The sequence below is a fragment of the Rhinoderma darwinii genome, chromosome 2, assembly GCF_050947455.1.
Source record: "Rhinoderma darwinii isolate aRhiDar2 chromosome 2, aRhiDar2.hap1, whole genome shotgun sequence".
In the NCBI taxonomy this organism is placed as follows: domain Eukaryota; kingdom Metazoa; phylum Chordata; class Amphibia; order Anura; family Rhinodermatidae; genus Rhinoderma; species Rhinoderma darwinii.
The window spans coordinates 471,425,363-471,569,541 of record NC_134688.1 but is presented as its reverse complement, the minus strand read 5'-3'; the positions used below and the strand labels follow the sequence as shown (position 1 = coordinate 471,569,541).

The window sequence follows — 144,179 nt, the reverse complement described above, 5'->3', positions numbered from 1 at the left end:
ATAGTAACACCTGATAAATAATAAATGTTATCAATGGTTATGGGATAGATAGATAGATAGATAGATAGATAGAGAGATAGATAGATAGATAGATAGATAGATAGATAGATAGATAGATAGATAGATAGATAGATAGATAGATAGATAGATAGATAGATAGATAGATATGAGAGATAGATAGAGAGATAGATAGATAGATAGATAGATAGATAGATAGATAGATAGATAGATATGAGATAGATAGATATGAGATAGATAGATATGAGATAGATAGATATGAGATAGATAGATATGAGATAGATAGATATGAGATAGATAGATAGATAGATAGATAGATAGATAGATAGATAGATAGATAGATATGAGAGATAGATATGAGATAGATAGATAGATATGAGATAGATAGATAGATAGATATGAGATAGATAGATAGATATGAGATAGATAGATAGATATGAGATAGATAGATATGAGATAGATAGATAGATATGAGATAGATAGATATGAGATAGATAGATAGATAGATAGAGATAGATAGATAGATAGATATAGATAGATAGATAGATAGATAGATAGATAGATAGATAGATAGATAGATAGATAGATAGATAGATAGATAGATATGAGATAGATAGATATGAGATAGATAGATAGATAGATAGAGATAGATAGATAGATAGATATAGATAGATAGATAGATAGATAGATAGATAGATAGATAGATAGATAGATATGAGATAGATAGATAGATATGAGATAGATAGATAGATAGATAGATATGAGATAGATAGATATGAGATAGATAGATATGAGATAGATAGATAGATAGATAGATAGATAGATATGAGATAGATAGATATGAGATAGATAGATAGATAGATAGATATGAGATAGATAGATAGATAGATAGATATGAGATAGATAGATAGATATGAGATAGGAGGATGAGGCCCACTTCCTGCTACACTGCTCCAAATACTCAGCAGTGAGGGACACTCACTTCAGGAAACTCTCTGATCTCTTTCCGGACTTCAGCTCCATGGAAGAGGAAAATAAACGGTACATCCTGCTGGGTGAAGAGGAAACCACAGTGGGCATAGCGGCACAATATGCCACTGAATGCCATAGACTGAGAGAGACATGATATGCCATGGACTTGTATAACCCCGACCCTAGATGTGTCCCTATCCCCCAATCCCTCAGTCCCTATCCCTCATTCCCTTACTTCTTACTTGCTTTGGCAATGCTAATATGTATTTGGTCCTGCCAATAAAGCTTCTTTGAATTGAATAGATAGATAGATAGATATGAGATAGATAGATAGATAGATAGATAGATAGATAGATAGATAGATAGATAGATAGATAGATAGATAGATAGATAGATAGATAGATAGATAGATATGAGATAGATATGAGATAGATATGAGATAGATATGAGATAGATAGATAGATAGATAGATAGATAGATAGATAGATAGATAGATAGATAGATAGATAGATAGATAGATAGATAGATATGAGATAGATAGATATGAGATAGATAGATAGATAGATAGATAGATATGAGATAGATATGAGATAGATATGAGATAGATAGATAGATAGATAGATAGATAGATAGATATGAGATAGATATGAGATAGATAGATAGATAGATAGATAGATATGAGATAGATAGATAGATAGATAGATAGATAGATAGATATGAGGTAGATAGACCTGCTTTGCAGCAGCTGCCTGGCACTGGTTGCTAAAGTTAAGTTTACTGTCCACCAACATCCCCAAGTCTTTTTCAGTTTTATTCCGTGATTTTCTATTTAATACATAATTGTAAAATTTGTTTTCTCAGCCCAAATTCATAACCTTATCCTCATTAAAATGATGACACCCATCATGCTCTATAATCATCTACAATAATAACGGAGTCCTTCCATTTGCTGTGGGTTGTAGTTTTCTGCTGCTGCCTCTGTTCTGCGGTGACTCAGGGCAGAATGATGGACACGCAACGTCAGCAGCGACTGTAATGTCCATTACACACAAGATGTTCCGTATTCTAGGAGGAGATGAGCACGGACGTATTTACTGGCATTGTCCTCGGCATTCGTCGTCCTTTGTTTTGACCACAGAACTTTCCATGCCGTCATCTTCTTAAATGTGCCGTGTACAAGGTTTCTATCTCTCCTTCTGGAGTGTTGTGATTGTAAAAATAAGTAGCAAGTGCCCGGCAAGGTTTATAAGGTCACTGACTATCCTCCTGTCACCCCACAGCAGCACATGTGACCACTAGGTCGAATTTGTTTCTTTAAATGGGTTGTCCCATCAGCCGATCACTGCAGGTCGAGCATCTCTAATAGTCATGATCAGAAATGATCTCCGTGGCTTATAAAAGGAAGACCCGAGTGGAGGATCCCCCCCCCCCCCCAATAGGGGATCTTCCTGTTGGAATTTTTCATCAAAATGCTGTTTGTGAATCTTATTCCCTATGTATATTCACATCGGTAGAGGGGTAACATGAAGCTCCTGTGCCCCAATGTTAAATCTGTAAGGTTCTGTTCACATTGCGGTTGCGCCTTGCATCAGAGGTATACGTTGGGAGAGTCTCCCGGTGTATAACTCCGATGACGATTCTGGCATATTCTACTGTATAGGCATAAAGTGATGTACATTGCCCAAAGGATCCCATGGTAAAAGAAGTATAGCACAGTATACGTTTTTTTGCGGTATGTCTATGTATGGAATAGTGTGATACACCGCATTAAGATAAGAAAGTACACACATTGACATGCGCTGGGTGTATGGGGCCCTATGGATACATCCAACGCATTCACCAGTGGGGGCTTTCTCCGTGTCTATGTCAAGCGTAGTTGTAAAACGTAATGTGAACACAACCTTATAGATCCTCCCAACGATCATGTGACATTTATAATACTGGTGTAGACACTAGGGCCTGGGTGCAACTGCTACCTCTGCACCACCTATAGCTACACCCCTTCTATCTATCTATCTATCTATCTATCTATCTATCTATCTATCTATCTATCTATCTATCTCATTATCTATCTATCTCATTATCTATCTATCTATCTCATTATCTATCTATCTATCTCATTATCTATCTATCTATCTATCTATCTATCTATCTATCTATCTATCTATCTATCTATCTATCTATCTATCTATCTATCTATCTATCTATCTATCTATCTATCTATCTATCTATCTCATTATCTATCTATCTCATTATCTATCTATCTATCTCATTATCTATCTATCTATCTATCTATCTCATTATCTATCTATCTATCTATCTATCTCATTATCTATCTATCTCATTATCTATCTATCTATCTCATTATCTATCTCATTATCTATCTCATTATCTATCTATCTATCTCATTATCTATCTATCTATCTATCTATCTATCTCATTATCTATCTATCTATCTATCTATCTATCTCATTATCTATCTATCTCATTATCTATCTATCTATCTCATTATCTATCTCATTATCTATCTCATTATCTATCTATCTATCTATCTATCTATCTATCTATCTATCTATCTATCTATCTATCTATCTATCTATCTATCTATCTATCTATCTATCTATCTATCTCATTATCTATCTCATTATCTATCTCATTATCTATCTCATTATCTATCTCATTATCTATCTATCTATCTATCTATCTATCTATCTATCTATCTATCTATCTATCTATCTATCTATCTATCTATCTATCTATCTATCTATCTATCTCATTATCTATCTATCTATCTCATTATCTATCTATCTATCTATCTATCTCATTATCTATCTATCTATCTATCTATCTATCTATCTATCTATCTATCTATCTATCTATCTATCTATCTATCTATCTATCTATCTATCTATCTATCTATCTATCTATCTATCTCAATCTCATTATCTATCTATCTATCTCATTCTCTCTCTCTCTCTCTCTCTCTCTCTCTCTCTCTCTCTCTCTCTCTCTCTCTCTCTCTCTCTCTCTCTCTCCTTTTTTATAATCACTTGTATTATTTTGCATTGTTTGTGTGGTTTGTACTGTAGACAGGTGACATATTTTGGCCTTGTCATCTTCAGACTACTAAAGGTTTCATCAACATTAGCATTTTAAAAGCTGTGAGTTTCTTTCTTCACGTGTGCAGTGCCCCCGCCATTATGTAACCTCCCCCTCCATGACCCCCGGCTGCATCCTGACAGCCATTTGTAATTATTGGGTCGGGGAAAGACTAAGTATGATTGACAGGTGATAAAGCAGGAATTACCGGGGAGTGTGATCATGACATTTTCCATACATATCTTGTCCTGTCCACGTCATCGGCGTCCGAATCATTTCTCAGACAAAGGGATTAATCGGGTTTTGCACCTCGCTGTAGAATGTTCCGAGCCTTTGTCTACCTTCCGCCTGTATCTCACCATCAGGAATTGGCTCTCGGTTCCCCTGGGTTCTCATTTAAACAAGATCAAACATCCAGTCACAGGAATACGGGGGCCTGTCATGTGCGCAAATCTCCAGCACCCGGTGGTAGTCGCTGACAGATGAGAGGAATCATTCCGGCCCGGGCACACATAATTCACGCTCTATGCTCGCGAAATATTGTGTTTCCCTGAAATATTTACCAGATGTAAAAAAATTCAAGGGACTTTGAGAATATTTTAGTTCCATCTGTTTGGGGTTTCTTTATAACTCGACCTTCATGATATAAAAGGTGTTGGGGCCAAATTTCCCTCAAAATATATTTTTAATAACTGAATTTTGCAGCACTCTTGTCTCGATTTGTGATTTTTTTTTTTGTTCCAGAGCATGTGGAGATGAGAGGAACATGGGGCGTAACTATAGAGGGTGCAGAGTTAGCAGTTACACCCGGCCATGGTGCATAAAGTGACCCAAAGGCCCCTCCGCCTTTTAAAGGGACACCAGTATTATTAATGATATATGGTAGGCGGCCCGTCCCGGTACAGATTTTGAATTGGGGCCCTGGAGCTTTAAGTTACACCTCTTGGAAGAATAACTACTCTTGGCCGCACAGTTGTTACTATTTTAAGCCATTGGACTGTTACTCGGGGGCGGGACTAAAACTACACTTAAAGGGGAATTTCCTCACAAAACATGTTGCGTTCTGCTGCCACTAGCTGCTCCCTAAATGTTGGATCTGGAGTAAGTCTCCTTGTGACATCATGCCCATGCAATCACGTAACAAAGTCATATGACCACACGATGAAGGGGGCTAATGGTGACATCAATAATCCGTGGTGGTTTATTAAAATGATTATGGGTTAAAAGGGTATAACCATCATAAACATTTACGGACTATCCAAAGTATAAGCCATAAATTCTTGATATGTGCAATAATAATTCATGATTGATATGTCCCTCCTCTGGGACCCTCACTTATTGGGATAGCATGGGTCCCGTAACCCCCTGTCCGCAAGCACGTGGCCACTTGCTCAACTCTTTTCATAACTCACATAGACTTTAATGGGGAGCTTTTTTTCCAGTGACTCCTATGGTTAGAACTGGCAGCCTGAATTGGCTCAAGGGTCTCAGAGGACCCCTGTTCCCCTGATAGGTGAGGGTCCCATAGTGTTTAGGGCATATCCTGTTGATATGGCATAAATGTTTACAATGAGAATGCCCCTTTAATATTGATGATCCCCATTAAGCTCTAGGGTGGTACCTCTGGGGGTCTAGGATGGTGATGGGGTTAATGGTCTATGCCATTCACCTAGAATTGTATTTAATCTAAGGAGATCTAAAATTCTTTATAAGGATCAGAGCTAAAAATCCCCATGAAAACATTCTAGATAAGGGGAACAGTACACAAAAAAGCAAAATTGTAAGTTACGAGTAATGAGAGGGGGGCTTGGGGGAGACTTTGTGTATTCTTCAATTATTGATCTTTTTTTTTTTCTTCTACTTCCTTTTAAAGGGAATGTCTTATATATTTATCATTTTAGTTTCATTCATTAGATGTAAGTCTGTTAGAAGAGACCGAGGGGGACAAAATCCTTGAACTGAGAGACCCTGCAACACCAAGAAGGAAAAGTTTTGGAATTGTGGAGATCACAGGATCGGTAGACATGTTAATGATATGCAAATGATAAGAAAATTGAAACAAAATATTACAAACATCTTCATTTATTCAGTATGGAGTATGAGCGCCATTTTTTGCAATTGCCGACCAATGACGTACCGGATGTGCTCTATGGGAGACAAGTCCGTAGCACGTTCAGGCCACGCAGGCTGCTCACAGTAGCACGAGCAACATTCGGTCTGGTGTTGCCTTGTTGAAAAACGGCTTCTGTGACACTTTGGAGAAATGGCCGCACCACTGGTTCCACAACCAAATCAATGTAACGCCGAGCTGTTAGTGTACCTGAGATGAAGACTAGAGGGGTCCGGCTAACGTACATTATCCCACCACACATCATAACCCCAGGAGTAGGACCGGTGTGACGTTTCCTCTTCATGGCGTTGCCCACGTGGTCTCCAGACCAATCTCTGGCTATCATTCCATCCGAGACAAAAGCGGGACTCATCACTGAAGAGGATAGACCTCCATTGCCGTCTTGATGTGCACCATTATAGCCTTTGATAGCGGTGGCGTGTGGTCAATGGAACACCTGTAGATGGACGTCTGTCTCGTAGCCCAATGTCGTGCAAACGCCTTCTGATGGTTTGTGTTGACACTGCTTGCCGCCCTAGGCTTGGGATGTGATGTCCAATTTCACTTGCAGTACAGAATGGACCCCTACGCGTCGTTCTTCCAATCAGATGATCAGTCCGTCTTGCTGTCATTCCAGTTCATTGTTCTCCCATCCTCCGGGACACGCAATGTTGACCAGTGCTGACATCTCGGCCTAGGTGAGTAGGGATCTGCCGCAGTGATAAACCAAGGTCTCTCAGTTCAAGGATTCTGTCCCTCTGTTTGGGGCAAGTGGCGATAACTGGAACGTCAACAAACAGGAGGCATCGCACAGTCATCCCGCGCCACGGGATCCAATTTTTGAGGTTTCATGTGGCTAAAAAACTTTCAATCTGCCTTTCATGCCTCCCACATGACACAGATTGGAGCGAGGTGCTTGTAAATTTGATAATTTGTAGATCTTGGCAACACCTGATACTTCCTCCATTTGTATAACTTTATGGCTTGTCCTTCTTGGTGTTTCAATTTCAACGAGGAGTATACGTGTGTGTGTGTGTGTGTGTGTGTGTGTGTGTGTGTGTGTATGTGTGTGTGTGTATATATATATATATATATATATATATATATATATATATATATAGTGTAAAAACCTGATTGATACACTCCCTCTAATCTGCTGCTGCCCCTAGTGTCTGGAGAAGGAAGTGCATCCCTGACTTCATCTTCCTCTCCTAATCCACATTTATCTGGTGTTACACTCTTTACATTCTGAAATTATGGGGTGGTCACTTTCTGTAAATGGACTAGATGTAAGAGCCGAGAGAGAGGGAGATCGCTTGAAAGGCATTATGAATGTTATATTTTGGGAGCTCTAAGTGCTACAATTTAACAACAGTAGACAATTGCTTTAATAATGGGGCAATTTTCAACCATTTCATACCTAAACATCCTAACCCGCATTTATATATGTCCACCAATGCGCGCCTGGATTGAAGACGGTCGGATTTTCTGCTCTTTTCGCTTTCCTGTAGTGTTTCATGAAATTACAAATATCAGGGAAATCTAGAACCTAACACTTTGCAGAAAATTGTAATGCAGGCAAAGTTTAGGAGATTGGTCTCAATTGCTACCTTAACTTCGCTGACCATCTCTGACTAAAACTTGTTTATGAATGTTTATTAATATTTAGAGGGCAACTCCAGTCACTGACAATAATAATGTCAATAATACAGGAAATACTCTTAAGTCACATGGAAAAAAAAATAATAAGTATTGTACGTTACTTATTATCATATTCTGAATGTCACTCCCATCATGCCTTTATAATGGAGCACAGATTTCATATTCTCCTTATTCTGGGAGGAGCTTTCTCCTGTGCTCATTGTCGCCCCCTAGTGCATTCTTTGTGAGGCAACAGGAGGAGCGCTTGACATTAGGATACATTGAGCAAAGCAAATAATTATATTTATTCTATGTTGTGCGGTAGGTTTCTCGTATTTTGTAGGTATATCTGCTTCATGCTTAAAGGGCACATCTGGTTTAGAAAACCTATTTTCATATACCCGTTTGGAAATTCTGAGTTAATAGAAGGGGGGGGGGGGTCATCCGTTCAGGATCTCCACTACTAACCAAGAGTGAAGAGCAGCTATAAAGAGCGTCTCTCTCTCTCTCTCTCTCTCTCTCTCTGGAGGTCCTGACATGTCTGTGCATTACATAGACAGCACATTGGTTTCAATGAGAACTATGTAATACTTGATTTCCCCTGCGGTGGCGCTGCTGAGGCAGGAGCCAGCAGATGGGCATCAGACAGGCTTGTAAAAACTGGTAATTGGGTTGGCGCTGGCTTTCCTGGGGTGCAGAGTCTTAGATAACGCTGTTCTTCGCCGCTACAAGGGTATAGTCTCTAAACATTAGTAGAATGGCGGAGTAGTATCAAAATGTGAGGCAAAAGAATAGGTACTACGTCAGGAACATACAGAGTTCAGATGAAGCCAAGCATAAGCAACAGGAGGTCAAGTTCGCAGTAGAGTACAACGTAGCGAGAGTCCGATAGGAACGAACACTAAGCTGGGGACCAAAAAAAAGCAGAAATGGGGCAGGTGCTCTTTAAATATCCTGAGTGTGTGATGTCATCTTGATGGATCTGTGAAAACTTGCATCTGATACCCATGCCGAATAGGTGAACAGGAAGACTCAACCCCTGTGCCTGAGTGTACCAAGATGGCGGCAATGATTATAAGGAGACCCAGGACCTCGCAGTCCTCTTCATCGATTCGATAACTGTGGTGAGGATGGAGATTTTTCCATTGAAATTATTGGGGTCTCTCTAATTAAAATTTGCTGCTCTTGACATGACCATAAATCCCATACAAATTAATAAAATCCAGATATTTTTCTTTTTAAACTTTTTGAAAAAATAAGTCTAAAAAAAAAATCCCTTAAGATCTTAATGTGAGCGTAACCTGACAGCAAGTCTTCCAGATCTGTAGATTTACAGATATTTCCGGTGCTGAGCCTTCATCTTCCTTCCTGCCGGGGTCTCCTCACCTGTAGATAGTTTCTCACGCCCCTACAGGATGTCTCAGTGGTCTCCACATCTGACGTGTACGTCTGCACACAACCCCAGTAGCCGACTTTTTCGCTGAGCTAAACATTTGCACAGTGTGATGATTCAGTCGAAGTATATTAAGAGTTAACTAGGATTCCCTTTTTTTTAATTTTTTTTTAAAATCCCGCACCAACCTCCGCTGGTAGAACTTGATGGGCATTCAATTTTTTTTTCCCCTTCTAAGTCCAGAAATCTTCTTTACAGCATTCACATAAGCATAAGAAAACAACCTATTGAATCCTATGGGAGAGTGTTGTGGGCGTGCTCTTTGGGATGTGATTGGTCACTGTGTAGTGAGGGGAGTAGCGCCTGTGCTGTCGTCGGCAGTCACACCAGCCCAAAATGTCACCATAGCAGCTCCTGTACACCTGAGATACATATTATATATCAAAACGACCGAAACAAATTAGAAAACCCCCCTCTAATATTTTTTTTATTGTGAATTTGCAACCTAAAAAAAACCTTGACATCACTTTTTGTACATTTTACCCCTAATAGAACTAAAAAGGAAAAAAAAAAAATACTACTAAAAAAGGTATAAAAGAAATGCCAGTCCAATGTGTCACAAAAATAATTATGCAAAAATTATTTTATTGGTCCCACAAGTTAAATGTTAGGGCCGTTCAGCCACCAGGTGCGCAAAATCGCTAAAAGGTGTCCAACCATTTAGGAAAATTAAAAAAAATATATACAAACCGACTACACACATCGACCTGGATCAATAGTAAAAAATAAATAAAAACAAATATATATGTATTATAAATAAATAAATAAAAATCATAGATGAAATAAATAATAATAATAATAAAAAAACGAAGTAATAAAACCAAATAAAAAAATCACAAACACCTGTGTAATCCACAAGAATTTTTTTTTGTCTATTCACAGAGACATTTTAGTAGAAATACTTCAATTTAAGCGGAAATCAGACCATAGCGAGACGTCTGGCGGTCTGATGATTCACACAAGGCTCAGGCATGGCTCGAAAGTAATATCTTCCCTGCACCCAGTGCCTGATCCCAATTTACTGTTCAGTTCTGTCATTTGAAGACTAGTAGGATCAGTATATAGTGTATACATTGTATATATTATTTACGTAGGGCTCTGATCTCTGCACACGTGAAAATTGACAAAGGAAAATAGCAAGAGCGTGGAGTTACTGACAGCGGCCGGGATGTAATGATCGCATTCCCCTGTCTGACATATTGTGTATAATGTAGAGACTATAGGGAAAATAAATGTATAAATTCAACTCAAAACTCAGGAGGCTCCAGTCAAAAAAAACCTGGCAACCTAAGCAAATGCATAAGGCCCAGAGGAATAGGTAATGAATACAGCCACATAGTGAACTGACATCCCAACAATAATAATATACTGTATATACAGCTAGTATAAGCTATATATTTTCTTGTATATAGTGATATGGAGCATGCTGGTATAACCTGGGTATCTTCTGTATATAATTATATATGTACAGCTGGTATAAGTTATACATCTTCTTGTATATAGTGATAAGGAGCATGCTGGTATAACCTGGGTATCCTCTGTATATAATTATATATGTACAGCTGGTATAAGTTATACATCTTCTTGTATATAGTGATATGGAGCATGCTGGCATAACCTGGGCATCGTATGTATATAATTATATATGTACAGCTGGTATAAGTTATACATCTTCTTGTATATAGTGATATGGAGCATGCTGGTATAACCTGGGTATCTTCTGTATATAATTATATATGTACAGCCGGTATAAGTTATACATCTTCTTGTATATAGTGATATGGAGCATGCTGGTATAACCTGGGTATCTTCTGTATATAATTATATATGTACAGCTGATATAAGTTATACATCTTCCTGTATATAGTGATATGGAGCATGCTGGTATAACCTGGGCATCTTCTGTATATAATGATATATGTACAGCTGGTATAAGTTATACATCTTCTTGTATATAGTGATATGGAGCATGCTGGTATAACCTGGGCATCTTCTGCATATCATTATATATGTACAGTTGGTATAAGTTATACATCTTCTTGTATATAGTGATATGGAGCATGCTGGTATAACCTGGGTATCTTCTGTATATAACTATATATGTACAGCTGGTATAAGTTATACATCTTCTTGTATATAGTGATATGAAGCATGCTGGTATAGCCTGGGTATCTTCTGTATATAATTATATATGTACAGCTGGTATAAGTTATACATCTTATTGTATATAGTGATATGGAGCATGCTGGTATAACCTGGGTATCTTCTGTATATAATTATATATGTACAGCTGGTATAAGTTACACATCTTCTTGTATACAGTGATATGGATCATGCTGGTATAACCTGGGTATCTTCTGTATATAATTATATATGTACAGCTGGTATAAGTTATACATCTTCTTGTATATAGTGATATGAAGCATGCTGGTATAACCTGGGTATATTATGTATATAATTATATATGTACAGCTGGTATATTATACATCTTCTTGTATATAGTGATATGGAGCATGCTGGTATAACCTGGGTATCTTCTGTATATAATTATATATGTACAGCTGGTATAAGTTACACATCTTCTTGTATACAGTGATATGGATCATGCTGGTATAACAGGGGGTATCTTCTGTATATAATTATATATGTACAGCTGGTATAAGTTATACATCTTCTTGTATATAGTGATATGAAGCATGCTGGTATAACCTGGGTATATTATGTATATAATTATATATGTACAGCTGGTATAAGTTATACATCTTCTTGTATATAGTGATATGGAGCATGCTGGTATAACCTGGGTATCTTCTGTATATAATTATATATGTACAGCTGGTATATTATACATCTTCTTGTATATAGTGATATGGAGCATGCTGGTATAACCTGGGCATCTTCTATATATAATTATACATGTACAGCTGGTATAAGTTATACATCTTCCTGTATATAGTGATATGGAGTATGCTGGTATAACCTGGGGATCTTCTGTATATAATTATATATGTACAGCTGGTATAAGTTATACATCTTCTTGTATATAGTGATATGGAACATGCTGATATAACCTGGGTATATTCTGTATATAATTATATATGTACAGCTAGTATAAGTTATACATCTTCTTGTATATAGTGATATGGAGCGTGCTGGTATAACCTGGGTATCTTCTGTATATAATTATATATGTACAGCTGGTATAAGTTATACATCTTCTTGTATATAGTGATATGGAGCGTGCTGGTATAACCTGGGTATCTTCTGTATATAATTATATATGTACAGATCGTATAAGTTATACATCTTCTTGTATGTAGTGATATGGAGCATGCTGGTATAACCTGGGGATCTTCTGTATATAATGATATAAGTACAGCTGGTATAAGTTATACATCTTCTTGTATATAGTGATATGGAGCATGCTGGTATAACCTGGGTATCTTCTGTATATAAATATATATGTACAGATCGTATAAGTTATACATCTTCTTGTATGTAGTGATATGGAGCATGCTGGTATAACCTGGGTATCTTCTGTATATAATTATATATGTACAGCTGGTATAAGTTATACATCTTCTTGTATATAGTGATATGGAGCATGCTGGTAAAACCTGGGTATCTTCTGTATATAATTATATATCTAGAGCTAGTATAAGTTATACATCTTCTTGTATATAGTGATATGGAGCATGCTGGTATAACCTGGGTATCTTCTGTATATAATTATATATGTACAGCTGGTATAAGTTATACATCTTCTTGTATATAGTGATATGGGGCATGCCGGTATAACCTGGGCATCTTCTGTATATAAATATATATGTACAGCTGGTATAAGTTTATACATCTTATTGTATATAGTGATATGGAGCATGCCGGTATAACCTGGGTATCTTCTGTATATAATTATATATGTACAGCTGGTATAAGTTATACATCTTCTTGTATATAGTGATATGGAGCATGCTGGTAAAACCTGGGTATCTTCTGTATATAATTATATATCTAGAGCTAGTATAAGTTATACATCTTCTTGTATATAGTGATATGGAGCATGCTGGTATATCCTGGGTATCTTCTGTATATAATTATATATGTACAGCTGGTATAAGTTATATATCTTCTTGTATACAGTGATATGGAGCATGCTGGTATAACCTGGGTATCTTCTGTATATGATTATATATGTACAGATGGTATAAGTTATATATCTTCCTGTATATAGTGATATGGAGCATGCTGGTATAACCTGGGTATCTTCTGTATATAATTATATATGTACAGCTGGTATAAGTTATACATCTTCTTGTATATAGTGATATGGAGCATGCTGGTATAACCTGGGTATCTTCTGTATATAATTATATATGTGCAGCTGGTATAATTTATACATCTTGTATATTGTGATATGGAGCATGCTGGTATAACCTGGGTATCTTCTGTATATAATTATATATGTACAGCTGGTATAAGTTATACATCTTCTTGTATATAGTGATATGGAGCATGCTGGTATAACCTGGGTATCTCCTGTATATAATTATATATGTACAGCTGGTATAAGTTATACATCTTCTTGTATATGGTGATATGGAGCATGCTGGTATAACCTGGGTATCTTCTGTATATAATTATATATGTACAGCTGGTATAAGTTATACATCTTCTTGCATATAGTGATATGGAGCATGCTGGTATAACCTGGGTATCTCCTGTATATAATTATATATGTACAGCTGGTATAACCTGGGTATCTTCTGTATATAATTATATATGTACAGCTGATATAAGTTATGCATCTTCTTGTATATAGTTATATGGAGCATGCTGGTATAACTTGGGTATCTTCTGTATATAATTATATATGTACAGCTGGTATAAGTTATACATCTTCTTGTATATAATGATATGGAGCATGCTGGTGTAACCTGGGTATCTTCTGTATATAATTATATATGTACAGCTGGTATAAGTTATATATCTTCTTGTATATAGTGATATGGAGCATGCTGGTATAACCTGGGTATCTTCTGTATATAATTATATATGTACAGCTGGTATAAGTTATATATCTTCTTGTATATAGTGATATGGAGCATGCTGGTATAACCTGGGTATCTTCTGTATATAATTATATATGTACAGCTGGTATAAGTTATACATCTTCTTGTATATAGTGATATGGAGCATGCTGGTATAACCTGGGTATCTCCTGTATATAATTATATATGTACAGCTGGTATAAGTTATACATCTTCTTGTATATAGTGATATGGAGCATGCTGGTATAACCTGGGTATCTTCTGTATATAATTATATATGTACAGCTGGTATAAGTTATACATCTTCTTGTAGATAGTGATATGGAGCATGCTGGTATAACCTGGGTATCTTCTGTATATAATTATATATGTACAGCTGGTATAAGTTATACATCTTCTTGTAGATAGTGATATGGAGCATGCTGGTATAACCTGGGTATCTCCTGTATATAATTATATATGTACAGCTGGTATAACCTGGGTATCTTCTGTATATAATTATATATGTACAGCTGATATAAGTTATGCATCTTCTTGTATATAGTTATATGGAGCATGCTGGTATAACTTGGGTATCTTCTGTATATAATTATATATGTACAGCTGGTATAAGTTATACATCTTCTTGTATATAATGATATGGAGCATGCTGGTGTAACCTGGGTATCTTCTGTATATAATTATATATGTACAGCTGGTATAAGTTATATATCTTCTTGTATATAGTGATATGGAGCATGCTGGTATAACCTGGGTATCTTCTGTATATAATTATATATGTACAGCTGGTATAAGTTATATATCTTCTTGTATATAGTGATATGGAGCATGCTGGTATAACCTGGGTATCTTCTGTATATAATTATATATGTACAGCTGGTATAAGTTATACATCTTCTTGTATATAGTGATATGGAGCATGCTGGTATAACCTGGGTATCTCCTGTATATAATTCTATATGTACAGCTGGTATAAGTTATACATCTTCTTGTATATGGTGATATGGAGCATGCTGGTATAACCTGGGTATCTTCTGTATATAATTATATATGTACAGCTGGTATAAGTTATACATCTTCTTGCATATAGTGATATGGAGCATGCTGGTATAACCTGGGTATCTCCTGTATATAATTATATCTGTACAGCTGGTATATGTTATACATCTTCTTGTATATGGTGATATGGAGCATGCTGGTATAACCTGGGTATCTTCTGTATATAATTATATATGTACAGCTGGTATAAGTTATACATCTTCTTGTATATAGTGATATGGAGCATGCTGGTATAACCTGGGTATCTCCTGTATATAATTATATATGTACAGCTGGTATTATTACTATATACAAGAAGATGTATAACTTTTACCAGACTAAATGCTTTTTTATTTTTTTAAAGAGTTAGATATAAGACAGTAACAGTGACATGACAGCCGACTTAACCCGCCGATTTCAGCAGGACCAGCCAACTATCTGATGTGTATGAGGGTGCCCTGAATTTCCTCCAACACAAGAGGGGCCAGAATTCCCCAATAGGGTTTTTGAAAACTGGATTGGTAAACCAGACATCCCCTTTAAGAGGTGAAACAGCTGCAACATGCCCCAAAAAATGTACCCCTCCCTGAATTTTTGAACCTAAATTTTGGAATGACTTATCTAAAAACGCTATTTACGTTACTTTTTTTTAACATTAGATTAAATACCCCCCTTCCGCCCCGTTCCTATTGATTCACTTTTAAGGTGGTCTGTATCTATTGTCGGAACGAACAGCCACAGTCCATATACCCCCCGAGGTGCCCGGAATGATGAATACATTTCCTTTATACCTTCAGAAGTGATATGGTTAAACCAGTGATGCCCCCTCCTCTGGAATGATTATCCACATAAAAAAATTTCCGCAATTCTGTATAGTCTCGACTAGTCTTATTTTATTGGAATCAGCGTCCCGTACGATAGATCTTTTTAATGGTCGCAGTGGCTACGGAGAGACTAGTTTATAACGTGACAGATGTCAAGTGGCTAATCATAGCCCGAGTCCCAGTGGCCACATAGAGAGATATTAGAAAACGAGGCTTTTACGGCCTTGAGCAGTGATTTAAGCCTCAATATGACAACCACGGTCAGGCCCTGGACTGTGGGTCATCACTGAGAGGGGTGGAGGGCCCCAGTATAGGAACATTTGTCTTCCCTTCTCATTTCCTGATGGCAGTAATGCACTTTTGTAGTCAGTGACGTAAGCAAAACTTTTCATTGGAAGCTGCTTCCCTCCAGTGATAGGAGCGGATATTGTGGCAATTCCTCTTTCCGAAATCCCATTTGGCCCATTCTCAATTTTATTGGCCGGATAGTATTGGAGCTATGAAATGTTGTTGCTCTTACCAAACTCTACAGGGTGAAAGACATTTTAAGTGGTAAGGTGGACCTTGAAGGGGTTGTCTAAAATATTTGCCTGATTTACAAACACAAAAAAACAAACTACGTTCTCCATGCAGAAATACGTTTCAAAATAGACTTGGCTTTAAAATTGTACCCCTTTTGCCCACTGTTGGTCCCCGAAACCTTTTGTTGTAGAAGTCACAAAATATTGTGATATCCATGTGACCACATCGGCCAGTCATGGTGAGGTTGATGTGATATATTGCCCATTGGCAGCCATGATTTCCCACTGTTGTCCCATAGAGGTCACGTCATGACTCGACTTTTACAACACAGAGCGACGAGGGGTAGTCGGGACCAGCAACTTGGGATCGAAAGGACTTTTACAAGGCCAGTAATGTTTACTACTTTAGGCGGGTTTCGAAAAAAAATTCTAAACTTTCATTTGACCTCTTTAATTGGTTGACGACCCATGGCGTATATGCCTGATATGAGCAGCAGGATGTTGCCGCATCAGGACGAGCATACAAGTCCTGCTGATCACGCGGGCATAGCAAGTGTGCGCGTGGGATCAGGAGCTGAGCAATGACTGCAATACGCAGCTGCAGTCCCGCTCTATGGGCGAAGAACAAAGGGACCGCTGGTCTCTGCCGTTAACCCTTTAAATGTATTACAGAAGAAAGAGGGAGGAGGAACCCCTTTGAGGAGGGAATCCCTATGACGCGATAGAGGCCAAAACCTTATATGGACAGACAGCCCAGGGTCCATTTAAGGACCCTTGGGCTATTTGACCATATTTCCTGTAGGGCAGGCTTGGGTATGCCCTAACAACTCCCTGTGTACTCTCAGTATACAGGCTAATATATTGGCGTATAGATGTACATTATAGTGAAAAAATAAAGCTCAAAATCCCCCTATGTGATTAAAAATTGCTCCTAATACAGGGTTGGCCGTGGGGGTCCAGAAGCTACACCTATGATATGAGGCGGTAGATTATTGGCACTGATGGTACTAGAAACCCCCATTCTGCTGCCGTTCATCTGGAGCTGTGGTCTGAAGTGATGGTTGCGCCTCCGCCGCCTCTGTCTATGACCTTTCTTGTTGCTGCGTCTGGCAAACTCATGAAATATTTATTGGAATAAAATAAAATGCTGGCTGCCCCCTGACTCCTCAGTGTCTGTCATGTTATATGAATATGTCCCCAACACAAAAGAACCTTCCTCCTTCTCCGGGGCTATTGTAGAACAGTCACGGCTCAGCCATGCAATGTGTTTATTCAGCATCCACCCATCCACCCAATGGATTCTCAAGGCAGAGTCAAAAATTATATATTTTTTTTATTTATTTAGTTTTATTTAGTTTTTTTTATTTTTATATTTTTTTTTTAATTCAATTTTATTTCATTTTTTTATTCCACCCACCCTCTAATACACCTAATAAAATTGTAGGGGTAGAGTCAAAAATTATATTTTTTAATTTTTGAATTATTATTTTTATTCATTTATTTTTTTATTTAAGTTTTTATTTAATTTTATTTCAATTATTATTTTTTTAACTAATTATTTTATTTTTATTATTAGTTTTTAGTTTTATCATTCAACCAATATATATTTTTTTGAATTAATACCCAAGCATATAATCAAGGACTTCAAGGAAAGACAGAAAATGTCCGTCTTTTCATACACATCGAGAAAATAGACCATTTGGCCTCATTACGTGAATAAGGTCTTGTCTGCCTCTGCTCACAATGTCCTTATTATCTGATCCAAACAAAATAAAGCTACTGAGATTATTTTTTTCCCCTAAAATAAGTTTCACTACTGGACACGATTTATTGCAGCATTTAGTCAATTTGTAGTAATTTTTAAGGTTAGATAGATAGATAGATATGAGATAGATATGAGATAGATATGAGATAGATATGAGATAGATATGAGATAGATAGATAGATAGATATGAGATAGATACAGTGAAGGAAATAAGTATTTTATCCCTTGCTGATTTTGTAACTTTGCCCGCTGTCAAAGACATGAACAGTCTAGAATTTTTAGGCTAGGTTAATTTTACCAGTGAGAGATAGATTATATATAAAAAAACAGAAAATCACATTGTCAAAACGATCTCTATTTATTTGCATTGTGCACAGAGAAATAAGTATTTGATCCCCTACCAACCATTAAGAGTTCAGCCTCCTCCAGACCAGTTACACGCTCCAAATCAACTTGGTGCCTGCATTATAGACAGCTCTTACATGGTCACCTGTATAAGAGACTCCTGTCCACAGACTCAATGAATCAGTCTGACTCTAACCTCTACAACATGGGCAAGACCAAAGAGCTTTCTAAGGATGTCAGGGACAAGATCATAGACCTGCACAAGGCTGGAATGGGCTACAGAACCATAAGTAAGACGCTGGGTGAGAAGGAGACAACTGTTGGTGCAATAGTAAGAAAATGGAAGACATACAAAATGACTGTCAATCGACATCGATCTGGGGCTCCATGCAAAATCTCACCTCGTGGGGTATCCTTGATCCTGAGGAAGGTGAGAGCTCAGCCGAAAACTACACGGGGGGAACTTGTTAATGATCTCAAGGCAGCTGGGACCACAGTCACCAAGAAAACCATTGGTAACACATTACGCCGGAATGGATTAAAATCCTGCAGTGCCCGCAAGGTCCCCCTGCTCAAGAAGGCACATGTACAGGCCCGTCTGAAGTTTGCAAATGAACATCTGGATGATTCTGAGAGTGATTGGGAGAAGGTGCTGTGGTCAGATGAGACTAAAATTGAGCTCTTTGGCATTAACTCAACTCGCCGTGTTTGGAGGAAGAGAAATGCTGCCTATGACCCAAAGAACACCGTCCCCACTGTCAAGCATGGAGGTGGAAACATTATGTTTTGTGGGTGTTTCTCTGCTAAGGGCACAGGACTACTTCACCGCATCAATGGGAGAATGGATGGAGCCATGTACCGTCAAATCCTGAGTGACAACCTCCTTCCCTCCACCAGGACATTAAAAATGGCTCGTGGCTGGGTCTTCCAGCACAACAATGACCCGAAACATACAGCCAAGGCAACAAAGGAGTGGCTCAAAAAGAAGCACATTAAGGTCATGGAGTGGCCTAGCCAGTCTCCAGACCTTAATCCCATCGAAAACTTATGGAAGGAGCTGAAGATCCGAGTTGCCAAGCCTCGAAATCTTAATGATTTACAGATGATCTGCATAGAGGAGTGGGCCAAAATTCCATCTAACATGTGTGCAAACCTCATCATCAACTACAAAAAACGTCTGACTGCTGTACTTGCCAACAAGAGTTTCGCCACCAAGTATTAAGGCTTGTTTTCCAAAGGGATCAAATACTTATATCTCTGTGCACAATGCAAATAAATATATATAATTTTGACAATGTGATTTTTTGTTTTTTTTAAATATAATCTATCTCTCACTGGTAAAATTAACCTAGCCTAAAAATTCTAGACTGTTCATGACTTTGACAGTGGGCAAACTTACAAAATCAGCAAGGGATCAAATACTTATTTCCTTCACTGTAGATAGATAGATAGATAGATAGATATGAGATAGATAGATAGATATGAGATAGATAGATATGAGATTAATAGATCAAGTCCATAGATTGCTCCAGTATTTCCACTTTAATTTAAGGGGTGTTCTTATGAAGACCAGCCCTGTCCATATGCTCTATTAGGGCATATAAACGTCAAAACGCGTGGACCACTCGAGATCCCCCTCTATGAGCCACAACGTTGAACTCCGTAAGACCGTCTCCCGTTCTGGAAAACTTGAACAACTATTATTCTGCACAGTGAGCCTAACATCAGCATGAGCAAGCCACGGACCGTTTCTTTTTACAGCATTAGCCAAGAAGATCGTGAAACAGAAAAATATACATAAATGAAATTAAAAAAAGAAAAAAACATGGGACATTGTCCAAGCCAAAAAAATTGGGGCTGTGCCGCGAATATAAGGACAGTTGGTGGTTGGTCAGAGGGAGTTGGTAGAAATTTTTGATTCATGTTCATTATTATTATCCTGTTTCTTTTTTAATTCCACTGACGATAGTTACTCAGACAACACTGCTTATGTTTTGTGGTTTCGTCAGTTCTCTGTAGCGAGGACTAAAGTGGCCGAGTGTCATGTCTAATATTAGGTCAGCCACAACCGCACAAAAAACATTTCTATACGACATTTCCTCCGCCATCGGAGCTCTGCATTTCGTTTCAATTCACCGTGTTCGACTACTATCCAAAAAATTATAAATATTTGAATAGGGCCCAATGCAATGATGGAGAGCAAGAAAGAGGAGAGGTGCAAGAAAGAGGAGAGGTGAAAGAAAGAGGAGAGGTTGAGGGCAGGTAAAGGACGAGCCGCACACTTTTTGCAGGATGGGAGGTGGATGTCGAGCGCTCAACTACGGTCTTTGTCTCACCCGGTCCCTTTCTCGGCGTGGCAGGTTACCCAGTTGCGGCATTTCCTGGCGTCATTAGAACATCCTGCGGCGCAACCGCGAGATTGATCCCCATTTGAACTCCTATGTACAGGCACGGGCACGATCCGTCACTCGTTGTCCAGACTTTACATTCTCTTGATCTGACCCTCCAATTTGCCTCCACCCCCTTACCTGCTTAGCTGGGAGAGGGACTTGGGCGAGACTTTAACCCCTGATCAAATGGAACGCCTGTTCACAATGACACATAAGTCCTCCTTGGCCAGCAGATTTCAGGAGGCAGGGTTCAAGATTCTGTCCCGTTGGTATAGGGTGCCTTCCAGATTGCATGCAATGATCCCGGCGGCTTCGCCATTATGCTGGAGATGTGGTGACCATGTGGGTACAATCATGCATATTTTTTGGGACTGCCCACTCCTGACTGGGTTCTGGTCCGAGGTGTGGCGCATTTCCTCGAAATTTACAGATTTCCCCCTCCCACGATCCCCGGGCCTCTTCCTGCTCCATCTGTGTGAGGTCCCTCTGCCTACGTACAGACGCTCGGTAGTTCGCCATTTGGTGAACGCGGCTAGGGCATGTGTTCCTGCACTGTGGAGACAATCCTGTCCCCCATCAGTGGGCATGTGGTTCGGCAAGATTAAGGAGATCATGAGAATGGAGGACCTCACGGTATCAATGAAAGGGTCCCATGCTTCCTTCCTCAGAACATGGCGTGAATGGATCAGATTTCAATCAACTGCGGAATATAAGACCATCATGGCCTCTTGAATTCACACCTAGACCTGGTGCGTCAGGTCAGCTCCCCCCCCCCTTTTTTCCCCCTTTTTTCCCTCCTTCCTACTGTCTCTGCTTTTCTTTTCCTTTTCCTCTTACTGTTCTCATGTTCGCTTCTGGAGTATTATGCACGGCTGCGGGTTCAGGGTGCATATCGGAGATTCTTTCATATTTGATTCAAGCGATGTAGTAATTTTATGTGATCCCATGCACTTAGGTCCTGCTGATAGCCGACCTGTGGCCTGTTGACTGTTTTGCACTGGCATTTCCCAATTGTGTTGTGTATCCTTTGTGTTACAAAATAACAAAATGAAAATAAAAGAATAAAAAAAAAAAGGCCAATCACACTGGACCCTCCGACTTTGAGTTGTTAATTTATCTCCAAACTTCATCACCTCTATTAAGAATAACCAGAGGCAAATTATACACGAAGTACAACAAATCGTACAGGAATTTACTTATTATCAAGATCTATATTGCTCAAGATTAATGGAGCCCGACGAGAATATTGACAGGTACTTGGATGGGATTACCCTCCCCATAATAGATAATGGCCACCGGTCTATGCTGGATGATACGATAAAAAAAGTATAAGCAATGGTACAGCTAAAATGCTATTCTACTTCCAGAACAGAGAAAGCCCTAGGGTTGGTTTACAGAGTAGTTATTGGTATAAAGGGGGAGAAATATATGGATTATAGGTTTTTTTGGTTGTTCTTTTTACTCTCTCTCTTCCCCCCTCCGCCTCTGGGAATATTCAGGGTTTCTTGAGGTAATTGTTTTTCCTTTATAGAAATCTCATATATGATTAGTATCATCGTGGGGGTCAGGAATTGGCAGAGTGGCGCGGGTCATCAAGCTCTTACTAGGCGACCGGTAATAAATATTAGTTAGGTCAAGCCAATCAATATATTTATGGTGGGAGGCTGGGATGTCTTTTAGATTTTTGTGCCCAACCTGCTGTCTGTTAGGTAGGGCCCAGTGTCCGATGAAAATGATAGATATTCCAAGGCATGCAGATACAATTCCTTGGAAGACCTCTCAACCTATAAAGGTTTCAGAAGGAAATTGAAGATATTAATGGCCCATTTATAAGATGAGGTACTTGTAATAAGTAACTTTTGCTTCTTAGGACCTCTTGTATTGGTGTAACGTCTATGGCCACGGTCTGTCGTTCTAACTTACCCCTCGACGACCGCGGCCATGGATGTCCTGCTGCTGTGCTGCGTCGTCCCCCTGTGAGGCATCGGCACTCACTTCCGGGTATCGAGCCTGTCTCCCGGAGTGTGTGTGTGTGTGTGCGTGCGCTCGTGCCCGCTCTTAAAGGGCCAGCGCGCGCACCTGAAAATCATCATCAACTCATGAATTCCTGGACTATAAGAGGGTCAGCGCTCTTCTTATCCTCGCCTGAGCGTTGTTGTTGTTGTTTCCCTTAGTCTGTCTTGCAAATGGTCTCCTAAGTGTCTTCCAGCTTCCCAGTGTTCCCCATACCTTTATCCTGTACCCTGTTTCCCGTGCTATCTGTACCATCCTGGTCTACTGCCGTGCTGAGCTCTTTGTCGTGTTTTGCTGCATATCCACGCCTGTTCTACTGCACCACGCCTGACGTCTACCTGCTACCTGGTCCCTGCCGCGCCTGCCTTGCTGCTGTCTACATTGCCTCAGGTACCCTTTTCTGGACTATAGACTATGTACCACTCCTGTTTGGCCAGCTTCCGTCCCACTACGCGGTATGGCCCAGTGGGCCCATACCCCGCCTTGTGACAGTACGCTCAGGCCATGGACTCCGCTGGTCAATTTAAGGGCATGTCACCCTCCCAAGCCATGCAGGTGGACCTGCAGGATCTCTGAACAAGACAGGATCAACTTCTTGTTGCAGTGGACTCCATGGCACAGCAGCTAGGGGCGCTAGCTGCTTCCATTCCTGCCTCTATACAAGCTCCTCCGACCGACCCTTCTGCTACATCTCCTGGTGGTTCCGGTTTTGATTCCCGGTTCTTGCTGCCATTACCTTCCCGGTTCCATGGAGACGCAAGTACGTACAGGGGATTTCTGAACCAATGCTGTATCCATTTTTCCCTGCACGCCCGAGCATTTCCGTTGGACGGAACCAAGATCGCTTTCATCATGTCTCTACTTGCTGGCAAGGCCCTGGCGTCGGCGAACCCAATCTGGGAACGACAGGGACCCGAGACACGAGACTTCCAGGGGTTCGTGCGGTTGTTCCGTACTGTTTTTGAGGAGCCAGGACGTGTCTCTTCAACCTTCGCCAAGAAGAAACCTCCATTGGCGTATACACCATCCAGTTCTGGACCCTGGCAGGATAGCTGTCCTGGAACAATGAGGCCTGGGTGGCATCCTTCTGGCATGGCCTGTCGCCCAGGATCAAGGACGAACTTGCTGCCCGAGACCTACCACCTGCTTTGGACGAACTTATTCTGCTGGCTACTCGGGTAGATATAAGGCTCAGGGAGAGGTCTCATGAGGTGCAACAGGAGAGACGGCTTCCTAGATTGGCGCCCAACTTCCAAGAACCTTTCTTGCCTTTATCTACTGCTACGCCCGAGGTGCCGATGCAGGTGAATCACCTAAAATTGTCTGTACAAGAGAAACAGCGCAGGCGCACCTCTGGACTCTGTCTGTATTGCGGCCTCGCTGGCCATGTCGTGCGTCTGTGTCAACAGAAACCAGAAAACCCCAACGCCTATGTTTGGTTGGAGAGACAACCCTGGGCGCTACTGCATTTAATTGTGAACTCTCTTCCAAACTGTTTATTGCCGTGACCAGCATCGCTGGCGAGCGGCTCCATCCGGTCTCTGCTTACCTGGACTCTGGCTCTGCAGTTAATTTCATCCGTCAAGACCTTGTGGATCTTCTCCAGTTGCCTACTGTCCACCTGGAAAGGCCGTTGATCGTTGCCTCGGTAGATGGACTGCCTTTGCCTGACCCAGTTTTTTCTGTGACCAAGCCATTGAGACTTCAAGTGGGAGCTCTTCACACTGAGCTCATCTCCCTGTTTGTTCTGCCCAAGGCCGTCAACCCCATGCTGCTGTGTTTTCCTTGGCTCCATTTGCACGCCCCAGTCCTGGATTGGAACTCCGGAGAGGTTCTCCAGTGGGGTCCTAAGTGTCTCAGCCACTGTCTGGGGCATATCCATCCACCGCAGCCTTCTCCGCATCAGTCATTGGCAGGGTTGCCTCCTTGTTTCTCTCAGTTCGCTGATGTTTTCGACAATAAGGAAGCAGAGACCTTTCCACCTCATCATACATATGATTGTCCGATCTACTTGGTTCCGGATTCATCCCCTCCTCGCGGTAGAGTCCAGTGGGTCCACGCCCCGCCTCGTGACAATTGGATATAGTAACCGTCCTTCGTGGGGTTGTCCTCCAACCCGGATTCAGCCTCTGGATGTTTATCTGACAGTGATCACTGCAAGCAAATATATATATTCCACCAGGAGGTAAAAAAAAATGGGGCTATCCTGTTCCTCGCTCAGATGTGGCCGCCCAATTCTCCATTAAAGTTAATAGGAGATACAGTAATAACTGAGTGAGCGTGCTAAGCTGTTTCTATATCTCCCATAGACATGTCTGCGAGAGTGTCCCCATAACTGTAATAATTCAGTAATATAACGTTTGATTAAGCCTGAAAAAAAGCTACAAATTAGAGTTGGAATAGATTTTTGGGTTTTCTGTTTTTTTCAAAATTTGTAGTTTGTATTTTTATAGTGCTGCAAACATAACTTGAATTTTTTTTATTTTATTTCTTAGTCCACGCCAAAATCGTTATTTTTTTTTTATTTTTTAAAACATAAAACGCTTTCTTATTATTTAAAATTGGAGCGGATATGATTTAATTTTGTAGGTATTATTCAAGCAAAAATGTTCAAGAACAGGAAAGATTATTTTTTTTCATGTTATGTTTTAAAGTAGTTTGTTCAATCAATATTTACCCCAAAAATTTATCCTCTAAGGCCTCATGCACACGACCGTAAGGACTTTTACTGTCCTCAAATACGGATCCGATGGCTATGGATACACATCCGTAGCCGTCCGCAATTGCGGAAGCGCCCATAGACTTCTATGGGCAAGTCCATGCCACAATTGCGGGTGAGAATAGGACAAGTTCTATATTTTGCGGATAATTTCTACGTTACGGACACACATCCACAAATATACAGAAAGATGTCCGTGGCCAATAGAAATTAATGGGTCCGCAATTTCATCTCTAATTAAGAATTACAGTAGTGTGCATGGGGCCTAACTCTCCAGACCATACCAATGCCAAATATGTGAACATTGTGTAACGTAGGACGTCGCGAACAAAGACCCTAATTTAGTTTTACATGTATCTCTCTCTTAGCTTTAGACGCAGCCTCAATACATGGGGGATAATCATCCAGGTACAGAATTGTTTAGTGAAGGCCCAAAATCAGATACGGTGGAACAAGCAAAAATTGATGGCCGGGGTAATTATTGTATGTTTGGGGTAACACCTTCAAAAATAATTCAAGGAGTAACAAAAATAGTGATGTAGAAGAAGTGACTTGTTACCCCATCTTCCATAATATTATTAGTTTTGTCTCTTTTTTACATTCTCCACCCATTGAAAAATGCACCAGTTGCCAATCATGGACCTTGGAGCTCCAACAACGCCAAATAACAGCAGAGGTCAGGACTGGGTTATAGCATGGGCAATATTCCACTTGTATGACTACATTGTCTACTTATGGCATTAGCCATGGAATAATGAATTGGGCACTGTATGGTACTTTTGGCAGTATTATGTGGGCACTTGATAATACGGTTATTTAGCGCTGAATAGTGGTTGCACTATATGGCACTGTTATTAGGGCGATTTATAGGGCAGTAAATTCCTCTCTCCAAAAAACAATCTCAGTGCCCCACATGTTTGCCCAGAGGCCTAAACAGACTTGTTTTGACCGGGCCAAGAAGAGTCGGAAAGGCACTTAAATTGGTGGAAAGAGATGTAAAAAACAAAATAATATTATCTTTTTGGGGCACAAACTGGGAAGGTACAAGCAGGAAATAAAAATGGTCATATTAGATGGACTTCACAGAATTGTTTAGTGAAGGACAAAATGTAGAATTGTAGAACAGACAAAAATAGGTGGCCGGGGGTAAATATTGTATGTTTCGGGTAACATCTCCAAAAATTACTCAAGACGTAATAAAAATGATGAAGTGGAAGGGACTTGTTATCCCGTCTTGGATACAGTACTCGTTTCTTCTCTTTTACATTCTACACCCATTAAAAATTGCTCCAGTTTGAAAATATTGACATTCGAGCTCCAGAAACACCTGATAATAGCAGAGGTCAGGGCCGGGTTATAGCATGGGCAATATTCCACTTGTATGCCTCCATGGTCTTTACTTATAACATGGCATTAGCCATTGAATAATGAATCGGGCACTGTATGGTACTTTTATGTAAGTACAATATGGCAGCATTATGTGGGCACTATAATACGGGTATTAAGCACTCAATAGTGGGTGCACTATATGGCACTGTTATTGGGACCATATTAAATTCCTCACTCCAAAAGAAATGGCTTTGTGTCCTCACATGTTTGTCCAGAGGCCTCCGCAGATTTGATCCGGGCCAAAAAGAGTCGGAAGACCCCCTAAATTAGTGGGGAAAAGATGGCAAAAAGAAAATAATATTACCATGTAGCTTTTTAGAGCACAGACTGGGAATCGGGGGGAAAAAATGGTCATATTAGATGATTGGGGGGCTGTAGTATAGAGGGGTGGGGGGATTACGATCAGGTGTTAGGAACCCAGAGCTAAATATAAATCCACACAACATCTGAACACAAGAGCTGCGCCAACCACAAGTGGAAAGAAGACAACCCGCCGCCCCGTGTTAGATGTGAGCACAGTACACGGGAGCCTTTACGTCTTGTCTCCTACATTGACCCCGTTCCTATCAGCGTCACCCAAGTGTATGTGAGACGTCCGACATAATATGAGCGCAGCAGACCCACCTATGTAATGGGCAATGTACAGTGTTAATACTGGGATCCATAGGATTAGCTGTATGGGGGGGTCACAAAAACTTTTTACATTAATTGGAAAATTCTAACAACTTCTGGATTCACTAGGACTTGCAGGTATGATAGATCTGCTTCTCTGAGACAGTATCAGATCACACATTATAGACTTAGATACACTTGCTCAGTAAACAGTATCACACATGATAGGCTTAGATACACCTGCTCAGTAGACCGTATCACACATGATAGACTTAGATACAGCGGCTCAGTAGACAGTATCACACATGATAGGCTTAGATACACCTGCTCAGTAGACCGTATCATACATGATAGACTTAGATTCACCAGCTGAGGTGACAGTACATGATAGCCTTAGGTACAGAGGGTTTTAGAGACCGTATCACACATGATAGACTAAAATAAACCAGCTCGCAGACAGTATCACACATGAGAGAATTAGATACACAACTCAGCAGACAGTATCACACATGAGAGGATTAGATACACTGGCTTAGCAGACAGTATCACACATGAGAGGATTAGATACACTGGCTTAGCAGACCGTATCACACATAGTCCCTGATATTTACATATACAGTTTTTAAGTATACAAATGGCTGACCACAATATACACAATGTAGATTAAACGTGGGGAATTCGATTTCTATTTTAAATTTTTTACTTTTATGTTTCAGAAAAGGAACAGGAAAATCCTAGCCTAAAAATAGAAACACACAGTCTCTTCCTCTGCGGTGCGCGCACGCACGCGCACGCACACACACACACACACACACACACACACACACACACACACACACACACACACACACACAATAAATGAATCTATAGAATTTTTTTTAAAAACATCCTACAACAAGTTTTGTTTCTATTGGGATTTAGATTTTTTTCATTTATTCATTTTTTTTGCAGATTTGACATTAGTTACATGATTAGGATAAACACAGTACATATGAGAGGATATTAAAAAAAAATCTTTCATCACAAATATATAGCTATACATAAAAAATTAACTTTTTTAGATTACTTGTTTTTTTACACATTTTAAATATTACACATACTACATGTATATATATTATATTCATATATTTATATTGTTGCTATTTATATGTAGATTATATTCTTGAATAGTATTTATTTCTGAAATTTGTAAATGTATTCTGTACAAATTGCCAATCAATAGTCCGCAACCATTAAAGCCGATCCAGTCAGGTCAGCTGCACTTGTTTCCCCGAAGCCGTCAGTGCAACTGACCTGATGGAATCGGCTTTGAAGGCAGGATACAGCTTCTTTGTATACAGTATTTATTTTAATTCAAAAAAATAAAAAATTAAAAGTTATATAAAATCAAATAAAATATTGATTTCTAAAATATTATGGCTTCAAAAGTCTACATAACATATAAAGCTTTTTTTTTTTCACAGATTTTTTTATTCTAGCCACTCCACCCCATAAACCTGAACATTTTTCTTTCATAAAATTTCGGTTTTTAAAAACAAACATTTCTTAGGTGATATAACAAAGTATAACTGTGACTTGATAAAAAAAAAAAAACACATTTATATTGCTTTTTTTTTTAGTATATTATATATGACTAAATTATTTTATAAATATTATTTAATATTTCATTATAAAAAATTAAATTTTAGATACACCAAAACACTAGTGTGTGTATATATATATATATATATAATTTAATATTTTACATGTTACCTAAATATGGTAGTTCTATTATATTTCATCAAAAATCACAATTACCTGTAAAATTCAGATAATACTACTCAATGCTTGTACTAAAGAAACAAAAACTTTTTCCGAAAAAGCCTACCTTTAGCCATAAAAAAATAAATAAAAATGACCTTCATGACTCATGGACGTCCCTACCGTCCCACATATATATATATATATATTTAAAACTAAATTCTAGTATGTTTTCTAAAACATTTTTGCAGGTTAACGTACGCGGAGTTTCCTTTGACCTTTTAAATCTACCCATTTTGGATGGAGAATCACAAATGTATTTTAAATTTTTCATTACAACAAATTATTTCACCGAGGGCTTTTATCCGGCTCACATTCTTTACGTCACATATATGAGCCACAAGTGAGAATTTGATATGAGCAGATGGCAGGCAGATAAGTTCTCAGCCCTGCTGAAAAGCACAGGAAACCTCGATGTTGAGAGACACAGATGCCGATCTACACTTGGCGACCACACCGAGAACAACACAACAAATGTTTTTGTTTTTTTTACTCAAATTCATATAAATAAATTTCATTAACAAATTATTAAGATTAATGAATATTTTTTTCTAGTATATAAGGTGCAGCGTTCTACAAACTGGCTTTTTAAAAAAAAATATATATTCTATATATTTTATATTATATAATTTTATGCTTGCGTTTTTTAGGTTACTTTTATGTGCAATGTTATATTCAATTGGAAATTTTTGGGGGAAAAAGTGAATAAATATCTATATATATATATATAAATATTTATTAAATTTTCCCCAAAAACGTTTACAATTGAATATAACATTGCACATAAAAGTAACCTAAAAAACGCAAGCATAAAATTTATTAATAGAAATGTATTACTGTAAGTGGTTTTGAGCGAATTTAGGGGGGAGGGGGGTAAAATCCAATTTTGCTCACTGTAAAAAAAAAATCGTGTTCAGTTTTAAATGTATTCTCTTAAGTAAATCTTTTTTTTTTTTTGTTTCTAAGAACTTTTTCTAAATTATTCTTTTTTTTTTTTTTCTTTTTTTTTTTACTTTTTAAGATGCAGCTCCTAGGATACATAGAAGCTGAATTATAAAGCATAAGAATAAATAAAAATCAATTCGAAAACTTCTCAGAAACACAAACATTGATTTAAAAAAAACCATTCAAAAGTGTACATGGTCTTTAAATAAAATACTATTCAGTAATTCTAGTAATGGGTGTGGCTGTGACAACCAATATACATGACAAATAGTGTCATCAATAACAGATGAAGCATTATCTCTCCTGTGTGATTATTACTTTTGTGGAGATTCTTGTATAAATATTCAAAATTGTCATGGCGACTCAATATCACGCATGCCACGGAGGTAAAAATGTCCGTTCAACTGGAGCAATTATGAAAAAATACTTGTCAATACTTCTCTACAATAATTTAAAAACAAATAAATAAATTATTTTTTTTTTTTTTTTTAAACCTTTAAATTGCTCCTAAATTAATTTCTTCATTCACAAAAAAGATGGCCCAGATCACATTAGCTGCTCAGTTGGACCCTTTTTTTTTATTTTTTTAAAGGGGGTGAAATTTAGAGGCTCTAATCAAAGCTGGCATCATGACTATTACTGCGGCCAGACGTGTATTCCAAGTATAAAGAACTAATCTGATGCCCACAAGTGCTGAGTGAATTTTAAGGCCTCTGTGTCTTGTGTCTTTTTTATAGTAAAATTTTAAAAACGAACATTTTTGTTTTTGCAAAACTTAAAGTAACAAGACACAACAAAAATCAAAACAAGACCAAAAGCAATATTTTTGACTTTACGATGCCGTTTCTGCAGCTGCGATGTTGAACAACAACACAACAGAGATCTGAGGCTGGAGCAAGAAGACTCGAGTATTGTCTCTCTGCACAAAGTCTATTTTTGACGCGTAATCCGCGGGAATCCAGAGTTTGTGGTTTACAAAAACCGTTAAATATCATTCATTCTCCAACTTACAAAGATAGTGATAAAGATCTGAGAATCAGGGATTTTAGTAGAATTCATTGCATTACTGAAAATAACCACCGGGGGCCACAGGACAGGCCGAGAGGTTGGAACAAACACCATCACACAGTGAATTCCAGGAAGGGGCTGTGGTTTATGTGTCTGGTCTTAGTTTGTAAGATTTGACATTCTTAATATTCCTCAAAGAAAAGCAAAACCATCATATTCTGTATTACATTTATAACTTTTATTTAGATCCATAATATGGGTGACGAATGGCACAATATGGCATCTGTCAGAGGTATAAAACATAGACCTCGATAAGCTCCCCCACAGTCAGAGTCCCCAGGCAGAGCATCAGAAAACGCTCAGCCCGGAGATTCAGTTTCTGGGGGAGCCCCTAAAATCACTGTGTATATGTGGAATGTGACATCAGGGGCTTCTCCAGGAGCGGAGTCCCCGGTCAGAGAGTTGCCGATGGTCTGGCTTGGGATTTCAGGATCTTAAAGCTCCTAACATTACTGACTATATATGGACATTGACGTCAAGTTACGTTTTCCCAGGTATCTAGTATGTATATACTGAAGGGCGTAACTAGGAAAGATAACGCCATACAGCTCCCCCTATATATAGGGCTTTGCAGCCCCCCCTCCATTGTATATTGTGCCACGCAGCCCCCCTCCCTTGTATATAGTGCCACACAGCCCCCCTTAGTAGATAGCGAGACACACAGACCCCTGTACATAGCGCCACACAGCACTCCCCCTTGTAAATAGTGGCATACACCCCCCTAGTAGATAGTGCCACACATCCTCCCCTTAGTAGGGCCACACAGCCCCCTTGTATATAATGCCACACAGCTCCCCCCTTGTGTATAGTGCCACACCCCCCTCCCTTATATATAGTGCCACGCAGCAACCCCCCCATGTATATTGCCACACAGCCCCCCCCCAAAAAAAATATTGTACTTACCTTGCCCCGTTCCCGTGACGGAAAGAGCGCTGCACGTCCTCCGGGCGGGGCGCTTGTGCAGCACAGAGTGTTGAAGTGACGTCACCACAGAGGCCTGCGCAGGGAGTCTTCCCAGCGCTTTATAGGCTGCGAGCCTAATGTGGCCTGCAGCCTATAGTATTCATTTGTATCTGCGTCCTGAGGAATTTGGCAACGCTACCGCTGTAGCAGCCATAACAGGTGCTAGTAATGCCATCGGGCCCCGGGAACTCACGCCGCGGAACCCGTAGCAGCTGATACGGCTGCTACAGCGGTAGTTACGCCACTATATATACTTGTACATAGGGGGCAGTATTATAGTAGTTATATTCTTGTATATAGGGGGCAGTATTATAGAAGTTATATTCTTGTATATAGGGGGCAGTATTATAGTAGTTATATTCTTGTATATAGGAGCAGTATTATTGTAGTTATATTCTTGTATATAGGAGGCAGTGTTATAGTAGTCATATTCTTGTATATAGGAGGCAGTGTTATAGTAGTCATATTCTTGTATATAGGGAGCAGTATTATAGTAGTTATATTCTTGTATATAGAGGCAGTATTATAGTAGTTATATTCTTGTATATAGGAGGCAGTATTATAGTAGTTATATTCTTGTATATAGGGGCAGTATTATAGTAGTTATATTCTTGTATATAGGAGCAGTATTATAGTAGTTATATTCTTGTATATAGGAGGCAGTATTATAGTCGTTATATTCTTGTATATAGGGGCAGTATTATAGTAGTTATATTCTTGTATATAGGGGGCAGTATTATAGTAGTTATATTCTTGTATATAGGGGCAGTATTATAGTAGTTATATTCTTGTACATAGGGGGCAGTATTATAGTAGTTATATTCTTGTATATAGGGAGCAGTATTATAGTAGTTATATTCTTGTATATAGAGGCAGTATTATAGTAGTTATATTCTTGTATATTGGGGGCAGTATTATAGTAGTTATATTCTTGTATATAGGAAGCAGTATTATAGTAGTTATATTCTGGTATATAGGAAGCAGTATTATAGTAGTTATATTCTGGTATATAGGAAGCAGTATTATAGTAGTTATATTCTTGTATATAGGGGGCAGTATTATAGTAGTTATATTCTTGTATATAGGATCAGTATTATAGTAGTTATATTCTTGTATATAGGAGGCATTATTATAGTAGTTATATTCTTGTATATAGGGGGCAGTATTATAGTAGTTATATTCTTGTATATAGGGGGCAGTATTATAGTAGTTATATTCTTGTATATAGGGGGCAGTATTATAGTAGTTATATTCTTGTATATAGGAGCAGTATTATAGTAGTTATATTCTTGTACATAGGGGCAGTATTATAGTAGTTATATTCTTGTACATAGGGGGCAGTAATAGAGTAGTTACATTGTGATAGTAATGCAGACATAGGAGTATATCGCTGAGCTGATCGTAGAAGCCTCTGATTTTTCTTGCAGATGCACAATTTTTTGGTTTGACGGATCCCAGATACTGTTACCTTTTGGACGGCATATTGTTCTTTTATGCAATAATTGTCACTGCGCTGTTCTTTAGAGAGAAGGTAAGCAGCATTTTATATTTGGAAAATGACAAACTCATTGCCCTACATGTTCTCCTCCTATTATTGCCTAGATAGCAAAAGTAAAATATAGAATTTTTGCAATATTCTGTATCTTCATTCTATTTTATACTGTTTTTACTTATATTTAGTTCATTTTTACTTTGTGATGCGTAGGCAAAAAATGTATTGCTGTCTTGATTCCATCAACAGGCAGGTCTGCTGATGATGACAGATATTATGGCTAGATTGTTATTCCAATTGTTTTAGTGTGAATACAGCTTGTAGCCGGTTTCCAAGAAGCAAAAGCAGTTTCTTTCTTTTTCTTTTAGTAATACACTGCATAGTGTAAAAATTAAAAAGGTTGAAAAGATATATTAAAAAGACGCTGAGCTTTCCACATGACCTCTATAGAAGCAATGTTAACTGAAGGGGGATGTTCATTTTCTATGTATATAGGGGGCAGTATTACAGTAGTTATATTCTTGTCCATAGGGGGCAGTATTATAGTAGTTATATTCTTGTATATAGGGGGCAGTATTATAGTAGTTATATTCTTGTATATAGGGGGCAGTATTATAGTAGTTATATTCTTGTATATAGGAGGCAGTATTATAGTAGTTATATTCTTGTATAAAGGAGCAGTATTATAGTAGTTATATTCTTGTATATAGGAGCAGTATTATAGTAGTTATATTCTTGTATATAGGGGGCAGTATTATAGTAGTTATATTCTTGTATATAGGAGCAGTATTATAGTAGTTATATTCTTGTATATAGGGGGCAGTATTATAGTAGTTATATTCTTGTATATAGGAGGCAGTATTATAGTAGTTATATTCTTGTATATAGGGAGCAGTATTATAATAGTTATATTCTTCTATATAGGGGCAGTATTATAGTAGTTATATTCTTGTATATAGGAGCAGTATTATAGTAGTTATAATCTTGTATATAGGGGGCAGTATTATAGTAGTTATATTCTTGTATATAGGGGGCAGTATTATAGTAGTTATATTCTTGTATATAGGGGGCAGTATTATAGTAGTTATATTCTCGTATATAGGGGGCAGTATTATAGTAGTTATATTCTTGTATATAGGGGGCAGTATTATAGTAGTTATATTCTTGTATATAGGAGGCAGTATTATAGTAGTTATATTCTTGTATATAGGGAGCAGTATTATAATAGTTATATTCTTCTATATAGGGGCAGTATTATAGTAGTTATATTCTTGTATATAGGAGCAGTATTATAGTAGTTATAATCTTGTATATAGGGGGCAGTATTATAGTAGTTATATTCTTGTATATAGGGGGCAGTATTATAGTAGTTATATTCTTGTATATAGGGGGCAGTATTATAGTAGTTATATTCTTGTATATAGGGGGCAGTATTATAGTAGTTATATTCTTGTATATAGGGGGCAGTATTATAGTAGTTATATTCTTGTATATAGGGGCAGTATTATAGTAGTTATATTCTTGTATATAGGGGGCAGTATTATAGTAGTTATATTCTTGTATATAGGGGCAGTATTATTGTAGTTATATTCTTGTATATAGGGGCAGTATTATAGTAGTTATATTCTTGTATATAGGGGGCAGTATTATAGTAGTTATATTCTTGTATATAGGGGGCAGTATTATAGTAGTTATATTCTTGTATATAGGGGCAGTATTATAGTAGTTATATTCTTGTATATAGGGGGCAGTATTATAGTAGTTATATTCTTGTATGTAGGGGGCAGTATTATAGTAGTTATATTCTTGTATATAGGGGGCAGTATTATAGTAGTTATATTCTTGTATATAGGGGGCAGTATTATAGTAGTTATATTCTTGTCCATAGGAGAGGATAGACGTGTGCTTGTGAGCTCCCTGTTAGGACTATGCATGGCTTCTAACCCAGGTGGAGGGGAGGGGTCCTGGGCTGATGATCCGGGGAAAGCCCAGAGTCTGGAGTTTGGCCTGCAGCATGGAGATGGTGGAGGTGATGATCTGGAAATGGTGGCTGGTGAGTCAACTGAATCTCATGATGTTGGTGAATTGTGAAGAAAAATGACAAAGAAAAATATCTTTAAAATGGAAACGCAATTTCGCAAATTGAGAACGGAAATTAACCAAGAGACTGATCCAAAGGCAAAGCTGATGAAATGTGAGTGTCTGGATGTTTGCACACGTGAGCTGGTGATATTGAAGGAGAGATTGCAGAAAGAATCATGCACAGTACCCAAAATAAAGAACTGGGCAATTGAGAACAAAAGGGAGACCAGAGCCCAAACTGTGAAAAGAAAAAATATCATTGCAAAAAAAGACACTGACTATAAGACTGTGTATAATATTGTGGAGCAGGGAAACCCTGGAAGATATGAGTGTGCGGTGGCTGGAGGTTCACAACTCCCATCATGTGTGGGGTCTGTGCAATCAGTCAACAAAAATGCTGCTGCTAAAGCTGCAGAGAAATGTGTGCCAGCTGACGAGGGGTTAACTGCAGTAGACTCTATGTGCAGTACTGATGAAGTGAATGCGAGTGGCACTCCTGGGAGTGAGCAAGAAAGTGCCGCATATACTGACATTGTAAGTGAGACCTCGCTCAGCGCGGTGATTGACAGTCTGATATCTGATGAACCAGCGGCACAGGTTGAGGCGGACATTGCAGACCCTGTTCTGGAGGTTCAGCCGTCCGCAGTGTCAGTGAATGAAGTGCAGGTTACACAGCGATCAGGAGCAGATACAGGAGGATCTGCAGTACAATCAGCTGAGGAGAGGTCCAGTCCTGACCCACCTGCTGACAGACCTCAGTACAGGAGACTGTTCTCCAGCGTCACAAGACCGACTAACCCCACACCTCAGAGGAGGAACGCGGTCAGAATCCGGTACTCAGGACCAGAGGAAAACCTCCCCTCCAGACTCTACATTGGGAAAGTTTTGTTGAAGGAGTTTATGAAGTTTAAAGCTTCTGAGGTGTTCGCTCTGATCCATGTTCCCTCCAGCAGGAATTATGACATCAGTTTCAAGCTGCAATATAGTCTAGACTTGTTCTGGAGTATTTATAATGATACAAAGTAGCACGCGATGTGGGAGCATCTACATGTCATCCAGCTGACTAAACCCCAGGTAGTCACTGCCACCGTCCTGTTCCAGTCTGAGGTGGTGGCTCTGGCAGATTTGCAGCACTGGTTGAGCAGATATTGTGAGGTGAAGAGACTGCCAACAAAGATCTATGATGAGGAGGAGATCTGGAATGGAGGATATTCTGTCAAGATCCAGCTGGTTCAGGAGAATGGAGTGACCAGACATCAGCCGCACTCCTTCTACCTGGGCTCGGAGAGAGGCATATGTTACTACCCTGGTCAACCGTGACTGTGCCATAGATGTGGGGGCAGACACCTGGCATTCAACTGTTCCCGTATTAAGTGCTCACTATGTGGTCAGTTTGGCCATGTGAAGGACGATTATACAGGACCTGTCATCTGTAACCTGTGCTTAGGACCTGGACATACATTCCGGGAGTGTCCACATGCAGAACATAATAAAGAGGAGACCTTTAAAGAAGCCATGGAGGAAGAGCAGGAGGATGTCTCCATATGTGTAGATACGACCCCAGAACCTGGAAGTCCCAACGATGATGTGAGCCGAAGTACCAGAGACCCTGCTCCAGAGACGAATGTCCCATCTGTGGATGCTGCACAAGTGTCACCAGCCACTGAAAATAGAGGTCATGCTAAAAGCAAAATATCCAGTCGCTCTGTCACCAAAACATCTAAACATCTGCCCAACACCAGTAAAGAACCAGCTGATCCAGCCACAGCGAACAGTAAGGAGCCAGCTGATCCAGTCGCAGTGAACAGTAAAAAACCAGCTGAGCCAGCCGCAGCGACCAGTAAGGAACCAGCTGATCCAGCCGCAGCGGCCAGTAAAAAACCAGCTGATCTAGTCGCAGCGACCAGAAAAAAACCAGCTGATCCAGCCGCAGCGACCAGTATGGATGAGGAGGGATTTCAGACGGTTAAAAGGAGAAGTAAAACAGATGATTCTTCTAGGAAAAAAATCACTGCTGCAAAGAAATCACCGGAGTCTCCAGTGCTGGCGATAACTGGGGGACGTTATTGTGCGCTGGGAGAAGATGACCAGGAAGAAGAAGCAGAGATGGAGCAAGTCTCCTCACACAACCCAGATGACGAACCTCAGGATGAAGATGCTGACCCCCCAATGTCCACCAAAAGATGGGGTGTTACAAGACATAGCAGTGGAAGAAGGAAAAAAAGTAGGAAAGACATGTGACCAAGATGAAGCTGAAAATCACCTCCATCAATGTGAACAGTGTGAAGAATAGGAGCAGGCGGCAGGCGATATTCCAGCGTCTGTCTGACGACAAAACCAATGTCATCTTTATACAAGAGACTTATCTACAGAGTAATGTCCCTGCTGTGTCCCTGCAGTCACCACATCTAGTGGGACAGTGAAACTCTCAGCTGCTGTATGGAGACTTCTAGCCTGAACTCCGTTTATATCATAGAGGATTACTATATGTCATAAATGTGGTGACCGTGTACCCTCTGTGGTGTGCGCGATGCTGCCCGGTCACCAATAAAGAAGAACTCTCCTGTAATACTGCCTAGAATAATATCATGAAAAATAGTTGAAACAATCTATACTGGTGCAATATTCATATATTATGGTTTGTTTAATGATTGTGAAGTTATTAAGAGACAAATGTTTATTTTCTTTATCTGTTATGAGTGTATTGCAAAGGTATTGTAATATTTTGTTGCAAGTTTTCAAATAAAAAAGATAATTATAGTAGTTATATTCTTGTATATAGGGGCAGTATTATAGTAGTTATATTCTTGTATATAGGGGCAGTATTATAGTAGTTATATTCTTGTATATAGGGGCAGTATTATAGTAGTTATATTCTTGTATATAGGAGCAGTATTATAGTAGTTATATTCTTGTATATGGGGGCAGTATTATAGTAGTTATATTCTTGTATATAGGGGCAGTATTATAGTAGTTATATTCTTGTACATAGGAGCAGTATTATAGTAGTTATATTCTTGTATATAGGAGCAGTATTATAGTAGTTATATTCTTGTATATGGGGGCAGTATTATAGTAGTTATATTCTTGTATATAGGGGCAGTATTATAGTAGTTATATTCTTGTACATAGGAGCAGTATTATAGTAGTTATATTCTTGTATATAGGAGCAGTATTATAGTAGTTATATTCTTGTATATGGGGGCAGTATTATAGTAGTTATATTCTTGTACATAGGAGCAGTATTATAGTAGTTATATTCTTGTATATAGGAGAAGTATTATAGTAGTTATATTCTTGTATATAGAAGCAGTATTATAGTAGTTATATTCTTGTATATAGGGGCAGTATTATAGTAGTTATATTCTTGTACATAGGGGGCAGTATTATAGTAGTTATATTCTTGTACATAGGGGGCGGTATTATAGTAGTTATATTCTTGTATATAGGGGCAGTATTATAGTAGTTATATTCTTGTATATAGTGGCAGTATTATAGCAGTTATATTCTTGTATATAGGGGGCAGTATTATAGTAGTTATATTCTTGTATATAGGAGCAGTATTATAGTAGTTATATTCTTGTATATAGGAGCAGTATTATAGTAGTTATATTCTTGTATATAGGAGCAGTATTATAGTAGTTATATTCTTGTATATAGGGGGGCAGTATTATAGTAGTTATTCTCTTGTATATAGGAGCAGTATTATAGTAGTTATATTCTTGTATATAGGGGGCAGTATTATAGTAGTTATATTCTTGTATATAGGAGGCAGTATTATAGTAGTTATATTCTTGTATATAGTGGCAGTATTATAGTAGTTATATTCTTGTATATAGGGTCAGTATTATAGTAGTTATATTCTTATATATAGGGGCAGTATTATAGTAGTTATATTCTTGTATATAGGAGGCAGTATTATAGTAGTTATATTCTTGTATATAGTGGCAGTATTATAGTAGTTATATTCTTGTATATAGGGGCAGTATTATAGTAGTTATATTCTTGTATATAGGTTCAGTATTATAGTAGTTATATTCTTGTATATAGGGGCAGTATTATAGTAGTTATATTCTTGTATATAGGTTCAGTATTATAGTAGTTATATTCTTGTATATAGGGGCAGTATTATAGTAGTTATATTCTTGTATATAGGAGCAGTATTATAGTAGTTATATTCTTGTATATAGGGTCAGCATTATAGTAGTTATATTCTTGTATATAGGGGGCAGTATTATAGTAGTTATATTCTTGTATATAGGAGGCAGTATTATTGTAGTTATATTCTTGTATATAGGAGCAGTATTATAGTAGTTATATTCTTGTATATTAGTAACATCAACAGGAATTGGTCTATAAACCATACTCGGGCAGATTTACTAGGTCAAATGTGGCAGAATTTTAGCTCAAATAGCACCGGATTTATTATGTCTTAGACAGTTTTTGCAGCTAGAAGAGTAGTGTCTAAGTAGAGTCCTAAAATGTGCCACAATTTTGGAGCAAAGTACAGGAATAAAGTAAGCCAGCCAAAGGTGACGTATAGAAGAGAAAAAGGTCTAACAAGTCAAAATGTGCTAAATTGATGACACAACGTGCGCTACTGAGATACATGAGATATTCTGCCTGTCTGGTCCATTTTTAAGCTGTCTAAATTTCAGACAGTTATGGTAATCTGCCCCAATGTCTCATGTTTCTCCCACAAGTTTGTTGTGTTCACAGTTTATTTTTTCACCATTTTGTGTTCTGTGTATAAGTAATAATTCTATGAATATGTTTTGTTCAGCTGAAGAAGAGAGATCCAATGGTGGATGGTGATGTGAAGACGGGAAAAACATACAGCGTGAGTAACACTGCAGGATCACATGCGGCTATGTTGCTGCTCTAGCTGTCACCAGTGGAATGTGCCCTACCGCTCCATTCCTATGGGGCTCCCAGGAACGGCAGAGTACGCCCATTTTTATGATCGGTGGGAGTCCCAGCGGTCGGACGCCCGCCGATCAGATGCCCGCCGATCAGATATTTATGACCCATCCTGAGGAGAGGTAATAAATAATGATTATGGGAAAAGAAGTCTGTATAAGTTCCTATAGCGCGCTACACCACAAACCCCTCCACCTGCACACACATTTTTTTTTGTCGGCAAAGTAGGGACCCTATTGTAAAAAATTGTAATCTTATCCCTGGTTATTCCTCCTGGAAATATATGAATAATTTGACAACTGCATGTTACTAGTTGGGGGTGGGTCCTTACACAATCTGACAATGTCCAATCAGTGCTGACAGAGTGTGACTGTGTAGGGATACGCCCCTTTAACACGGGAAAGGGTAACACCCAGTTGTCAATTTATTCATAAATTTCTAGGAGGAATAACAGACGAAAGGCACAATGCGGAGTTCTAATAAAAGATGTTCTAAAATTGTAATTTCATGGGGAATTCAAGTATTTACTAAAACAGAAGTGTGAGGGGAGGCGACAGGTTCTCTTTAAATCAGCATGGCAAAATATTATGGTCGAAAGTAATTATTTCGGGCATTCACGCTGTGTGAACTGACCCATAAAATGTATTTGCAATAATTAAAAAAAAAAAAAACAACAACATAAAAAAACCCAACATAAAACAAAATTAAAAAAATAAAAATCTATCCAGCCATTCCATAGGTGAATCTGTTTCTGGGAAAGTGGAGTAACAACCAAAATGGGGGTTATATCTCCCACATGGGGATGTTACCTACTAAATTGTGTGTATAGGGGACAATGCTCTTACAGGTTTCTCTGGTCTAGTAATAAAGGAATCCTGGAGGACTGGACTACTTTCTACCATGTGGCAAAATTGTTCCCTTCATGGGTCCAGGAAAGCTGGGAGTCATCCCTGTGAGACCTGTGATTGTGGCCAATACATACAGTAAGAAAGATTTATTGTGCACTATCAGGGCCAGTGTTATAAAAAAAAAAAAATAGGGCCCTAGGTAATATGCACAGTAGAGCTCCGCTGGCCCCGCACCATTTTTAGACAATAGTTCTCATCATTTATAAAATTACATATAAAACACAGAAACATATCCAGTTTTTACCCAAAAATGTTTACCTTAATACTGCCATATAATGCCAAATAAGACTTCCATTCACTGTGTAAATAATAGCGCCATACAATTCCTAAATAATAGCGCCATACAATTCCTAAATAATACCGCCATACAATTCCTAAATAATACCGCCATACAATTCCTAAATAATACCGCCATACAATTCCTAAATACCGCCATACAGTATCCACATAATAGTACCATATAATGCCCACTGAACACTGCCATATACTTGCCACACAATACAGTCATTTCGTGTCCATATAACACTGCCATACAATGCCTAAATGATGAAGGGGTTAATAGTAAAGTCTCTGGTGGTCCAGGACAGTGAATGTTTACACACTCCGTGCTGCTCCCAGGCGTCCAGTCCTTGATAGCCCCCTAAGGGCCCTCGGAAATTGCCTAGTATGCCCCCCCCCCCGACCCCAAACCAGCCCAGCACAGAAGTGATGTGTGATGAGAACATGTCCTACCCCTCACCTAACCCAAATGTCATTACTATCCCCAGGAACTTCAATATCGTCAGCAAGAGCCTTATGATGAGATAAATAGAGGTGGAGATACAGAAAAGGGAATGCACCGAGTAAGTAACTAATATCTATCTATCTATCTATCTATCTCATATCTATCTATCTCATATCTATCTATCTATCTCATATCTATCTATCTATCTCATATCTATCTATCTATCTCATATCTATCTCTATCTATCTCATATCTATCTCTATCTATCTCATATCTATCTCTATCTATCTATCTATCTATCTATCTCATATCTATCTATCTATCTATCTATCTCATATCTATCTATCTATCTATCTATCTATCTCATATCTATCTATCTATCTCATATCTATCTATCTATCTATCTCATATCTATCTATCTCATATCTATCTATCTCATATCTATCTATCTATCTATCTATCTATCTATCTATCTATCTATCTCATATCTATCTATCTATCTCTCATATCTCTATCTATCTATCTATCTATCTATCTATCTATCTATCTATATCATCTATCGTAGTAAACCTCTAGAGTGATTAGTAGATACAGTGACCTCCATCTCTTCTTTACATAAATATAAACATTAAAAAAAAAAGAGACACCATGGTGACAACAGGAAGTGCGGCCATATTGGTTGTCACCTTTAAATTCGCTACTGCCACTCATTTTAGCAACAACAAAATGACAATTTTACCATCGATGGTAGAGAAGCTAATTCCATACTGGCAACCAATATGGCCGCACTGTCGCATCTAAATAGAAAAAGTCTAATATCTCTGTAAATAAATCAAACATCATTACCAAACTTTGGCTGCTGCTCTAACTTCTGATTTACTAATATATGGCCAATTTTAATATTTGGGGTAGAAATCCCCTTTAAATATTATATGATGGAATCGCATGGACCTTGTCCCACCTCATGCTCTGGGTGGAGTAATTAGAATGACTGACGGTCCCCAGGCTCGCCGCATCTCTATAGTAATGACTGTCATGTATTGTGTCTGCGCTCGGCTGCAGTAGAGAGGTCAGCAGAAGACGGATATCGGCCTGTTGTCGAGTCTTCGTACATCAGATTGTGGAGGGGCCTTTAATTGGCCGGGATTTGCTGCAGCCAGATAAAAAGATTATGAGGTAGACGAGAGCCAAGCTCCTCACAAACCTCAGGAGAGATCACAATCAGCCATCTGATTCCCAACGCGTCCAAGTAGTATGAAGGCGCAGGCAGGCAGACTATCCTCTTGTGATGTCTCTCGCCCACGTCTGGGTACGGGCGCTTCAGGTACGGAGAGACGTCAAGGCTCAGAAACATCACACGGCCACAGCCACCATGCAAAACAAACAACAAAAAGGTTTCTGGGACTTTGAAGTGCAGAGACTCAGCGACAAGCGGCTTTGTAGTCCCGGAGCCGAGATTTACAGCCATTTCTGTCAATAAGTGATGTATTCTCGGCATAGATAGGAGCTGCAACACGTACTAAATACAAATAACCCGTCTGGAGCTCCCGGTGGCGCCATTTATTTTAGAACAGAGAAATAACAATACAGGGGCCAATTATTTGGCCCGGCTGGGGCGAGGAACAGGGACCTGAGTTGGGGGGATATGAACCCTTCCAAAAATCCGAAGCGCTTGATGTTGTACACGGATATTTTCATATAATCATACGGGGTGACCCTATTATTAAATTTTCTCATTTAAAAATCGACGTACACAACCCCCAATAGTTGCTCTAAGGGGCATCTCCACTTTTCGTTATCGTGTCATTTTTACATTCTGTGCCGAGTCATTTTTTAATATAGTTTATAGCGGTCGGAGCTCCATTGATTCAGAGCTCTAAACCCCCTGCTTTGTTAAAGAGGTCCAGGATAAACTTCTGACTGCCTGCAGCCACCACTAGGGGGAGCTGATGAGCTTACTGCATACAACGTCTATATTAATGTCTATAATAAATCAGTATACAGTCATCTCTGCCTTGTGGCATCCAGGGATTTAGAGCTCTGCGTCAGAAAAATGGAGCTCCGACCACTATAAAGATATATTGATGAACTAGTCGAACCTAAAATCGACATGTTAATAAAAGGTTGACCTTCACTCTAAAAAATATACTTTTGCAACCATTTTTTTTTTTATTGGTCCAATGCATTTAAAATAAAAAATAAAAAATAGCACAAATAGTGTTCATTAAAAACAAACAACTTGTGTATACAGCTCCTATGCAGAACAGTGTATACAGCTCCTATGCAGAACAGTGTATACAGCTCCTATGCAGAACAATGTTTCCAGTTGTAGTGTGATCCTGCAGTCATGTCAATTTGAATAAATTAATAAAATAATAATGGTAATTGTAATAATCATAATAAATGATAAAAAAAGAAGTACGATTAGACAAATGTTTTATTTGATTTTGTAGGATTTACCACTCTATAGATTAAATGTAATAAAAAACAAAAAAATATATAATTATCAGTTTATTATGAATAATAATAATACCTTCTAAAAATAGTTTTGTGATAAATTTTTAATCAATAAAATTAGAAAATTATATTTGTGAATTTGAATAAAATAATAATAATTAATAATAATAATAAAAAATAATTTTCGGAATTTATAATAATAAAAAAAGGCCCCGAATAATTTTTTTAAATGTATTAATAACTATATCACACATAATCCTCATCACAATATTTGATTATATATATTTAGTAATTTTATCTAATGAAATGAACTTCTGTTTGATAATTTCTCTGGTTTCTTCTGCAGAAGATGAAGAGTCCGGATAATTCCATCTATAATGTAAGTATCTTGTGGGATAACATAAAAGACCATTTAATAAGTGTTAGATCAGGTGGAAGGGGCGATGACGCTATATGACAGGACGGTGGAGCACAGTGATTTATATAAGAATTGTCCGGAAAGGTCTAGAACAGGGGTCTCAAACTCGGCCGGGTAAGTGGGCCACATATAGAAAAAATGGGAAGTTGACAGGCCGCATTACTTTCAAATTTGATACAATACAAAATTATTGTTAATGAATTACTTATTTGAACTACTATAATAATACTACATTACTATAATAATAATAACACTACATTACTATAATAATAGCGCTAGGTTTAAAATGTGAGAGATTTCTCCACGTGCTTATTTCAACAATCCAGTTTTCCAGTTTAAGTGTCGCTAAATGCAATCCGGCGGCTCAGTTGGCAGCGTTTGGCAGACACACGTCAAGATTTGGCAGCGCCTTTTTAGATAGTGCCACAGTGCCCTCTGTAGATGCTGCCACAGTGCCCTCTGTACATTCTGCCACAGTGCCCTCTGTAGATGCTGCCACAGTGCCCTCCGCGGATGCTGCCGCAGTGATGTCAGGGGCTTGCCCAGAGCTGGAGTCCCGGAGCAGAGCCGCTTCTAGCACTCTACCTGGGATTCCAGCTCTGCTCCTGACATCACTGTCCATATATGGACAGAGATGTCAGGGGCAACCCCAGAGCTGGAGTCCCGGGCAGAGTGCTAGTAGGCTCTTCCTGGGACTCCAGCTGTGATCCTGGCATCACTGGGACTCCTGCTCTGGGGAATTCCACAGAGTCCCGGAGCAGAGCCTGTACTAGCGCTCTGCTCGGGACTCCGCTCTGGGGAAGACCCTGACACACTGTCAATATATGGACAGCGATGTCAGGGAATTCCACAGAGTCCCGGAGCAGAGCCGATACTAGCGCTCTGCTCGGGACTCCTCTCTGGGGAAGACCCTGACACACTGTCCATATGTGGACAGCGATGTCAGGGAATTCCAGAGTCTAGCGGCTCTGTGTCCCGCGGGCCGCAGATGACAGCCCCGCGGGCTACGTGCTTGAGACCCCTGGTCTAGAATATTCTGTGACATTATAAATTAGACCAGCTCAGTCACGCGTCAGGAGCCCCGCTATTGTACATGCTGCATTCTAGAATGAAATGTACCATAAAAATATGTATGTCTTACTCCCTGTCCAGGGGTGGAAGGACATATACCAAAGGTAATAGGTGCCTTGGGGTAGGGGGCTTCAACAAGTCACTGTCACTTTAAGAGAAATCAATTCAATTGGGTTTTTTGCTAGAGATGAACAACATTTTTTTAATAATTTGCGCCAACCAGTTTATTTTATATTACGGAGCCGTATGTCCGTCACATAAGACCATAAACTCTGAATACTTTAATACAGATCCTTATATCGGCCTACATTGTCTTATACAAGGAAAATATTGCCATGACTGGCCTTACGTTTGATGCCCTGTGCAGTTTTTTTTCTGTTGGAGCCCCTTCCCCCATGCGGTGTACTGTTATATAGTGTATAAATAACCATACCACACAGTGCCTAATTATAAGCTCCGTTCAGTATGGTGCCCAAATCACAGTGCCATACCTTGGCCCAATAACCCTTCCATATACACTACCGTTCAAAAGTTTAGGGTCACTTAGAAATTTCCTTATTTTTGAAAGAAAAGCACAGTTTTTTTCAATGAAGATAACATTAAATTAATCAGAAATACACTCTATACATTGTTAATGTGCTAAATGACTATTCTAGCTGCAAACATCTGGATTTTAATGCAATATCTACATAGGTGTATAGAGGCCCATTTCCAGCGACCTTCACTCCAGTGTTCTAATGGTACATTGTGTTTTCTAACTGTGTTAGAAGGCTAATGGATGATTAGAAAACACTTGAAAACCCTTGTGCAATTATGTTAGCACCGCTGTAAACAGTTTTGCTGTTTAGAGGAGCTATAAAACTGACCTTCCTTTGAGCTAGTTGAGAATCTGGAGCATTACATTTGTGGGTTCGATTAAACTCTCCAAATGGCTAGAAAAAGAGAGCTTTCATGTGAAACTCGACAGTCTATTCTTGTTCTTAGAAATGAAGGCTATTCCATGCGAGAAATTGCCAAGAAATTGAAGATTTCCTACAACGGTGTGTACTACTCCCTTCAGAGGACAGCACAAACTGGCTCTAACCAGAGTAGAAAGAGAAGTGGGAGGCCCCGCTGCACAACTGAGCAACAAGACAAGTACATTAGAGTCTCTAGTTTGAGAAATAGACGCCTCACAGGTCCTCAACTGGCAGCTTCATTAAATAGTACCCGCAAAACGCCAGTGTCAACGTCTACAGTGAAGAGGCCACTCCGGGATGCTGGCCTTCAGGGCAGAGTGGCAAAGAAAAAGCCATATCTGAGACTGGCTAATAAAAGGAAAAGATTAATATGGGCAAAAGCACACAGACATTGGACAGAGGAAGATTGGAAAAAAGTGTTATGGACAGACGAATCGAAGTTTGAGGTGTTTGGATCACACAGAAGAACATTTGTGAGACGCAGAACAACTGAAAAGATGCTGGAAGAGTGCCTGACGTCATCTGTCAAGCATGGTGGAGGTCATGTGATGGTCTGTGGTTGCTTTGGTGCTGGTAAAGTGGGAGATTTGTAAAAGGGATTTTGAATAAGGAAGGCTATCACTCCATTTTTCAACGCCATGCCATACCCTGTGGACAGCGCTTGATTGGAGCCAATTTCATCCTACAACAGGACAATGACCCAAAGCACACCTCCAAATTATGCAAGAACTATTTAGGGAAGGAGCCGGCAGCTGGTATTCTATCTGTAATGGAGTGGCCAGCACAGTCACCAGATCTCAACCCCATAGAGCTGTTGTGGGAGCAGCTTGACCGTATGGTACGCAAGAAGTGCCCATCAAGCCAATCCAACTTGTGGGAGGGGCTTCTGGAAGCATGGGGTGAAATTTCTCCCAATTACCTCAGCAAATTAACAGCTCGAATGCCAAAGGTCTGCAATGCTGGAATTGCTGCAAATGGAGCATTCCAAGACCAAAGCAAAGTCTGAAGGAGAAAATTATTATTTCAAATAAAAATCATTATTTCTAACCTTGTCAATGTCTTGACTATATTTTCTAGTCATTTTGCAACTCATTTGATAAATAGAAGTGTGAGTTTTCATGGAAAACGCAAAATTGTCTGGGTGACCCCAAACTTTTGACCGGTAGTGTAGGTGCAAAAAAATGCTATATAGTACTGCCACCACCATACAATGCAAATCTAATATACTGTACAGTGCCACACATTGCTTAAATACCAACATGCAGTGCTCCAATACGGCCATACAGTGCTCAAATCCCAATATACAGTGCTCAAATACTGCCATACGGTGCTCAAATACTGCCATACGGTACTCAAATCTCAACATACAGTGCTCAGATACTGCCATACAGTGCTCAAATCCCAATATACAGTGCTACTGCCATAGTGATCAAATACTGCCATATAGTGCTTAAATACTGCCATACAGTGCTCAAATACTGCCATACAGTGCTCAAATCCCAATATACAGTGCTCAAATACTGCAAAACTGTGCTCAAATCCCAATATACAGTGCTCAGATACTGCCATACAGTGCTCAAATCCCAATATACAGTCCTACTGCCATACAGTGATCAAATACTGCCATACAGTGCTTAAATACTGCCATACAGTGCTCAAATCCCAATATACAGTGCTACTGCCATACAGTGATCAAATACTGCCATACAGTGCTCAAATCCCAATATACAGCGCTCAGATACTGCCATACAGTGCTCAAATCCCAATATACAGTGCTCAGATACTGCCATATAGTGCTCAAATCCCAATATACAGTTCTCCAATATGGCCATACAGTTCTCCAATACTGCTATACAGTGCTCCAATAACAATGTACGGTGCTCAAATACTACCATACGATGCTCAAATCTCAACATACAGTGCTCAAATACTGGTAAACCGCTCAAATCCCAATATACAGTGCTCCAATACTACTGACCAAATAAGAACTTTACACAAAGTAATCTAATGGAATTTAGATGTTTATAGCAATAAAACTACCAGACCCTCTGTGGCGCCCCCTTCAGCTGCAGCAACGGATGCCCCCCAGATAACAAGAGTCTAGTCTTCCACTTTCTTGTAGATTAAAGATATTGAACATTTTTGCATTTAACATTTCAGGACCTGCAGAGAGACAAGATGAACGATCCCTACAGCGATATCGGAGTCAAGAAGGTCAGTGTCCTCATCATCATTATTACTTGGCTCGATTACGGTTTCCCCTATCTGTGCCCCCCCCCCCCGCTTTAGGATAAATTGGGCTAATCTACAATTCGTGGCTCGGTTTTGGCAAATTAAATTACGTCATTTACATTGCCATTTTCATTGTGTTCTATGGGCAAATCGACAAAACACATTTCTGATTGGATAGATGTGTTTTGTCCTCTCTAGCGCTGGATATGTCAGGTCCGGGTTACATGGTGACGTCCTGTTGTGCACATGTTGCGGTAAAATTGCGACAACTGCAGGCAATCTTGTGATGGTCTCAAAAATCCGGCACGGTTGTGACCGTTCTTCACCATTTTCAATATCTCTGCTTGCTGTCCTTAAATGGAAGCATTCTTATTTATATCCAGAGGCTAAAAAATCTGTCCAAACCTAATACTTCTCACTGCTGAGGGTTTGTTACAGGGAATTGTCTAGATTGGATACAATTGTGAGTTAAACAGTCTTGACTCCAAACGGATACATTTTACCTGCACTTATACATTGTAACAAACTATCAGGATAGGTGAGACATTTGTGACATGTAGAGGATTGTCTAGACTGGATACAATTGTAACAAGTCCTTATCTGTATAGTTTTTGGCCTCTGGATGTAATCAATCATTTCTATTCACTGACGGCAAGCAGCAATCAAAAAAATGGTGATGAATTGACACACAACAGTATATTAGAAAGCTGCAGAGTTTTTCATTAGATGATGATTCTGCTTCATTTATATAAAACTAGGGGTGGGGGGGCAAACAAATATATTTAGAAATTGCATATATAACAATTACTGAACATTCCTCTATGAGGTTCCAGTTGGATATAAGGGATTGCTATGTATGCGATCACCTATAGATCATGAAGTCTTCATGGCTGAGGCGGTGGGGACTGTTATGTGGATTTACATTGAGCGGGCGGCTGCTTTAGCTGCAGCTGTATTATTATTATTAGGGTATAAAGAACCGTGTGTTAGCTATGGGCTGTGCCCGCTGCTCTCCTCTCTGCCCGTCTCTGCCGTACTTCATGTGCAGCCCAGGTCTCTAATGTGCAGTATGTTCAGTAAGACAGCAGATGGCACAGCGGGCACGAGGAGACGTTTAATATCCGCATCGTCGGCTTTGTTCCTCCAATGAGAAAATACTGTGTTGTCTGTGAGATGTACAGAATCCGCAGATGCCCAGTGTACCGGGAGCTGGCAGTGCCATGGCTAATCTCCGTGATGTAGAGGGGTACTGGTACTTGTTGTTCTACAGGATTAGCTTCTGCTAGGGGGGAGGGTGTGTAACTTCTTTAATTCCCGCCATGTGTTGCTGGGAGTGTGCGGTGGATGATGAGATGGTGGCATGGCAGGAGTCAGTTGGATTATTAGATGCTACAAATTGTAGAACATGCATCACGAGTGGTTTTATAGGATGTGACAATTTATATTCTGGATTTAGGACAATTCTGGAATTTTATGTAGCGGAAAGCTTGAAGTGCTGCGGTACCTGCTATTGCAGAGTCTAGAAGAAATTAAAACGGTCCCCATAGTGCCGGCCTCACAGCGGTCCCCATAGTGCCGGCCTCACAGCGGTCCCCATAGTGCCGGCCTCACAGCGGTCCCCATAGTGCCGGCCTCACAGCGGTCCCCATAGTGCCGGCCTCACAGCGGTCCCCATAGTGCCGGCCTCACAGCGGTCCCCATAGTGCCGGCCTCACAGCGGTCCCCATAGTGCCGGCCTCACAGCGGTCCCCATAGTGCCGGCCTCACAGCGGTCCCCATAGTGCCGGCCTCACAGCGGTCCCCATAGTGCCGGCCTCACAGCGGTCCCCATAGTGCCGGCCTCACAGCGGTCCCCATAGTGCCGGCCTCACAGCGGTCCCCATAGTGCCGGCCTCACAGCGGTCCCCATAGTGCCGGCCTCACAGCGGTCCCCATAGTGCCGGCCTCACAGCGGTCCCCATAGTGCCGGCCTCACAGCGGTCCCCATAGTGCCATCTCTTGAACAACAGAAAAGCTACATTACCCTCTGGTAGTCCTCTAACCCCCCAAGGTCCCCACAGACCATAGGAAGGGCTACATTCCCTGAGCTGAAGGCAGTGGCAGCCTCTGGTACATTTGCCCCCTGTAGACTGTACGGAGAAGAATCCGGATGACCCTGTCATTTTTCTATTTCCTTTATAAGCTAAATTCCTCATCTAAATCATATCTGACTGCGACTCTCAGCTGAAAAGATACAAAGGGCATCATAATAGGTTGCAAAAGGGAAAAATACATACGCAGCTCTATCTGTGAGCTGTGCCTGCCCCATCCATCAGACATGTTGTAGAAAAGAAAACATCTTACAATCCTCTGCGAGTCATTAAAGCCGCGATGAGTCGGTTTCCACCTGAGAAACCATTTTGGGTTGTCCAAAAATTTGGATCAATAAATCTCACTGTTCTCCCAGGCCAGGTCAGATGCTCATTTCTCTCCTGTGAGTCTCATCAATCGCGGAGCTGACGCGTTTCACACTTCAAAACCCTCCTGGAGCAGAGCGCAAATCCTGTCCCGGCTCTCAGACTTAGCTGTTTGTGTTTTTTTTTGTGTCTTTATGAAGACAGAAAATTCTTATTTTGAAGGTTTCTATGGAAAAATGGTTTACAGCCCTGTCAAAAGATGCAGAATATCACAAAAAAAATTATAGGGCCCCATAATGAAACTCAATATAGGCCCCTCTCCCCCATGAGCGCTCTGCTAAATGTTTACCTGTCCAATTTTAGGTCCAAAATTCTGTGCTGATTATTAGATCTATATAGGGGAGCTGTTTTTTTTACTTGATCAGCCACCACTAGGGGGAGCTCACTATTCAGCTAATATTGAACTCAATGGAATCTGTATAAAGCTGTACACGGTAAGCTCCCCCTGATGGCGGCTGCAGGTAACTGCTGTGATTGTGTGATAGGAAGCAGTACAGTGCTGTCCCCGTCCCCATAACAGTCATGTGGGAAGTATGTATCCATGTTAGGAATTTTTATTTTTTTTTAAAAGTGCTCGCACATGATCCCTGAGCAGGGAAGGACACAGCGGAGTCACATTATTATAACCACCTCCGACTTTTGACGTCAGCAGCACATGAAGGAAGTGATGTGTGGCGGGCTTGGTGGCTATATAAGGTGTGCGATAGGCAGTCTGATAAATCACCCCCTTTACTCATGGCAACGAGTGATACGTGATCAGAGTGGCAGTGGGCTGATTATCGGCTTTTGGGCCACCGGTGGCGGTATTTCTCATACAGCGCAGTTTGTGAACTGTTCACGTGCTGCTGTGGGGACAGTGTATTGTGAGTGGACAAATGGCGCCATTGGGAATAACCGACGTGGAAACTGCGGCGCACCACCTGCCATTGATGTGAGAGGTGAACGCCCGCTCCGAAGGTGCGCGAGGGCCGAACGACACGCTACAGTGGAGCAGCTCACCGTGAAATTCAACAAGGGGGCTACCAGACGTGTGTCTAACACAACAGTTCAGTGAACCCGACTACGTATGGGGCTCCGAAGCCGACAGATGGTCACTGCTCCTATGTAACAAAGGTGCAGCGGAAAAAAAGGCTTCAATTTGCCCGACCGTATCAGACTCGGACCACCGGTGATTGGTAAGGGGTTGTCTTCTCCGATGAGTCACGTTTTCTGCTTCATGGAACGGATGGACATTGGCGCGTCAGGAGAGAAACATCAGAGAACAAACACCCGGCAACCATTGCTGGAGGAACACAAGCCGGTGGTGGCAGCGTTATGGTCGGGGGATGTTTTCACGGCATTCTCTGGGCCACTCACCCATGTGGACGGCTCTGAGCCGATGTGGGTATGAATCCAGTGTTGCAGATCACGTACATGTTGATTGTCTTCCCTGGGGCAGATGGAATCTTCCAGCAAGACAATGCGACATGTCACATGGCAAGAAATGTCCAACAGTGGCTGGAAGAGCACGACCAAGACTTCCAAGTACTTCCTTGGCCCCCTAATTCACCAGACTTGAACCGAATTGAGCATCTGTGGGACCTCAGTCGTCTTGTTTGCTCTATGGCTCCCCCCCCCCACGCACCCTCCAGTAAATGTGGGATGTTCTGTAGTCAGCACAGCGCTAGATACCGGAGACCCCCGACCAGCACCTTATTGATCACTCCCCGCCCGTCTACTGCTGCCCGTGCTGCACACGGCGGTCACTCTGGATATTACCTGCTGCTCAGACTAATGGGACTCGACTGTATATTTCTTCAAGGATTGCTCTTATTGACCAAAATGCTTGCCCACATGGTCAGTCCTTCCCCACTGCTCTGTCAGCAATAGGAGACCAGGTGCACTAAACCCCACCCCTTGACTAAGTCCCACCCCCCTGATCATCCATTAATTGAAAATGGAAGGGATCTGAAGGAAGAATTTTCTGCAGCTCCTGGAACAAATACTGTGAGCAAGTTTTTTGTTTGTTAACTATTATTATTCATTTCGGGATTTACTGTTCCTTTGAATGCAGATGGGAACCTAAAAACAAAAATAAATCGGTACTGGAGCTCATGACATTACTGAAGTCAGATTTATTACGGAGTTCAGTAGGCTCTTTATATATATCTGTATGGAGTGAGCTCCCCCTAATGGTGTAAAGTAAACGAAAAAATGAATATAAATCAACCTGAAGTGTTCTAATTGGATGGAAAACATTTACTAGTTTTTTTTTTATTGGTTTCAATTTTTTTTCTTAGATCTTATAAAACAACTTGATATAGATATTTGTCTAAAGCAAACAAAAAATACATTCATATGTTTAAAAAAAATTTAAATCTTCATTTCATACTTAACAGAGCCAAAAAATGTAAATAAAAAGGTATAAAATGAAATGTAACCGGTGCAGGGAAAACAGATATTCACGACGCTGTACAAAGTTACACGGTTCCTCCTGTATTGTCACCGTAATAAACAACCTGTCATTTTCCCGAGCAACGGTGAGGAAAATCTCCCCGGGGAATATCAGAGAGAAACACCGGAGAGGGAAATTGAAAGTAATGTATTTGCTAAAGTGAATCCGGGGTTCAGAATGAAAAGTGAAGGTCGGAGGTTTTCTGTTAATTACAAGTGAAAGTCAAAACCAAGAACAGATTGTAACCGACGACAATAATGAAACATCTGCCAGGGGGGAATTGGGTCCTTCCTACCTATCTCATATCTACCTATCTCTTCTATATGACAGATAGAGATGTGTGAGAGAGAGCTGGATCTATCTATCTAATATCTCTCTCATATCTACAAATCTCTTACATTTATCTCAGAACTATCTATATCATATCTATAATCAGGGACATACACAAGATTTTGTCAAGAGGTTTACTGCTATGGATATGTAAGTGTGCACACACAGATACTTTGTAGACATGGTTTGTGCCCTCATAAAAAAAACAACATGAAATATCAAAGAACATACTATACCTAAGCAATACCGCCACACTGCACACCTAAGCAATACCGCCACACTGCACACCTAAGCAATACCGCCACCCTGCACACCTAAGCAATACCGCCACCCTGCACACCTAAGCAATACCGCCACCCTGCACACCTAAGCAATACCGCCACCCTGCACACCTAAGCAATACCGCCACCCTGCACACCTAAGCAATACCGCCACACTGCACACCTAAGCAATACCGCCACCCTGCACACCTAAGCAATACCGCCACCCTGCACACCTAAGCAATACCGCCACCCTGCACACCTAAGCAATACCGCCACCCTGCACACCTAAGCAATACCGCCACACTGCACACCTAAGCAATACCGCCACACTGCACACCTAAGCAATACCGCCGCACTGTACACATAAACCATGCCGCCACACTGTACACCTAAACCATGCCGCCACACTGTACACCTAAACAATACCGCCACACTGTACACCTAAACAATACCGCCACACTGTACACCTAAATGCCGCCACACTGTACACCTAAACAATACCGCCACACTGTACACCTAAACAATACCGCCACACTGTACACCTAAAAAATACCGCACTGTACACAAACCATGCCGCCACACTGTACACCTAAAAAATACCACACTGTACAAATACCGCCACACTGTACACCTAAATATTGCCACTCTGTACACCTAAATACCGCCACACTGTACACCTAAGCAATGCCGCCACACTGTACACCTAAGCAATGCCGCCACACTGTACACCTAAGCAATGCCGCCACACTGTACACCTAAAAAATACCAAACTGTACACAAATACCGCCACTGTACACCTAAGCAATACCGCCACACTGTACACCTAAACCATGCCGCCACACTGTACACCTAAAAAATACCACTGTACACAAATACCGCCACACTGTACACCTAAATATTGCCACACTGTACACCTAAATACCGCCACACTGCATACCTAAGCAATACCGCCACACTGCACACCTAAGCAATACCGCCACACTGTACACCTAAGCAATACCGCCACACTGTACACCTAAGCAATACCGCCACACTGCACACCTAAGCAATACCGCCACACTGCCCCCCTAAGCAATACCGCCACACTGCACACCTAAGCAATACCGCCACACTGCACACCTAAGCAATACCGCCACACTGCACACCTAAGCAATACCGCCACACTGCACACCTAAACAATACCGCCACACTGTACACCTAAAAAATACCAAACCGTACACAAACAATACCGCCACACTGTACACCAATACCACCACACTGTACACCTAAACACTTCCACACTGTACACCTAAGCAATACCGCCACACTGTACACATAAAAAATACCAAACTGTACACAAACAATACCGCCACACTGTACACCCAAACAATATCGCCACACCGTACACCTAAGCAATACCACCAAATTGTATACCTAATCCACGCCACCATAGTGTACAACTAAAGAATCCCAACACAACATAAATACCAAAATATTAATCCCAAACAGAAGCGCTGGAATAATACCTCCAGGCAGAGCCCAAATAATCCCATCATACAGCCATAATAATAATACTGCCTTGTCGGAACATGCCGGGATGCACACCTATGCCAAGTCACTACATACACGCAAGCATACAGGTATGCTCAATATATACATACATCATTGTACAGAAACATACACACGGACACAGAACAGAGCAGTGTCAGTGGATGTCGGTTCCCGGATGCCTGTACTGACTGTTCCAAGGCTATGTTCACACGCAAACGCAAAATACGTCTGAAATTACGGAGCTGTTTTCAGGCGAAAACAGCTCCTGAATTTCAGAAGTTTTTGCAAGTACTTGCGTTTTTCGTGATGTCCATTACGGATGGAACTGGAGCTGTTTTTCAATGGAGTCAATGAAAAACGGCTCCAAAAACGTCCCAAGAAGTGTCCTGAACTTCTTTGATGCAAGCGTCTTTTTACGCGCCGTCTTTTGACAGCGACACGTAAAATTACACCTCGTCTGAACAGAACATCGTAAAACCCATTGCAAGCAATGGGCAGATGTTTGTAGGCATAATGGAGCCGTCTTTTCAGGCGTAATTCGAGGCGTAAAATGCCCGAATTACATCTGAAAACAGTGCGTGTGAACATACCCTTAATGGTGTAAAAATACCACGCGGGAGACAGATCATCAATAAGGTCTATTAGGTTATTTGTGAATCATCCCATAAGAAATAGACTCAAGTGGCAAGTAATTGTACCAAAGTCACCTCCAAATGGGGTTTTATCTGCTGGCCATTCGGAGGCCCATTATTGTGTCAGAGCTCTGGCCCACCAGTTTAATGGACATGTATCACCTATAATTTTTTTGGCCCAGGGACCTGTGAGCAGGAGGGAACCCATTGACTTTTATGGAAGAGTTTTCTAGACATGGACACAGCTCCCCTCCAGGTCACAGATCATCACCTATAATCAATCATGGATCCCGAGTTACCCGTCAGTGTAATCCTTTATGTGATGATAATGCGATGACTGCTGAGAAGTGATCTCTACAGAACAGGAAGGGTCAGTGTATTATGAATGGTGGATCCCGTGTTCTCTATATATAAATGTTACCTGTCAGTGTAATCCTGCCTGTGATGATAATGAGATGACTGCTGAGAGGTGATCTCTACAGAACAGGAAGGCAGTCTAAATTGAGCCTCAGAGGTCAGTGTGAAAACGGCAAGATTGTAGAATTATTTTTTAATATAGATAATGACATAGAAAATAAAAAATTAGCAAAAATTCTTAAAAAAATCTTAACATAAAAACTTGTTTTAAACAATAGGTAATCTTCTGATGACACATTCCCTTTAAACCGGTTGTCACGAATTAGAAAAACAGGCTATCAAAAAGAGTGCCAGACTGGTCCACAGGATGGGTGCAGTATTGCATTTCAATCCCACTTACTTCAGTTGAGCGGAGATGCAATACCAGATACTACCAATAGAGATGTGTGGCGCGGTTTCTGGAAAAAGAAGCCATGTTGCTACAATCCTAGACTTGCCCTAATAACTAGAGGTTTTCCAAAGCAGACAACCCCCTTTATGCCTTTGAACGGAGTCTTTTAGCTGCCCTATATCGCCTGGCGCCAGCTGTATCACTTTCACATCTGAAGTGCACAGTAGGTAATAAACAGACTAATAAATCCGCCATATATCCGGATTGTTACATTGACATGTATCTGGATGTTTATATGATGATATCCCAGAGACCTGTGTTCTTTTTACGAGGGGAGGGGGAAGGGAAGCACCACTCATGAGGCGCCATTAGAACAATCCTCTCCTCTAACATCGCCTACCAAGTCTGAGAGGCTCGAAAGGGAAGGATCAGGAAATCTCAACCTTAAGAAAGAATAATGGGCCTGGTCTAATGTCGGCCTCTTTACGTTCAATGTTCTGTCAGAACGCAGACGTGAGGACCTGGGATGGGGCCCCTCGGGGGTTACCTATTTATTTTGATAATGTCGGATAGTTTGCTCGTATATATTTATAAAGTAAAGAGGCACGGCGCTGAGAGTACAGAAGAGCGCTCCTTATATCTCGCTGACACGGAGACCGAGCGCATGAGACTTTTATTGCAACGTACAACTATCTGGGGAAGGAGACGAGCGCCGAATAGTAAGAAAACACGAAAGAGGAAAGTGACAAGTAAAAAAAAAAATAATAATGTTTTTCGGCTCTGGAGCCCCCACGGTGAGGCAGGTTGAGAAATGGTCTGAACAGACAGCGCATTAGAGCACAGCAGCGGAAAACAGTCGGTCACCCAAAAAATGCCAACTTAACCCTTTCCTGTGCTGATAAAGGAAATGTATGAAGATGGGAAAAAGGTGCTGCATATACTATATTGTTACATAGGGACCATTACCCCCTCTGTATTTAAATTGTTGCCTATTGATGGTGATGGTTACAATTACTTTCCTATATATGAACATAGACCTCCCCCCCCCCCCCCAACTCCACCATAAACATGCCCATTCGGGTAAACTCAAAGCTAAGCGGACATGACACACATCTGGTGCCACTTATTAGAAATTCAGCCTGCAGCCACCACTAGAGGGAGCATAGGGACTTACTGTATATGGATATAACCCCATGCAGTAAGCTCCCTCTAGTGGTGGCTGCAGGCAGACAGTTTTATGATTTAATGGGGTATCCCCAACTCACATTTATGGCATAAATATGTAATAGGTGCGAGTGGCACAAACGGGGGTCCCACCTATGTGAACGGGGAACGCTTGCTCAACTGTTTCCGTAATGCCCATAGAACACCTCCTGGATGCGGTGGCTGCCTTACCAGGTGGAGCAAGTGTTTGGGACCCCCATTCTCGCCATTGGTACGGGTTCTAGAGGTGGGACACACACCAATCACATATTTATGGCTCACACCTTCTGGCCTCCTTAGTGGTATTTTGGGGACCATCTAGTAGTTGCATCTGAGATTGGAGACAATACAGATGCCATAACCTAAAGGGAGACTGACCTGGTGATCGCAACTTAAAAGAACATTCCAAAAACACATGGAACATTCCGATAATTGATACATTAGGAATGTCCGTCTGATTGGGGCCAGATCTGTCTTGGCCATTTTAGGGACCCAAAACCACTGTGGGGTCAATGGCCCACCCTACAACGTGAAAACTAATGGGATATTTCTTGTTTTTGTTTTCTCCAGCAACCCAGAAGAAAGGCAAAAGGAAATGACTTGGTCTACCAGGTAACGTCCCACCAAATTTTTTATTTCTTAAATACTGATCATTACTTGGGCCATTGAGTTTGTTAACTTAGAACATCTCCAGGGGTTTTACGGCCACAGAGGCTTCACTTAAAGCTTTTGGATTCTAGGGTAGAAACTTTCCCTGGGCTGAGCACCTAATAGGTGACAATCGTATGTTTTATGATGACATCACAATGTACGGTCCAGCATTACCTTATATAGCGAGATCACTGTATCGATGACATCACGTATCTTGAGATCTGCAATAGAAAGACGACGATGGTCGCCCCCGGATGTCCCTTTAAATATGTTTATGTTGTATATGAGTTTATACATGAAAATTCACAATATAATTTCATAATATTTTAATATATATTATAAAAGTTCATCTTTTTTTGCCTTCAGGGATTAAGTGGAGCCCAAAGAGACACGTACGACTCTCTGCAGATGCAGGCTTTACACTGAGACAATGGGACGGCAAGGACAAAATATGCAAATGAAGAGAGAAATTCTAGAGAATTTTTCAAGCAAATCATAAATAAATTTAACTTTTTTTTTTTTAACATTATTGAAAAAGTAGAAACATCTTTTTAAGAAAAATATGCACAAAGCTGAAGGATTTGTATAGTCCCCTGGGTAATTGCAGGTAGAAGCCACACTTGGCTTATGGCACCATTGCCATGGTTTGATTAATCCAAAATTGTATCTACTTTTCGCAACGTTTCTTAATTATAGGCAACTTTCTACTCCTGTCCCAGCCAAAGCAAAATCCAAAATTCTGACGATTTTCTGTGACCAGTGCATTATGGGAGTTTATATGACATCTCATTAGATAGATAAATCACAGGCCTTCAAAGAGTTACCAGCAGAATTTTAAATACAGCACTAGATGTGATTAGAGAAGTTACGATCTAAGGTTTGGACCTTCATCCGGTCTATGCGCAGCTTTAGCGGATTGTATATTACTATTCATGCTGTATATATATTATTCCTGTTTGTTTCTTTAATTTTAATATTTGAAGCTTTTGGCTGAACCTGAACTATTGAAAGTATTTAGATTTTCTGTAGGTATCAAAATGAATAAAATAAATATATATAAAAACTAGCTCCTAAAACAAAAGTAGAAACGACCATATTTTCTTGGGGTATTAGGCAGGTAAATAAATCCCGACATTGGCCGTAGTTCGAGTAATTTGGTCAGGTTGTATATCTAGAACCGAAAAAGAGAGAAAAAAAAAAAAAAAGTTCTGATCCCGATTTCAGTAGTAAATATGCAGGCCCCCCCCCCCCCGCTCTGAGCCATAACATTGCCGTCTGAATACCGCATTAGGCCCACTTTAGTGTCCGTATCACAGCCGGTAGGCCAGGTGGACCGCAGTTCTGATGACCTGAACTAGCAGCATCACAGATGCCTTTGATGCAGTTGCTTCGAGTCATTAACCCCGCGGTTGCACCGGGACTTGTGGTCACTATCCAGACGCTAGAATGTGACCGGTTTACGGCCGCCTGAATGAGCACCGATTGCTCTATGGGTCTGTAATATAGATGGATGCACCATATGAGGGAACCCCCCCCCCCCCCCAAAAAAAAACACTGTGCCTCTGTACAAAAAAGTTGGAACATATGGGCCCATAGGCCTCTATATTCAGGATTTGTGGGATATGGATCCCAAATAAGACCATGTAAATGGGGCCATAGTAAGAGATATACAGTAATTAAGCCTTTTCGGAGTTGGAGTAATCAAAAAGGATTTCCAACCAAAAGCGAACAATGGCTATATAGATTGGGAGTGTTTTGTTTTTTAATGCCCTTACTTTTAGATGGCCCACCGGGCCGTATTTTACATAAAGCATCAAATTCCCTGTGTGAACCGAGCCTAACGACTTTTATAACATTTAGAATAATGTGCGAGTTTCCATTTGGGATCTTAAAAGGGTGGTACAGGGCTACAAAAACATGGCTGCTTTTTGTCAGAAAGAGCACCATACCGGTCCACAGGTTGTGTGTGGTATTGCAGCTCAGCCACGTTAACCTGTGGACAAGTATGGCGCTATTTCTGAAAGAAGGCAGCCATTTTTTCTAATACTGCACAACCCTAGTCAGCCACACCAATTATTTTGCTTTAAGTAATTGTAATTTTTTTTCAAATTTTGCAATATTTATGTATTAAAGTTTTGTATTTGTATGCAATTCCCAGTACGAGGAAATAATTTATGGGTTATAATCTGGCTTCTAGTAGTTCAGAAAACCTGATAATCCGGCACAGACTTGTAAAATAATAGGACATTTTAAAGCAGACCAGACGCAGAAGATTAAAATGGAGACAAGTAATTATGAGACTATAGACCGAATAAAATTTTTTGATTTCTATACAATACTTTACGTTATTTATGGGGGGGTTCTTTTTGGAGGTTTCCTTACAGATTTTAGATAAAATTTTGTCTAAACCATCCGATAATGCAGAATATTGAATAGCACAACACGTAATTTCCAATTACTGCCAGTACAAATAGTAATCAGTTTGTTTAGAAATTTCTAGGAGGAATAACGGAGGGACGCCACAATGGAGCATTCTAAGCAAACATATTCCAGAATTGTTATTTCATGAAGAATACAAGTATTTACAAAATTAGACATCAGGAGACGTGAAGGGTTCTTTTTAATTTCTCCTGTGGTGGCGCTGCAGGGAAATTAAACTCTTACTGCCAGGTTTTCCCCACAGATCACATCTGATTGCTGGAGGTCCCAGCAGCAGGACAGCAATTACCTCCGTGTCAAGGCACCCTTCTAACAAGCTGCGATTGTCCAATGTGGAGAACCCCTTTAACATTATAACAACTTTATGGTACACATTATTAGGTGGAGTTACCTTTTAAGCGGTGTTGTTCTTGCAGGTCTGTCACGATGTACATAGTTCCTCATTGTGTTGTATTAGATAAACGGCTTTTGTATCTTGCTGTTAAGTCTGGTGTATGCACAGATGCTCTGAATAAAAAGCAGAACGTAAATAATTGTTGTATTGAAGTACTTCTAATGCTAAAAATCTGTTATCTTGAAACGGCCATTAGCTGCTCATTTTTCCTGCAGTGGCCACTAGAGGGAAAATGTAGTATTACATGCGGCCATTCAAATGAATAGTCGTCCATATAATACCTGGATGGAATGGATCTGCTGCTTGACGAGCCGCTCTCTGCTCCGGCTAACAGAGGAGGGGTCCTAAGTCGGCTAAACCTGCCAACTTCGTGGGGACGCGCCAACTATCTAATGTGTATGGGGGTATCCAGACCCTAACCCCAGTGGCAGAGATTGAGGAAAGCAGGATCGGACATGTTGGATTTCAACATGCACGATCATTTGTCCCGAGAGATAAGCGGCTGCCAGGGGTGTCTGGCAGCGGCTTATTTCCCTCTTCCTATTGAAAACACGTACACGTTCTGCCAAGTGTATGGATGGAGTCGGGAGAAATAAGCTATCGAAAGAGTAAGGCCAGCTTTAATATACACTAGATAGTATTTGGTTTATAAAAACCTAAATAAAAAATTTGCACATTATTCTATGGACCAGTAAAATCGGCAAAATGGGTGAATTAATTTGCCCTCCTCTAATTTTCCAGGATGGAATTTTCAGAGAGAACCCCCCACCCCCCCAAAAAAAATCACTGTCCCAGAAAACACAGGGAGAATTTCTTTACTTTTTTTTTTTTACCAGGACTGCAATCTAAGCTGCCATTATATAATCTAGATAATTCTCATTCTCTGGAATTGGGAAACCTTTCCCTCCCCTCCATTCTAGGATCTGTTGCCATTTTTGGTGAATAATGATCAACCAGTCGCCAGTGTGAATGGAGCCTTACATTTTTTTTTTTTTAATAGGGTTTTGGTTTTATACAACTTATAGCCCAATATCTGTGGGATTCTCGTCTTCCATACAAAATTGCGGGATGAAACAAACAAATAATCCCACAAAGTTAAAACACTTGAAAAATGGTTTAATGATGTTTACAACAGAAATGAACTGTACAGTTACAGTAAGTGTAATATATATAAAAAAAATTACAGCAGACAAATGTAACACAAAAATCTACCATTTATCCGGATTCACTGTAGTCTACGTGATCTTCCAAGGTTTCGGCTCATTCAAGAGCAGCCAGTTTTATTATTATCATTCATTTTAGTTTTTTTTTTTTTTTTTTAAAGAGACAGCAACCCTAATTCTAAGTCATGTCGAATTGGTTAAAAAGAAAAATGTTATCTACAAAAAGTTCATAATTTGGTCAGTTCAGTTATATACATTGACCGGTTAGCGTTAAGGAGCAACAGAATTACCCACCGAGACTGAATCGTATAAATGGCGATCGGTAGAGCTCCACAAAAATTTGGCAAAAACATTTAGCGTTAAAATCCATGAAAGATGCCTGCGGTTTAATTGGCAGGCTATAAATAAACCATGAGGAAAAGTCAAATGTCGCACAACACACTTAAAACAAAGACTGGAGAGAGAAACAAGAGCATCTGTCTCTTTAAAAAATATTACCTCGAAGATGGATACTGTAATCAGTGTAAAATGCAACCAGGAGCCGGTACATCGATGACATTCTTCTTATTGAATAATTATGTACACAAAGAACTTTCTGTATTTTTTTTTTATTTTTCTGCTTTAATATGAACATCTAGGCAGTGAAAACTGTTATGTTAATACATACACAGACACACCCAAAACATACAAAAATACTATTATCTCAAACTACTAAGAGTAAGACGGTCAGTTAATCTCCATGCTATGACTTCTTAAGAGCATTACACTGAAACAAACGAGAATTCAACAACAAACTTTTTGTTTTGTTTTTGTTATTTTTTAATATCCCAGAAATATATCAAAATATACATCTAAGCTTTGGAATTACTGAGGTTAGACTAATGCAAGTGCTGGGTCATAGTACTTCATACACAAGTCTAAGGTTCTGCGGGAAAGAAATTATCTTTGGTATCTGCATCAGGCTAATATTATTAACATTTGGATTTTTCGCTTTGGGATAGAGCTTGTATGACCCTACGACCAAACACCCCGTAATCAACTGAAAAAAAACATCCATGTAAAAAAGTTCCTTCATTTGCAATCCACCCCTCCCCCCAAATAAAAAGTTCTTCAAAAAAAGTCACAGGCATCTACCTAGCCTAGCGCACAAAAAAAAAATTGAGAAATACAATGCATAGTTGCACGTGGTGCCGAGAAGAAAGCAAATGCGAAAAAGGACAAAGCTTGGTGATCGAGATGTGACCCTGTTTCGGCATGTCACAGGACAAAAAAAAAACCCAAAAAGTTCATTCCTAGTAGTCGTAGAAGATATTTGTAGACAAAAAAACAAAATAAAAAAAGTAGTGCACCTCAGCGTGTATTAGTCAACATTACCCAGCCCATGAGGGGTTAGACCCAACAGAGTGGAGGCGCCTTGGTATATGCATTGCTCTTTTGGGATCCAAGACGCTCCAGCCCTGGAAGGTTAAACAAACCCCATCAGAGCTGCCAATAAGGTACCAGCTTTATCTCCAGTTCACGGGGTATTCTGCGAGGAGGACAAAGTATGAGGAGATTTGCCAGACCATATCTGATGGTTGTGAGCTATGGCAAAACTAGGAACCTTCTATGGGTGACAGAGTCCTAGTGCTTTGTCTTCCATGTCTACGTTTTTAGTGTCCCCAAAAACCAGTCCCCCGGAACTGAAAACATTGTTTTCTTTCCAACAGTTTTTCTTTTTGGTTTTTTTGTTTGTTTTGAGTTCATACAATCATAGAGAAATCTTTGGTTTGGCTGGAAAATTGAAAAACAGTTAGCAAAACAAGACAAAGAAACCGATCCCCAGCGTTCAAGAGCAGCACAGTGACGCGGTAAGAAAAACAGAGGGATACGGGAATTTGCTACATTCTCGCGACTCCTAACCACCAGATGTTAGACGAGATGGTCCACCAACCAAAAAGCTTTGCATTTTTTCACCATATTTTTTTTTTGGTTAAGCTTGAGAAATAAACCAGTGCGAGTAAAAAGGAAAAGACAGATGGTTCTGTCTCGATGAAATGTAACGAAGTCATGACCAGGACACGTATGTTTTCGTCTATATTAACGATTAGGTTGGGAAAAAGGCAACAGGACTCCTCCACCCTATCATATATATCCCCGTCTCGATAAAGCTAGGAATATTGAAAAAACTTTTGATGATTTTCTCAACACATGTCTTCAGCTTTGGAATATTTTAGGACTGATTTGGTCACCCCCCTCCCTGTAAAATTACCGCTCAAATGTTGCTACAAGCCACAAAAAAGGTATATTCTATACGGTACAAAGTTGCCAACTCTGTCGGGGTTCTAGACAAACCATTCAGTCATAAAGTTTGACAATGAGGTCTACAACAGCCCCTGTACCTATAATGAAGAGGACCCACCAAGACGACAACTAGGCTTTGTTTCTGAAAGAAGGAAAGGAAAACAAATTGTCAATTTTACAATTATACTCTTATTTTGGTCACGTAAATTTTTTGTTACCATTTATTTTTTTTTTTAAATAAAATGACTGCCCATAGAGACGTATACTGTACTTCTGGTTATCTTATTCTACAGAAGTGTACAGGATTTGGTGACTGAAGTTTTTCATTATAAAAACAACAAAAAAAACCCGAAACAAATCTGAAGAACTTAGAACTAACAATACAATAGATATAAAACACAGGTAAATAGGGGCAGAGGTGTAAAGTTAAGACTGGCCAGATTTTTTTTTTCCTTTCCTTCTTTTCGCATTTCGTGAACACGTTTCTCCTGTAGCCTCGACATTAGATCCAAGGTAGATTTGGAATGAACGCTGGTCACATCCGTATTGAGCTCTTCGTCAAGTCAAACATGAATTAATACCACTTACAGCACGTTTGCAAAGCAAACATGTTATTAAAGCTTTCACATGAACAAAAAAAAAAAAAAGTTCTATGAAAAGGTTTAAAAAAAAAAAAGACAAATTTTACAAAGAATTTTTTTATGTTCATTTTCTGGTTATTATATTGCTGCGGGCAGTACGTTGCCAACCAAATGCTATGTGCCAACCAAGACTCAAGTACTGGACAAAGGTTCCTCCCTCTAGGACTATTACTCAATAAATATTTGTATACGCTAAAAAAAAAAAAAAAAAAAAAAAAAAAGGCTGTAGGAGTGTTTTTTAGTTGTCAAAAAGTTCATTATTTTATGCAGCAAAACAAAAAATAAAATCTCTATATATCTATCTATAGCTTCAGTTCTCAGGTAGCCCTATGCTTTGAAATTTGGTCTTAAGCGATTTTTTTTTTAATATATATATATACACCAAGAGCAACAGACACCACACTATTAAAAAAAACATAACAAAAAAAAAAAAAAAGGAAAATGGAAAAAAACAAAAAAACAACAAAATTACACAGGAATAATTACACAATCTTTGGAATTGCAGTTCCTGAAGGAAATATTGAAGGTTTGGAAACGACACAATTAGGATATAAAGACTCTGACTTGCACACATCTTTGCAGTATTTCAGTGTATTGAGGCAAACAGTGTCTATTGAAGTCCAAACCCTCAGATGCCAGTTAATACCCACCGATAAGTGGTCATTTTATTTTTGGTAATATATAAGCCCCTAACATATTCACAACTGGCCATCTTGAAGGTCTTCTGCTCTACTGGCAGAGAAAGACCCAACACTGGCAGAGGGTCGGCACGTAGACGCACGTTCTGGAGAGACATTCCCTCCGTACCTCCAGACGTATACGTTACACACTCACGATACAAAACACAATACAAACACCAGCCCATAGCAGGACTCTGGATCTCACAGTATTTGGATTCTTGGCGACATAAAGGTCAGGTGCAATGAGGAGAACTGGATTCACTTCCCTTCAACTTTTTAGCTTTTTTGTACTTTTTGGTAACGATAGGCTTAGTACTATTATACATTATTATTTTATACCCATTAACAATCTTCAAACCTAAACTCCGCTCTCAAAACTTATTGGTCTAGGACAATATATGGGGGACAAACTAAAACAAGGAACCTCTCATTTTTGCTCTCCCAGTTACACTATACGATGCATCACCTATATTTTCAACTATAGTTTGTAACAGTTTAAAAAGAAAATGTTAAAAAAATTGATCCGAATATTGGGATTCTGGAAGGATATGAGGGTAGGTGGGCAACATTTTTTAAAAAAAAGTAAGCAGCGAGGTGGGGGAGAAAATGGGTAGAAGCTAATCTGTTCACACCTCTATCGCCTTAATAAGCGCATCGCATTGCACAGAGCTGACGGCTGGATCAGGCAAAGCTTTGGCAAAAAATCTGTATAAATATATCCTCCTATATGACAATTCTGGTGCCCTTTACCCAACCAAGTCCACTAATATTCTGCAAAAATTAGAACGCAACAGAAAAAAAACAGAAAATGGGATAAAAAAAAAATAAAAAAAAGAGAAAACCATGCAAAGTTAGATGTAAAGTTCTTCAAAGAGAATTACATTATTATTTTTTACTCCAGAATTTCTGAGCCTGTCTTTGTCAAAGCCGAGATGAGTTGAGGTATTTTTATTAGGAGGCCAGAAACGAGTCTGGACAATGCAGGAGCTGCCATGAGAACAAAAAGAGTAGAAGGTGGAGAATAGAAAGGGAATAACTTAAATGTGCTGGACTACAGAGTAGAATTTTTTTGCGGATGGAAGGGAAATGACCTGTAGTCCCCACTGGCATAACCTTTAATTTGCAAAAACTTTTCTTTTTGGATTGAATTCTGGCTTAATGGTGTTTGATGGGTAAATGTAGTCTCTTAGGTTTCTGTTGAGCCCAAAGTAGATGACTCTAGTCACTGACAGTGCATTAGGCTTTGTCAAAGCCTTTAAAATGAGAGCTCAAGTCATCGTAGTTAAAGCTTAACGTTAAAGAAAATGGCAGTGGTGAAAAATCGGCATCCCCAAAACAGTACTTGACTTCGTGAAGAGTCATGTTGACTAGTGGAGCCGTCTATGAAATGTTGGATACACATGGGGCATCATAAATCCTTTGGTTTAGAGTGATTGACAGTGGAGAGTTTAGTATGATGAAGATGGACGTAGAAGACTTTTGGTAATTGTAGGCCAGTAACTAATCTTATTTGGAAGATCCCAAGCAAGGAGCATCTCCAAGACCCTGTCTGCAGACCAAATCACACTACTATTATTGGTCTTTGGTGGCCCCGGTTGGGGACCATGGCGGTCCCTCATCAGTTGAGCTTCAGGAGAATCTCCAAGACCCTGTCTGCAGATAAAATCACACTGCTTTTATTTTACTTTGGTGGCCCTAGTCGGAGACCATGGCGGTCCCCCATCAGCTAATGTTCAGGAGAATCCCCAAAATCCTGTCTGTGGATGAAGTCAGACTGCCATTATTTGACAATAGCAGCCCTGGCCATAGCGGTACCTGCGCAGCTAAGGTTCCAGAGAACACAATTTCCAAGACCCTATCTGCAGATCAAATTACATTGCTATTATTTTACTAGAGTGGCCCTGGTTGGAGACCATGGCGGTCCCTCATCAGCTAAGTTTTAGGAGAATCTCCAAAATCCTGTATGCGGATGAAATCAGACTGCTATTGTTTTACAATAGTAGCCCTGGCCATAGCGGTCCCTCAGCAGCTAAGGTTCAAGAGAATTTCCAAGACCCGGTCTGCAGACTGAATAACACTGCTATTATTTTACTATAGTACCCCTGGCTAGAGAACATGGCAGTCCCTCAGCAGCTAAGGTTCGGGCTATTTTACTATAGCGGCCCTGGCTGGAGACCATGGCGGTCCCTCGGAAGCCAAGGTTCTTTGAAGCATTGATAGGCTGCCTATCATGAATCTCCGACATTGACAATGCTTGTAGGGGAAAGTACACACAATAATGCCTTCGTATTCTACGAAGACTGAGCCAGGCCTAAACAGATAATGCAAAGACGATGTTGCCAGTGGGGATTATAAAAATGTTATGGAAGAAGGGGGGGGGGGGCAGAGGTGGTCAACAGGACTCCAATATCCTAGTATTTACATATGGAAAAACCCCATAAAATTAGAGTTTGCCTTAAAAACATAAAAAATTAATGAGAACCAAAAAAATTACAAAAAGCAGCAACATTTATATATAAAATGAAAACCCCCACCAAGAAAAAAAATAAACTGAAATAAATTGTCAGTAGCATCTATCCTGTCACTCACTGCGTCTGAACTGCACTTACACAAAACTAGTCCATTAGTACAGCAGCTTGCTAGAAATTGACTTTGGTTCAAGCTTGGTTAACCGTCCTCTATTGCAAAAAGAGACCAGCAACACTCAGAGGAGGGTGCGCTTGGCTTTTCCTCAGCATCGGAGGGGTTAAAATATATTTTCAACAACAAAAAAATACAAAAACATATATATACACACAAACACAAGGTTGAATGAAACGGGTTAGTTGACCGCTTGCAGTTCACTAGTCTATAATGTTAGAGATGGAAAATTGCTATATTTTATGAATTACAGGCAAAAACAAAAAAAATGGAGTTGAGGGACGTTTTCTGCCCTTTTCAGAACTTTACCAACATCTTAGTGCACTGGGAGCCCACGAGGACGTCCTCTACACAGGAGGGGACACAGCTGGACATGTCCTGAAGCATCACGTGGCTAGAAAATAGGCAGAAGACGACCCTGCCGCAAGGCGTAGTGTGAACTGCAGGGCAGTGATCCAGTCTGCGTTATCATTCATTCAAATTTTTGGTTTTCTTAGATCAGTAAATAAAATATAAAAACATGAGAATGGACAACTTTACAGGCGAGCAGGGAGAGCGGCAGACGCTCATCCCACACGCGCTGCGAGCGCCCGGTCCCCGGATCATACCTTATTGACGTTTCTGCTGAGCGAGTACAATCACCGAGACACCGGGCCCTTACGATGTGTGCAAAGGGGCTCAACTCCCTTCCGAAACAACAAAGCCTAACACAACAAGCGAGCGACCTTTGTCTCTCCAGCTGCTGTTTAAAATAAAACTCCCGTCATTCTCCGCAACAAAAGGAGCCTCAAGGTTGCGAACGTTTTACCATTTCCAAGTCTGATTTTTGTAGTGTACTAGAAACGGCCATGAAATTCAAGAATAGAAAACCCCATCGGGAGTGGGGGGGATGTAGTTTAACACATAGGCCCGTACACAGACCCCTGCTTCAGGAAATACCAGTGCCAATAGGTTAAACACTGCTTTGCACACATCATATACAACACTCAGCCCTTCGTAACCGCTCAGGTGCTCCTGCGAACTTTGACCGGCTCCTACTGACCCTGCAACTTTTACTGTGTAGCAGTGCCGAGTTTGTAATTTCATACATAATGAAATCATAACATGTCATAATGTTGTATGGGACTGTAAGTGAATTATCTTAACCAACAGTTATCACAAAAGTCCTAAATTGCGAAATAAAAAAATTCAGCTCTGCTACATCTGTACTCCTTTAACCAAAACAGACGTTACATACATGGTACCTTAACAGTGCTCATCAATGTACAGACATTGGCACCTCAAAAACATGCAATAAAAACAAAATGCTCAGACGGATATAACATGGTAAAATAGCTCAGACCTAAAAAAAAAAAAAGACTAAAAACAGTGTACAGTAAAAGTTGCAGGAGGGTAAAGTTAAGCCAATAAGTTAAAGTTACCTGCTGATCCCACACAATAGCCAGGGCAAATACAGCTGGGCTGATGGTCACGCACCAACAATTACGCCGACACTATCGACAACTAGCGCTTGCAGTCATAATCTCTAAGGATCAAATGATCGCTTCCCGCTTCCGTTAAATCTGTCCCGATCGGTTACCAGTGATCAAGCAGAGGGTGTCCCCATATTGCTGAAGCCAGGAAGCCACATAAACCGAGTAAAATGTTTCTCACCAAAACTATTCCACCATGTCCGATGTGAAGGGACCTCTCAACCCAGAAAATGACTTCAAAAGTCAGGGACCAAGTTATGTTTCAAAAAAAAAGAAAAAAAAAAAAAAAAGGGAAAAAAACCAACAAAAAACCACCAGTAATACAGGCCTGCCTAAATTGTACCAGTTACGAAAAGGAACCCCAACATTTTGATATGACTATAAACACCTTGCATGACATAAAAAGGTCTGTACAACAGACCTATACAAAATGATAATTACAAAAAATAATAATAAAAGGTATAATATTCCGACTAAAAGCAAATTCCCCTTCCAATATCAGAGTTCTTGTTTTTTTGTTTAAACAACCAACCTTAACTTGTCCATGAGACTGCTGGAAATGATAAGTAGTCCTTTCACTTTTGTGTTTTTTTTTTTTTCATTTTTTTCTTTTTTACATTTGTCATTTTTTGGGGGATTTTTTTCCTTTTTTTACATTTTTGGTTAGAAAGTTCTCTGATCAGCGGTTATACTGAAAAGAGAATGTTTATTATAAAATTAGGCAAAATGTCCATCTGTAATTTGTTCTTGACGTTTTTTTTTTTCTCCCAATCCCTCCTTTTAATTTTACGGAACGGAACGCTCCCACGCGGTCAGAGAGCAGGTCACGCCGTTATTCGCAAGGTTTAGTTGATCACTAGTGATCTGGTTGCCTTGGCTCACTGTGCTTTGGAGCCTGAAGTGGTGGTGGAAGCGGGACCGCTGGCAGTGGCCAATGTAAAGAGAGAGTTTTGGATGGAGTCGACTGAAGAGGAGGTGGTGTGAAGGCTTGTGATGGGGGTCGCTGCCCCTCCAGAGACCAAGCTGATGGGGCTGCTGGTGAACAGGGAGAGGTTTTGAGGGTTGAGGAACAAGGGTGCAGTCACAATGTTAGGAGTTCCTCCTGCGTTGGCAAATACAAAGTTTCCAGAAGCATCCAGTGACGTTATTGGAAGAGATCCACCAGATGCCAAAGCTGCTCAAGAAAAAAAAGAATAATATTGAGGGTAAATGTGACATTCAAGAAAACAAGTATTAAATCACAACCTAAATTGTATATAAAAAAAACTAAAAAATTCTGCTTAGTGTAACAAGAAAAAAAAACAAAAACTTAGTATAAGGTTTGCCCTCACGTTCGTGCCACATGGGCCGAAAAGTAAATCTCCACCTTTTAGATCCATGTTTTTTTTGGGCTAAAATTCGGTGCAGGGTCAGAGCTCCGTTTTTCGGATACAGAACTCCAAATCCCTGACAATGTTTCTGCCTACAGCCACCACTAGGTGGAGCTCACTGCAAACTGATTTATTATTGAGCTAATATATACACAGTGTACTGTAATCTCCTGAGCTCCCCCTGGTGGTGACTGCAGGCAGACATAATTTAACACTATGTGGGGGAATTTAACGGCTTTACGCCACTTTTGTTGCTTTAAAAAGTAGCAAATTGTCTCTGACATTTTTCAGAAGGCTCGATAAAGGTGGGTGGGGTTTAGCAGGAGGGGAGTGGCCTATTGCAGACCAAAATATATATATAAAAAAAAAAAAAAAAAGACGCCAGAAATTGGTGGACATTATATCGTTTTCTGGCGCACAGACGAGTAAATAAATTTGGTGCATTTTACTACAGCGCAGTTCAGTTTAATTACTGGCGTATGAAATGGCAGTCTTGATATGTTGCCCCCCTATGTCGATACATTGGGTCTGGAGCGCTGTATTAGGAAAGTGGAGCTCCAACTGCTATAAAGATATAGACAATCAGCACAAATGACGGATCAATTTAGATATTTGAAAAAAAAAAAAAAAAAAGAGCAATCGGGTTCACGGCGGGGGGGGGGGTCGGGATTGACTTCAAGCCGATTGAGCAGAGCTTGAGTTGGTTGCTAAGGACAAGCTGCTTGACAAGTAAATATAAAATGTTGCAATTTTTAATCAGCGTATCTATAGCAACCAGTCTGTCTCAGATCACTTAGCAGTATTGGCATTGTGCTGACAGCAAGGAGAGGATGAGTAGACTCATTGCCGCTTTTAGGGAGGCCCATCCTGAGCCCCTCTCCCCGTTCGTAAAATATGCAATAAAAACGGTCGAAATGTCAGACAGGTTGCCGGTGTAGTCTGATTAATATTATGTCCGCTGCCTCCACCCCCCTTCATCCCATCTATTCATTTACTTTCATCTTCAGGATCAGGAGATAAGAGTTGCCCGACTGACCTTGTATTGTTGCCAGCGTGCTGTTACTCATCAGAGCGGGGCTCAGAGCACCGCCCAACGTCCCCGGGTTGAGACTGAATAAGGCACCTCTGCGAACAAAAGATACAAAACCACATCATTCATACATAAAAGGACAATGCAAAACCCCCCCGATCCCAAGAGGAGCCACACAAAGGGAGCGTGTCGCAGCATGTTATACACCCGTAAGACATATGACCGCGAGCAGATGCGGCATGTTCGGAAGCACGAGGACAGGAAGCCGCACAATCACGTGAAGTCGTCCTCAGGTCAGAGGCACGCGCTCTATTGTCTAAGCAAACTTCATCTTTACTGGCGTGTATGGCGCCGGCCCGGCTTCCGAATAGGATCGGGGGGCGTAAAGATTTAGGTAAATATAATAAAGGGACAAATTATTACACGTTCTATACTAAACCGGATCGCCACCAAATCCAGACTACACAAAGTCACTTTTCTTTTTCGGCAGTTTGCGCCTGCGAATCGGAAAAGCGTCAGGACTAGACGATCACAGAATAAAAAAAAAAATTCATATATAAATTTATGACCCCCCCTTACCCAGCGGCAAACTGTGGGGATGCCATCAGCCCAGGGTTGAGACCGGCCGCGGCGGCCATGGCAGCTAGGCTTGCGTTGGTAGGCAACTGGGCTGCTGCTTGTAGTGCTGTAGCGGCCGCGGTGTGGATTCCAGATGATGTCACCACCATTTGGCCCGAACTCATTGCGGAGGTTATGGGAGCGGAGGCGGTGTGCGTTGTACCGGTTTCGTTTGCGCTGGACGCTTCTGAAGCTCCAACCGAAGGGGAAGGGCTCAGAGACGGAGACGTCAGGACAGAGGACACTGGGGGTGCAGTAGATATCACGGTTGCGGTGTTGGCTGTGGGAGTTCCTGTTACGCCTTTAAAAAAAAAAAAAAAGGAAAAAAGTTTAAAAAAAAATAAAAATAAATCCAACCATTTTTGTTTGCCGATTTTTTTCTGATCTTATCTTTAGCAGTAAATACAATAAGGAGGATACAAAATGTTGCCATCTAGATCTAATCTACATAGAACGTGAAGCGAATCTCATACTTTGAATATCTTGTACCGATCATGTCTCATCAGGTCTCAAACCGAATGAAGCTTTGGATGTGACTGGAGTATAAGTTTCCAATTGGTCCTTCAAGGATTGTCCAGGTTTAGAAAAACAGGTCTGCTTTCTTCCTGAAAACAGCACCACACCTGTCCACAGGTTGTGTGTGGTATTGCATCTCAGCCGCATTCACTTTAAAAAAGGTTGTCCCGGATTAGAAAGACAGGGCTGCTTTCTTCTAGAAACATTGCCACACCTCTTCACAGGTTGTGTGTGGTATTGCAGCTCCGCTCCATTGAGTACAACGGAGCTGAGCTGCAATACCAGACAGAACTCATGGACAGGTGTGGCGTGGTTTCTAATCCTCAACAACCCTACCTTGCATCCACCCGCTGATTCAGTATCTGTTCAGAGCATACCTTGATGATTTGCATTCGAGGAGGCTAACAACTGTTATTCTGCATTATAGGAGTATTATAAGGGGTGTGTCTAATGGGAACCCTATGGACGGTTTCCAATGACAACCAGCAGAATTGTGAATGCAGCTCTGGAGGCTGTAACAAAGTAATGTCTGAAATGGCATTCATGTAATATGAGCAAGAACTACTAAGACAAGGACATATCTATTATTTTGCAGGCCATTTGCCAGAGATATTCCATACCCCTATTAGGTTACTCAGCAAATGGCATTGGTATACAAATAAACAATATGCATCCAGCACAGGCTTTTATATAAAACTGTGTTCTATGTGTTGACTCACCTGTGGCGGAGTAGCCGGTCACAGCAGCACTGGTTAATGGCAGCATAGGGTTTACAGTTAATGTAGTTGCTGCACTGCTCGTCACAAGGCTTGGTGTAGAGGCCACCTTAAAAAAAACCAAAAAAAACAGAATAGTCCACTAGTCCGCACACGGTTATATCACTGAACACTGTGCAATTCAATCCTCATTGTTCAGATTTGTCAATATTAAATCACAATTTTGTCACAGAGTCACCCAGGCTTCACAAAACTGCATAGACCCTGCAGTGTCTGATATACGTTGGGAACAAAAACAAGGGCTTGACATTTTTTTTAAACAAAAAAATAGGGGCTGTGCGTCTCTAAATTGGCATGTACACAGCGAAGCGACACAAAGCACTTTAAAGGGTTTGTCCAGTTTAGAAATCCCATTTCCATACCCCCTATTAGGGAATTCCGAGTAATAGAGGGGGGTCCTTTGTTTAGTATCCTCATTTCTTGGTCAGAGTGGAGAGCGGTTACATAGAGCGTCTCTCTCTCTCTCTCTCTCTGGAGGACCCGTCCTATGTTACACACACAACACATTGATATGGACACTTTGTAATGCTTCATTTCTCCTGTGGTGGCGCTGCAGGAAAATGAAACACTTACTGCCAGGTTTTTGCACAGATCACAGCTGATCGCTGGGGGTCCCAACAGGGGGACACTTTGTGATCAGCTTATTGTCAAGGGTCAACGTAGGAGGGGGGGCAATCATTTAGAGGTGCAATTTAATCTCATTTATGTCCACTACTTGGTTCTAATTCTACATTTCTCATAAGGGAAACCTACTGACACCCGCGGGAGTCTTTGCAGGAGAAATAAGGAGCCATCATGGAGGAGCAGGGAAGACCAGAGCAGATGTGCGCAATTTATGGCTGAGGAGGAGGGGAACGCACACCTGATATAAAGCCACCGGCGCCACCATTAAGCCATTTACCCCGTTACGACCTGTGCAGTCGGGTGAAATGTGCGGCTTCAGGTGCAGTTACTCATGGACAGCGACCGCCTGCTCTCTGACGCTCAATTACCCCAACTGAACCGCCAGAGCAGAGCTATAAAAACGTACAGGTATTTATACCCTGCGTCCCGCTGCAGATTGATTTCTGATCGCTGGATAAATCATTCATTACAATTTACAGCGACACAACCCGCTGCAACATGAAGGCTGGCACCAAATGACAGGAACGGCGTGACATCTGGTAACTGCCGACTGATAGGATGGCTGCCGGGGGGGGGGGATGCTGGAATAACACTATTATACAGCACAGTTTAACCTGTTCACCGCTGGGACATCGTATAGAGCAGTGTAGAAAATCTCTCCTATAGACAATGAATAGCAAGTTTATAAAGTGTTGTATACAGAACGCCGCCTGCCTTTAAAAACTCCAATTTTCTGATACAGAGCTCCAAATCCCCTGCATACACAGAGCTTAAAAGGGTATTCACATCTTGGACATTTGCGGCAGAATGTACCATAAATAGGAACCTGCACCTATCGCTAAGTACGGGGCCCCCTGGCCACTTACGAGTACGGAAACAGCCGTTCTAGCCAAGTTACGCCGTGTCAGTGCCCCGGCCACCTCGTCAAGAAGGCAAAAAGGGTTTCAGGGGGGGCCATTTTCAAAAGATCGTGCCGGTCCAAGAGGTTGTGCCCAGAACTACTGTAGATTTATAACAATTTGTGGATATGCCGTAAATGTCCAAGATGGGAATACCCCTTTAATGATAAAATTCTGACGGCCTGCAGCCACCACTAGGGGGAGCTTAGGTGCATACCGAATATTTGCGATCAATGTATACATTGTATGCACTAAGCTCCCTCTAGTGGTGGTTAACCCCTTAACGACCAAGATATTTTTTGCGTTTTTCCATCGTCGCATTCCAAGAGCTATAACTTTTTTATTTTTGCGTCGACACAGCTGTATAAGGTCTTGCTTTTTTGCGGGGCAAGTTGTATTTTTTAATAGCACCATTTTGGGGTACATATAATTAGTGGATTAACTTTTAACTTTTTGGGGGGATGGAAAAAAAACAAATTTCGCCATATAGATTTTTTTATGTTTTACGACTTTTACACAGTAAATTATTTGTTTTTGTGTCGCCATGTTTTAAGAGCCGTCATTTTTTTTTATTTTTACGCCGATGCAGCTGTTTGAGGGCTTGTTTTTTGCAGGACGACGTCTAATTTATATTGCTACCATTTTGGAGCACATGCGACTTGTTGATCATCCTGCCTTCAAAAAATGTTTATAAAAAGTGAACAGAAAACAGCAATTCCGGCATTGTTTTTTATTTGATCTTTTACAGCGTTCACCGTGCGGGTTAAATAACAATCACCTTATAGTTGGGGTCGGTACGGATGCGGCGATACCAAATATGTGTAATGTTTTAAAATAAAAAATTCTATAATTTTATAAGGGGAAAAAGTGGGTTTTCATTTATCTTTTTTTATTTGGGATTTTTATTATTTATTATTAACTTTATTAAACTTTTTGATAACTTTATTTTTAGTCCCACCAGGGGACTTCACTATCCGATCTTCTGATCGCATAGTGGCCTGGCAGGCATCCACTACAGGCAGACCTGGGGGCCTTTATAAGCCCCCCTGCTGCCATAGAAGCCATCGGCATCCTGCGATTGCAGGGTGCCGGTGGGGTGAGAGAGGGAGCACCCTCCCTCCAAAACCACTTGGATGCGGCGCACGCTATTGAGCCGCATCCAAGGGGTTAAACGAGTGAGACGTTGATATCGATCCCGCCTGTTAGAGCAGGCGCCCGGCTGTATTTAGACCTGCCGACACCCGCTTTAGCCGGCACTGGACACCCGCACCGGGCTTATGTCACAGCGAGGTGAAAAGGTGGCGCTCTGGTATAAGTACCCTTAATAGCTGCTGTGAAAAGGCGTATTGGCGGTCGTTAAGGGGTTAAAGGGCAGGTAGAATTTTATCATTTAACTCTATGTAGGGGATTTGGAGCTCTGTATCAGAAAAATGGAGCTACACCAGTAGAGAGATATATTAACAAACTAATGCAGCACCTAAAAATGGCGGACATTAAAAGGTGAACATTCACTTTAAGGGTATGTTTGCAAGTAGAATTTCAACAAATGTCATCCACACGCTGCGTAAAAAAAAAAAAAAAAAAAAAAAAAAAAAAAAAAAAAAAAAAAGCCGAAAAACTGTGTGTGTAAACTGAATAAAGGTTCCTACTTCGAGCCCGGCCGTTGTCATTGCGACACTTTCTTCTGTTCTCCGTCCAGGTCGGCCTCCCGGGGTGAAATTTCATCCCATGTGACTGCTCATCCCAGTAGGCCGGCCTGGGTGGAGAACAGAAGAAAGCGCCGCTATGACAATGGAGACCGGGGTAAGTATAAAGTTGGTGCGGTTTTTCGGCTGGACTTCTCTGCAAGTTCCAGGGCGGATACGGTGTACTTTTTTTACGCAGCGTATCCGCCATATGTGAGCATGGCCTAAAGCATAACAATGACCGTTAAATAAAAAAAGTTCTAATATACTTTGTTTCAATTCACCATTTTTAAGATCTCTGCTTGCTGTAAGTGAATATTAACATTTCTCGTCATTGTCATATCCAACTTAGGGCTCATTCAGATGAGCGTATATGTAGTCCGTGAGACGGCCGATAAGACAACGGCCGTCCCACGGACCCGTGTACTTCAAAGGGACCGTTCACGCAACCGTTGTTTCAACGGCGCGTATGAAGGGTCCGTGAAAAGATAGAACATCCTATTTTTTTGCGCTTCACGCATCCCTCCAGTCTATGGGGGATGCGTGATAATGTGTCCCGCGAGTGCAACGTGGACGTGAAAAACGGCAGTTCCTCACGTCCGAGGTTGGCTACGTTCGTCTGAATGTAGCCTTACACAGATGATCTTAAATGAATAGAACCACTAGAGGTAGCAAGCCAAAACGGAGAGATCCTTTTGTATGAAACATCTATGAGGCTTCGACACACTCCGTATTTTTTATGTAGGCTAACAAAATAATAACCCCCCCAAAAAAGTAAACATTTACTGTCCCTTTAAGAAGCCACCTTTCTGAAGCCTTACCAAAGGAGACGGACTTGAGAACATTGCTTTGATGGGAGAATTGCTAGATCCAATACTGCTGGGAGGGTTGATCCTTTTTTCTTTCTGACGCCGGTTACAGAACCAAACACGGATCACCTCCTTCTCCATGTGCAGCTGGTCGGCAATCATGGTGATCTCCTCCGAGGTAGGCTTTTGGTTCTGTGTTAAAAACCAGATGGTTAGAAGAGGTTCAGGTTGGCCCTCGTGGTGGCCTCAGCCGCAGAGTTTTTCAGTCTTATGTAGAAAATTGCATGCAAAACAGCTCTCCTGCAAAAGGAAGAAATGGTCTCTCTACTGCCACCTGTGGGTGACTATCCTGTACTAAATTTGCATACTTCTTCCCAGGGAGCATTGCTCTAAAGGCTAGCTACCAGCTAGATCTCCACAAGGAGAGTCAATACCTTTCTAGATTTAGAGAAAGCTTACTCCATTTATAATTAAAAGGGGTGGCATGGGCTGTTTTTTTTTTTCATCATGCTAATGACCTATCCACAGATCAGTTTATGACCAGTGGGAGTCAGACACCTGCACCCCACACCGATCAGCTGTTTTCGGGCACCGAATGTCCGTGCCGGAAGCAGAGGTCTCCGGTCACAATGTAGTGTAAAATAAAATATTAGAATATAAATACCTATGGAGAGAAAATTGCAGTGACAGTTGACATATACAGTATGTTATAAATATACATAAAATTATAAAATGTAGTAACACTGATCATAAAAACAGAATGCAGTAGTAAAAGTTAAAAAAAAACAACACTATAGTGGCTGTGCTGCAGTGCTAATCCTATTCAAGTGAATAGCAGAATTGCAGCACAACTGCTATACAGTGTAGGGAGCTTTCTGCTTCCAACACCAGCAACTGCATAAACATTCGGTGCGAGGTGCAGGGTCCGGGTGTCGGACCCCCGGATAGGTCATCAGTATGAAAAACCGCCCCGTGCCCGGACAACCCCTTTAAATTTTCTGCAACTTTATAACACACACGCACATTTTATTTCAACTGCTCACTAGTTGGAGATCTCTGCTTGCTGTAAGTGAATCGAAACATTCCGGTTTCCATTTGGAGGCTGTAAACCGGTCCTGCTTACTTAGCTGTCATTTGTTACATTGTTTCCATCTGAACAAACCCACGTGGTCTAAAAACACAGCAGCAGCACAAATCTATCTCCGGTCCTAGACTTCAAACTGGGAGATCTAACCTACCCTGTAACAAACCCTTAGCTGTGTGAGCAGGACTAGGTCAGGACAGGTTTTCAGTTTCTGAATGTAAAGGTTCCTTTCATTGACAACAAGGAGAGACCTATTAATCATACAACGATTAACTTTTATTTACAGAAGACGGAAAAACTCCTTTAATTGCAATCGATTGGTGACCTGAGAAAAGATTGGCATCTTTAGTACTGTAATATAACGTTAAAATTAGGTCGAATGAGAGATTCTAATGACAACGTGTTTGTCAGGAGACCTGGTGTGGATCCAAATCACCGTCCACATCAATGTCCACATATATACAGCATTCGAGACAGGCAGGATGTAGATATTGATCTATTTGTTGATTCAAATCCACACAAGGTCTAAATGACAACATTGTACCCGACAAATCCGAAGTGGTCATGATGTCATCAGCATCTCTCAGTAGTGCAGCCTCAGAATTCGGGCCTGTAACATCATCAGCATCATCATCATCATCATATCACATCACATCACATCACAGAATAGAAGATATTGCAAATAGTTTTTACATTTTTCATGACTGGAAAGACGCCATCCCCTGCACCACTGACCTCCAGGAAACTCTTCTCTAAGGCCACGCGTATGTTGGTCTCTATGCTGGTGCGTTTTTTCCTCCTACGGTTCAGCCCCTCAATCCCATGACCTGGGGAGTTCATTACGTTGGGGCTCGAAAGAGCAGAATCGGACGTGATGTTCTCTGGGGGGGAAAGAACTCCATGTGTGATGTTGCAAAGTGTAGGTCCACCCTATTAACTCCATGTCACTTTTAGAGCAAACAACCTTTGTAGCGATCACAGCTTTACTTTTCTCATACAGAGCTCCAAATCTACTTAGTAGACAGAGGTAAATTATACAATTCTGTCAACCTACAGTTACCACTAGAGGGAGCCTAATGCATACTGTGTTATTATTCAGTTTAATGTAGAAGTTGTATGCAGTAAGTTCCTAAGCTCCCCCTAGTGGAGGCTGTAGGGAGACCCTTATCTTTATATAGGCACTGCACTTTGAACAAACTTTGCATAAATTAATAGAACGAGTAAATAGAAGAAACTTTGTAAAAATGCTTCTTACTCCACTTATAAGCCACCCCCCCAATCGTTCACACACGCTGAATTTACTGCTTTCTCCAGCTCCTCAAGATAAGACAGATTATCAGCTCACGGAGGTATCAGGTTACAGCTGCCCATAGAAGTCTATGGAGAGGGGAGTAGGATCAACGTGAGAGAGAAAGATACTAAGCTGCTGCTTCTAGTGAAGTGTTATATCTCACCCAGTTCTGGAGTCACAGCTACACTGCTCATTGTTGCTATATAAATTCCTCCATGCTGCTTCTAGTAGGTGCTATATCTCCCCCAATGCTAGATTTACAGCTACGCTGCTCAATACTGCTGTGTAATGCCCTTCATGATGCTGCTGCTTCTAGTAAGTGTTAGATCTCACCCCAGTGCTTGATTTACAGTTACACTGCTCAATATTGCTGCGTAATCTCTACCATGCTCCTGCTTTTAGTAAGTGTTATATCTCACTCCAGTGCTGGATTCACAGCTACACTGCTGTATAATCTCCTCCATCCTGCTGCTTCTTTATATGTGATGGATAGGGACACGAGAGCAGAATTCTCCCCTTTGTGCAATGGATGGTCATAAATAGTTATTCCTCATGTACACACATATGACAGCTTATTCTGGTAAGTCATCTGAAAGATTAGGTGTGCTTTAACTATAGGTCTGTAAATAGGATTTGGAAACCGGATACTTCAACTGCTAAGAAGATTTATTCTGAAATGAATCAGCACAGAAATGTGGACCCTATTTAGAATAAAATGAAGTTTTAAGAGTGGACACTAGGAATGCTAGTATAGCAGGACACCGCAACGTGCATCGTTGTCGTGACAGTCCCCCTTTTGTTAGCTGTTAGCTACATGGGCCTCTGGTTTCAGAAACATCAGCCCTATAGAACGAAGGCGGTGAACACACCACAGCAGTCGCTGCCTCATAAACTTCCAACTCTACAACAGCGCCATCCTGAGTACACTCGCAGTTGCGCGCTCACCTGCATCGTTCAGCCACTTCTCCAGGAGAGGCTTTAATTTGCACATGTTTTTAAAGCTGAGGTTCAAGGCTTCGAAGCGAGAAATAGTAGTTTGGCTAAAGTCATTTCCATAGAGTTTGCCCATAGCAAGCCCCACATCACCCTATGAGAGAAAAAAAAATAAAAAATATACAAATCATTTAGAAGAGCGCTATCCCTTTAACTAAGTGTTAGGGTGTATTTAAACGGTGCAATCGGATAGATTTTGCAAAAAATGGCAAAAAACAAACAAAAACAAGAGTATGACCGCACCATGTGAATACACCCTTATCCTTAAAAGGGGGTGGGAGATCATGTGGCTTTTCTATTACGCTGGTAGCCAAACCGAGACTCACGCATTCAAAGATCAAAGATGTGTTTTTCCTACAAATACCGATACAAAAGACTTTACATGGGAGTAACACTCAAGGGGATTCTGGTTCTCCTTGCGGAGATCCGGCGGGTGTACGGAATATTACAGGCAATGCTCCCTGGGAAAAAAAGTATGTAAATGAGTTCTCCTCCAGAAGGAATGGATCTCTCTAGTGCCACCTATAGGCAGCTACCCTGTAAGTCAATGTCTGACACTTAAGAGCGCCTTAAAACATGACTAGGGATATTAGCGGTTGGGCGTTTCTGGTTTCGCTGATCTCCCTGGTCATGTTTTAAGGGTGTTTTAAAAGGTCAGACATGGACTTACAGGGTCGCTATTTAAAGGTGGCACTAGAGAGACGGTTTTCTTCCTTCTCGGAGAGCTACTTTGTATGGGAGTACTAGGGATCTTACAATCACATGTAGCAATATCAGATCACCCTCCAAACCCCACATGCCGTATATACTACCGCAGTCCTATTATATGGAGAGAAGCCATACGGAACCTTTCGGACACAAAGGCCTAGATGCAAATACAACCTCTGCACCCCCTATAGTTCGGCCATCGACTACTTATCAAGCAAAGGCGCTAATGTGGTGCCAGGCTCAGTTATCAGTCCTGATGTGCCCATTTGGCCTGACCGAAACGGCATGTCATTTCAATGGAGCCGGGAAAATGAGGGACGACCAGACATATCTTGTCACTACAGAACGGTGGGACAGGAAAACCTCACGCGGTTGGATCCTTGTTTATTTATGCAGCCATATTTTATTGTAATATCACATAACGGGACGGCTTTGTTCACAATGGTTATACTAATCAGGTCTCCGATAGGAAACCCAATTTCTCCAAAACATAAGTGCTGCAAATATTCACGTATGTAAAACGCTTCTACCACTTGGTGGTGCCAAACAACCAACGGAGAGACCGAAGATCTGCAACAAAAACAACACGAAAGTCTCCCAAAAAAACCATCCTGCACCAAGTCCGGGTGCCTTGAACGCCGCTCTTTTGTACGTGGTCGGGTGCAGACATTTAATACACAGTTGTGCGATTTTGCGCCGGTTAAACGGTTTGACGCACTTAAGGAGCGTAATTAGGATTGTAAAGGTTACGTGCTTGGGAGATGCTTTTAGGAATATTAACCTTTAAGCCTGAAATGCTACATTTGCGAGCAGGAAAGCGTGCAGGGCGAGCAGTACCGCGCTCCTGTAAGAGCAGTGGGCCTGCTGAGAAAAATAGGGAGGCTTTTAAACTATAGGGCAAGGAAGAAGCTACCCTTTAATTAAGCGATGTCTCCACAGACAGGGGGGCTTCGAGAGATCGGAGCGTGAAGTGGGAACCCCCGCCGGGATAAGGCGCACTCCACCCCCTCCCCCTCCCCATGTACTTTGCAGTTACCTGAGTGAATCCAAGTTTGATGCGTCTTTGTTTAAAAGTCTTCGCAAACTGTTCGAGCTCCTCCAAGTCGCTGGGTTCCTCCAGGCTCGGAGTGTCGATTCGCTTTGGTGTTGTCTGGCTCTGTGGAAGATGTTGTATAGGGGTCGCAGCTATTGTGCGAGTGGGGGTTGCTGGCTGTAGAGGGGGAAAAAAAAAAAAAAGAAGATGAATACAGATCTCTGCGGAATTTTGGCATTAATTGCAAGATACAAACCCTTAAAGGGGAACTCCACAGAAATGTGACAAAAGATAACAGCAGGGTGCTCTGCCCCTCCTTGGATGAAGCAATGATTTTTGCTCACACGCTATAAAGAGCCATTCAAATTAATGGCATTACATCCCCGATCAAGAGACTTTACCTTGTGCTGTGCGCCCGCCCAACATCAACGCTTTCCTCCGATATAGCAATGACACGCCAGAACTTGAAAGGATTGGCCAGAATTAATAAATATAGGTCTCTTCTTTTTTTTCCTCAAAAAAACAGCGCCACTCTTCTTTACAGGCTGTAATTCGGTATTGCAGCTAAATCCCATTCATATGAATAGAGCCGAGATGCAATACCAGACATAGCCATTGAAGGAGAACGGCGCTGTTTCTGGGAGAAGAAAAAAAAAAAGCAGACAATCTCCTTAACTAAAGGTAAAACCCCACTTTAAATAAGGATTCCACTTCCCGGTCATGCATAAAAGTATAACTTCAAGTCCATATCTACTTAAAGCGCATTTCTACCCTAAAAACGAAATTCACCAGTAAATAGAAAATCCCTCTTTTTTTTTTTTTTGGCCCCTCCTTTAGGTTGGGTTCACACAGTGCAGATTTGCTGCGGATTTTGCATGTGTTTTTTTTTTTTTTTCTAAAGCCAAAGCCAGAATTGGATTCAGGACAATAGACCTATAAGGCTTTTCTTTATAGATTTCTGGTTTAGGTTCCTGGAAAAAACTGCATGCAAAATCTTCAACAAATCTGCACTGTGGGAACCCAACCCCAGGCTTTTGTTAGTTGACAACCAATATGGCGGCCATTAGAGCACCCAGACTCATATATATATGTCATTTGGCCCAACTCACAGCACAGGTGGTGCCTTATCCGAATACCAAGTTATTGCAATATACAAACATGACAGCCCGTATGTCAAACTCAGTTCTGCTACATCTGTGCGTCTCATAACTGGATTACCGCTGTCGTTATTTCCGGTCAGTGAATGGCGATAGAAGATCTCGTGTTGTACATTTCATGAGGCTTCCCACATAGACTAGAGGAGTCGTCCCGACGTCCAGAGACAAGTCGAGGGCTCGTGTTGTAGCAGAGCTCAACGTGCACAGTGGTGAATATGTTACAGGGACGGGAACATATTCTCCTATTTAGCAGGTAGGTCCGCGAATGAGACGCTGCATGGCGGGGGAAGGAAGGGGTGTGGGGGGTTTGTGGCTGACCTGTGAGGTGAGGGTGATGCTCGGTTGAGACTGCAGGAGGCTGGCTTGGCTTTGCTGAGGTAGCTGTGTTAAGAGATTCTGCGCCTGCAGGAGACCTGGTGGGAGAAGAGAAACGGTAAACAGCAGCATAGAAGATCCAGCGCTCGGCGTCTCCTTACATTCCTGACCCATCGCTACAAAGACGACAAAAACAAACCTCCGCTTCCTAATACGGCCTTAAAGGGGTACTCCAGCATTGAGAATTTTTCACCTATTCACTAAATAGGTAAAAAATTCTAGATTGGTACGGGACCCCCACCGATTGCCAGAACAGGGGACCCGGGTCCCCCCCCCCCCTCCCCCCAGCCTCAAGATAGCAAGTAGGAAAAGTTTGAAAGGAGCGGAGGCGACACATTCACAGTGCCGCTCCATTCAAGCTCTGGCTGGAGGGGGGGGCGGACAGGGCACCAGAATGGATACTCCATAAATCCGCCTGGACGCTCTCACCCTCTTGCCTGAGGAGAAGACCTGAGCGGCGTCGAAAAATAATATTCTCAGCCAATGTAAAAAAATCATACAACTTCAACTCCTATGACTGCAGGGGGACGGTACGAAGGTATTTTGGAAGCGTTTGTAAGGAAAACATATTAAGAACGTGCGTATGTTGCTGTATGGAGTTCTGGGAGACGTAGTGTTTATTTTCAATCCTAAAAACCTGGAAAATGTAACGTGTCTGGTATACCAGGAGTCTCAATGATGTAGACAAAAATACAGCAGGTGGAAATGCAACCAATCAGAAGACTGCTTCTTAAATTTCATAGCCTCCCATAAAAAAAAAGAAGCTGTAATCTGATTGGCTGTTATAAGCGACCGCTTTAATGGTCGTCTGCGTTCGTTTTTAACCACGGGGACCACAGCGGGGATATAAGTCTATAGGAGATCAGGTTTTACAGTATAAGTAAAGTTGGTTACTTTGTTGACCCTGTGGCGTCTGTGAGATGATGAATTGCGCTTGCGGCAGGTTGGTCGACGGATGCACCAATACAAATTGCTGCAGGTTTAGATTTTGCTGCTGAAGTTGCTGAAACTGTTGCAGATCCTGAAAAAAAAATAAAAAAAATATATAATACGATGTGATCAGATGGATGTAGGAGACGCGAGACCATATAATGCGGCGTACTGACCGGTGCAATCTGTAGTGACTGGGGGAACGGTATCTGTGTCACTGGAGTAGCAGCAGAGGCTGAGATGGTGGCGCCGGCGGCACTGTGCTGCTGGCTCGCGGAGTGCTGTACGGCGGCTGCCAGCAGCTGTGCCTGCGCTTGTTGTAGGAGCAACTGTTGCTGTGTCGGCGTCAGTGTTAACTGCAAATAAGAAGGACAAGGACCGTCAGCGCACTGTCACTCTGCAAGCGATAACAGCTGTAAGGAGGCACCAGAGACAACATATGGATTTATAGCAGCAGAACTACAAGTTCCAGCATGACCTGGAGCTGCACTATAACTACAGTGACGCCTATAGAATACGTTGCTCTTATTTTGGGGACGTACAGCACGTGCAAGCCCTCCAGCTAAATACCACATCGTAGAACCAGAGCAATTAGATACAAAATGACGTGCGAGCCATACACCTGTGTCAGCGAGACACGAGCCGGAATGTTTCCATTCCCTGACAGCAAGCGGGGATTTGGAAAATGTGAGAATATACAGGGATTAAACTTTATTGGCATAAAACTCCTTATATATTGCCAGAGCACATTTACCAATATACGCCGGCCCCTGCAGACCAAAGCTTTCAAGGGGATCCACTGGGTGGGGGGCAAGTACTGATACAATAATGACCCACACCCCAAAAGGGTTCAGTAAATTTTTTATTTTTTTTATTTTTTTTACCATGGACATATACAACCGCATAGGTCTGGGCATTATGTTTGGCACATACGTCGGGAGATTTTTCTGGTGTATGCTCCGAACGTAAGGTGTAAACATGATGCGACTACAAGAACCATTCCCTAGGGTGGCACAAGGAATCCACGTACGACACAAAAATCAAATCAAAACCTGCCAACTATAGACACCGGCAAATGAAAGATTAATCACCAGTAGTTTGCAATTCACGGTAGATCCTGCCCCTTTCTTATACCCCATCCCTGGCGAACCAGCCTACACAGGAGCTGCATCAGTCAGACCATAAACTCCGCTCATTCAGGCGGCCGTCGACAACCAGGACCCAGCGCGGTACGAGAGAGCCAAACCTAGATCACCAGAGAACCCCTAGACCCTGGGTCACTTGACTTGCGAGGTGCCATAATACAGACCCTAAAAACACACACTGGGGGGGGGGGGGGGGGGGCTTGCCTCCCGCATCCGAATTTGCTGATAAATCTTAAATCTGTACCTACAGGTGATGAGGCGGCACAAACCACTTAACTTACAAACGTAATTGTTTTCTACATCCGGATTAATCTGAAGTAGCGCTCTGCCAGTCTAATGGAGGGCAGGCGACGGCTCCGCTGCCTAATAAAAACCCAAAATACAATGAAAAGTCGTTAATTTATTCCAGAAGTTTATCACTTTTCCTTCTACAGACGGATATATTCCGGGGACGCGGTTTGATTGCAGCTATTCGTGCGTATAATAGGACGCAGCATGTACTGATCCTGCTCAGGATTTTTGTGTTATTTTATAGGATTACAATAGACCGAGAGCATCAGGAAATCCAGCCCTAAGAGGCTGCGAGGACAATAAGCTACCGGAAACGTACGAGCCGTAAAGACAATAGCGATGTTGAGGAGTCTGGTATATATCCAGCGGATGAATATCGGTCTATCCTTGCGGCCCCGAACCTATTGCGGTGCGCAGGTTGGGGGCCACTAGTTTATCCCACGTCCAATATGACCCAGGGAGAGGTTGTATAGCCAGAACGACTGATGGGTCTTTCTTCAGATTCAGTAGCCACCGGTGGTGAATATATATAGGGATTGCGCTGACACTTGGGTCCCTAAAGCTGAGGGACTTGCAGACCACCTATCACTCATCAGAACAGAGGCGCTATAAGCCGGCAGTGCTGAAGATCGGTGACAAAGGATTTCCATATACATGACTATTTCCATATGTATGACCGTTTCAGAGTTAGGCCTCATGCACACAGCCATATTTTTGCGGTCGCAATTTATCGACATTTTTGCAGACCCATTCTTTACTCTGGCCCCATGCACACGACCGTGATTTACACAGATCGGTGCGGGAGGACCGCAAAAACTCAGGACACGTTTTTTATGGTTAGGATTTGCGGATTCACCGATACTGGCGAATTGTTGTGGATCCGTGAGTCCGGGTGATGCACAACTAAGGTTTTTTGCAGCACGATGCAAAACAAATACGGTGGTGTGCATGAGGCCTTACTTACAATGTCAAGTAGTTGACCACATCTGCTCTCTCGTACTCATAAGGTTTGAGTAGATCATCAGGTTAATGAGATCAACAGATGGAATTCGGTCTAGGGAGGTATCCTAAAGTGGAGTGCCCCTTTAAGGATCCGAAACGGTTAGGAACAGCTCAACAACATTCAATGTTCTCAAGAGACAGATCCCACATAACACCTTTTAGAAATCCAATACAGCGAATGATGTAAAGTCGGTTTTCCATGTGTCCCTTTTCTTTCATTTCTGAAAGGGCTTGTCCAGTTTAGAAAATCCATCGTCATACACTCTATATGGGAATTTCAGAGTTAAAGATGGCAGGTCCCGTATTCAGGATCCTCATCTCTGGGTCAGAGTGGAGAGCGGTTACATAGAGCGTCTCTCTCTCTGGAGGACCTGTCCTGTATTACACAGACAACACATTGATATGAATGGACACTGTGTAATACTTAATTTCCCCTGTGGTGGCGCTGCAGGGAAACTTAACACTTACTGCCAGGTTTCTCCACAGATTACAGCTGATCGCTGGGGGTCCCAACAGGACGACACTTTGTAATCTGCTTATTGTCAAGGGCCCCTTCTAACAAGTAGGGATTGTCCACAGTGGAGAACTCCTTTTAAAAAAAAGACTAAGGCCCCGTGCACACGACCGTAGAATTTGTCCGCAATTATGGACCAATTCACTTTCATTGACCACGGACACCTTCCTGTATATTTGCGGGAAGGTGTCTGGGTCGTAAAAAGCCTCCGCAAAAGATAGGACATGTCCTATCTTTTGCTTTTTACGGTCTATGCTCCCATACTTTGCATGGGAGCACAGGCTGAAAATGCGGGTGGCTGTCCTCTGCCGTCAGCCGTCCCAGCAATCACGGGCACATCCGTGTGCACGAGGCCTCATACTGATAACCCTTCTGTATGTACAACTGGAATCCAAAAAATTCCTTATTTACAATGGTATTTTTGTAAAGTTTCCTACAATGGGTGGAGCTTGTCACATAATAAACAAAATAAGTGGGTGGAGTTTAAGCTAAAAGGAGTGGGTGGAGTTTAAGCTAAAAGGAGTGGGTGGAGTTTAAGCTAAAAGGAGTGGGTGGAGTTTAAGCTAAAAGGAGTGGGTGGAGTTTAAGCTAAAAGGAGTGGGTGGAGTTTAAACTGACAGCTTAAATGGAACTTTCCTTTAAAGTTTTTAGTATTACGGCACACGCGCCAAAGAAAGCTTTGTACATGGAACCGCGGCGTCGTGAAGGAGCCGTATGAGGATTATAACCTCTTTAAATGCAAGCAGATTTTCCGCCTAGTTTTTATTCTCAGTGTGAAACAAGAAAACACCGGGTTGTACAGGAACACGGATCTCAGAATCATTTAAATTCTTTTCTCCGGCACGCTCTTGAGTGGAGAGCGAGATTGAAGAGTGCGGAAAATATGTATAATTTTTCATAACACACAAAAATGCCAGTGTGAAGAAAATAGCACGCTCAAGGCTTCAGATTGTTACCTTCTAGCAGTGGTGGGGGGTTTACATCGTATCAGACGGCGGGTAACAGCGCCGAAATTACAGGTCTGGAGTTCAGGCGTCTTAAACAAAAAAAGACTTAAAGCATTAAAATGACTTTAGCGGCGGCTTTATAAACCAGTCGAACGTGGTAACAGAGTTTGTACGGTAAAAAAAAAAAAAATAGATGGCCATCAGGTTCAACCAAAGGATGGGAGAAAGGGAAGGGACATGGGTAACCTATAGAACTTTATTTTTTAACCCGATTGATGCAGAGGAAGGATAAATAAAAAACCAAACACACAAAAGGTGTGAACCAATCTGCCCTAAAAAGGAAAAATGTCCCTCCTGATCCCAAGTGGCGATCAGACTCGCCCAACATTCACATTTGTATGTGGCATTAATATAATTATAGACGTTAATCATGTCCCCCCTTAGGCCCCATGCACACGACCGTATGTTTTCCCTCCCGTAAATATGGGTCCTTTGTCACACATTTTTAAGCCGTATTTAAGGACCCGTAAAAAAAAGGGGGGCTGGAAATGATGTCACATGACCGCTCAGACGCCATTTTTTCTGCTTCTCTTTATTCAAAAATTGAAATCCCCTGACGTCGCCTAGCACCGCTCCCGTAATTACAGGAGTCCCATAGACTTCTATGGTCCTGCCCGTGCCGTAATTACGGCCTGAAATAGGACATGTTCTATATTTTTCAACGGCCCGGGCACCTTCCCGTATGCAAACGGGAAAGTACCCGTGGCCAATAGAAATCTATGGGCCCGTAATTACGGGCGTTTTTACGGTGGTGTGCATGAGGCCTTAGTCGTCTCTTTTCAAGACTAAATAGGTTTAGTTCTTTTAATCTTTCCTCATAACTTAGATTCTCCGCGCCCCTTATTAGCTTCGTTGCTCTTCTTTGTATTTTTCCTCCTTTCTATGAACTGGAGCCCAGAACTGAACTGCATATTCTAGATGAGGCCTCACTAATGCTTTGTAAATTGGTAATATTACATCCCTGTCCAGCGAGTCCATGCCTCTATAATACACGACAATATCCTGCTGGCCTTACAAGCAGCTGATTGACATTGTGCTGTTATTTAGTTTATGATTTACAAGTTCACCCAGATCCTTATGAACAAGTGACTCCCCCAGTGTAGCGCCCCCTAGGACATATGATGCTGCAGATTATTACACCCAGATCCTTCTCAACAAGTGACTCCCCCAGTGTAGCGCCCCCTAGGACATATGATGCTGCAGATTATTACACCCAGATCCTTCTCAACAAGTGACTCCCCCCCCAGTGTAGCTCCCCCTAGGACATATGATGCTGCAGATTATTACACCCAGATCCTTCTCAACAAGTGACTCCCCCCCAGTGTAGCTCCCCCTAGGACATATGATGCTGCAGATTATTACACCCAGATTCTTCTCAACAAGTGACTCCCCCTGTGTAGCCCCCCCCTAGGACATATGATGCTGCAGATTATTACACCCAGATCCTTCTCAACAAGTGACTCCCCCAGTGTAGCTCCCCCTAGGACATATGATGCTGCAGATTATTACACCCAGATCCTTCTCAACAAGTGACTCCCCCAGTGTAGCGCCCCCTAGGACATATGTTGCTGCAGATTATTACACCCAGATCCTTCTCAAGTGACTCCCCCAGTGTTGCGCCCCCTAGGACATATGATGCTGCAGATTATTACACCCAGATCCTTCTCAACAAGTGACTCCCCCAGTGTAGCGCCCCCTAGGACATATGATGCTGCAGATTATTACACCCAGATCCTTCTCAACAAGTGACTCCCCCAGTGTAGCGCCCCCTAGGCCATATGATGCTGCAGATTATTACACCCAGATCCTTCTCAACAAGTGACTCCCCCAGTGTAGCGCCCCCTAGGACATATGATGCTGCAGATTATTACACCCAGATCCTTCTCAACAAGTGACTCCCCCAGTGTAGCGCCCCCTAGGACATATGATGCTGCAGATTGTTGGTACCCAGATGCATAACTTCACATTTATCTATATTAAACTTCATTTGCCAAGTGGAGGCCCAAACACTCAGTGGGTCTAAATCGGATTGTAATTTATGAACATCTTTCCTAGTCTGAACTATATTGCATAGCTTGGTGACATCTGCAAAAATAGAAATAGTACTACTACTCCCATCCTCTAGATCACTAATAAATAAATTGAATAATAGTGGTCCCAGCACTGAACCCTGGGGTACACCACTTATAACCGGGGACCATTCGGAGTAGGTATCATTGACCACAACTCTCTGGATACTGGTCCTTGGGGCAATTTTCAATCCAATTACAAACTTTAATTTCCTTAAAGGGGTTTTCCCATGAGAGACATTTATGACCTATCCACAGGATAGGTCATAAATGTCAGATAGAGTCGTGTCCCACCTCTGGTACCCGCACCAATCTCTAGAACGGGGCCCCCTAAACCCCGTTCTAGATTTTTGTGCTCACGCTGCCTCCCGGTCACGTCCTGATTACATGGTCAGGAGTTACAGAAACCGTGTAACTCGCAGAGTTATGCAGTTTTCTCCTTCATGGACGGAAGTCAAAGAGGGGTACAACGGGGTTTAGGGGGCCCCATTCTAGAGATAGGTGCGGGTTCCAGAGGTCCCCACGATGGATGTTAAGCTTACCGGTCTATAATTACCCAGGGAAGACCTAGAGCCCTTTTTGAAAATAGGCACCACATTTGCCCTGCGCCAGTCCCTTGGCACTATACCAGTCACTAGAGAATATCTAAGGATTACTAAGAGGGAGACAGAAATAACTGAACTAAGTTCTTTAAGAACTCTAGGGTGTAACCCATCTGGTCCCGCAGCCTTGTGCACATTTATTGTATTTAACTTAGCTTGGACCATATCTACATTCATCCAATTCAGTAGATCAACTGATATATTAACAGCACTGGCAACGGCTACATCAACTCATCAGCACTGGCACCACCTACATCAGCTCCTCAGCACTGGCACTGGCTACTTAAGCTCCATAGCACTGGCACCAGCTTCTCAGGACTGGCACCACCTACATCAGCTCCTCAGCACTGGCACCGCCTATATCAGCTCCTCTTTCTTCTGTTGTATATACAGAGCTAAAGAACTTATCTAGTAACTCTCTTGACCCAGAGTGACCAACTCCCCATTGCCAGTATTTAGGGGTACTACATTTCAGACCTCGGTTTCTTTGCATTTATATAGCTGAAGATTTTTTTTTAGATGTTTTGCTATTTGTCCACTTGCCTTTTTACATTTTTACAGAGTTTAACTCTTGTCATTTTCAAAGGCTAGAGTTGTACCCTCAGATTTGTATTTTTCAAAAGCCCTTTCTTAAAATGTATTGCCCTTTTTCTTTTTTTTACAGGGGGTGTAAGGGTATTATTACACGGCCCGATATTAACCATAAAGATGAGCGCCGATCAACGAGACAGCTCGTTGATTGGCGCTCGTTTGCTCCTTTCACGGGGAGCTATGATCAGTGATCGCTCGTCTCCATACATCTTCATGTTTACGCAGGGAGATGTGCTACCGACCAAGATAATGTTTACTGCTGCATAAAACTATACGATCAGCCGATGACTGAGCGTTTGTTGGTTCGTCGGCTGATCACTGCCCTGTTTACACAGGACAATGATCGGGACCGAGCGTTCAAATGGATTGCCCGATCATTGGCCTGTGTAAAAAGGCCTTAAGCCTTGTGGGGTTAATGTTTGTCATTTATACTGGTTACCTATAGGAATAAAATTAGCAGTGTATTTACTCAAAGTAGATTTTAAGATCTCCCATTTATCATCTGTACCATTATTTGTCCCCAGTCTATGTCATGAAGTTCAGCCCTCATCCTGGGGAAAATTGCCCTGCCAGCTGGTTTGTTTTTTACAGTATAGGTAAAATGTAACTATATTATGATCACGTTTACCGAGGTTTTCATGAACATTGACATTCCCAACAAGATCTGCATTATTAGAAATGACCAGATCCAACAGAGCTTCACCTCTAGTCGGGTCTTCCACAAACTGGGCCATAAATATAATCCCGGAGCACTTGGAACGTATGTGTGTATAATAAGATGACTCGTTATCCAGTGGTTGCGGTCTTACAGTCCAGTCGCAAAAAAAAAAAATTCTATGCTGATTAGTAGCTAATAATACATTACGGGCTGCCTATAGTCACCACTAGGTGGAGCTATGGAGTTTACTGCATACTGTGTTATTATGGAGGTCAATGTTTAATCAGCATGCATTAAGTTCCCCCTAGTAGTGACTGCAAGACGGAAGAACCACATGGACATTCATAATGGATTGCAGAACGACGTAAACTTTGTCTAGGTGGGTGGACAGAGAACGTCAGGTTGAATAATTAGTTATCGGCCATGATTTCACAACCCGACTCCCTCCTAATGGCAGCCGTTGGCCAAGGATCTGCCAGATCCCATAGACCGTGACACAAAATCCTATGTCTATAGCCACATTTTATATCCATCCGGCTTCTTTGGATGAATCACCTTGGGAAAACCATCTACAGGAAAAGTTGTAGCCTGTTTGGTAATCCCAATAATATCTGACCACTTTATTAATCCGGTCTGTACAGGTCGTAAACACCTTATATCTATACCTCCCTTAAACATGGTACAAACATGGGGTGAGAACAGAAAGAGATATAATCTATATATATAACTTAATGAGATATTTTAGAGTTCGTCACTCCATTTATCATACAGAAAGGGAAGGATCTGGCCTCGGAACCACGTTTGGGCCACGGTCTTAAAAAGGCGCCTGATGACAGGTAGACGTCTCAACAACCATCAGAATCTGTAGGACATCTACTCCTGTAAGGATCCACTTATTAAGAGAACAAGCATCTTTACGGACTTTGCATTGGTTTTTTCTCCACCTCTGGTAGCAAGGCAAAAAAATTCCTCCAAAACATCTAAGTTGTGTCTCCATGGTTACAGACTACAAACATACCCTGTGTAGTCTGACTCTGCAGTCATGTATTGCTTCCCTACCTCGGCCCCTTCTTCTAGACCACCTACAGACAGCAGAAGAGGAGACAGATGGAAAGGAGTAACACATGACTGTAGGATCAGACTGCGCACAGGCTTTGTCATGTGTAACCATGGAGACGCATAACCCTCCATAGATGCTTTTTACACAAACCGGTAGGGGATTTTTAATAAAGACTGAATTCAAAGTTTTGATGCATTGGAGCAATGAAAAAAGATTGCAAAAATATGCATACCCTTTAGGAATCATGGAGTCAACATCCAGAGATATTTTGGTTCGCACACAGCTGCACCGCGACAGGGATATGTTAATTAGCTCAGATTTGTCCTGGTTCTACATTGCAGAAAATCTCGGAATACGAGAGCAGAAGAAAAAGAGCGGCAGCGGCTCTCTCGACATGTAAGTAACACACCTCCCTTCCACAATGACACCCCCTGCCGCTCGCCCTCAGCCACACACAGCGAGCTCATTGACATTTATCAGCTACGATTGTATAATAATGCTGCTGCGTCGGCTCCCATCAGCGTGCAAGATTGGCAGTAATCTCATTGAGGATGAATAAACACAACAGAACGTGGAGCATATTGAGGAGATTGGAGATCGCGCCTTCTCCATGAATTGACAACTTGTCGTTTAAAAACGCGGAGAGATCACACAATCTATATACAGTGACCGTATACAATATATCTATACAGTAAAACCATGTGAGATCGAGGGGATCCTTTCCTATACATCCAGATACGATACATCAATTAGAAAAAGTATGGGATGCAAATTAGCCATTATTAAGGATTAAAGGGGTTCTCTCCTCACAAACCACCTCTAAGATAAGATCGCTGATCGCTACAGGTCCGGCTCCTGAAAACCAGAGCAAACAGATCATCCTGCCAAGGGGATCGACTTTACATTTCCCCCCGTCAGCCATAGCGAGAACCGCTGCTTGTTATCTGCTCTCCAATCTGGCTCATATAGGGGGCGCACTTGCCCGGCTGTTTCTTTAACTCACATAGAACAGAAAGGAGAACGTCGCGCACGTGCCAGTCCTCTGCTTTGCTTTTGTACGGATTTTGAGCTATTTTATGTTTTGTCTCCATTCATACACAGAGCTGCATTCAAAATTGTTCTGGTCGCCCCTGGAAACAGACAGCAGTTTAGCCCCACCCCGTTGTCAGACATGTGACTTGACCAGCTTAGCTCGAACTGATCTGAGCTTCCACAATGGACCACAATCTGCAAATTAACAAATTTGTCCAACATTTTACGTAAATAGTAACCACTGAATCCTGTAAAGTGGAGATTTCCCTTTAACACTCATTCTACTGAATCCATGTTAAAAATCATCAGTCTCCCAGTCCTACAAATACAAAATCAACTGGGTAAACCTGAATATGTCCAAGTAGTCACATATTTTTCCCACTTTTTCTTTCTAATTTTACACTGCACATTACCAGATTGCAATCCAACGCATTTCACACATTTGGCACAGGCTAGAGAACAGATGATTATAAAGTCTGGAAGTATTAATTATTTCAGGCATCAATCTGTGGAAATGACAGAACTTATTCCAGTAACCCAAAAAATAAAAAAGGAACGACTGAAAAATAGCGGAAAATGAATTTTTTTTTTTCATGCGCCAAAAAGGGATAGAGCATAAAATAAGCAGAGGCTTATACTCTAATTTTTTTTCTTAAAGGGGTATTCCTGTTCAGCAAAAAAAGCGTATGCGATGGACATTGAAATTGATATATTGTTCTAAATATCGTTAATGTGGAGTATCACCCCCATCTGGGCATGTGTGACCACTTTAGAGGAGTTGTCCAACTAAAAAAAACTGCTTCTCCACAGATGAACTTACTGGAGAAGTCTGATCAGTCTACGCATTTTCCCTGCAGTGGCCTCTGCAGGGGAAATGTAGTATTACATGGCGCCCATTCAAATAAAAGCAGCTGCAAAGAGTGTCTCCCGCTCTGGAGGACCTGTCCTGAATTACACAGACAACCCATTGATATGAATTGACGACAACGCCTAATTTCTCCTGTGGTGGCGCTGCAGGGAAACTTAAAGGGCTTATCCGGACAGCATAAACACAATCTAAATCATTTTATCACTACTTATAAACAGGCTTCTTAATGTACTTGCGTTTTTATTTTAGGATGTTCACACACTTTTTTACAGGCAGAAAATTTTGATCTGCCTGCACGCCGTTTGCCGCGTTCTCCCCAGGCGACCATTGAGCGCGGCGGGCAAAAACGCTTTCTCTGCCTCCCATTGATGGCAGTGGGAGGTGAGAGACGTAAACGCCCGAAGATAGGGCATGTCGCTTCTTTTCTTCTAACGCTCGCGGGGAAAAAAAACCGCCTCCGATTGAAATCAATGGGAGGAGTTTTCGGGCACTTTTGGCGCGTTTTCCGACGCGGTTTCCGCATCAAAAAACTCTGTGCGAACAGGACCTAAGGCATCTTCACGTTTAGGAGCTGCAGAGAAACGCTGCAAAAAGCATGCCAGATTTATTAGAGGAAACGACGTTGGAGACTGACTTAGGAAGGTGTAGGCGGACTAGGGGCGGAACAATTTAGGAGGACAGGCAGAGGGAAGTGGTGGGTGGAGATTAGTGTGCAGAGTAGACCGCAAAGCATCATGGGACATGTAGGAAAAGAGCCAAAGAACAGCGTGCAATCCCGTCTACAACCAGGAAGCCTTACAGCGTTTGTGGAGCGATATAGATGTAACGATAAGAACATATACAATTATTTTTAAAGATAAAACCAATGGAATTACACTAGGGAGCAAGGATGTATATGTTTGGTGGATCTTTTTTTTCTTTTTCTTGGGCTGCCGTCAGGTAACCCCTGCCAGGTTTCCCCACAGATTACAGATCATCACTGGGGGTCCCAGCAGGGGGACGCTTTGTGATCAGTTTATCGTTGGCGAGCTTTTCTAGCAAGTAGGGATTGTCCAAAGTGAACGAGCACTTTAACCACATTTATCTATAAATTTACACCCCATTTAATACAAAAAACCGTCATGGGGTTTTATTGTTGGCTTCGTACACCTATCAAGTCCCATCATGGCGTTTAAGAATAAGCACAAAAGTAAAATGTACCTAAAACCCACTGATCGAATTATGAAAATACAACAAAATCCTTCCCAAAACACAACTGCAAGGCTGGACCTACAGGGCAGACTTTGTTGCGGTGACCATGATGGACGGCGCCACCTCCTGACGTAGTTTCTAATGATTTTATATGGGAGAAAACTTTTTGGACAACAATTGGTTATTATTAAGACTAGACCCCCCCCCCCCCCAATCCCACCACAGTGAATAAACGAGCCATGTCATTGGTGCATGCACATTTTATTACTTCCAATGGAAACGCATCAGAGGAAAAATATGAAATAAAAAGGTGTAGCATTTTACTACGGTGATCCCACGGCATGACAGTCTGCCTTACAGCTCCAGCCTCCATTCCACTATAGATACACGTCTGCCAAATCAACAGTAGATCGGGTTTGCTTACCCCAGTGATTTGTCCACCGGCCACCATAAGCTGTGTCTGGGGTATGGCCGCCTGCAAGGAGGGTTGATGGAAAGGCTGGACTGCTTGTGGTGGCTCCCCAGGTTCTTCTTTGAATTTAGTCTACAACATAGAAGCCTCGATTACTCAAAAAGGCACTGCTCCTCCTTTACCATATGTATACGCTTTCTTTTCTCTGGTTTCCATGCCAAAAAGGTAACATTTTCAGCACCAGTTAGGTTCCCCTCTGAGTAGTATATTTTTTTAATTTTTCCAATGCATCTAAAATTTAAAAACAAAGCAACTTTGATAATTAATGGATAAAAACAAACTCCTACTGTATGGGTATACAGTCCCTATGCGGACCTATGTGTTTCCATGGTTACAGACTACAAATAAACCCTGTGTAGTCGGATCCTGCAGTTATGTGTTACTCTGCTCTCTCTTCTAGACAACCTATAGGCAGTAGAAGGAGTAATACAGGACTGCAAGATCAGACTACACATAAGGTTTGTTTGTAGTCTGTTACTATGGCGATACAGGTCTGCATAGGAAAAATATACAAGAAATAGTCTTGATTAAAAATATCCGATCTGCAAAGCTGCTGCATTTTTTATTTTTTTTTAGATGCATTGGAGGTAGAAAATATAAAAGGAAATGTACAACTTGCAACTTCTATGTGACCTTTATTCTACTAGAAAACAGTCACATCACCGAATTGCTGTCATTTTTATATTCACAAGGTAAACCGGTCCTCTCTCATGATTACTAGACCACAAGATGTACAATGGAGGCTACTTGTTATAGGTAAAACGAATTAAAAAAAAAAAAAATAGAAAAATAAATGGATTCTTCACGAACTGGCGACATTCCCGAGGTACGCGGCATTGTGTCCCTCTTTCTTAGATAACAGGTCATATATATATATATATATATATATATTTATTTTCTCTGCTTGCTGTCAGTGAATTGAAACATTCTTGTCTATATCTAGAAGCTGAAAACCTTCCCTGATTGTTGTATCTAATGGCAGAACTCGCTACAAGTGAGATCTGATACAATGTAACAAGTTGTGCACCTGTGTTGAGGGGTTTCCAGCCTCTGCTTGTTTCAATTCACAAACAGAAAGCACAGATTTTAAAAATGTATGCTGCCAGTGAACAGATACATTGTTTATATCTAGAGGCTGAAAACCAACCCCGATTAGATCTGACACAGGTGCTTGGCTCGCTACAGGAGAGATCTGATACACTGTAACAAATTGTGCTCCTGTGTTGGACATGATCAGGATGGGTTTTCAGTCTTGGTTGTCTCCATTTACAAACAGCAAGCACAGATCTTGAAACGGGTGAGGACTAGTAACACAAAGTATATTAGATTGTTGCAGATCATTTCATTATACATGGCTACCAAAGGATAACAAGGCACATTTTCTGGCTTATAGGATCTGAGAGAACACAGTCAGTAGATTACAGGCCATTGTGCCCAACTTGTGTAAGAATATAATAACACCCCCCTCTACGCCGGAGAAGGCGAATGTCAATGCTCGGCAGTCAGTGTTTATCTCGTCAAGAGATATTTACATGATCTGCTGAAACAAATCATAATTACGTAACACTTCCACATTGGCATTGTGCGGGTAATTGAATGAGGCACAGGAAGGCTGTTAGCGTGACATGCCCCGGCAGTGAACGTGGAAGCAACATGATATTTGTATTTGATGGCTGTATAAGTAGCCATCTGCTCCGAGACAAGGCCACTTAGTACTAATAGATTTCTCTGCTGCAGTCACAATACAAGGAGCGCGCCGACTTCCCACACCGCGGAGTCCTATCTGCTCCGTGACGCTCTAGAGGAACGATGCCTTGTTAATATAGTTCACGCTTTCCCATCTGTATTTGTGCCCGAATCTTTTTCCCAGCAGAATGCACCTTGCCAATAGGGAGCAACTCTAGGTTTTCTTATAAGGGTTTATAAATTATTATAATAAGAAAAAACAAAAATCGCTCCAATGAATCAAAAATTAAGCAACATCGCCATGGTAACAGACTACCAGCATAACTGGCGTAGTCTGATCCTGCAGTCATGAGTTAGGCCGGATACACACGGGCATGGCGCATCCCGGACGTGAAAAACTGCAGTTTTTCACTTCATAGATGCATCTGTGCTCTGCAGGACACGTCATCACGCATCGTCCATAGACTAGAGTCTATAGAGGGATGAGTGAAGCGTGAAAAATAGGACATGTGCTATTGTGTCACGGACCCTTCACACGGTCCGTTGAAACAACCGCCGTGTGAACGGCACCATTGAATCACATAGGTCTGTGTGACGGCCGTTGTTTTAACAGTCGTCACACGGACGTATAACACGTTCGTGTGAATTAGGCCTTAAAGTGAATTTACACCGGCAGATTTCTTGGCTGGTAACCAGCGCTGATCAGTAGTTGTAATCCATGGGACCGTTCTTATTGATCTGCAGTTACATCCACATTACAATGTAGAAAAAAAACCTTTGCATGCAACAACGTCCGGCAGAACCAGACTTCCATCGTACGGAGGATAAATATGAATAAGCTACGAATAAACACGAGAACTATTTCTGTGCTCGCTGCAGATATCTCCGAGCAGGCCGAGACCAGTTTGCCCCTAATCTTAACACCTTCAGGACTGAGCCTGTTTTGGCCTTCAGGACGAAGCCGATTTTTCAAATCTGACATGTGTCACTTTGTGGTAATAACTCCGGAATGCTTTTACCTATCCAAGCGATTCTGAGATTGTTTTCTTGTGACATATTGTACTTTAGGTTAGTGAAAAAATTTGGTTGATAAATTCAATATTTATTTGTAAAAAACACCAAGATTTGGAGAAAATTTGCAAAAATTAGCATTTTTCTCAATTTAAATGTATCTGCTTGTAAAACAGATAGTAATACCACACAAAATAGTTACTAGTTACCATCCCCCACATGTCTACTTTATGTTTGCATCGTTTTTTGAACATTGTTTTATTTTTCTAGGACGTTACAAGACTTAGAACTTTAGCAGCGATTTCTCATATTTTCAAGAAAATTTCAAAAGGTGATTTTTACAAGGACCAGTTCAGTTCTGAAGTGGCTTTGAGGACCTTATATATTAGAAAGTCCCCATAAATCACCCCATTTTGAAAACTGGACCCCTCAAAGTATTCAAAACAGCATTCAGAAAGTGTATTAACCCTTTAGGCATTTCACAGGAATTAAAGCAAAGTAGAGGTGAAAGTTACATATTTCATTTTTTTTTTACAAAATTCATTTGTAATAAAAAAAATTCTATACCACAGGAGGTTTTACCCGAGAAATGTAACTTATTATTTATTGCCCAGATTCTGCAGTTTTTAGAAATACCCCACATGTGGCCCTAGTGCGGTCATGGACTGAAACACCGGCCTCAGAAGCAAAGGAGCACCTAGTGGATTTTGGGGCCTCCTTTTTTTTAGCATATATTTTAGGTACCATGTCAGGTTTGAAGAGGTCTTGTGGGGCCAAAACAATAAAGACCCCCAAAAGTGACCTCATTTTGGAAACTACACCCCTCAGGGAATTTATCTAGGGGTATAATTAGCATTTTGAACCCACAGTTTTTTTTGCTAAATTTATTTGAATTAGTTTGTGAAGGTGAAAATCTACTTTTTTTCTGAAAAAACATAGAAATTTGTAATTTTTTCAAGGAATAAAAGAGAAAAAACACCCCAACATATGTAAAGCAATTTCTCCTGATTATAGCAATACCTCATATGTGGTAATAAACTGCTGTTTGGACCCACAGCAAGACTCAGAAGGGAAGGAGCACCATTTGGATTTTGAAATTCTGATTTTGCTGGAATAGTTTTCAGTGCCATGTCGCGTTTGAATTGCACTGGAGGGAACAAAATAGTGGAATCCCCCGGAAAGTGACCCCATTTTGGAAACTACACTCATCAAGGAATTTTTCTAGGGGTAAAGTTAGCATTTTGACCACACGGTTGTTTTGCTGAATTCATTGGAATTATTCTGTAAAGGTAAAAATCGACTTTTTTTCTGAAAAAAGGTAGCCATTTTTAATTTTTACAAGGAATAAAGGAGAAAAAGCACCCAAACATTTCTAAAACCATTTCTCCCGATTACGTAAATACGCCATATGTGGTAATAAAGTGCTGTTTGGACCCACAGCGGGGCTTAGAAGGGAAGGAGCGCTATTTGGCTTTGGGAGCTCAAATTTAGCTGAAATGGTTTTTGGGTGCCATGTCGCATTTGCAAAGCCCCTGAGAGGCCAAAACAGTGGAAACCCACCAAAAGTGGAAATTACACCACTTAAAGAATCTATCTAGGGATATAGTGGGCATTTAGACCCCACAAGTCTTTTGCAGGATTTATTAGAATTGGGCCATGAAAATGAATATCAACATTTCTTCCACTAAAATGTTGCATTTTTTTCAATTTTACAAAGGATAAAGGGGGTAAAAGCTGCCCAACATTTGTAAAGCAATTTCTCCCGAGTACGGCAATACCCCACGTGTGGTCATAAATGGTTTTTCATTAGAAAGTAATTAACCCTTTCTGGACTGATCCATTTTTTTCTTTTCCTTTTTAGTTTTTTCCTCCCCGCGTTCGAAGAGCCACAACTTTTTTATTTTTCCGTCAATAGAGCGGTATGAGGGCTTATTTATTGAGGGACGAGCGGTCGTTTTTATTGGTACCATTTTTTGGTACATACAACTGTTTGAGCACTTTTTATTACATTTTTAGCTAGAGCGAAGGTGACCAAAAAAACAGCGATTTTGCCGTTTTAAATTCTTTATTTTTCACGTGAGACGCTCCATACATCACCCCCCACTCTAAGACATGCTATGTCGTGGTGCGCGCAGGGGTTAATGCGCGGCGCATGGTGCGGAGTGAAAATTACAATTTTCCACTCATATGCCACTTTAGTGCACTATATGTTATGCCCAGTTTGTGCCACTGAAGACAAATACCTCATAAAATATTAACCGAGTTCTCCCGGGTATGGCGATGCCAGATCTGTGGACGTAAACTGGTGTTTGGGCACGCTGCAGGGCTCAGAAGGGAGGGAGCGCCATTTGGCTTTTGGGGCGCAGATGTAGCTTGGTAGTTGTTCTGTTTGGGGTTTTACTGGTGTTTCAGTTTGTAATGTGGGGGCATATGTTATCTGTGCGGGGTACATCAGGGTATATGTTATCTGTGCGGGGTACATCAGGGTATAATAAGAGGGTATAATAATGCAGTAAATAAATAATAATCCGCAGATATGTGGCCGGTGTCGCACTGATAAATGGCGCCCAATCTTATCTGCTTTTGGACACTCTGCACATTTTGCATCGCCATATTCTGAGAGCCAGAACGGTTTTATTTTTTCTCCACCGGAGCCGTGTGAGGGTTTATTCTTTGCGGTACAATCTGTAGGTTTTCATTGGTACCATTTTGGGGTACCAGAAATTTTTTTGATCACGTTTTATTCCATTTTTTGGCAAGCAAGGTGACCAAAAACCATCAATTCTGACAATGTTTTTTATTCGTTTTTTTATGGCCCTCACCCTGGGCTATAAATGACCATTATATTTTATTCTGTGGGTCGATTCGATTATGGCGATACCAGATGTATATAATTTTATGTTTTGCAGCGTTTGTGCAATAAAATCACTTATTTATAAAATAAATACATTTTTGTGTCACCCTATTCTGAGAGCCATAACGTTTTTATTTTTCAGTCAAAAAAGCGATGTAAGGGCTTGTTTTTTGCGGGACGGGATGTAGTTTGTATTGGTACCATTTTGGCGTACGTGCGACTTTTTGATCACTTTTTATTGTATATTTTGGGAGGGGTGGTAACCAAAAAATTGTGATTCGGGCACTGTTTTTTGTTTATTTTTTTTGCGGTGTTCACCGTGCGGGAAAAATAATATTACAGTTTTATAGTTGGGGTCGTTACGAACGCGGCGATATAAATATGTGTACTTTTTTTAACGTGTTAATTTTTTTCCTATAATAAAAGACTTATAGGAAAAAAAGCATTCTTTGTTTATGTCACTTATAACTTTTATTTTTACACTTTTTCAAAACATTTTTATTATCTTTTTTTTACTTGTCCCACTAGGGGACATTTAGACTTGCAGCTCTGATCGCTGCTGGAACACATTACACTACACACGTAGTGTAATGTGTTGTAACTGTCATTGTGACGTAACTGTCACACTGACAGGAAGCAGAGGAGGAACGGCCGGAGGCTGATCCTCCGAGGCTTCCGTACATGGCAACCCGGAGGTCATTGTCTGGCCTCTGGTTGCCATGATAAGGATCGCCAGCCCCCGCAAATACATGTGGGGGGGCTGCCGATCCGCTGTAAACCTCTTCGATGTGGTGATCGCAATCGACCACCGCATCGAAGGGGTTAATTGCCGATTTCAGCGGCGACAGGCCGCTGATCGGCAACGGGGAGAGCAGGGCTGACACCCTGCACAGTTAACCGCCGCTGCGGTGTAGCGCCGCGCGGCGGTTAACTGTTAAAGCGCGGACGTAACTGTACGCCAAGGTGCGCAAAGTTACTGCTCACCTGGACGTACAGTTACGTCCAGGTGCGGGAAGGGGTGCGACTTCCAACTTCCGGACCACTGATGACCTATCCACCGCCGGATGGGTGATCAATATATCATCGGATCGGGTCCGTCACCCGGATCCTGCACCGATCAGCTGCTGTGGCTGCCTGTGGGCACCGGATGTCGCCGCACAGTGTAGTGTACGGAGTCGGAAGCAGTTGGCTACATACATTGCACAGCGGCCGTGCAGCAGAACTGCAGCTCTGCTCCTCTTCACTTGAATACTGCAGCTCGACCACTACTCCATGACCGGAGCGAACCGCTTACGACGTGTACGTCCGGTGCCCGGAGGCGACCAGAGCAAGTGATCGGTACGGGGTCCACCGCACCGATCATACACTGATAAATCTGGCGGATAGGTCATCAGTTGTCTGTTCGTGGACAACCCCTTTAAATTAAAACGGATGGGGCGTTGCATGACACAGTGATTCCCTCCTCGGTGTTCTTTGAATCCCTGGGTCATGCTCCAGTTTTTTTCCCCCAGAGTGTTCCTTTAAATTGCCAGCTCTTGCTGCTGCCTCTGCAGATCCCCGGATATAGATTCTGTAGGACCCAAGATTTACAGACCATATAAAAAGTTCTCGATTATTGGTAATTGACCCAGTCACAGGTCGGCAAGAATAGAGCAGGTGGCATGATACATTTGCCAGAACTTGCCCCATCTGAGGCGGGTGGATTTTAACGTTAATATTTTGCACCAATAAACGGTGCGCAGCAACCGGGCTGGTAACGACCGCAAGAACGTCAACTTGTGTATTCCCGTGACGATCCTATAGTCCGCGATTAAGCGTTTATATAGAGCGACTTTACAGAATAAGAGCGTCTGAGAAGTGCCGCCTCATCCTCCGAGAACAGAGCCCCTTAAACGTGCCGCGTAATTTTGCCTAATGAAGACATTACTCGCAGTCACAAAGAATAGGCATCAGAATAGTAGATACAATTGATTTGTCGGCCGGGAGAAAAGCATTAACACTCATGAATGTGTCCCTCCTGGGAGCTCTCCGCCAGCAAACCTCCATTTATGTGTCATAATGTGAGTGATTGGGACTGGGAAACGTATAGACGTTCTGTAATACCGCGCATGTTCATCAGGATTCTGCATATAATCTGCGCTGGAAGGAGAACGGGAAATGGGACTGACAAGAAGCAAAAATCTGACCTCCAAATGACTGAGAAAATGTGGGACCGTTCCCAAACCAATCACGAAACAGAACTGCACCAGAATAGTGTGTAATAGCTCCAATCCACATCTACTGACCATTCACATATACACTAGTAGCATACGCTGAACACTCAGGAACAAGCAACTGCAGCGACCGTTATCCTATCTGTTCTCTACATTGTTATCCATAGGGGGCAGTATTATAGTAGTTATATTCTTGTATATAGGGGGCAGTATTATAGTAGTTATATTCATGTACATAGGGGGCAGTATTATAGTAGTTATATTCTTGTATATAGGGGCAGTATTATAGTAGTTATATTCTTGTATATAGGGGGCAGTATTATAGTAGTTATATTCTTGTATATAGAGGACAGTATTATAGTAGTTATATTCTTGTATATAGGAGCAGTATTATAGTAGTTATAGTCTTGTATATAGGGGGCAGTATTATAGTAGTTATATTCTTGTATATAGGAGCAGCATTATAGTAGTTATATTCTTGTATATAGGAGGCAGTATTATAGTAGTTATATTCTTGTATATAGGGGCAGTATTATAGTAGTTATATTCTTGTATATAGGGGGCAGTATTATAGCAGTTATATTCTTGTATATAGGGGCAGTATTATAGTAGTTATATTCTTGTATATAGGAGCAGTATTATAGTAGTTATATTCTTGTATATAGGGAGCAGTATTATAGTAGTTATATTCTTGTATATAGGGGCAGTATTTATAGTAGTTATATTCTTGTATATAGGGGGCAGTATTATAGTAGTTATATTCTTGTATATAGGGGGCAGTATTATAGTAGTTATATTCTTGTATATAGGGGCAGTATTATAGTAGTTATAAACTTGTATATAGGGGCAGTATTATAGTAGTTATATTCTTGTATATAGGGGGCAGTATTATAGTAGTTATATTCTTGTATATAGGAGCAGTATTCTAGTAGTTATATTCTTGTATATAGGAGCAGTATTATAGTAGTTATATTCTTGTATATAGGAGCAGTATTCTAGTAGTTATATTCTTGTATATAGGGGCAGTATTATATTAGTTATATTCTTGTATATAGGGAGCAGTATTATAGTAGTTATATTCTTGTACATAGAGGGCAGTATTATAGTAGTTATATTCTTGTATATAGGGGCAGTATTATAGTAGTTATATTCTTGTACATAGAGGGCAGTATTATAGTAGTTATATTCTTGTATATAGGGAGCAGTATTATAGTAGTTATATTCTTGTATATAGGGAGCAGTATTATAGTAGTTATATTCTTGTATATAGAGGCAGTATTATAGTAGTTATATTCTTGTATATAGGGACAGTATTATAGTAGTTATATTCTTGTATATAGGGGCAGTATTATAGTAGTTCTATTCTTGTATATAGGGGGCAGTATTATAGTAGTTATATTCTTGTATATAGGGGGCAGTATTATAGTAGTTATATTCTTGTATATAGGGGGCAGTATTATAGTAGTTATATTCTTGTATATAGGGGGCAGTATTATACTAGTTATATTCTTGTATATAGGGGCAGTATTATAGTAGTTTTGTTCTTGTATATAGGGGGTAGTATTATAGTAGTTATATTCTTGTATATAGGGGCAGTATTATAGTAGTTATATTCTTGTATATAGGGGCAGTATTATAGTAGTTATATTCTTGTATATAGGGGCAGTATTATAGTAGTTATATTCTTGTATATAGGGGCAGTATTATAGTAGTTATATTCTTGTATATAGGGGCAGTATTATAGTAGTTATAGTCTTGTACATAGGGGGCAGTATTATAGTAGTTGTATTCTTGTATATAGGAGCAGTATTATAGTAGTTATTTTCTTGTATATAGGGGCAGTATTATAGTAGTTATATTCCTGTATATAGTAGTTATATTCTTGCATATAGGAGGCAGTATTATAGTAGTTATATTCTTGTGTATAGGAGGCAGTATTATAGTAGTTATATTCTTGTATATAGAGGCAGTATTATAGTAGTTATATTCTTGTATATAGGGGCAGTATTATAGTAGTTATATCCTTGTATATAGGGGCAGTATTATAGTAGTTATATTCTTGTATATAGGGGCAGTATTATAGTAGTTATATTCTTGTATATAGGGGGCAGTATTATAGCAGTTATATTCTTGTATATAGGAGCAGTATTATAGGAGTTATATTCTTGTATATAGGAGGCAGTAGTATAGTAGTTATATTCTTGTATATAGGGGGCAGTATTATAGTAGTTATATTCTTGTATATAGAGGCAGTATTATAGTAGTTATATTCTTGTATATAGGGGGCAGTATTATAGTAGTTATATTCTTGTATATAGAGGCAGTATTATAGTAGTTATATTCTTGTATATAGGGGGCAGTATTATAGTAGTTATATTCTTGTATATAGAGGCAGTATTATAGTATTTATATTCTTGTATATAGGAGCAGTATTATAGTAGTTATATTCTTGTATATAGGGGGCGGTATTATAGTAGTTATATTCTTGTATATAGGGGGCAGTATTATAGTAGTTCTATTCTTGTATATAGGAGGTAGTATTATAGTAGTTATATTCTTGTATATAAGGGGCAGTATTATAGTAGTTATATTCTTGTATATTGGGGGCAGTATTATAGTAGTTATATTCTTGTATATAGGAGCAGTATTATAGTAGTTATATTCTTGTATATAAGGGGCAGTATTATAGTAGTTATATTCTTGTATATAGGGACAGTATTATAGTAGATATATTCTTGTATATTGGGGCAGTATTATAGTAGTTATATTCTTGTATATTGGGGGCAGTATTATAGTAGTTATATTCTTGTATATAGGGAGCAGTATTATAGTAGTTATATTCTTGTATATAGGGGGCAGCATTAGGGCTCGTCCACAAGCTCCGGAATTGCTGCGTTTTTTCCGGCCGTGATTTCGTCGGGAAAAAATGCAGCAGAGTACAGTAGCAGCATAGTGAGGGACATTTAACAAATCTCATCCACATGCAGTGTAAAATTTCTGAGCCGAAATTGACCTGTGGTGTGTATTTTTCGAACTGCAGCACGTCAATTCCTGCTACGGAAAGTGTGCAGAATTGCTGCGTTTTTTAGGGGAGATGTCTCCATCTCCTAACATTGAGAAAAACGAAGCATTTTCTGCTGTAAAAACCGCAGGAAATGGTGCATTTTTGCCGCAGCGGAACGCCTTTGACTTGCAACAGATTTGCTGCAGAATTCCGTTGTGTGTGGACAAGCTCTTATAGTAGTAAAAAGGTAAATTGTGCTTTGTGAGTCAAAAATGTGCTCACGGCAGCTTTGTCGCTTCGCGTCCCCCGCTCCTCTTGGCAGCTTATACAATGTGCATTACTCAGCTGGGGGTGATAATTAGCGTAAGAAAAAGCTCCTCCAAGGCTGGAGAAATGTAAACCTTTGCTTCATCGTGGGGATTTAATTGTCTTTATAAAATGCCTTCCCCATGTTACTTGGGAATAACTCCGCATCAATCTTAAAATGAGCAGTGGACGTATAGGACGCCCCTTCTCTCTGTCCTGCACCTTGCTTACGGACATCATTAAGATTGTGTATAAGTGCAAATGACATCACTGTACATATATTTTCTGTCTGTTATGAAAATGTAATTCTTCCTTAGACTTCTTGACAAGATAAACAATGCACAAATCTGTGCGAAATCTGAGCATGCAAAAGGCAAGACGTGCTTGATTCATCTATTCCTCACTCCACATTTAACCCTTCTATGACTGCTACCTAAAGTAAAACAAACTATAGAACAAACTTTCAAAGTAACAGTAAACTTCTAGCTGGCCCTTTATAATAGAGCAGCAGCGTTATAAGAAGCGCGAGCGGTTGATATCAGTCTCATATATGAATGTTAGGCCGGATTCACACGAGCATGTCGGTCCGTAATGGACGGACGTATTTCGGCCTCAAGTCCCGGACCGAACACAGTGCAGGGAGCCGGGCTCCTAGCATCATAGTTCTGTACGACGCTAGGAGTCCCTGCCTCTCTGCAGGACAACTGTCCCGTACTGTAATCATGTTTTCAGTACGGGACAGAAGTTCGACAGAGAGGCAGGGACTCCTAGCGTCGTACATAACTATGATGCTAGGAGCCCGGCTCCCTGCACTGTGTTCGGTCCGGGACTTGAGGCCAAAATACGTTCCGTCCATTACGGACCGAATATGCTCGTGTGAATCCAGCCTATGAGGCCTCATGCACACGACGGTATCCGCAAATACGGCACAGTTTTGCGTCACGGACACTCATCCGTAGCGATACGGAAAGGTAACCGCGTTCTTTGGAAGTGAATGGGTCAGTTTTGCAGACCGCAATCTCAGTCCGTAAAAACTGAGGTTTTGTACGGTCGTGTGCATGGGGCCTAAGCGTCTCGGGAGATTCTCAGCAATGGATAGTTACGGTATGTGACAAAGTACTGGTCAACGGGGGGGAGGAGTGGGGCTTTTCTACACTTCCTGTCACTCATCGTTGAAAAAATGTGCAGTCCGCCTCTTCTCAGGCTGATAACAGAGAACAATAGATTGCAGTGGAGAGAAGTTAGATTAGTGTTATGGAGATTAGTCACAGGACTGTAGAGAAGAGGATAGAGGACGGTGAGAGAAGAGTGCGTTTTATGGTAATTAGAGTATTTGAATTCTGCATTAATTTGCATATTTTCCACCACCTGTTTCAGGGACTGCGGAGCGGGCTAATTAACATAAAGCTCTGATTAATTCTGCCAGTCATTCGGAGATAATTACAGTACAGGACAGTAAACATTCTGCTCCGGAGATGCTGCCTGTTTGCCAACATCCCTCTTGGAGGGGCGGTGGTGGGGGGCCGGACGGGAGAGGAAAAAAAAAAAAGTTTTACCATGGCAACGAAAGACAATTTTCAAGCTTCTTTCACCAGAAATGGAAGGTCACCGTAGCTGCCGTGCCCCCATCTACAGCTCTACCGTCCTTTCAGCATTGTTTGGGGGGTTGTCGTTGGGGTAACTCGTACTCCATTGTAGATTTTGAAAGGCTGACTTGAAGATTGCTTGCAAATAGGTAAGAAGTCCGAGAGTGTCCCCCTCATCTCTCCAAACCCTGTGCAAAACAATAAGCGATCTCCCCTGATGACTTCATGTAGGGGCTCCTGACACTCCGCAGCGCATACACGGTGCCCTGCCGCATTGATGCCCGCGAGGAATGAATAGGAGACGAGCTCGGGGGCACTAATGTTTAGTGTGTCCGGATAAATCGCATGGGAAGTTTAGAATGCTGCAGAAATGGGGTGCTCAGTTCTGAAAAGTCCAGACTGGAGTCCCTGGGATCCTACATACATGGTCATGAAATCGGTAGTCATGTCCCCGGTATGCCGGCCCCAACTCGTCAGAGCGGCCAATGTTTGCAGATGCTCAATACAGCGGCTAGGGAGCACACAAAAAACCTACAAAGCAGCACGCCATGTATCTAAGCCACCCTACTCAAATGATATCAAAGTACCCCCAGGACTATGATCATACCCGGCCCTAGCACAGCACGTGGACCAGACATGGCATGTACGCCTGGAGAACACGTACCACAGGTTGAGAACTTATGCTTTAGACTACTGTCTGCACGTGAGGTTGCGGGGGGAGGGGGGGGGGCATATCCACAGCCATTTCTTAGTTCTACCCTGTTCTGGGACAGCAGGGTGGCAACTTACAGCGCCGCCATTAGAGCGCCCACTGAATGGCAAATCTGCAGTAATATGGGAGTGGTAGACGTATTACTATTTAACAAGGGAGAGTTGACATTTAGGCAGTGACTTAATAAAACAACCCCTTTCCATTCGCCCTATTAGGTCATAATGACATCATAAAAAAAGGGGTCCCCAATCGGGATCACCTCCATGAGCCAAAGCGGACAGTTGCTAACATAGAAAGGCTCTCGCTCCGGCGGTGTATGGTTAGTTGCCACTTTCTTGGTAAGAACAGATGTTGGCGACAATCACCTGATCTTTGGGTCTGCTCCCTTCGGGAAAAAAAAAGTGGACAACCCCTTATAATGCAGGCCATATTAGTTGTGACTAATGTAGAATCCTGAATGGCAAGTCTTCCTTGATATGCAGTAATATAGGAGTCAGCATGTAGCAGAGATTTGGTGTTCCTGGATCAGTGTAATATTGGTCTTATCGGTCGACATTAGAGGACGTCTCAAAAACTTAGCGTAATTCCAGATGTAGATTTATCTTTTGGGGGAGGGAATCCACCAGTTGGCAGTTCCTATGATCCACATTTTAGAGTACCTAACTTATTTTTCCTGGACACGTGAATATATAAAAACTTTACAATATATCTTATTAGGGAAATATCAAATTCCACACCTCCCCCTGGGGCACTTTTTCCTGTAAAATGTTCAGGAAGCCCCTCACTGGCCACTCTACTTCAAAAATCCATCTGCCAGTTATAGACAAGGAGGAGGGGGATGCAGCTGCAGCTTCTCTCTTCCTGTGTCTGTCACTGCATGCTGTGAGAGGGAAGAGGGAGCAGATGTAGAAACACATCCGCTTGGTTTGGAGTGCTGTGGACACAGTTGCGCAAATAGAAGTTAGACGGACCCATAGCATAATCAAAATTAGCACCCAGTTCAGATGAGACTGGGGGTTGATTTCCCCCCTCCATGCCCTACAGGACAATTTCCCACCCTCCTGTTTGCCAACAATGCTGTTCCTATATAGAGGGGAGTCCTGCACAGGATCTTGCCAGTAACAAAGGCAATAAAACCAACCAGTGCTGGGCCCCCTTTGCCCATGGGCCCCATAGCGCCCGTACGATCTGCCTCTATGGTTTGTATACGCAGCAGGACACAACATCAGAGAAAAGACAAAGCACAAACCAGGAAGAATCTGCCCGCACATGCAAAGAAAAGTAATCACCAAAATAGATTTGCTGAAAGAGTCAAAGCTTCAACCCATCGCCAAGCACATGCAAATAGGCAGCCAATAAAAAAGCTAAAAGAACAATGAACCAAAAATGAAAAATCAAGCATGCCATGCAGCAATTCCTGCCAGTGCACTGGAAGCCATAACCACTGGATATTAAAGGGACAGTACGGTATTATATGCAGTACATCTAACAGCTTTGTAGGGATTACAGCACCAGAGCTCCAGTAAAGATGAAGAACGTCTGGTGGGAGTCAATACAATTCTTACCTGTACATTTAAGGACTGTGCAGCGGCCTGTAAACTCGTGCCAGCGAGCTGGACCTAGAATACAGCGCAAACACACCGGGTGAATTCAGTCAACACCTGGCTGGATACTAAAATATATTACTACAGTGTTGCACCCTGAAACAATTTAAAAAAAACAAAAAAAACAGCTTTCTTCCCGAAACAGTGCCACCATAGTCCATGGATCGTGTCTGGTATTGCAGCTCAGTCCCATTTACGTGAATAGAAATAAGCTGCAATACCAAACACGGCCTATGGACAAGAGTGGCGCTGTTTTATTTTTTGGGGAAAAATAAAAGCACACCCTTTATTTAACCTCTTTAATGCCCCATGAGCACAAATTTTATAAAATAGTAATTTGTTATTTTAGGGGAAAATACTTGTTAAGATTAAATCAGGGAATCAAACAATGAAGCGTCACTAGCCAATATTCGTACATATACCGGTGTTCGTAATCTAACAGCATCTGTATTCTGCGTAACAGTGTATTTTATCTGAGGCCCCTGCTACCAATAGAGAGAGGCAGGTATTACACATCACACTTACAATGACCTACAAGGAACAGTGCAGCATCCACAATAGAAGACAAGGACCAAAAGCAAGGGTCCTGGAGACTGTCTGATATCTTGGCCATTTTAGGGAAAAAGTAACTACCGGTCAGCCATGTTCGCTTTTATGTTGCTACAATCTGTGTCACGGTCACCCAAAAGATCAATTCTTTTCTCATTCCACTCCCAATCACAAGCCCTCCCCCCTTCCATACCTATCACCGTGCAGAAACATGCTGGACTGAGTCTCTGCCTGTAGAGTATAAAACAAGATCCGGTATCAGGAACCAAATGTTGAATCCCTCGTCATCACACGGAAATAAAAAATGGTCACACTGTCACATTAACTTACAGGGTAGCTACCTACAGGTGGCACTACAGAGACAGGTTTCTTCTTTCTGGAGGAGAGATAATTTGCATACTTTTCCCAAGGAGCATTGCCTGCAAGTCTCCCTACCAGCCGGATCTCCGCAAGGTGAACCAGTACTTTCTAAGAGCAGTGTCTAAGGCACCTCCCCCCCCCCTAGCTGACGTACGGAGGAGAAGCTGTCATCTACAGATGGGTACCTCTGGTTTGGCTATCGGTATTCATGGTACAAGGGCCGTTAATGGGTTGGACACCGGTTTATTGATTAGTCACCTATAGGTGGCACTAAAGAGACATTTTACTTCCTCCTGGAGGAGAGCTATTTTGGATTGCCTGTTACTTACAAGATGGAACATTTCAACATAAGTTGTACAGATCAGGGATGAACATAAGACAAAAGGGACCTCTTAGCAAAAATCAATATGGGGCCCACCACTAGATCCCTATTATAACAGAGTATGTTAAACATATCTTTGAAGATTTTTGGATGATTTCATAACATTGTCTATGTTAAAAATTAATCCTAAAATGGTTGTAGTTTTCACTCTGGCCACTGAGCTGCATGAAACACTGAGCCTTCCTGTTCTGTAGAGATCACCTCTCAGCAGTCATCTCATTATCATCACATAATGGCTTACACTGATAGGTAACAGAAGGTACACCTTTGACAATAGGTGGACACATCTCCCCTCCTACCCCTCCCGGCACATTGACCTCTGCACAGGTCACAGATCAGGTCTAGAAAACTCTCCCATAGAAGTTCAATGGGTCCCATCCTGTTCACAGGTTCCTATGGTCCATGTGGCTGCTGTAAAGCAGCTCTCTAAATGATGTTAAGACGGCAGCTCAGGCAAGATGGCCGCCCTCATAATCATGTACAGAAAAAATGATCAAAATAAATCTACAAATCAAAAAATGAAAAGATTAGAAAAAAAATATAATATGTTTCAGGATCTGGCTTTAATTAGGGAAAAAATATAGGTGATCCATTCCCTTTAAAATATTGCACTTTTCACACTGGCCACTAGAGCAGTCACAATATACTTCTATTGCCTGTTTTCTATAGATCACTCATCAGCTTTGCTGTGCAGACTGTGGCAGTAGAGTCATCTCCTTTTCATTAGAGACGGTGGGGGATGTAATGATCGCTCGATTATACTGCTAGAGGCCATAAAGCACAAACTCCCTGCTGCACGGTCTACAGACCATACAGGAAGGAAGTGTATATCTTCAAAATGGCCGCCCCAGGGACGTTTTTAAAAATAAGAAATAAATATCTACAATGTGAAAAAACATGTATTGTCTCTATAATTAAATCTCAATAATAAAGATAAAATTAAATACATGACACATTCCCTTGAACTTTTTTGCCATGTGTATCTCTTACCCCGTGGTAAAAACTTTAGGACATTATGATGAAGCTTTGCACAACGTAATATTTTTTTTGATATGTCGGACGTTCACATCGGTGGGCACGGTGACTCTCCCCACTTATTATTAGACGGATGGGTCTATGTCATTGCCCCATGCCCCTTTGGCCTCTCTTGGGAGAGAAGTAGGAGCAATAAGGTATCAATACAGTCTATGGCCCGTCTTTGATTATTCTAGATGAAGTCGAGAGGTCGATAGGAGCCAAAGGTGCGCAGTGGTGCTTAGGGGGGGGGGGGGGGGGATCACATCACTTACACCCCCAACGTCAGACATGTCTCTATGATACGGCTCAGTGTATGTGTGCAGCATTAACCGGGCTCTTTACCAGCTGAAAGTATCTGCAGTCGACTGCGCTATGGATTCCGTCTGAAAGCCAGAAACCTGCCGGAACGGTGACGAACGGAAACCATTAGCGATGTTTCCGTCACCATTGATATCAATGGTAACTGAAACGGAAGCTGTGGTTTCACTTTCCGTTGCGGGGTTCATCCGACGGAAACCTTCGACGGAACCCCGGAACGGAAAGCGAACGGTGATGTGAACAGGCCCTTAGAGGTATTTATTCTGGAAACTTCAAACAAATGGTAGAGGGGGGTCAGGTAAAACCTCCTCAGCTATTACGTTGCTTAGCCAAACTCCACTTATGGAGGACGAGGAAAGTTTACAGATAAGAGACAGCGGCTGTGATGGAAGCTTAAAGGGGTTTCCCCATGAGGGACATTTAGGCTATGTTCACACGGGGTATTTTGCCGAGTTTTTTGACACGGAAACCGCATCGCAAAACTCGGCAAAAACGGCCCGAGAAGGCCTCCCATTGATTTCAATGGGAGGCGTCGGCGTCTTTTTCCCGCGAGCAGTAAAACTGCCTCGCGGGAAAAAGAAGCGACATGCCCTATCTTTGGGCGCTTCCACCTCTGACCTCCCATTGACTTCAATGGGAGGCAGAGAAAGCGTATTTCGCACTGTTTTATGGCCGCGGGCGAAAAACGGCGTGCAGGGAGAGGAATATCTGCCTCAAACTACCAAACGGAATTTTGAGGCAGATATTCCTCCTGCAAAATACCCCGTGTGAACATAGCCTTAGGATATATCCACAGGATAGGTCATAAATGTCAGATAGATGCGGGTCCCCCCTCTGGGACCTGCGCCCATCTCCAGAACGGAGCCCCCTAAACCCACTTCTAGCTTTGTCTGATCTCGCTGCCTCCCGGCCACCACCTGGTTATACGGTCGGGAGTTATGTAAACCGCGCAGCTCGCTGTATCTGTAAGGGTATGTTCACACACACTAATTACGGACGTAAATCGGGCGTATTAACCCCCTGAATTACGTCCGAAATTACGGCTTGAAAGCGTTGACAAACATCTGCCCATTGAAAGCAATGTGCTGACGTTTGTCTGTTCACACGAGGCGTATAATTACGCGTCGCTGTCAAAAGACGGCGCGTAAATAGACGCCCGCGTCAAAGAAGTGACCTGTCACTTCTTGGGGCGTAATTGGAGCAGTTATTGACTCCAATGAAAAGCAGCGCCAATTACGTCCGTAATGGACGCGGCGTTCAAGCGCCTGCACATGCCGTTACGGCTGAAATGACGGGGCTGTTTTCTCCTGAAAACAGCCCCGTAATTTCGGCCGTTATGGATGCTGCCGTGTGAACATACCCAAACTCTCATAGCAGCGGAAGCAGAGTAGAATGCGAGCTACGTCGTTTCCGGAACGACCATTCAGTTCTATGGGAATTACGGAAACCGCTTAGCTCAGCGAGTTACGCGGTTTACATAACTCACGACCATATAACATTTTCATGGTCGGAATTCACTTCAATTCAGAGAGGCTGAACGGGGTTCAGGGGGCCGTGTTCTGGATATAGGTGCGGGTCCCAGAAGGTGGGACCCGCATCTATCTGACGTTTAATATTGAGCCAAAAATAGAACATTTTGAAGCAGCACAAGTCCCGAGTTTCTGGTGCGGTGCACGCTGTCAAGCCAGGCAAACCTTCCCTGGCATAATGCAACTTCCAACAAAGCAGTAGAACAGCACACGTCTCCAAATCTTCAAAAAGGTTTTATTGCCCAAAAAAATCTGATGGTAAAAAGGCCTGTTTACTGCAAGATGTTTTGGCAATAAAACCTTTTTGAAGATTTGGAGACGTGTGCTGTTCTACTGCTTTGTTGGAATATCCTGCGGATAGATCCTAAATGTCCCTCATGGGAAAACCCATTCAGGGCTTTATTCACACAACAGTTGAGAACGACCATGTGACGGCCGTTTACAGAACAATGAAGTTCTATGGGTGTATACACACGACCGTTTTAACGACTTGTGAATACCGGCCGTCCCAAAAAACAAAGCAAAAACCACTTTCTATTTTCGGCCAATTTCACGGCCAGACAGCACTTTTGAGAAATCATTCCATGTTAAAGAGGCTCTGTCACCAGATTATAAGTGCCCTGTCTCCTACATAATCTGATCGGCACTGTAATGTAGAGAACAGTGGTTTTTATTTTGAAAAACGATCATTTTTGAGCAAGTTATGAGCTAGTTTAGATTTATGCTAATGAGTTTCTCAATGGACAACTGGGCGTGTTTTTACTTTTTACCAACTGGGTGTTGTACAGAGGAGTGTATGACGCTGACCAATCAGTGACCAATCAGTGACCAGTGACCAATCAGTGACCAATCAGTGACCAATCAGTGACCAATCAGTGACCAATCAGTGACCAATCAGTGACCAATCAGTGACCAATCAGTGACCAATCAGTGACCAATCAGTGACCAATCAGTGACCAATCAGTGACCAATCAGTGACCAATCAGTGTCCTGCACTTCTCATTGTTCCAGCCCAGCATGATCCACAGCACAGGGTGATTGTGCAGTGAAAGAAGTTGGGCTGGAACAATGAGAAGTGTAGGACACTGATTGGTCACTGATTGGTCAGCGTCATACACTTCTCTGTACAACACCCAGTTGGTAAAAAGTAAAAACACGCCCAGTTGTCCATTGAGAAACTCATTAGCATAAATCTAAACTAGCTCATAACTTGCTCAAAAATGATCGTTTTTCAAAATAGAAACCACTGTTCTCTACATTACAGCGCCGATCAGATTATGTAGGAGACAGGGCACTTATAATCTGGTGACAGCCTCTTTAAGGCCGTTAAAAACTGATCGGTCACAAGTGGACTCCATTATATCTGCGTCCTTAAGACACGGATGCAATTGACAGCGCTGGCGCGGCAGGGAATCATTGGTTCCCTTCCCCATCGTTCGGCGCTTCTTTTGTGATGCAGGCGGCGCAATGACGTAATCGCTCCGCCCTAGTCGTTCTGCTGGAGCAGGCCTGGTCAGAAGAGACTAGGCCTGCATCGCTGAAAAAGAGCACGGCGCGGGAACGTGGACAGGTGTGGGGCGGTATCCACACGGCCACTGTGGGGCGGTAGCCACACGGCCACGATCACGAGACCTTCATGTGGGTGTTTTCAGGGGTTGGAACAAAGCAAAAAGGAAATTTTGTTTTAATGGCCGTGAAGAGTGTATGGCAAACACATGACAAAGAGCACCTATAGATTACTATAGCACCCGATCATGAACGTCATAAAAAGCTATTGGAAATCTCACGATGCGTACGTTTAATGGATGCCTGTGATGTATGCAATACAATGGCGTATATATCATTTATAAGCTCCCATGTATAAAAAAAAAAAATAAAAAATAAAAATGTATACCGCGTGGAATACTTTTGTTGTTTACGGGATTCCGTTGTATGGAATAGTGCAGTCTACTACTCTATCCACACCATGATAAAAAAGTTATAACAGGACACACTGAGCCTCGGGCTAACACAGTCCTATGGACACGTTTGCGGTGTACGCCGGGAGCTGTTCTGGTATATATGCTAAACGCAATGTAAACAGGGTCTAGCAGATTCATCAACAGCAGCTTGTTGACAGTTTCCATATAAAAAAAAAAAAGAGAAATATTTATGCACGAAGAGCGAAAATCGTGAAAAAAGTTTCAAAGATATAAAGTTTACGTTTGCGGTCTTTACGTTCATAGTGAATGAAAATGGAACTTCCCTTGAATAGTTCTGTTCCAGCTCGCGCTGAGTATTTTCATGGTAAGGGGCTACTATGGTGAAATGTTTTGTGGTCGTGCCGCTCTCACCTGGTGGAGATGTCCAAGGAAGGCCTGTGCTTGGGCTGATGAAATGGCCGCTCCGACAGGCACTGGTTGCTTCTGAAAGTCCAGACCGTTTGTTTGTGCGCCTGCAAATACAATAAAAATCCCTTATAACTTTGCCCTTTTTAGTCAGTGTCGTCAGATACTGGAGCAACAGCACGAATAGGTTTTCAGAAAGGAAGAGCAAGAAAATGATTATAATTTTTTTCTAGAACCAGTGACTCCAGGGAAGCTGTATAAATGGAGTAGAAAGGCTTACTACAAACATAACATGAATAAATGATAAAAGCCACTACAATAAATGTGAGCTTTCTGGGTGACTGACTGGTACTGAGGAGAGGATACTTTGTATGGGAGCACGGGATGTTCGCGGTCATCCCCGCAATTGCGACCCATGATTACGGGCACGGCCGTGTGCATGAGGCCCAAGCACGGGAGAGGTATAGAAAGATCTTGGAGACGATGATGGGAGGGATCAGAGAAAAACATTCAGAAAAAGGACGGGTGAGAGAAGAGTAAGGGCTAGTTCACACAGAGTATTTTAGCGCTATTTGACTCTAAAACCGAGCCAAAAAATGCCAGAAATTGCCTCCAATTTAATTCAATGGGAGACGGAGGCGGTTTTTCCCCTCGAGCGGTAAAAAGGCTTGTGGGTAGAAAGCAGCAACATGCCTTTTCTTCAGGCGTTTCTGTCTCTGACCTCCCATTGACACCAATAGGTGGCAGAGATCGCGTGTCTCGCTGCGGTTTTTGCCCGCGGGCGAAAAACGCCACAAGAAATGCGGCAAGTGTTCTGCCGGCAGGTCAAAAGCAGATTCTTCTGCCTGCAAAATACTCCGTGTGAACAGGGCCTGATAGGGCAGCCGGACATAGCATTGGATGATTGATGCTTGTAGGTAGTGAAATGGGTTTTCCCACTATAAGAAGCCATGTTTTCCTGCACAGCGACGCTCCCAACATCCCGCCATGAAGCTCTTATCCCTATTATTCTGCACAGCAAGTGGTCGGGAGCCCCGGTGTGCGCGAGAAAAGCCAAAAAGGGACTCAGGTCCCTTCGTTCTCTGGATTGGCAGAGGCCCCGATGGTCGGACCCTCGCCAGTCATAATATTATAGAATATTGTAGGGAAATGCCTTTACTTTATATGATGGGAAGAACCTTCTCATTTTCACCACGGTTAAGGTTTTCCTAAATCTGGTTCTCCGGTGACTGATCGTGGATCTTTACATGCGGCCACTAAAATCACTGCTTTGTAATGTCCAGATTGGGGGACCCCTCTATTGTCCCCTTATGCCCTAGTAGGATGTATGGGAAAGTTGTATTTTTGCCATTATAAATCTACTTTTCTACTTCTTGAGTGGAGTCTATCCATCCGCCTTATTGACCAGTCCCATAGTCCGGGCCAATCAATGCTCGGGTTATTCTCTTGGATTTTCTAATAACGAACTAAAAACTTGTGAAATGGATTTGCCCAAAGTGGAAGAATAATCTTTACATATAACATTAGTAATTCTAGGAGAAGCGCCCAATATTTCCATGTTTCGCCATTACCTGCGTTTCCATCTCCGCTCTCCGCTGATTTACTGCTTTCTGACGGATTGTTCATTCTTGCATCTGAAAAGGGGAAAAAATAAATCCATTATTTAAAAACAAAAATTCTCGAATAAACTTCAGATGTGCCTCCCAAATAATAATGGAAAAAAAAAAAGAAAAAAAAAAAAGAAGAACATAAGTGACTTTACATAGAGGACGTTTCGGCCACACCTTGCCCTTTGTCGAGGTCGCTGTATAGAGTACAGGGATCAGACCTGGTTGGTGATCTCCGGTGTCTGCCGTTTTAGAGTGTCTGGCAGACACCTGAGAACACCAACCAGGTCTGATACCTTTACTCTATACAGCGACCTCGACAAAGGGCAAGGTGTGGCCGAAACGTCCTCTATGTAACGCCCCATTCACATCGTGTTTGCGTATACGTTTTTTTTAAACACTAAAAAAGTATTGAAACGCACAGGTCGGCGTATACATAGACTATAAAGGGTCAAACATAGGCCAAAACAGCGTCCGTTTGGTCTGTTTGTTATGGTTTACGTTGGGATACAGTTTTTTTTTTATGTACTGAAAAGCGCAGTCGGCTACACTATTCTGTACGTAACTTTTTTTAGCATTGATCTCAATGGACGACATATGCAAACGTAATGCTATACATTGGTCTCCATTTACATACAGTAAATCTATCAGGCTTGTTTTCTTTTTTTTTTATCAGTGTTCTTTATATAAATTTTTTTTTAAAAAAACTCCTATTCATTGCAGCTGCCGTAAAGCACACTCTATACAGGCAATACAGGAAGCATGCGTGTGCCTCCAATATGGCCGACCCCAGGGACATGAAAAAACCAAATAGTTACAGAATGAAACAAAAAAAACCAAAAACTAACATTTTCATGCTTTGACCGTCTGCAAAATATATATATTTTGTCTCCATTGTTCAGTTTTGGACCCAACCCCTGGATGACTGACTCACAGACAGCGACAAATATAGACGCACAGATATTTGCAGGCAGCACATTCAGTCCTTTACATCGTCGTCGCTTCAGATGGAGGAAATTACGCGGACCACTTGATGATCTGGTAAAAATTTACGTTTTAGCGGTGGACAATGTATACACGTTATATATTAACTCCGCACCTTCGCGCTCTCGCAGCTTTTCCCTAACTCTTAAATTTGTAGCCGTAATTTACCGGCTTCACTTAATCCCATGTCTGGAGCGCAGGAAAATCAGTGCCTAATAATTCTATCATATTTTTTTTAGGGGTCGGGGGCTCCTATTTTCTCCATATCGCCTGCTTTAGAGTTACAAGATAATATTGTGTCTGCCTGCAGCTACCACTAGGGGGAGATCACTGCATACAGACTTATTAGAGAGTTGAATAGGAGCTGTATAAGTCTGTATGGAGCGGGCTCCCACTTTATAATGTAATATCTATATGTTTCCACAAGGGTAATTCTCAAGGGGAGAGTTCAATGCTACGATAGCTGCAGTAATGACTAGTGGCCGAGCCAAAACGAGGTCAATATCAGAATATCATAGTTCTAATAATACATGCGTGACGTCACAATTAAAGGCGATCTCCAGGCTCCAGCCTTATTGAGCGTTGTTTACCTTAGAATAGACCTAGCAAATCTCCAACTAAAATCGCACAAAAGGGTATACACACCATATAGGAAGACCATGTGGCTGTTATCGGGCCCTTGGAGATTGGGGGTCCAGTGTTGGTCGGAACCAGCTACTTAGCTAGTGGGTGCGAACTCTCCTTCTCAAGAGTATCTGTACTGTTAGCAAAGAAGGGAGTGGGGCATTAGCCCAAAAGTCATGGAGCAGAAGTAAACACTAGGCGCTACGGTCCTGGGTGGTAAACGCTGGCAGAACGGGGGCCAATTTAAGCTTTTGCTATGCGGTCCTATCCTCCATCTTGGCCGCTGCACAGCCGCTTTGCGCCAGCATAGCCGGACAGGTTCCAAAATGAAAATTGCACATACAATGCAAAAATAGCCAAGACGACCGCACTCTTAGAGAAAGTCCTGTATTACTGTGGGTGTCCCTATACCGGTCCATCGGCCAAGAGCGGGCGGCAACGGGCAAAGTGTTATTTAGGAGATGAAGGCAGCGAGGAGCGGCCTTGTTCTTGGCTGACGTGTTCATCGCGCTCCTTTACATCTAGTATAGAAACAGCAGTGTTTCCGGTGTTCAGACAGACAAGTCTAGAAATGACTCCAGAAAGTAGCAGGTGTGCGTCCAGGCGAGATATTCACAGCAGTGCCATAAAACGAGCATGCCCTCCACGTGTAACTTGTCAGTTATCAGCCGCTCGATTCAAATGAGAGCATCTCATTCACTGACAGCAATCAGAAATTTTGAAAAGGAACCCAAAAAGATACATTTATCAAAAAGTGGCGATATTTCAGACAATGTTTAAGTTAAAGGGATTGTCCAGGCAAGGGGCGGTTTTTCATACTGATGACCAATCCACACACCGGTCAATAGGAGCAGAGCTGAGCTAATCCAGCACGGCCGCTATACTGTGACCGGATCCTTCTACTTCCCGCACGGACTACTGCAAAACTTCCGGTGCCCAGAGGCAGCCGGAACAGCTGATCGGTGCGGGGTCCAGGTGTCGGTCCCCTGATTATAGACCGATGACCTATCCTGTGAATATGTCACCTGTATAAAAAACAGCCCCAACTTTGACAACCCCTTTAAGGCCTTGTTCACATGCATTTTACGCGCTGAAAAAATGCATGCTTTAAGCTTCCCATTGACATCATAGTGCATATGGCGCGTCTTTTTTGAGCGCGCGCTCATTTTGAAAACGCATCGTGCAAAAAAAATAAAAAATACAAGAAGCGTCAGGCCAATTCTTGGCGCCGAAAACGAGCCTAAAGACCAGTCATTGGGAGTCCTAATTACGCACCAAAAGCACACATAAAACGCGACAAAAAAGGTCTTTCAAAAACCGCTTTACAAAAACACCTACGTATTTTTGGCCCATTTAAACGTTTTCTTTGAGCGCCGTGTGAACAAGGCAGCACACCGCAGATTCGATGCCAAAAAAACAGCCATCATTTTCTGATCAGTGGGGTCCGACTGCTCGGATACGTTGAAGCGGATTCAGCGCAGCATTCCCTTCCTTGTTTTTCAGTGCACACGGTTTACCCTCGAAGAAAAAAGTTAAATTGAGGTAGTGCTAAAATCGGCCCGTTTGTTTTAAGGATCGGTGGGGGTCAGAGAGGTCGGCTCGCCACCGGTGAGAAAGTGATGACATATCGCTAGGATATTCTATCACTTTATGAGATGGGAATAACGAACATAAACCTGGAGAACCACTTTTAGTAGTTTTTCCAGTACATACGGCAACAGGTTGCAACACTAGAACCACATGACAACTTTTTTCCCACACCACTGAAGTCAGTGATACATTAAGCGGCAGTAGCGCAAACTAAAAGGACATTTGATTTAGATCCTCTCACTATGAAAGTAATTTATAAGAACATCTCTCTGCAACCTTTCAATAGTTTCTTTGGAACGTCAGAATGTATAACCTGTAGAATTTATTTTGCAGCTGATGCATCACGTGGTGAAAACGTGGAGAGGATCACAGGAATAGAGGGAAATGGACGGAATAGAATGAGGCGGTAAGTAAAAAGAAAGGCGACGGCAGAGTCTGCAGACTGACAAAATAAATCACTGCCGAAGTCACATGTAAAGTGAGGAAAATAATTTATATTCTTGTATATAGGGGCAGTATTATAGTAGTTATATTCTTGTATATAGGGGGCAGTATTATAGTAGTTATATTCTTGTATATAGGGGCAGTATTATAGTAGTTATATTCTTGTATATAGGGGCAGTATTATAGTAGTTATATTCTTGTATATAGGAAGCAGTATTATAGTAGTTATATTCTTGTATATAGGGGCAGTATTATAGTAGTTATATTCTTGTATATAGGGGCAGTATTATAGTATTTATATTCTTGTATATAGGAAGCAGTATTATAGTAGTTATATTCTTGTATATAGGGGCAGTATTATAGTAGTTATATTCTTGTATATAGGGGGCAGTAGTATAGTAGTTATATTCTTGTATATAGGGGCAGTATTATAATAGTTATATTCTTGTATACAGGAGGCAGTATTATAGTAGTTATATTCTTGTATATAATAGGCAGTATTATAGTAGTTATATTCTTGTATATAGGGGCAGTATTATAGTATTTATATTCTTGTATATAGGAAGCAGTATTATAGTAGTTATATTCTTGTATATAGGGGGCAGTATTATAGTAGTTATATTCTTGTATATAGGGGCAGTATTATAGATGTTATATTCTTGTATATAGGGGCAGTATTATAGTAGTTATATTCTTGTATATAGGGGACAGTATTATAGTAGTTATATTCTTGTATATAGGGGCAGTATTATAGATGTTATATTCTTGTATATAGGGGCAGTATTATAGTAGTTATATTCTTGTATATAGGGAACAGTATTATAGTAGTTATATTCTTGTATATAGGAGCAGTATTATAGATGTTATATTCTTGTATATAGGGGGCAGTATTATAGTAGTTATATTCTTGTATATAGGGGGCAGTATTATAGTAGTTATATTCTTGTATATAGGGGCAGTATTATAGATGTTATATTCTTGTATATAGGGGCAGTATTATAGTAGTTATATTCTTGTATATAGGGGGCAGTATTATAGTAGTTATATTCTTGTATATAGGGGCAGTATTATAGTAGTTATATTCTTGTATATAGGGGCAGTATTATAGATGTTATATTCTTGTATATAGGGGCAGTATTATAGTAGTTATATTCTTGTATATAGGGAACAGTATTATAGTAGTTATATTCTTGTACATAGGGGGCAGTATTATAGCTGTTATATTCTTGTATATAGGGGGTAGTATTATAGTAGTTATATTATTGTATATAGGAGCAGTATTATAGTAGTGATATTCTTGTATATAGGATCAGTGTTATAGTAGTTATATTCTTGTATATAGGGCAGTATTATAGCTGTTATATTCTTGTATATAGGAGCAGTATTATAGTAGTTATATTCTTGTATATAGGGGGCAGTATTATAGTAGTTATATTCTTGTATATAGGAGCAGTATTATAGTAGTGATATTCTTGTATATAGGGGGCAGTATTATAGTAGTTATATTCTTGTATATAGGGAGCAGTATTATAGTAGTTATATTCTTGTATATAGGTGGCAGTATTATAGTAGTTACATTATTGTATATAGGAGCAGTATTATAGTAGTTATATTCTTGTATATAGGGAGCAGTATTATAGTAGTTATATTCTTGTATATAGAAGGCAGTATAACTGTAGTTATATTCTTGTATATAGGAGCAGTATTATAGTAGTTATATTCTTGTATATAGGGGCAGTATTATAGTAGTTATAATCTTGTATATAGGGGCAGTATTATAGTAGTTATAATCTTGTATATTGGAGCAGTATTATAGCTGTTATATTCTTGTATATAGGGGGCAGTATTATAGTAGTTATATTCTTGTATATAGGAGCAGTATTATAGTAATCATATTCTTGTATATAGGAGGCAGTATTATAGTAGTTATATTCTTGTATATAGGGGGCAGTATTATAGTAGTTATATTCTTGTATATAGGGGCAGTATTATAGTAGTTATATTCTTGTATATAGGGGGCAGTATTATATTAGTTATATTCTTGTATATAGGAGCAGTATTATAGTAGTTATATTCTTGTATATAGGAGCAGTATTATAGTAGTTATATTCTTGTATATAGGAGCAGTATTATAGTAGTTATATTCTTGTATATAGGGGGCAGTATTATAGTAGTTACATTATTGTATATAGGAGCAGTATTATAGTAGTTATATTCTTGTATATAGGGGGCAGTATTATAGTAGTTATATTCTTGTATATAGAGGGCAGTATTATAGTAGTTATAGTCTTGTATATAGGAGCAGTATTATAGTAGTTATATTCCTGTATATAGGGAGCAGTATTATAGTAGTTATATTCTTGTATATAGGGGCAGTATTATAGTAGTGATATTCTTGTATATAGGGGGCAGTATTATAGTAGTTATATTCTTGTATATAGGGGCAGTATTATAGTAGTTATATTCTTGTATATAGGGGCAGTATTATAGTAGTTATATTCTTGTACATGGGGACAGCAATATAGTCATTAGTCGTGTACATAAGGGTCTATACGAACATATATCAAAGACAATACATGCATATTTGACAGTATTATATGTGCAACTACAGCTACTGCAGAGCGGTGTTTTCCATTCGATGCAATTTTACATAGGACTGCAGTAAATTCTCTCAATACAAGAACAATCCCCCCACCTCCCCCTTAAAAAGAGTTCAAATTACAAATCCGGAATTGGTACATCAGGGTTTCGCCTGCCCATGAGTATCCATTTAATGTGTTCATCAATACAGACTACAGTACATTAACCTCGCAGTAATAAGGGGAGGTCTAGGAGGAAGCCGCACGTCTGTTCTTCCTTTACCTGTAGACTCAGCAAATAATCTCCGTAATTGTCCACTGCACAAGACACGGACATCGATGAGTTATTCTCTGCGGGTCTTGTATACAGTTCATTAAATTAAAACCCGTTCTTTCACAGGACGCTCTGTAAAGCCACCAAGAGCACAGATCTGCGGAGCAGGTACCTGGGGAAACCATAATCCGGACCAGGGTCTCGTTTCATTATAAAACTCATGAACTGAAGCATCTATTTCCTGACTGCACAAAATGAACGTAGAGGATGAACGTCTAAACCGGTGGAGGAGCAATGGGGAATATAGAAAAGTCTTCTGCATCAGCAATATGTCCCTGTGATGCTGGAGCAGAAGGAAACCATCAGCAATATGTCCTTGTGATGCCAGAGCGGAAGGAAACCATCAGCAATATGTCCCTGTGATGCCAGAGCAGAAGGAAACCATCAGCAATATGTCCCTGTGATGCTGGAGCAGAGGGAAACCATCAGCAAGCTGTCCATTAAACTGGTCACCCATGCCAATATTTCGCCCATGGCTCGACAGATCGAAGCAGCCACAGAACCTAGTAACTTGCTCCAGGAGCCCAACTTTTTGGGTTGTTTTATACTTTTTCTGACCACCAGTGATTGCTGAAAAACCGTTAAAGGGCAACACCACCATTCCATTATCTACTAACATATCACAGGTAAATTGTTGGTGGTCATTGACTCGGTAGCCCAACCCAGGAATGGACAAAATCTCAGGAGTCAGGATGCCACCTAGAAAATGGATACTGGTGCCGAACTTTCTGGGTCGTTTTCTTTTAAATTTCTACTAGTTGGATCACGAGTGGTTAAACTGCCTCCCCGCGCCAATCTGACAGACTGGTGTCTAGGGACCTTCTGCCTGACAACCCAAGACTGTGGTTGTTAGGAAGCGTGTCCCTAGCAACCAGACTGTCAGACATGGCACCGCCACTCAGCTGTCAGTTCGCAGACAATCTCCATCAGCTGCCCTCACTGTTAGTGATGGAGTTTGGGGTAGATTGTTAATTGTAATTCATCATATGGAGGCTATAAACGGATGCAGCAGAGCCGAGCTACACTGGCTAGAGACATGTGACAGCCGTCAGTCTAATAATAGATATATACCCTCCATCCTCTGCATAAATCCACACTCTGGGTTCACGCTCCCAGCACAGCAGAGCTCTGCATTACTATACACTAGCACTTCACACGCTCATCAATAGAAATCAGCAATTAAAAACAGCAGACGTGTAAATCAGCGTTCAGATCCAGCACGTGCTGAAGACCAGTGGGATAGGAAACCGTTACCCTGATAAGTTCTATCTATAGACAAGTGATCTGCATCCACCCCGGAAACAAGGGAAAAAAATAAACCGACAGTCGACTAATGGTCAGTATTAGATGAGGGGATATCCGTCACATATAGCGGGGCAAGTATTTATAGGGGTTCTCCGAACTAGCGAAAGTCTTAGGGTCTATTTACAAAATGTGAAGTTGCTCCTAAATCCCGCTGACCACCAGGTCAGCCTCTCCCAGCCTGATAACAGGGAACAATAGCACACGCACATCAGATAGATCGGTACGGATGGCTTTACACGTTACGATATTGCGTAGGACAATTTTCAACGGATTTTGGAAACAGATTGTGATCGACGCAACGCAAAACACTGCAAATCTTCAGGAGTTCTTAAAAACCGTTGATCGTAAGGTTAGCGAATCGCCGCGTGAAAATGCAATCGCTGCTCTTGCAATTAAAAAAAAGGAAGCTCCCGCGAAAACCCGTCAAGTAGCGCGCGCCATTTTGACATCACGCCTCTTTACCCTGTGACTACGATGTCATCTAAATATCAGATAATACAAAAAGGCGCGCCGTAGCCTCCTTGAGGATCGGGAGCAGTAGCCGATCCAGCGATCCGATCGCTGAATCGTGTGAAGCCATCCGAGGTCATCATCAGCAGCAAAATCCCAAAACCAATAGAGCAAAGAGACAGCGCGCCGTTCTTCAATCCATAAGCAGGACGGAGCGAGACATCCTGCTCCAACTGCGTAACAACTACCAGAGAGCACTAAGCCGGGGAGGTCCGTCCACCCATCCTGCCGGCACTGCTACATATCCTATTAGCCTATGCATAGTCACCGCCACACACCCCCTCTATTTCCATATTAAAAGTGCTCAGGCAGTACCCACCTAGTACATACTCACTGCAGTCCAGCATGGCGTTACGTGGAGCGCGCTTCACACCGGATCCAAACAGGTGGAAGGAAGAATATGCCTAATGAGTCTACGGGAGACGACTAATTTTCGACAATTAAAAAAAATAGGGGAGGAGAAGGGTGTGGGGGGGGGGGGGGGGTCTGCTGGAAGTAATAGATATTACGCGGACTGTACCATAGCCGTGGCGAACACGGAAACTTGAGTTGCTGTGTGGAGTTTTAGCCTCCGCCGCTCGCTCGCTCTGACATTGTCAAGGCAACTGAAGCGTGAAAAAGTTCCCCTTTCTGTAATAAAATAGAAACAAAGATTGCAGCTGGCAGTTTCCATAATGAAGCTTAATCAGTATGCGGCTGATTAGGGCCTTATGCAAATCTCCCCTCGTTAGCGCAGCAGCCAGCACTTTGAAGTCCGTGAGCAATTCATTTGCAGAGTACACTGAAAGCGCTCCCTGCATAATTTAAAATCGCGCCATAAATATTTATCAGCTCATTTGCATATTAATTGGTTAACGCAAACATTCCAAGCAGCTCCGCAGCCAGGGAGGAAAGTGCATGAAGGGGGAAAAAAAATACAATTATCTCCGGAGTGCCAGCATAAGAATTGAGGGGAGGAGGGGGGGGGGGGGGGGTGCATTTTCCTCCAGTGGATTTGGCTTTTCTTGACCGAACCAGAGAATTGTATGGAAAAAGAGAAGAAAGGGGTAGAAGGAGCGCGGGTGAAGTTACCAGAAGAAGTTCTGTGGCGAGCAGAATGTACAGACGCAGCAGAGCGGAGTTTGTCACACGCACTTGTAGCGTATCGGAGTTAGAGAGATTATACATTGAAAGATTTGGCTTTCGGAAATGCTGCCATTTTTTTCAACAACTACGAATGCCTTGGAAAAAGGCCCCGTGCACATGACCGTAAACATAGTCTGTAATTGCGGACCGCAATTACGGACCCATTCACTTCTATTGTCCACACACACACTCCGGTTTATTTACGGGAAGGTGTCCGGGCCGTAGAAGTGCACCGCAAAAATGGGCCATGTCCTATCTTTTGCTTTTTACAGGCCGTGCTCCCTTACCAACCGCAAAACACGGCCGTAATAAGACATGTCCGTTCATTTTGCGGTCCAGGCTCCTGGGCCGTACACGAACAGTGGAAACCACGGTCATGTGCATGGTGCATGGGTCCATTGAAATTAATGGGGCCGCAATTCACCCGCAGATTTTCAGGTGAATTGCGGCCGCAAGAATACGTTCGTGTGCATGGGGCCTTCGTATGGGAGCACGGGCCAGGAAAGCTGGCGGCTTTCTGCGGCCGGCCGTACCCGCAATCGCGGCCCATGATTACGGGCATGGCCATGTGCATGGGGCCTTAGGTCAAGTTCGCACGTAGTGGAAATGATGCAGATTACTTCCGCAGCAAATCTTCAGAGGCGCAGACAAATTTTGAGGTGGGTTTCCCCGCGGAAAGCAGTGCCTGAAAAAACAAACACACTATGCGCTCCTTCCCTGGCGCACCGGCGGCACCGCTTTTCTGGACCCCTGCTAGTTTCTATACACCCCACATCATCACTGGCGGCGGGGTGTACAAAGATGCGGGGGGGCAGTGTTGCTGCGGGAGTATAGAGGTTTTTTTTTTTTATTTTAAACTATCGGGACTTGTGGATTTTGCAGCAATAGGTTTTTGCTTGTGGATTTCTTCTCCCCCTATTGAATTCTATGGGGAAAATCCTCAACATATCTGCCCCCCTTCCACGGCAGAAATCCATATTAAGTGGATTTCGAAGTCTGGTCAATTTCTGAGCACAAAATTTCCACAGCAATCCCGCAGCATTTGCGTCCCATGTGGACTTGGCCTTCGAGTGGCGGAAAACAAAGTCCAACTTGGCATTGTCATAGGGTCTGTGCCTTGTTAATGTACCAGGCCCATGGGGGCAGAGAGTGGCACACCGATCGCACAGCGTGCCGGTATAAGACACCAAAAAGCTGGCGGAGCGATCAGTGATTGTCACGACCAGCCACACATTACTCCTGCAGCGGCCCTCGGAGGAGAAATGTAGCATTACAGGTCAGCTATTTAATACACAGACCGGCCAGATCCAACAGAGTGTGAGCCGCTCTCCGTTCTGGCACATGGTAGAAGATCCCGAGCAGGAGACCCACACCCCCCCCCCCCCCGACATCTATATACCCCAATAGGGAATACGGACATTGGTGATAATGGGGAGACACTTGTGGTGTCCGTTTTTCCTTTGTGGCTGCAGGTTCCCCACATTGATTCACTGATCACTGGGGGACGTAGTGCTGGGCCCCAACAATCAGGAGCTACGGATGGGGGTTGGTGGCTACTGATCATTGGGTTGTCTTTAATGTATTCCCGTTCCTTTACGGCAGTGGTGTGTAACCTGTGACTTCATCTATTGGGTCAGTACATGCTGGGAGTTGTAATCCAACAGCTGCAGACGACTGCTCTAGAACGGGAGCTGATCTTTATAGGGGAGCTCTGCCCGGTTAGGCGACACAGACGGCGGCTGGCGTGGATTACAATTCTTTAGTAAACTGTCGCACGATATTGCAGGTGCTACGGATCGTTACGGGCTGCGCAGTTGAGAGTAAAATATGGTTTGTAAAATCGTGTGGAAACTAAAATTTGTAATCCACGCCGACCGCATGTGGGTGTGGTTTCCGGACGCCGCTACGCGTGTGCTCACCCGAAGGGTTTATTCAGACATTGCAATTCCTGCGCACCGGCAATAACTTCACGTGGTTTCACGATTCCGCAGCTAGCACGGGTGGAGATCATTAAAACCGCTGCAATTTGCTGTAAAGCCTTGTGCGTTTTTGGCAGGATGGCAAAAAACGCAGCTCAAAAGGCAGTCTGAACAAAGCCTTAGGGGGATCCTCGTAATGACCTCCATATGGGCTCGTCGCAGTGCAGAGTGACAAATTCAGCTCTGCTATATCTGTAGAGAAGAAAAAAATTAGCAAAAAGACGACAAATTCCAAGTCATAAGAGCCAAGAGAGGTGCCCGCGGTGCCGAGAGGCAGAACACGGAGAGGTCGGGGAACAGTCAGACACTTTACAAAGAAGCGAAAAAGAAAAAAAAAAAAAAAAGTCTTCAGCCGAGTCCTTTGCATTCCTTTCTCTACTAATCCCCTCACAACAAGACCGTTAGCAGCATCGGGCTCAGTGCTGCTCTTATGGGCACCGTCTATAGCGGAGGAAATCCTGGAGATTACAATAATAGGAAAAACTTCTGATTCTTTTAAAGAAACGGTTGAAGGGTTTCTTAAAGGGACAGCGCTCATTTGCCTTATATTATCTTCCTATACAAACCCATTTCGCAATGAAATTCAAAGAACGCCCTGCGCTTTGTAGGAATTACAATGTAGTGGGGGGGGGGGGGGGCTTCTCGATATCGGCGCAATGGCGAAGCGTTGGTGTCATGTAACCCATGATGTCATTGGAGTTCTCCCTCCCACAATCCGAAGCAATAATACCAGGCTAATTGGTTTCCCATTAAAAACAGACCCTAATGAGTATCACGGCGGTGGGTAAATTAGATTGTAAGCTCCAGTGGGAAGGGGGCTTACCAATGTTATAATGTAAAGAAGTAAGATCTTGAAGGGGGATGTATGAGATGAGGAAAAACATGGCCGCTTCTTCCAGAAACTACGACACTGGTTGGTTAGGTTTGGTATTGCAGCTCAGCCCTTTTCATTTGAAATCGCTGCAATACCAGGCTCAGCCAATGCACAGGAGGGGGCGCTGTCTCCGGTAGAAAGTGCTCATGTTTGTCCAAAGTTTCTATCTGAAACATAAACCAACACATTTACCGACAACTCTTCCTTGGAGCTCCGTACCAGAAAAGCAGCATCGACCCTTATTAAGACATATTATGAAGTGAATCATCAACTGATGGGTCTAAAATGTTTTATTTTATATATATTTTAATAAATCAACGTTTTATCCGATTTTAAACGACTTTTACATTGAATTTAACAACATTTTTTCACTTAAGATACAGCTTCTATGAATCCTGTATACAAAGAAGCTGCATCGTTCTGTCAAAGCCGCGGACATCAGTTCAGCTGGACTGACGGCACGGCTGAGTGTGGGTCCTGCGTGCCTGCGAGACACGGGATCGAGCGGGTTTCTCGTCCATGTGCTGTCCGTATTCACTAATGCACAGCACACTGACCAATGCCATTCAACACATCACTAACACATCAGTGCTTGTTCACGGTGCGTGCGTCCGCTGCATGAAACTCACCGCATGTCCTATTCTGGTCTGTTTTTGCGGATCAGACTCGCCCATTGAAGTCTATGGGTGCGTGAAAAAAAATAAAAAACCGGACAGCGCGACATCTGCTTGCGGACCGTTTTTCATACATCAGTCGCTAAAAAATGCAAATGAAAAAAATTAAGCAAAAAAAATAAATAAAATCGGGAAGTGCTCGCAGAGAAACGCGGACGAAGCCTGGAAACTTCACTGACGCAACGCGGACAGTCACAGGCATGAAAAACTGCACCTTTTGCAAATCGGACACGCTCATGTGAATAAGGCCCAACTTAGATGTGATGGTTATAAAACTGGATCCTGTGTGTCAGATACACAGGACCAGCTCACAGCCAAGCCGTCAGTTCAGCTGAATGATACGAATTACACACACACACACACACACACACACACACACTGTATCGTAAAAAGTAAAAAAATAAAAAAAGTGAGCGTAAAAGTTGTTTAAAGGTCACAAAAAACATGGATTTAAAAAAGAAAAAAAAAAATTCTCTTCAAAAGCGGAAAATACAAACGACGACTCTGCGCTGGGAGGAAGTTTCTGGGCGCTTTCTTCATATGTAAATCTGCGCAGTTCGCACAGTCAGACGCATTTAGAAACCTCACATTTTTTATTGTTTTCACCACAAAACTGACCCCGGCACGTCGAGCGACGACATTTACCAGTAATCCGTAACACGACGCACTTGGTGAATTTGCGGCGTGTGTAATAAGACGGTTGTGGTCTCCGGAAATGTTTACTTCTCCTTATTAGAGAATTCCTAATGAATAAAGGTGAAGCTGAACGTCTGGAAGGCGGAGAATCAGTCGCGGGTCTGCGGTTAAACGTCGGCCCCTTGTACCTTTAATAGTTTCTAACAGTGTGAACTTTTTGGCGTCCCCGGTGGTAGGAGATCACGAACACACAGACCACTAATAGTCTAATTAGTCCAGGACTGAGACACTACCGCAGAGACCGGGTGAGTCTGGTGGAAGTAAGGGTGTAATTATGTCATCAAAGACCGGCTCGCGGTCTACGTTTCAGTCTCGCCACCCACTGAGCGCGGCCGCCAAGATGAGACGCTAAAAGCCCGGCCCACCAATCTTCCTAGTGATGTAGACGGCTCATCGGCCCTCGTTATAAATGACATTAAACGGAGGCTACGTCTTGCGGTTGTATGAACGCGTCAGAACTAAAAAACAATTGCTTCAATATTTCACAAGTCCCCAGACGAGTAAGACGCGCTATAGATATGGGAGAGTCGCACAGAAAAAAAAAACGCTTTAAAGGGTGCGCGCGCTCTTGAGATGCATCTAAACTGGTGAAATGAAGCAACTTTGCAAATAGTCTCGATTAAAATCTCCTACCGTTTTGTGTATACAGCGTCTATGCAGTACTATGTATCTCCATGGTTACAGACTACAAACAAACCCAGTGTAGTCTGATCCTGCAGTCAGTGGATTATCAAGAAGAGGAGACAGATGGAACGGAGCGAGACATGACCGCGGGATCAGACTGCACAGGGTTTGTTTTTAATATGCAACCATGGAGACACATAGTTCTGCATAGGAGCTGTATACACAAAACGGTAGGCCATTTTTAAATCAAGATTTGCAAAGGTGCTTTCATTTTAGATTCATTTGAACAATAAAAAGCGAACCCACCTTTTAAAGTGAACCAAAACTTATAAGGGATAATGCACACGACTGTTTGCGTTTTGTGGACCGCAATACACGGCTCCTAGCGGCTTCCACAGGCTGTCCGTTTTTTTGCAGACCCATGCACTGGAATGGCAGAGACAAACTGCAAACACAGACAAGAATAGGACCCGTTTCTATAAATTGTGGAACGGACACAGATCCGCAAAAAAAAAAACAAAAAAAAAAACCCGGATGTGCGCACGGCCCCATAGAAATGAATAAATCAGTATACTATCCTGCGTGAGCCCTACTAAAAAGTTCTGCAACTTTCTAACATACTTTTGCATTAGACCCTCATCATATTCAAAATCTCTGCTTTCTGTCAGTAAATGTAATAGTTTATAGTTTACACCCAGCGGCTGGAAATGAATACAAGCTTTTTGTAGCTCCCAGCAGAGGGTCTGTTACAGGGTATCAGTTTGGACAATTCTCTGTGAGCTAACAAACATTAGTACAGATTTTGCTCTATAGTCCGACTCCAGACTCTTATTTCATATCTACACTGATACATTGTAACAAACCCATCGCCTATGCAAAGCAAGTCAGTTTTTCTATTCACAGACAGCAAGCAGATACCTCGAAATTGGTCCTTCGCTTTATAAACAGAAAACACTTTTTACGTGGCCTTTTAAATAGAACAAAAAAAGCACAAATCAATTCAAATGCCCAAATATTAGATTGGATTTGGTATTTTGAAGTAAAGCTTTGTCCGGTTTGCTGTGGGTTTCACACCAGCAAAAAAATATATAAAATCTGCCATATTGTGCACAAGGTGAAAGATAAAACGGAATTCATTTGTTAGGGGCCGTTTAATCACACCCCAAGCTGCTCGGCTGCCCCGGCTTTGTCTATTTTGGAAGAGGTAAAAGGTTAGGCAGATGTTCTAGACAGATGCCCGACTATCTCCCCGCTCAGTATTCAGCTGCTGCCAGCGCTCTACAGGCACCAATAAATGAAACGATGGCAGAGATGGAGGCTGGCGCTGCACCCGGCTCTGGAAATTGGAGACTACAGAGCGTGGAAAGCTGCGGCTTCACACTTCTCCGTCATATTAACTTCTAGCGCAGGGATTGTGGCAGGGTGAAGGGGGGCGCAGTGTTTGGCGTTCACGGATTTGGGTTGGGTGGAAACTGGAATGCAGAATAATCAGAAGTATCTCAGCCGGTCTTTCATTTATGGTCACAGATGCCAATTGTATGAATTTAAAGGGCCACTACCCTAATTTCATGCAACGCCGGTCTATGAGGTTCTCAGAGCTGGGGATGAGTTACAGGAAGGCTGAATTCAGATGAACGTGGGGAAACCTGGACGTGAAAATACGGCAGTTTTTCAGGTCAGAGTTGCCCCCGTGTGGGTCCCGCTTTCACGGATCCCCATAGACTTGAGTCAAAAGGAGGGATCTGTGAAAACGGAAGAAAATGGGACATGTTCTATTTTTCAACAGAACCTTCACACGGTCCGTTGAAGCAACGGCCGTGTGAACGGCCCCATTAAATACCATGCGTCCGTGTGATGGCCGTCCCGCGGATATATACCACGGCCATCCGAATTCGGTCTAATGAGTCATCGTGGGGGCAGGGAGTTTACTAAACTCGCACAAAGTGACCCTATTAACATCAAACGTGCAGATGGATGATCGCAATGGGCAGGTGCAATTCTTATCCTGACCACTAGATAGCGCTACAGAATGAAAGCCTAAACTAGGAAGATGGTATTCATACTATACAGCCCCTCTAATATACAAGGCTAAATAGACTGTATAATACAGAAGATGAGGGCTGTAGTATCTCCAGTGGATGATGACTATTTTATTCCAATAGGCTCCATAGATTGCAGGTGCAGCATTACAGATGATAAAACACAAGTTATACTATTACTTCTCACAGCTGATAGTTTGCTACAATTGTATCCGGTCAAGGAAAACCTCTGTCAGGGCTCCAGACACACGTAGATACTTCGTACCTGCACTGATACATTGTAACAATCAGGAAAGAGATTTGTGCTGCTAATGTGTCTATCAAGACCACTGCTTAGCCAGGTCTGCACAGGATAGAAACATTTCATTCATTGACAGCAAGCAGCAATCTTGAAAATGGTCAGAAATTGGTTCAGACGTCGCTTCGATTGACCAAATACACAATGACTGAAAGGATTATTCTTATTTAAGACATTTATGGCACATCATTGGGATACCCGCAGCGATGTCGAGAACAGGGATCCCCGGGGATATGCCATAAATGCGTTAAATGGGACTACCCCTTTAAGCTAAATTTATATAAGACTAGAATACCCCTATAAAGGGGATAAAAAGAAAAGAACTGACAAATTTGATCTCATCATTTTGAATGTTCCGATTTTATATAATTTTACCTGCGGTGTCCCCAGATTAAAAAAATAAAATAGGAGGGGGTGCTCTTAAGTGCCCATGAGCGGCTCGTCTCCGTTACACCTGTGGTCTCCTTGCCCGAGGCTACATGAGGCCGGGTCACCGCCGGCTCTGATCTTATAAGACGGACGGATGAGTCCTAGGCTCTGCCTCAGGCACATTTCAAATCCTAAAAATGAGCCCCGGGCCTGCGGCTTCCACTGGCGGAGGAGGACACCGGCGGAAGAGAGAAGGATGCCGGATTAAAACTTCACCATGTAAGAATCCGAGACGTAAATGAAGATGAAGAGTCTGCCGGGGAATTCCTCCGATCTATGATTTATGGACAGATTAGAGATGAAAAGTGGAACATATCGATGCGGCTCCGCAGCGCTCCAGCCGCGGTGACAGCTGCTCCGCCAGAAGTGAATAATGGAGCGGAGTCAGGATAACAATCACGGTGGGATGTTAAGAGCCGCATCTGGCTACGAAAAAGGGAACGGGGAATAAAAGAACGGCTCATTGCTAGAAGTACACCGCAGGAAAAGTGAAGTCTGCTCTGCAACAGATCCGTCAACCTAAAGGGGATCTCCGCTTTGGACAATCCCTACATGTAAGAAGGGTCCCTTGACAATAAGCTGATCACAAACGGTCGTACTGCTCGGAACCCCAGCGATCAGCCATGATCTTTGGGGAAACCTGGCAGCAAGTGCTTAGCTTCCTTGCAACGCCACCACAGGGGAAATGAAGTATTACACAGTGTTCATTCATATCAATGTGTTGTCTGTGTAATACAGGACAGGAAGGGACAGGACCTCCAGAGAGGGAGACGCTCTATGTAACCGCTCTCCACTCCAGCCAAGAGAGGAGGATCCTGAACATGGTGGTCCAAGAATGCAGGATTATCAGAAGCTTACTTACTTTGTGTGCCAAGAGTGCAAGCATTTCAAGATCTCTGCTTCCTGTCAGTGAATAGGAACATCCGGAGGCTGAAAACCACTAAAGCTCTATAAATTCTTACAGCTGAGGGTTTGCTACAATTGCATCCAGTCTACACAATCCACTGTGAGCTAAACAGTCTAGACTACGTTTTATCTGCACTGAGACATTGCAACAAACCATCAGGAGAGTGATCTATTTTCTATGAGACTAGACTAAGTCATCGGCAGAACAGAAGGACAGGTAACGCTCCATAGGACTCACTATAGGGGTAACCATCTCCAAGGTGACAAATATGGGAGGTCCGAGCTGGCTGTCTATGGCTGCCCTGTGTGTTCACTAAGGAACAGTTCACATCTGCGGCATGGCTTCCGGACGCCATGAAACCGTGCAGAATCTGTTGCATGACAATGGCGTTAATCACGTCCCGTCGCTTTTACGTGAAAAATGGCTTTGCACGCGGAGCTTGACGGAATCTGCAATGGAGGCTCCAACACAGATGTGAACCGAGCCCAACGTGCCCATCATGATAAGCATTAGGCAGTGTCCAGACAATGATCGATGCCGTCAGCTGGAATGCGTTATTAGACAAGTCTTCATGTGGCCATTTATATCTTGGAGGACATTTGGACTCCCTGGGGCGGGAGGAATAGATGACCCTCAGGTTGTAGAAGTCGGGTAATTGTATCTGCTAAGTTATTAACACAGCAGAGAACTGACAAAGCCCTCATGACTGAGCTACAGATGTAGCAGAGCTCAACTGAAAAAACACCAATACCGCATGGGTGCTGCTTTTTTTCTCTTCAGTGTCAGCTGATCTTTAGCTCTGCTACATCCAGCTGAGTTGCATTATCTATTGTAGTCAGAAGTAACCGGATATCTTCCTTTCGTCTCAGGCGGTTGTTGTCCATCCTGCATACTTTACACTGCAGCTCTTCTTATTTAGATTGGCTGCTGGATAGAATCACAAGCCCAGCAAGCAAGTTCCCATTAAAGCAACGTCAGGAGGATTATACACTACTGCCAACTAAGTCCGTTATTACGGTCACGGACGGCCACGGGCTGTCACCCGTGGGCTGTGCTCCCAATATAAAGTATAGGCACACTGTCCATAGATTTAAAAAAAAACAAAAAAAAAAAAAAACAGGACGTGTCCTATTTTTTGCCAGGCAATTCTGCGGCCCGGACACTTACCTGTAAATACACGGGAAGGTGTCCATGGACCATAGAAATGAATGGATCCGTATTTTTATCTGCAATTACAGATCCGTAATTGCGCATAAAAATTACAGTCCTGTGCATGGGGCCTAAACCAGCAGTTCTCATCACGTATCAGGAATAAGGAGGGGGAGCGCCACTTTTACTTTGCAGAGTTTCTACAGGTCGGCTATACGTCTGTAAGGCCTTATTCATACAGACGTGTCCGTTTTCAAGCGCAAAAAACCGCTGAGTTTTGCACCTGCAAAAGCGCCGTGTGTCATCAGCATATGGTGTGATTTTCACGCAGCCGGCATCATTAGGACACGGTTTTTAGGTTTACAAACAGTAAAAGCAGGAGGGGCTTTTCTGTATTCATTCTTTTTACTACTGTTGTGCGAATTACACGCGGCACCTGGAAGTGCTTCCGTGTGCCGTGCGCGATATGCACGCACCCATTGACTTCAATGGGTGCGTGCTGCGTGAAACACGGGCAAATATAGGACATGTCGTGAGTGTTACGCAGCGGACACACTGACAGTCTGAACGTTCCCATTCACTAACATAGGTCCGTGCGAGGCGCGTGAAAATCACACGCGTAGCACGGACGTATAACACGTTGGTGTGAATAAGGCCTTATGATGTCTTTTCACATATCTAATACTTCTCTGCTGCACAGCACGGCTACGCTGTTCCCCTTTATGTAGACTTGTAAAGATCCGGCCTCCCTGTTTGGGTTTGGCCACACACAACGGAGCAGCTGCAGAAAAGCAGCAGTTTCGTTGAGAAAAAACAAACATTCCGCTGCGGCAAAAACACACAATTTCCTGCGTTTTTCTCAGTGTTAAGAGCTGGAGACGTCGTCTCTGAAAAACGCAGCAATTCTGTCCACTTTCCGCAGCAGGAATTGACATGCCGCGGTCCAAACAATACGCACCGCAGCTCAATTTCTGCTCTGAATTTTTACGCAGCGTGTGGAGGAGACTTGTAAATCTCATCCACTAGGCGGCTACTGTATTCTGCTGCGTTTTTTCAGGCCGAAAAAAGCACAGCAATTCCGCAGCGTGTGGACGAGCTCTTACCCATTAATAGCGCTCTGTACGCATTCAGATCAATAAAAGCCATAAAGAGCCATGTACAGATCGCCCCCTAGTGGCGTCTACAGGCAGCTGAGATTTTAACAAGTAGATGTGAGGAACAGAAATAAAAATTGTTCATCTGGACAACCTCTTCTGAGGTTAAGGGTATGTTCACACGGCTTACATTCGGCCGTTTTTCAGGGCCCGAAAAACGGCCGAAAAATTGGAAGCAGAATGCCTCCAAACATCTGCCTATTGATTTCAATGGGAAAACGGCGTTCTGTTCGCAGAGTTCGCAAAAGAGTGGCTCAAAAAAAAGAGTGGCTCAAAAAAGAGTGGCTCAAAAACAGGAGCCGTTTTCCCTTGAAAACAGCTCCGTATTTTCAGACGTTTTTGAGTTTGTGTGTGAACATAGCCTTAGATTGAAGCAGCACCGCAAGCAACTGATCGCTGCTTTCCAGGTGTTCTAACCTGCATAGACGAGTTGTTATTGCT

General features: G+C 41.8%; 2 protein-coding genes across 5 annotated transcripts; one reads left to right on the top strand and one right to left on the bottom strand.

Moving 5' to 3' along the window:
* The first annotated feature begins 34,124 nt into the window (after positions 1-34,124).
* CD247 (CD247 molecule) lies at positions 34,125-63,181 on the top strand. 2 transcript variants are annotated; one of them, XM_075851009.1, is made up of 7 exons: positions 34,125-34,264; positions 41,091-41,147; positions 42,903-42,977; positions 45,663-45,695; positions 49,925-49,978; positions 60,163-60,204; positions 60,610-63,181. In XM_075851009.1, the coding sequence occupies exons 2-7, from the start codon at positions 41,109-41,111 to the stop codon at positions 60,667-60,669; spliced, it is 303 nt and encodes a 100-aa protein (XP_075707124.1). In that variant the 5' UTR covers positions 34,125-34,264; positions 41,091-41,108; the 3' UTR covers positions 60,670-63,181. The 2 variants fall into 2 exon arrangements, with proteins under 2 accessions (XP_075707124.1, XP_075707125.1); XM_075851010.1 differs by lacking the exons at positions 34,125-34,264; positions 41,091-41,147; positions 42,903-42,977 and adding an exon at positions 44,049-44,183.
* Positions 63,182-64,175: 994 nt separating this feature from the next.
* On the bottom strand, positions 64,176-132,169 carry POU2F1 (POU class 2 homeobox 1). Of its 3 annotated transcripts, none has more exons than XM_075854664.1 (16): positions 132,110-132,169; positions 123,385-123,447; positions 121,820-121,920; positions 115,293-115,346; positions 100,308-100,427; positions 88,030-88,209; positions 87,818-87,944; positions 86,867-86,961; positions 85,395-85,568; positions 83,603-83,744; positions 82,060-82,247; positions 80,295-80,474; positions 76,209-76,314; positions 74,935-75,274; positions 74,362-74,450; positions 64,176-73,129 (listed from the first exon to the last, which is right to left on the bottom strand). In XM_075854664.1, the coding sequence occupies exons 1-16, from the start codon at positions 132,135-132,137 to the stop codon at positions 72,834-72,836; spliced, it is 2,283 nt and encodes a 760-aa protein (XP_075710779.1). In that variant the 5' UTR covers positions 132,138-132,169; the 3' UTR covers positions 64,176-72,833. The 3 variants fall into 3 exon arrangements, with proteins under 3 accessions (XP_075710779.1, XP_075710780.1, XP_075710781.1); XM_075854665.1 differs by having other exon boundaries at positions 82,102-82,247; XM_075854666.1 differs by lacking the exon at positions 100,308-100,427.
* Positions 132,170-144,179: the final 12,010 nt, after the last annotated feature.

Bases quoted from the DNA above. Each gene is read 5' to 3' on its own strand.
- CD247 (XM_075851009.1), top strand. From the start codon at position 41,109: ATGGTGGATGGTGATGTGAAGACGGGAAAAACATACAGC. The intron at 45,696-49,924 runs GTAAGTATCTTG...TTAACATTTCAG, and splicing joins CGGATAATTCCATCTATAAT to GACCTGCAGAGAGACAAGAT. The intron at 60,205-60,609 runs GTAACGTCCCAC...TTTTGCCTTCAG, and splicing joins GAAATGACTTGGTCTACCAG to GGATTAAGTGGAGCCCAAAG.
- POU2F1 (XM_075854664.1), bottom strand. From the start codon at position 132,137: ATGCTGGACTGCAGTGAGTATGTACTAG. The intron at 83,745-85,394 runs GTAACTGCAAAG...TTTCTCTCATAG, and splicing joins TCAAACTTGGATTCACTCAG to GGTGATGTGGGGCTTGCTAT. The intron at 82,248-83,602 runs GTGAGCGCGCAA...TTTCCCCCCCAG, and splicing joins GAAGTGGCTGAACGATGCAG to AGAACATCACGTCCGATTCT.